Raw genomic sequence first — 144179 nt, forward strand, 5'->3', positions numbered from 1 at the left:
GTAATTTGTGCTTACAATTTTTTCATCGAAAATTAAAATTATGAAACTAATATAACATCAAAATATCACCACATCTTACAAGAAACAAATAAGTTAAGACGTAACTAAATTTACTCATGTTCAGTTCTTACTAAAGTGGACAGGTGAAGCAGATTCTTGCAATTCTATTATTTTATTTTCTGAATGCGTGTAGAAACAAAAGCACGCGTAAATTATCAAACATTTGGTATACAAGCATTTGGATACAAGCATAACATTTTCAAAAAATTATAGCATCCTTTTCAATTTAATTTCTAATTGATTCCAGTCCAAATTAATATTTTATCCCCATTAAAAAAACACGTTATTTAGTTTTGGGACTATTTGAAAACCGGAAACAGATCAATGGACATTACTGCACCAAATAAGTTCATACAAAATCCCTTTTTTTTTGCCCAAAAGATAACTAACCATTAATCAAAAGGCTTATGACAAAGGGAAAATATGCATTTTTCCGACGCACTCGGTATATTTTCGCTTTTTGCCCTTTGACCTTGAAGACGCTCTTCCATTGAAACGCAAGTCACCTGGACGCAAAAGAAAACAAAAACTACTGCGTCGGCTATCCTTTTTCAAGATAATACTTGTTTAACTGATATCCTGCAACCCGTCGGTTTGTAATGGATGAAGGGGGTTCATCCTGAAAATAGAAAACTTGTTTTCTTTTTACTAATGATATGATCAACATTTTGACATCTAAAGTATTATTTTCTTGCTAATTTTAGTTAATTTTTTTTGTATAATTCCTTACAAAGATATATACAATGCATTTATAGAAATATTGTTATCAACATGTTTAGTACTTTGTATTTTTTTTTTTTTTGACTGTGTAAGAGTAATCAAGTGAAATCAAAAAAATGTAATTCAAAGATAAAGACTAGACAGGGAAAACAGACATATACAACAAGGAACATGAAATAACCAAAATAACATACAAAGACATACAACTCGGACTCCACTAAGAACTGGGTATATGGACCGGCTGCACCGATAGGGTAAGCGTCGTCTGCTTTTCTAGAATTTTCCGCCGAGTTGCTCATTAAATATCGTCCGGGATAGATGATGGAGGAATAGAAAACTATGACACGGTAACTCATTCTAATCATTTTGCGGATATAATGTATGTGTTGTTTCTTTTTCTTCCTCTTCTTTTGTATGTAATTTTTGTTTTCAAAATTTGTACTCTCCACTTCGTAACAATTTTTGAACGAGTTTTACTTTAATAATTGTTTTGTCATTTTCATTCTTGGCTCTCTTTTTTTTTAAATTCTTTCCGATAGTCAGTAAAATTATCTGAAAATGGGTTCTTGACTAATTTCAAATTACGGTTAAAAAGGTGTACACAATGTCGACGCCGAAAAAATACTTATTATCATAAAAACAACCTTACTTTGCATATATTATTACCAAGATCGAGATCTTGCAAGGTCAAATTCTTTTACCACTATCAGATTTTTCGTATAAATAAATATAAAAAAAATCCATTTTAACGGATATTTAACAAGTGTTCAGGCGGTTTTGGACTTCATTCTTTGTGTTATTCTTAAAGTTCACCAGTCGCAGTTTGTATTTAATAGGAAGCTCTAAAACCCTTGGAGGAAGACACAAGATCATGATTCCCCTGCAGAAAGTATCATTCATAAAACCTCACGATCTTCCCAAAAGCAATGCAATATTCAGCATCACACTCAAAACTTATGAAATAAGACTGCATAGCACGCAAGAAAACAGAAGAACAAAGGAGAAAATGTTAAGACACAGTTGCATGAGAACACGCCATTTAGCTCTTATTTCATCACACCTACGTTTTTTAAATACAAAATTTGATGGTTTGTTTCTCCCAGACGTACCTGGGTCGATTCCTACCTTTCGAAGACAATGAATATCGTGAGTAGAAAAAAATATATTTACTATACAAAACATGCTTGAACAGGTTTTACACATAAAGTAGGCTAGAGCAAAAAAAAATGCGAGTACCTTTTACAATTGAAAGATCAAAATAAAGGGAAAAGCACGCACACAAATCGAACTCCAATAAAACTGTCTTAAGATATTAATGGTAGATAAGTTATGTGTTTTGGTGAAGTTCGTGTTGCTCATTTGTTCTTTAGTTATGTTTTGATATCGATGGTGTATTGTCTATGTCTTTGTTCCTGGAATACTAATCAAGGTATCTGGTTTTACTTTCAATAAAATATGTTTTTGTTTTGATGTACTATTTTGAAACACCTAGCTGTTATTGTGGGCAAGCCGAAGCCTGCCCAGTGGTGCGACCTTTAGCTGACATTTTTCATCCCGATGGGGTTGTTATGTGTTCTTCCCTGCGCTGTATATACCATATAGCAAGTTTCTAGAAGTTTGGGGGCTTCTGGTCCATTTTGTTGTGTGTGAATGTGTGTGGTTTTCCCCTATATTTCGGTCTTTTAATTGCAATCGGTTGTAGCATTTTCTTGCTACTGGATGATGTAAATTAAAAGCATAAAAACTTGTAAGTGCATATTTTGTATCACCCTCTTGTGCAAGTAAGCATGGTATTTTTCTACTCTCGATATTCCTTGTTTGCCAAAGATTGAAATTGATCCAGGTACGTCTGGAAGTAACAAACCATCAAATTTTGTATTTAAACAAGGCAAGTTTCTTGAAATTGATTTTGTCCTACTTTTCCTATCCACATATTATTTCATGGATAGTATTAATTAAATAACGTTGTTCGCCAAGTATCAAAACAATTTCAAACAACCAATAGTAAAAAATCAATACATATATGCTTTTGTTACGATCTTTTTTTGGTACCAAAAGAGCACAGCTGTAATATCATCGACACTGCTCACTTTGTTGCAACATAAAAACCAGATAAAAGAAGCAGACATGAGAATTTTTTCTGTCTAAGACTTGAAGATATATTAACAGAGTCTGTGATGTAATAAACAAAACGAATATAAGTGGATATTAGTAGAAATTATTCAAGTTAGATTGTATTATCGAGTTAATTTAGAATCTTGATAAAGAACAAGCAGGCTAACAATTTAATAATCGTGTAGAATGCCAGTCATATTTCATTCCCAACTGTCTTTATTGGCGAAGCTAACACAATTATTTCTTGGTTTATATTTTATATAAAGACTAATCGCCTCAGAGACTATAGAAAATCATATTTTAAAACAATAATTTGTGTGGTGTACACAATCCAGACCCTAGATCTGGTTTGATTGACGGGGAGTCGGTGTGGGTCAGCGAAATAATTGGTAAAAGACAAAAATTTCTACGGATACATTAAATAAAGGATTGTTAATAAGACGAAACGGAATGAGATTATTCTCTTATTAAATTTTATCTTCCTTCTGTTTTAGTTTGATTTAATGCTCTATAAATTAACATGATATAGAAACATTATTTTGCTTCACGTTAAAATTAATTATACAATGACTCGATGTACTGTTGTAAAAGATGAAAGGTCACTGGTTTATACCAGGATATTACCACTTGCAGAGAATAAGAATGACTTTAAAAAGTGCATTGAGCAATTATAATTACTTCTAACATTTCTCTGAATATCTTAACACGTATACAGCTACTCAGAACGGTATCGAACACGTGTTGTTTAGAAGTCACAATGAACTGTTTTTTTTGGGCTTTTTTTTTTTTTTTTTTTTTTTTGTAAGTAATTTTCGTTTAAGCTGTTTTTGTTTTCCAATTTAAAAAGTCCCGTTAGTTTTCTCCAAATAATTGTAGTTCTTATTCAAATTAAGGTATATAAGTTAGTGTGAATAATCTTATATGGACAATTTATAGTTGCATTTTTACTTTCGCCTATTGACCATCACACAAGCTCGGAAAAAAAAAACACATTCAAGAAGACACATCACAACTGCTAAACATAACTAAAGCTGAGTTAACGTCGCACAAAGTTGTCACTCATTCTTAGTTCCTGTGTTATAATATGGTTGCCGAAGTAAGGTATACTTTTGTTATCATTTTCTTGATTATATTTCTCTGTTCTTTGAGAATTGTAGAGAATAATTTCTAGGGGTCAGGGTGTGAACAGAGTATATAGAGGATAAATTCTAGATGATAGGGTATGAACTGAGTGTATAGAGAGTAAATTCTATGTGACAGGTTTCGAACCGTTTGATAATCGAATAACATGGAAATTTATCGTGATAGAGATCGAAAACGTGAACACAATTTCCATGAATTTGGTACTTGAAAGACAACACAAAGAAAACTAAATGACCAAAACATGAACCCAATCATCAAATGGAAAGGGGTTCACCATTTTTTCTAGAAACGACAAGACGAGCTGCTTGCTGATGTACTGAAAATGTGACATGGAAAATAAATCTATTCAATGGTAGAGATTGATAGACTAGTTTTTGTCATCACATTTTTCGGATAGTATGAGTTTTGTAATGATAAGATCTGCTTCAATTACTTAGCCGTCAGAAGTTTAACAGTGTACACAAATTCTGAGTGACTTTAAAAAGCTCCACTTGCAAGAGTGTGTGGAATGTCACAAGAAATAAATATAAAATTGAAAATATGGAATGAAACGTGCTAGTTGAGTTTTCCTCTTTCAGTTTCTTAAAAAGGTCAGTATGTGACAGACTTCAGTACCTATAGTGGCTTTTGTGCTATTTACCATAGTCCTGATAGTAATATATCATAGATATTGTCTACATAGCTGACTATAACAGCAAAGCAACTGATAAACGGAACCGTTTGATCATTTTGACCTTGCTATCAAGTATCAAAACTGAAACAAAATAACGCTCTCACCAATTTCCTTGCGAACACGGACTGACATGGATATCCTTTGTTCAAACAGTGACAGCAATATTTGGGTGGTGTCAACTTAATTAATTGTTTTTTTCCCTTATTTGATAGATACAATTATGGAAAGAGAAACTACATTGACCAATATAAAGATAGTTTTAATTCAAATTAAAAAAATAAACAATTATTTAAATTTAAATCACAAAACAGATTCTCATATGGGTAAACATTTCAGGTTTAGTTTTATCATATATCAATGTGTGTAATCAAAATTATAAATATTCTGTGTTAAATGTAGAGAAATAATCAAAAGAAATCAAATTTATCACACAATGACAAAATTAAAAACATTGAAATTTTATCTAATCACATTTTTTTGTTGATTAGGAAAAAAATAATTTCAATATTTTTCAAAACTGGGAATTTAATATGCTTAACATGTCTCTTTACATAAATGACAATTTAATACAATGGGGAGGGGCATGCATATTGCTTTTCAAAATAATCTGAACTAAAAGGATTTGAATACAAATGTAAAAAAAATTAAGTGAACTCTTAACATAAACAGATTAAAATTCTAAGAAACAAATTAGCTTTGACTGTTTTTAAGACTTTATTTTGTTTAAATGAAATAAAAAGGACAATAATAATCTGAATTTTAAACAGTATAAAGTTTACCTCACCCTTCAAATCACAGGGAAAAAAAAGGCATATAATAATTCAATCTAAATTCCAAATGCAATCTTATCACAGAAAGAAACAGCTGCAAAATTTTATGATAATTAAACAGCACTCTCATTAATGTTGTAGGTTAAAAAATGAAATGACTGACATTTTCAAAACCAAGTAAAAAAAAGTATATCAAAATATTTCAAACTTCAAATCTGACAAAACAGCACTAAGATAAATGGTCATAAAACAAATAAGACGTACTCTTTATATACACAACATAAACACTTCTTGCTTAATATTATACTATAAAGTAACATAATAACCTTGACTGATACTATAAAGTAACATAATAACATTGACTGAAGCAAGAACAAACTTAGTTCATTTAAATGTGTAATATTCAAACAAGAAAAAGTTACTAATTAAATTTCAATAAGTTGAAAAGTATGTATCAAAAATGAAAAACTATATTAAAAAAATAAAATAACTTTTAATTTACCATGATTAGGAACTGATAAGTTTTTTTGTTCATTGTTGAACAGTTACAGTAACTAAGAGGTATGTACATGTAAGTTTCATAATTTGTTCGATTAAACAATTAAACATATTTCTCACCTTACATATACATTTATTTTCTGTCCTTGTAACACTAGGATTTCATTAAAAATAAAAAAAGCATAATAACTTGATTCTAAGTATTCTCCATTGGAAACACACACCTTTCAGTTCATTCTCCATTGGAAACACACACCTATCAGCACACACCTATCAGTTCATTCTCCATTGGAAACACATACCTATCAGCACACACCTATCAACACACACCTATCAGCACACATCTATCAACACACACACCTATCAACACACACCTGTCAACACACACCTATCAGTTCATTCTCCATTGGAAACATACACCTATCAGTTCATTCTCCATTGGAAACACACACCTATCAGCACACACCTATCAGTTCATTCTCCATTGGAAACACACACCTATCAACACACACCTATCAGTTCATTCTCCATTGGAAACACACACCTATCAACACACACCTATCAGTTCATTCTCCATTGGAAACACACACCTATCAGCACACACCTATCAACACACACCTATCAGCACACATCTATCATCACACACCTATCAACACACACCTATCAGCACTTGCCAAATTAGTTCATTCTCACTAGTCATCATGTTCATTCTAATGAGCATTGAAAACATACATGTATATACAAGTATCCATTACTCAAAAATGCATGCCTCTTCTTAGCAATTTTGATATTTTTTACTTAAATATGGTTTTAATGTTTGTGATACTTTAAGTTAGGGGTAAAATTATGTACTAAAAAAAAGGCAAAAATGTCTAAACAATTTGGCAAATGCTACGAGATGCATTAAGCCAAGAGTTTATATTAAGCAGAATTTATTCTGTCATATTAAGACAGACTGATAAAACATGACAAAAATTCATTGGTGAATTACAAATTACATTTGTATCAAGGTGCTCATAGTTAACAATGAACTATGAATTCTTAGCACTGTGCTATCAGTAATAAATTTTAATTAGAATGCACTATGGGTACTGTCTAATAATTTTGGAGGAAGGTCATAAGAGCTGTGCTATGACAGTAAGCACTGTGCTATTGAAAAATTATGGGGAGAACACTGATGAATACTGGAACACAAGATCTAAGTTTAACTTCTCATATACAAGAAGCAGGATTCCTTCCTTCAAAGCACACTATGTCAGGATTCCTTCCTTCAAAGCACACTGTCAGGATTCCTTCCTTCAAAGCACACGATGTCAGGATTCCTTCCTTCAAAGCACACTATGTCATTCTTATATAAGTCAGCAATAAAACAATTAAAGTTTTATTACAAGCAGAGTAATTCTAACTCTTTGAAAATAAATCAATAAAATAGTTTATCTTTTAAACAAAAATGTCTTTAACAAGTCAAACAAAACAAAAAGCTATATAAACTAATCTTCTACAGATACAAAGTGAACTATCCATACAATATCCCTCCATTTATCATCAAGACTTTGTATTCAAAGACAGAGTATATGTATAACAAAAATAAGCTTGCAAAAAATATAAATATGCAATGTTATGTACTTTTAAAATACCTTTAGTATAAATCTTATTCCATAAAGATCATTTTCTAGGAATTTCATAGAAATATAGAAGTAACACCTAGGACATCCAATACCACGCAATGAAGTGAATTTCAAACTAAATGGGAACCTAACATAATATTAAAAAAAAATACTGCAGCAATGGTGACAATACAGGAGACAAATCATTAACAAGCAATTTTCCATGTTTGTTCAATTTTCTGGTTGAAGTCTGAAGTTCATGATTTGAGGTAGAATACTTATGAAACTACCAGTAATCAAATTATTGTCATGTAAATAAATATTGAAATAGATTTTACTATGAAATTCATGAGGCCAGTAATAAACTACTTTTGAAAAAATTTCTGGTTTCAATAAAAAATGATTTAGCATAGAATATGAAGTAAATGAGACTACTAGTTGGTTTTAAAGACAATTACAAAATATCAACCCTGAATATTGAATAGCAATATGAGACATTCAAATGATGATCACTCTTCCTACATGAGATATAAAAGGCAGCTGGTCATTACAATCAAAATCAGGCACAAATATAATTTACCACAAACAATCTAGTCCTTAAATTATTATCAATTATGTTTTTTCACTGCAAATTAAACAAAAGTCATCAAAATCAAATTAAAAAAAGTTACTTGAATGGTACAACCAGCTAAGTATATTGATTTCTTATCAGGGTTAGTAGTGCACCAAAGCTTACAACTTAGTAGTGCCCATTCATGGGTACTTACAGCTTCAGTAGTGCCCATTCATGGGTGCTTACAGCTTTAGTATTACCCATTCATCAGTGCTTACAGCTTTAGTAGTGCCTATTCACCAGTGCTTACAACTTAGTAGTGCCCATTCACCCGTGTTTACAGCTTTAGTAGTACCTTTCCACCAGTGCTTGCAGCTTATGATTATTGTTATCAATTTGTGCATTTTGACCAAATGACTAAACCCAATAGCAAACTTAACAGTTTTTGTTCAGCAATCAGTAGATCTATTACAAAATGTATTTGTTAGGACTAACAGTGTTTATTGTTAATCAGTATATTGCCATAATGATGACTAGGTTTAGTTTGATATGAATTCCTAGACGTGTATTTTTCTATTTATAGGCCACTATTATTTCTCTTTCTTGTTCTCGTTAATATCATCTTCAGTATGATTTTGATCATCACAAATTATTTCTACAGCACAACAACGAGGGAACCAACCTCTGTGCCTTTTTTTCTTTCCACCTGAAAAATAAAAGATTCATTTTTTTAATTTGTAAACAAACAGAAATTTGCTTTTATCAATTAGGACTTTTATAACAATCAACTATTGGAAAATAATAATTTCTGAGATTTTCAAAAAAACTCGCATAATCTTATGATTTACATATAATTAACGGGTATCAATTGCAAGGAATCCAACATGCACACGATTAATTTTTGTAAATCTTATGATTAACGTATGTAAATTAACCTGCAACTTTTGTGATTTACACTAAACATGATTCAAACAAAAATAATTATCATATGTAGCCTAAGCTGTAAGCACTGGTGAATGGCACTAAACCGAACTACTAATATGTCCATTTAAGCTGCATACCTTGTAACATTTTTGACAAACTCTTTAAGATAAAAAATATATAAGCACTTCAGACGAAAATCATATAAATAGGAGTTGGTAATTGCAATTTCTCCAAGTCGAAAGTAATCACAAAACAGGAGGCTCCCAGAAGCCTGAATCTCTCACCTGGTTAATTTTTTGTCTTTTTAAGGGCAATAACTCTAATAAGAAGCTTTCAGACAATTTTGACTCAATATACACTTTGGTAGGACTAATCATAAGGATCATTTCATCAAATGAAAGTTACAGTCTATCTATTATAGTTTTCAAGATATTAGCTGAAAACTGCTAAAAACATCATTTTTCACCTTTCAAGAGCAATAACTCTTACAAGAGTCATCTGACAACTTTGATCCCTGAGGACATTTGTAGGCCTAATTATTAGAATCACTTCAGAAATAAATAGAACTTGGCTTAACAGTTTTGGAGATATGTGCAAAAAACCTCTGTCTGACCCCTATATTCTATTTTCAGTAACGGTGACCATGTTTTCGACAGATCAAAAATCACCACACATCAGTTCTATGCAAGATACCCCAAGGAACATTCATACCAAGTTTGGTTCCAGTTGGTCAAGTAGTATCAGAGGAGAAGAGTATTGATAAATTGTTAATGAAGACAGAAGACGAGGAGGAGTCCATCTATGATAACGGACAATGGTGACTGACGCCAAGTGATGGCAATAGCTCACATGGCCTTCTAGCCAGGTGAGCTAAAAATAAAAATTGTTGAAAATAATGATTATGCAGTATTACGTACACTGATAGCAAATATTCAACATATTTTGTTTATGACCTGTTGAAGATATTGACTCTGTGAACCTGATTCTATTAAAAATAGTAAAAAGGGCAATAACTCCAACATGGCTAAACAGATTAACAATAAAATTTGACCACAGACAGATCTTGATTTTAACCTAAGACCTAAAAATCTATAGGAAACTAGACATTTGTAAGTACTGCAAAGATTGGTTAAAATGGCTTAAAGGATGTTAATGCTACTGTCCATCTGTAACATAATTGTGGAAAGGATGTTGTTTTTGTAGTTTTTAGAATAACATCCTTCAAAATGAACTTTTTTTGGCAATGGAATAAAGCTTTCCACCAGGATTTAACAAAATGATTAAGAAAAACTAACCATTTTGGTCTTCGTCTTGTCTCTTCAGTCTGGTACCATACAACCAGTGTCTGGAGTAAAAATATATGTGTAACTGATAACATCCATAATTACTTTATACACTTTCTGTTCAGCTACCACTCAAGATTGTTTATGGCAATTTTTATGAGAATAATTAAAATGAATTGACAAAAAGATTGATATATTTCATAAGCATCTGTCAACATTATTCTGTAGGGTAATCAACATCTTTTTTAGCCTATTAATTGTACATAGGTTGAACCAGTATGATTGTATATTTACCCCTTGATTTGCTCAAGACCTAAGTCAATCAAGTATCAGCTTTATATGTGCCATTACTTAATTCTGAATTTTACAAATGGGATTTACACCTCTAATATCCAAACACTAAAGATTCTGAAAAAAATCATTTGTGTTCTTCCAAAAAATGAAAGCAACATATATATGATATGTACACATAGCCTTTGCTATTCATTTATAGTCAGCATCTTTAAATATAATTGACATGTTTTAACATGGACAAATAGAAATCATTTTCAACAGCTCTAGTAAAGACTAATGACAGTATACTATCATACTTACTGTTTCCATCGTGTAACTAGCACCTTGTCCCCAGCTCTCAATGGAATTCTCGGTTCATCTGTCCATGGGAACTTTATACACACTTTACATCCTTTAGATATTGGGAACCAAGCCCCAGAATAATTTTCTACTATTGTATACTCAAATGTTCGTTCTCTCTTCTGCTGTTTCTGTTTTAACTGCTCTATCTAAAAATCATAAAGGCAGAGATGACTCAGTTCTATTGCAATATTATGCAGGTCACAGGTTACATATTTTTATCAATGTCATCACCAGATAGAAATGGAGGGGTTCTACTTCTTACCAACAATTACCTACACCCCTATGAGCATCCTTGCACCATTCATTACTTCGAAAAGCCCTGATGCAACTTTGATTAATACCCAATCCATCTATTTATGAAAGAATAATCATGGGAACCAAGATTCTAGCAGAAATCAAAAGAACACAATCCAGGAACACACACCAGAAGACAGACACCACAACAAAGAACATGAAATGCACAAAATAATATGTAAGAAGAAACAAAGTAAACATGGACTCCACTGAAAACTGGGAAAACACTATAAATAACTTCATTTTACTGATTAAAACAATCAGATAAATCTGAGGTTATATGATACATCTATTGTATTATATGCCCACTACTTTCAGATCCTAGATAGAACATATTTTCATCATTCTATTTAACAAAACATTCTGTATACAAGGTATAGCAATGTGTACACAGTTAGTCAGATCTTCAGATTATAATTGACTACTGAAAACACTACTCAAGTACTCAAATATTATTGAAGTAGAAAAATGGGTCTGTCACCTAAAAATGGTCATATTTAGCTGTTTTTGTGGAGCTCACCAGGCATGGTAAGACATGATTGAAATGTATTTATCCCACTCTTCGTATCCTGTGAAGGCCATTGAAGCAAACAAGATTCTAAAAGTCGTGAGTGGAAGGTCAAGGGTCTCTAGAAGGGTCATTCATGTTAAAAAATCTTCACTGGAGTTGAACCTAAAACTGGAAGTGGTTAAAACAAAGTGGGTGACATATATTGTAGTAAGAGTGGTGAGAGACATCATTCTCTTAATAGATTCCAGGTGAAATAACTGAAATAAAGCACTATGGAACAATTCTTCTACAGCAAGGGGCCAAGAAATTCTTCCAAAAACCACAACTGTTTGTGAGCAACATAAACTTGAGATTCTTTGTTAACCTCTCTGGTCAATATTTTTATCAAACTCTATATAATTTAGTCTATCATAAAACACATTTACTTCACGTGCAGATATAAAAATGTATGCTTTCCTAAACTAAAGATAACATTGCCAGAACCCAAAAATGGCAAAACAGCTCCATCCTGGATATATCAGGCCACAGCAGGATAAGGGTTAACAAAGGTAGGTACATCGCCATAAATGTAGAACAGGAGAATCTAATACTTTGAAAACACATGATTATCATATGTTTCCAGGCCAAAATTAACATATGAGAATCATTTGATAATTACATGACTATCATATGGTAGTAATTAGAATCAATCACTACCAAATGTGTCCATATGATAGGTGTACAGTGCTTGATTCATATGATTCAATGGTAGAACTAGATCTATTTTTGTTTTTATCTCATAAATATGTGATGTCAAAAAATGGCAGTCCGAAACAGAATTTATCTAATTAAGTCTCTCTATTAGAATTTAAATTAAACATTAATATAAAGAAAATAATTCACTTTGTTTACTTACAGTTAGAGTAAACTGATCACACTCCCTTCTAACATTCCATGTAACACCATCAGATTTAGGATAACCTGTCCATGTAAAAACCTCAGCCAAATTAGCCTTCCATCCTAGATTATAAGGGTATATAAATTCCTCCTCGTCATCCCTATCCCTATCTAAGGCCTGAAAATGAAGTCAAATAGCAAGGAGTAATTGAGGAAATCTATATAAAAAATAAATATGATGCACAGAACAAGTTCCACACACTCATTAAATCTATGCATTCTCCGGCACTCGTAATCATATTTTGGTTATTCACTCCTTCCAATTAATTATCCTATTATTATTACTTGTGTCCTATCCATGTGCTTAACTTTGTTCAAATCAAATTTAACTTTTGATTGAAAACTACACTCAGTAGTTTTATTGTTCAATACCAAAGAAGGATAAATAGGTAACATAATTCAAACATAAATTGAATCAAGAAAACTATGATACACAAGTTTGCAATTTCTGATTCATATCACTACCCTTTGCACTGTACATCTAAAGCTACCCTTGGATTAAAAAAATTGGAAAAAAAAATCAAATATATACGAATTCATTTTTTAATTTTTTTTTTTTTGGAGGGGGTTGAGGGGGGTTAAATCATGCATTTTTATATCAAATACAGTCAAACTTTGGTAGCTCGAACTCCAAGGGACCATTGAAATGTGTTTGAGTTATCGGGAGTTCGAGAAATTGAAGTTCAAATATTTCCAAATTTTTGTTTGTCGCTGGTCCGAGTTCCACTTTATCGTTAAAAGAATGCTTACTTCTTTCGAAATTGTGTTAGTTTGTGCATCTTTTTTATTTGCTTTCAGAAGATTATATTGACTGGTGGACATTAAAAATACTGGGTTTGCCTTTAAAATATGTTCAGAGTTCGAGATCCTTGGTCAATAATTTGTTTTCATCTGATTTTCTTCAATGCTTTCATCATGCCGACTTTGGAACATTTTCAAACTTCAATCAATACTATGTTAAGATCAAAACTGCCTAATTAATGATGACTTATATATTACCTGCAATTAACTAGAATGACACTGATCAATAATAGGGTTTCAGATTTTCACACCTTTAATTACCCAAGCTGACAAAATTGCTCAAGAAATCCAAGGTTATTTACATTGGTTACATAGGAGACTTGAGAAATCCCAGGTGTTTGAGCCATCCAAATTTGAGCGTGTGAAGTTCGCCTCTAATTGTCTTAAACAGTTATGTTCATCTTTGTTATTATTAGAGTAATGAGAACATGCTCTTCAGTGTAATTTTGCACTGTAATGGAACTAGATGGTTATCTCTAGTATTTATTTTCAGCTACACATATCATTGCTAGGTACATGTATATTGTTCTATTTGTATTTTTTAATATTTTTACTTTACAATACCAAAAAAACTAAAAACTGGTTTGCTTACCTTTTCTATAATCCATGACTCTATACCAGTTTCATTCTTCCATATATTTCTCATTTGAATAACAAACAGCATTCCTACTGCTAAAAATACACCAACAGCTAAACCAATGGCAAACATAGCACCAATAAATCCAAACAGGCCTAAATATACTACAGGATCCTTAGTATAATAATAATAATATTGCTGGAAAAAATACATATAAAAGTATGATAGTACATGAGTTTCTTTAAAATCATTATGCTTGCTGTAAAATATATTTGGAAGAAGAGTAAATTACATTGCAGGTTTATTCTTATTTATAGGACAAAAACATGAAATAAAAACACACAAACTTTGTAAATCTGATTTTTTCACACTGTTATAATTGTTCTAATGTCCACTGTGCATATACATTGTTTATCTGGGTATAAAACTGATTAGCGCCCTGTAAATAAACTTAATTTTCAAATGAATTAAATCAAGTAATCTGTCCCACTTATTATTTGCAAGAAATATATCTAAAAAGTAGATTTATAAGACTGTCAATACAAAAATACAATAAATGGAGATTTTTTCATAATACAACTTAAAACATGCAGGAAAATTACTCTTACCCAATTAATAGCTCTGTAAGTTGATGGTATTAAGATACATAAAGCATGAACACAACCCACAGGAGCAAAAAACAGGAACCAAACAAAATTGGCATGATTAAAATGTCCACAACATGTGTTGATCCATGGACAATGATGATCCATTTTAATCACACATCTATAAATACACAAAATACACATTTTAGGCACATCATTCTTTCATGTTTATGGTAACAGTCATAGCATACATAGTAAATACTAGTAGTACACACACCTGTATTTAAAATGTTCAATGACTTCTTAATACATTTTGTATGCTAGTTTGAATACTATAATTATTAAATCAAATACAACTGTACATGTACCAACAGCAGTTATCCTTTATCAGCATTTCTTTTTTTTGTGATATCAATCATTTTAGACTTTTATATGTGTACAATTTATGAGGGGATAATTTTTTTATAAGTTAAAAATTTATACATACATAAAAAAATATTTCAATATGTAAACATAATATTAGTATACAAAGACACAGTGTCCTTCTTCGTGTCAAGTAAAAAAAAGGAAATGAGGAGTAAAAGGGGATTGAAACACTGAATTTAACATGACAAGGATTAACCAAAAAAGGATAAACTCTTCAAAAAAGACTAAAAACTTAGTAACCATACATTATTTAATTATTATTACTAATCATTAAAGTATCCATTAAAAAAGTCAAACATGTATACAAAAACAAAGAACAATTATAAAATACCTGTCACATTTTCTGCAGTGATGGGACCTAGGAGATTTATAGCCTTCACACAAACTACAATATTGTAAGTACTGCTTATCTTCTTCAACCTTAAACAGTAAATTAAAATTACTATACATTTGTGTCTCATTGCATCGACTGAGGTAAGGGTAACCTTAACCAAAGCAAGAACTTATATTTTTTTTTAAATAATTTGTTTAATTTGTTTAATAATGATTAATTCTACTGCACAATTAATTAGACAATTACTGTCAATTCAACAGGTCGAAATTTGTTGATCAAATTGTTAATTACCTCACTTAAAATTTTATTTTTTCCTGTATTTTAACAGTAGAATATATTTGCCAAATGTTGAGTTAAATTGGTGATGATTTTGAAAATTTGGTAGCAGCAATCTCAATCATTTTTTACATTTCCTAAAACACTACATGTATATGTACATCTTTTGTACCTCATGGTATGCAGTAAATTTAATGAAACACAAGTCCAAGTTTCAGAAAAATAGTTTAGATTATTAAATAATATACAACTTCTCTTATTATGTAATGATCTTACATACATGTATTTACAAGAAGATAACAAAATGTGTACAAGATATTATGGTATAAACTCTCAAATACAAAATGTGGAGACTGAGACAAACAACAGGAAAAATTATAATGCAAAAAAGTATGGCAAGCCAAAGTTGAAAGTGGGCAAAAATGCCTATTTATTTATATCTATAAATCACATCATTTTTTATAAATATTTTTAAATGAATTATAAATATAAATAAATGATATTCCTAATTATTTATAAATATTTATAAATAGTCATTTTTGTCCACTTCGGCATACCATAAAAAAAACTGCCCTTTTCAATACCTAGCTGGAGCCCTGCATAATTGATATTGCCTCATGACAATATGAACAATCCAATGTATTTGAATTACTACTGCAATCTGGATGAATTTCATATTCTGGGAACAAAAACAAATAACAGGGACTGAGCGTCAGTGGCGTCTTACATGTACATACATAGTTCCTCTGTCAAAACATGGCTTAAATTCTTTGTTGGAAGTGCATATTCAATAAGGATGTGATCGTTTGAACTTTTAACACAGATGCACATCATATGTTATAGAAAATTCTTGCATATTCCCACTGGTCACAACATCAGCGATTTATGTACATGTATAACAACATAATGGTACATGTACATTACAAATCAAGTTAAGTGAAATTTGAGTTCAAATAGCTCTGTGCCTATATGCAAAGCCTAAGATCATACATGTGTATTAACAATTCGCATTTGAGGTTGGGGAGCCTCTACAGGCTAAACGTCCACACATCCAGTTTGAGTCAATAACACATGGAATCATGATGGAAATGCTTCAATTACGTTAGTAATGTGGAAGTTGTGAGAAATTTATTATACAAATACCGGTATGTACAAAATGATACTAAGATAATAAAAGTTACCAAATTGTATATCAATTAAAAATCATTCAGAATTAAGACAAAATACACATTTAACAAACTTGAAAGACTATTTGAAACAAATATAACAGGAATAGGTATGATGTATATGTCAAAGAGACAACCCCAAATTTTAATATCATCCCATGCGTTAGCACTGAAGTACTTTTTAACACATGGGATATCAACATTTTCGTCCAAGATTTTATTACAACTTTTGAAACATCTGGTATGCATCGACTTTGGCGCCAGTCAACATAACTTATGTGACTTGTTTTGTGTCTGACCAACATGAAGTCTGTCCACTTTCAAGCACTGGGTCCTGCTCCCACTATCAAATATGCAGCCAGACTATTATATAACACAAATAGAAAGCTGTCTAGTTTATTAAATGTGATCACAATTCATGAACCCATTATTGTCATGATTCCATATGTTATTGATACAAACCGCATGTGTGGACGATTATTCTTTGTTTTTTTATAGTTGAATCTAGGTTTCATAGCTGTCCGATTTTTGTACAATTTATTTCATGTTCATGCTCAGACAAAAATAATCTACTGTACCTGATCTTATTATTGAAAAAAAAACACAATACAATTTAGATTGTATTCTTGCTCATGAAAATGAGCGTTCTTCATAACAAAACTTACAGGTTCCCAACCATAGGGTACAAAGCCAGGTCCCTTGAATGCCGCTAACAAGTAATTGTACAATGTCAATACATTCCACAGCAAAAAAATTAGAAGATTAATTATCCCTCCTAATGTACTGACAGGCCACCACATTAAGTCATTTCTTATCGTCCCAGCTGAGATTAGAAAAATCACGGATATTGCAATGATAGGACCCCAGTGAATAAGTTGCATTAGACTGATTTCTACTCTTCGAACTGTCATGGTCATTTAATGATTTCTTAATTACATAAATATATGAATTTTCCCTAAATTCAACCCTTTTATAATGCTAATTAACGATTAGTCTGTCTTGACATGTTTTGTTTATAAACCGGAAGCAGTGTGCTCATTCGGAATTAAACTTCACCTAGAATGTCGCTAAAGGGGGGAAAGAAAATACAACAATGAAAATGGTGATCTCTCATATTTTTGAAATTGTGATCATTCATTTTTAAATTAGATTATAACTTTAAAAATTATTAAAAATGTTGGTAAAAACTTAGAAATTTCAATGTAATTTACGATTTTGAAATTTTAATCCAGGTAATAGGCATAATTTGAACATTTCGAAACTTCTCGAGATTTTCCCTCTTGCTCTATTGGAATCCAAATCGAGGCGTTGCGATCAACAACATGGCGAGCCTAGACCAGAATGCCAATGCTACTCTCCAAGGTTTAGCCCGACACGTCAATTGTTTGACTGAGGAAAATAGAAATACAAGAAAAAAAGCTTTAGAAGGTCTGAAGAAAGATACTATAGATCGGAAACCACCTCTTGAAGTTCCCGAACTAGCTCACATCTTTAGTGAAATTGTCAAACCATTGTTGAAAGTTTTTGCTGACCCAGTTGAAAAATGTCGAAATATATCCATTTGTACCGTGATGGATTTCTGCAAAGCCATCCAAAATCCGGTGAACAACTTACCTTACATCATGCCGGTTCTGGTTCAGAGACTGGGACAACAGGAAATTGTAGAACCCTCAGAAGAACTGAGGCTTTTGTTAGTGGAATTCTGTTCATCCATTGTAGAATTTTCTGGAAAGAACCTTAATGTGTACTTGGATGATTTCATTAAAATTCTGCAACGGACAATAATTGATCCATTTCCTGATGTAAAGAAGGAGAGCTGTAGGTGTGCTGCAGCATTAGCAAAATCAATTCCAGAATATTTTCACATGCAGTCTGAATCTCTGATAAAACCATTGCTGTTATCAATTACCCATCAACATTCTAAAGTTAGAACTATAGTGATACAAACAATAGGTAAATATATGAATTGATTAAATGTTAATGCAGTTAACATTCGGGTCAAACCTTTCAATCAATTTTTCTTGTTCCATTTAGTGTGTGAGTCAATTGTGATTACAATGTACATGTACTTGTAAAACTTGAACTGTTAAACTGTAATTTGATTCTACACTTTATTTTTTTTAATTATTGTGAATTTTGTAATTTCTCTTTCTTTTCAAATGTGTATTTTCAATGCATTTGCTGATTGCATGTATTTAGTTGTATTTAAGATTATCTGTTTCTAGTGATGTGTATACATGTAGTAATACTTTTTATGAAAAAACGCAATCATGTGGAGGAAAAAAAGAATAGTTATATATTATACAAAAATTCTTGAAAATATTATTATGTTTCACAAATTCTTTGTAAAGATAATGTATTGTATTGAATTTGTATTGATCTGCATTAAAACATTTTCTTTGATAGGGGATGTAATACAGTACGGGAATGGTAAATCAGTTGACACAATAGTATCTCACTTTGCCCAGCGTTTGTTTGATGACTCTCCAGCAGTCAGGAAAGCTGTTGTGATGGTGACAGGCCAGTGGCTGTTAGATTTACCTGATAGATACTCATTTCATCATAAACTGATGCCCTTATTAATGACTGGAATATCAGATGGTCAGCCAGAGATACAGGAGATAGCTGATTCTCTGTGGTATGATGTTGGTAAGTGTTAACATTTTTTTTCATGTTTGGGTGTGTTTTATTTCAATATATTTTTTGGCTAAATCAGTCATAAATATTTAAGTAATTTATATATCAAGCACTGAATTTAAGTTAAAATTTTGATACATTGTATAATGTGTTTGTGAAAAAAAGGCTTTGTGAACAAGTGAATCCCTTACAAAACATTTGTATTGATTGGACTCTCCGACAAATGTGATGACTTTTCATAATGAATTGTCCAATATCCTTCATCTGTGACAACATCCCATTCAAATCTTCTTATGGAGTTTTCATATCTCAACTCATATATTGTCTGAATATAGCTGAAATATTGCTGCTCGGACTTTAAACCCCATCAAACAAACAAACAATCAACTAATATGTTATGCCAGAGCTTGCCGTAACTATGCAGACTTTTCGTATCGCTCTAGACTACTTACAATTAGGCCTCTGAAACAGGGTTATGTTGCTACAAGATTAAAGTCATCACAACAGAAATTTTATGGTCATCATTATGAACTTGTGGATCATTACGTTGTATCCATCTGCACAATGAAAACTGATTTGTTCAGCATGTCATAGTTTTCCTTTCATCTTCCCAGACTCGACTTTCTTAGAATCTGTGAGCAACTCAGTGGGTGTTTCTAGAAAAGCAGAGGACGCTTATTCTACTGGTGCACCTGATCCATGCTCCCTGTTTTTTAGTGAAGTCTGAGTTGCTCATTGACTTTTGTTACTTTGTATGTATTATTTTAATACTACATGTACTTAGTTTACTTATTTTACTTACTTTATGTTCTTTGTTGTGTGTGTCTGTTTTCCTTGTCTGGTCTTTGTCCCTGGATTACATTCTTTTGACTTCTGCTAGAATCTTTGTTCCCTTGATTACTCTTGTACAATTCTAAAGTGTTTACCTATACATTTATGATTTTGTTTGAAATAATTGGTACAGTGTTAGTATAAGATAGAAATATGATTCAATTATAACACAATCATCTTTGTATTATGTGAATGGACTTTTTTCCTGAAATAGAATTCTAACAAATAGTGTTGTTCAATATTGTTACAAGTTAAACATATGGAACATATACATGTACATGTATAGTCAAATTGATTTCGTTTATATTATTGCAGGGCTGAAGTTTGAGAAAGAAAACGAAGAAGACCTAAAGGATAAACTTGATTTTGAAAAGCAAGCTCCAAAGCATTATCCTTCAAATGGTAGGAAACGAAATTGTCACTTCTTATCTTAGTCAAAATTATTTACCCAAATTTATAGAATAACATGTATAAGTCTGTTATTTGAAACCATACTATTATCTTTACCACACTTTTACAGTATGAAAAACTTTAAAGAGACATTGTAGAGCTACAAATTACTTTCAAATACTGGGTTGAAATGTTCATGGTTTGTGAAATTTTATTAGTTCATTAGGTAAAGGTTTCATTTTCAATTTAAAAACTACAAATTTCTTAGTTTGAAATGTTCTTTGAAGCCAAGAAAATTTTAACACAAAAATAAAATTTTCTTCTACAATACATGTATATTTTCACTTCTTTTTTTCCGTAGTTTAAGATCTGAGCTCTTTTTATATTTAAGTTGAAAGACCTAATTTAGGATGCAGAGTACTGGTAAATAGAAATCTTTCAAAAATTATTAATGGACTGATGAGAGATATTGTTGATTGGGTGGCATCTACCAGAATTAAATCAGCATCTTTACTGTATGTTCTATTACTGAATGCTGAAGATTACATCACACAACACATGACTTCATTAATATCAGGCTTGAATAAAGCATGTGCTGACCAAGAAGTACAGGTTGTCAAAGATGTAAGCTAATTTGTTTTTGGTTGTTAAAATCTGTTATTTACCCTTATAATGGTCTTTATATAATTTGATTACCGGTATGTATTTACAAACCTGCAACAATATTTTGAGAATTCTTACTTATCAATGAGTTTGTCTTTTTTAAACCCCAAGAATTATCTACTTCCGTTGTTTGTGAAGGAAGAGTTCATTCATGCTTTTTCCTCAGTGGTTGATGTATATTGTATCAGAACTATAAAAATCAATTACAATAACATACCATAATACATAATATGTGATAGTATAGATGATATTGTTTCTGTATCTTTATATGTTATCCAACTTATCTAATATTTGACATTTCACAGGTTCAAAAGAGTGCCGAATTAATAGGCTATTTTGTAGAGCCTGAAGTCTGGTGGAAATTGGTGCAATCAAACATAAAGTCTACACAGTCCTATACCTCTCTAATGGTCCTGGCAAATATAATGAAAGGCACAGAGCGATGCAAACTTAAACCCTATCTAGGAGATATTTGTTGTACCCTGGCAAACCCTGATATCTGTCTCACTATACAGGTAACCCATTTCTGTCTGTGTTATAAGAGGATGTTTCTTTAGGAAATGAAGATTGTATAAGAGTCTTCTATACATATACATATAAAGATAGATCCTAAAATATACTCTTAACAATTGAGCAACTTATACCCTTGAATATGTATCTATTTTAAATTACTTTGGCAGTCATTTTTATGTCGCTACATGCCATTAGTATCATGAAGTTACAATTTTATAATGTACATTTCATAATTGACAACATGTCTGATTTCTCATGTTTTGCGAGTGACTTAAAAAGTAGTACATTTTAAGCAATATAAGAATCAGAAAGATATATGTGCTTATCTCTTACTTCAATTTCTCAGTGTTTCAGGAATGGGGTTAGCAAGGGACCCAGTAGCCAATATAATGGACAATTTTGTTTTGTCTTCAAGTTTTAAAAAAACAGTAACATATGGTCTTATTAAAAACTCTCTATTTGCAAATATGGCTTCTAGACCAACAATTTATAAAGTTTTTCCCCCGTTATAAAACAACTAAGTAATTGACTGAAAGGGAGATAACTAATTATTATCTTTTTATTTACCAAGATACAAATGCACCAACAGTTACTTCTTTGTCTGAAAACAATGATGGAAGTTGGACAATCAGATATTATGGATGTCAGTCAAATCATATTTAATATCATCATTACTGTCATTGCACTGAAACAAACAGATTCTACAGCTGAAGAGGTAGGTTTTAGATTGTTAATAACAAAGATTCTTACCAGAGTATATTTTACACTCCCAGCAGCATTTTTTGAAAGCATTCAAGTTTGAAAAGGGCTGACAATAAACATATGATGCTCACTGTTTTATAGAAGTTAATTTCTACATTGATTTTGTTACGCTCACCCAAACAAACATTTTGATTGTGTTATCTAAAAATGAATTGATTCGTACAGGAAAGTTCAGCCTGAGTGACAGAATATTAGATCTTTGAGTAAGAGCAGTGCACATGCTGAACACTTCATTCTCTGTCAAGTGGGGTAATAATTTGCTGTTTTAAGTATATTCACATTCCCTTGTTTATCAGTGGTAAGTTATCTTCCTTGAGGTACTAGAAACAATTGGTTTTTTTTTTAGAAAGAAAAAAAAATTGTGCTTTACATGTGATTCTATTTTTCTAGGCACACATACTCTTGAACAAGCTAACAGAAGTTGAAGGATTTTCTTCAAAAGTAGATTTGTTTAGGAAACACTCAAAGCCATTAATTGGGTCTTTTGGAGAGAGTTATGTCATGTGGAACACACATACTCCAGAGAGACTTGTATTAGATACACTTCTAGTTGAATCAGGTGAATAATTGATAAAAAGTGACATTGTATTACTCCCTTTTATACTGACCTATAATTTTATGTGTGTATTATACACTGGAAAAAGTATGAAGACACATTAGAAATTCAATATAGCATTAATCACTGGAAAGCCATTTTAATGTGTTCGAATACTTTTGTTTTGTTAAGGCATATGTTCTTACATATATTTTTGAAATCAGGTACTTGTGCACAGGATAAATATTGATAGACATGCTATTATTTCAGGGCCTATAGTAGGAGAGCAACTAGATGAAGTAATGGGTATCCTGGTTCCTTGTTTAAATCCTAAAAAAGATGCAGAAATGAGATTCAAGTTCTTCAGTCTCCTCTCCCACTTATTAATGAATGCCAAAGAGACTGTTGACTCCCAGGGAAAATTTGGTGCTGTGTCTGTTGATGTTGTGAAGGACATAATCATACCCAACATGGTATGGCAGGCAGGAAGGACAGCATCAGCCATCAGAACTAGTGCTGTCTCTTGTTTGTGGGCATTGTTACAGAGTGGTGTCCTGGAAAAAGACAAGGTAAACTGGATTCAGTGTAGTGTTTGGTAATGGTTACTAATATGAAGGAAGATTGAAATATTAAACTTTACACTAAGTTACAAGGTTCTGAAATCATTTGGGCAGAAGAAAATTATCTTTTTTACATTGCACTGGACAAAGACACCTCAACAAAGTTTAGGACTTTTACATAAAGGTTTCAGTCTTCCATTTGGTATGAATGTTCCTTAAGGTGTTTTGCATTGAACTGATATCTGATATAGGGATTTTTTATCCATCGAAAAACATGGCACCATTACTAAAAATAAAACATAAGGGTCAGACAGAAGTTTTTCACAGGTATCTCCAATACTGTCAGGTTTAGCCAAATTCTGACATCAGGTAAAAGTGATAAGCATGATGAGATCTATCTGTGGTCAAATTTTCGTGTTAATCTATTAAGCCATGTTTGAGTTATTGCCATTCTTCAACATCTTTTTGCTACTTTTATTGTTATTACATTAAAAAAAATCTCTTCTGAAACTACTGGACAGAATTTATTGAATATTGATATGATTGTTCCTAAGGTATGAGCATTAGGAATTTTTTTCCAAGAAAAGCATGGCCTCTTTTACACAAATAGAATCTTGCTTATGAAGCCAGGGGAGCAATACAGACTCTTTAGAGCCTTTAGTTTGTCTGGTTGTCTAATATAACTTCATTCACAACTCTTCCTATATTACTCATTAGATTTTTATGGAACTGTATTGAATATTGCACCACTATATAGATATGTGCATATTGTAAGGAATGTTTTTTTTTAAAAAGAAATGGCTGTGGACAGCTATTTTCCAGCTTTAATGTTATGTGCAACAGCTCCTGTAAAACTTACTGGATTGGTCATTTAAAAATGCATAATAACAATTATTTGGACAGCTATATTTTCTTATTTTTCCCTGTAATGAAACCAAAGCATGTATTTTTATGCTAACAACACATAATACGGCAGATATACTTGTCACTTTAGGGAGAAATCCTAGTTATTCTTCTTTAGTTCAGAATTTTTTAATCATAACTCTTTGTTCAATCGTGCATTTAGATTTAGAATTTTCATGCTTTTTTTTTGGACAACATATACTGTTAGTAAGTCTAGTATATTTTGTAGATGTCAGCAGTTGTTGAAGATCTTATCACCCATCTCAAAACATCAATGGACAGTGACACCAAGAGCACACGTCTAATATCATGTCGTGTGATGACACGATTATTTGAGTTGATCGGTTGTTCACTTGATCAGGACAATCTGTATAACTTCTACCCTGAGTTACTGAAACGACTTGATGATAGCTGTGATGAGATCAGAATAGTTGTCACTAGAACATTCCTGGCTTATTTAGACTGTTTCGAGGGCAGCTACAAGGTTGATCAATACCGACTACATTTAGAAGCCATTTACAAAGGATTATTAGTTCATCTAGATGATCCTGAACCTAAGATACAAACTGCTGTCCTGGGTAAGTAAGAGTCTCTTTTTTGAGGGCTGTTATCTTTTGTGCTATACAAATTTGATGACTTCATCTATAACAATGAAAAAAAAAAGCCATCAACAGGAATTCAAATCAGTGTGAGTCTGATGTCTCAGACTCTCAATTTTTTTACCTAGGACCTTTGAAATTGTAGTTGTGGACTTTAAACCATTTAGATGGTTTGTTGTAAATGAACCTGCTTAATAATAGATCAAAAGAATTTACTACATCAAGGAAGGAAAGTGTATTTTCAAGCAAAAGGATTTACATCATGTAAAATTATAAATGTACAAACAGGAAATGAATGAAATTTTAATGTATTTGATCTGTAACTGTTAGCAATACATTGTTCTTTATTTTTTAACAGAGGTTCTAAAAGAGTCAGGAAAGTTATGTCCGAAGATGTTAGCCACAGAGGTTGAGGGTGTCAAACACAAACATAGAACTGCCAAGTACTGTGAAGAACTGTTGAAACTATTTGGTTCATAATGATATATACTGTAGCTATATAAATGTTGATTATGTGTTCAAAGCAGGTCATAATTTAATGTCATAAAATCATACCAAATTTAAACCTCTTGTTTTTCATTTTAATAGCCTCATACATAGCATCTAACCTCTAGGGTTACATCCTTTCCTTTCAACTTTTCAAAAGCTTTCAATGGTGAAACAGTTATTGAAAACTGATAACACTTCAACAACACTCAAGTCTGCACCTATCAACTCGTAGAAATATTGTGTAAATTGTACCAACAAATATTGTGTACATATTAAAGTGAAACACAAAAAAATTTCCCCCAAGAGCATTGAACAAGTATTGATAAAGAACCATCAGTGCTTTTCTAAATTCGTCCATCAAAATATGTCTGCTAGACCTAGTTATCTAGGCAAACAAAACAATGATTCTGGAATCTAGCCTTGATCCACATGTAAATCGGAGTGAATTTTTTTAGGTACAACAGTCAGTAAAATTGTAAGGAAGAGCACAATTTTTGGTGGAAAATGTGAAGAATGATCATGTGTTTGTTGTTGTTCTTTTTTTTTGTGCTGTAGAACTATTTACATCCAGGGCGTATGTTGTGTCCGATCCACATAAACGTGTATGTTTTTTTTTTTTTCAAATCAAATTGCTCTGTACATATTTGAAATGATTTACACAATAAATATTACAAGCCATTTGAGATGTTATCATTCAATGTTTACAGGTGACCCATGCAAGACCGCCATTTTGCCATGATTTGTTTATACAACTAATGACCAGATCAGAATAAGTAAAAGCTAAGAACTGTGAAAAATTTTTAATGGAAACTTGGACACTTATTAAGATCAAAGGATTTTAATAAATTAATTACCCATTAAGGTGATAAAAGGATCGATTGCTCATTAATGTTATAATACCTTTTTACCCAGTAATCATCTTTTATTGTTTTCTTTCCAATCAAGTCCATCAAGACGGTTCTCTTTGACATATACACCATGCCTATTATTGCTATATTGTTATGAAATTACCAATAATGATAATGTTAACGTCTTTTTATTACAATTTAAAGTTAAATTTTAATTATTTCTTAGCATTGCTAATATTTCTTGTAAACTACGGTACATCGCTTAGTCATGTTTCATGCTATTTTTAGGGTAAGGTCTAAAATGTGTAACCCGTACCCGTTCAAACTTTTTCCCGTACCCAAATATTGTTTTCCTAAAATATTCATTCTAAGAGACTAGGTAATATCTATCCTGAATAAAAAATCAAGGGTTGGTAAGTTTTTTCTTTTATTTTTTTTTTACATAAACTATAACATAAGATAGACTAGTTTAAAAGTGGACGGTAAACATTTATAAAAGGATATAAACATTAATTTAACATAAGTCAAAGCAGCATGAGAGATTCAATGACAAAATCCATTATGAATACAATACAATCAGAACTTCTTTCAATGCACACTTTTATTTCAAACAGGGCCTATTGTGTCTGCCCACGACCCCAAGAATTCATAAGATACGGTACAAATAAGGAATTACAGTAGAAGGATTTTCATATTGTTCATTTTTTTATAAAAAAAAAATGAGTAGACAATAAAAATACAGCCATAATTCCTTTCTACACAATACAAATTAGGAGAAAATAACAATATAGAATAGTCTTGATTCTGTTTTGTATGCCTCTATCCAGAAAAAGGACAAACTGGTTGCCATATATAAATACAGATAAGAGCATAAATTTAGAATGAGGGTTGAATATTCAACCTCTACATTTTACTAAATGTTGCATTTTGTACCAGAATTCTCATGTAGAATAAATTCATAAATTCACAGTTACAGAAAACTATATGAGGCACCAAGTTTCGATTTGAATGGAAATTAAATGTTTTGGAAAGCAATTTAAGACTATGTTCTAACTACACCCATATCTAAAAATGTCTCCTATAAAATACATTTTAACAAGAACATTGTAAAAATATGTATAAAATATTCATGAAAGAAACACAATGTATTATCACAGATATCACAATTAGACCTTTCTAAGTTCGAAATAAAAGATCATATAAAATGCACTATTGTAAATGGAATATGTTTCTTTGGATTTCATGCCATCACCGGGCTGCTGTCTTAGGCTTGCCAACTATAAATGGAGGAGCATTTCCTACAAGAGAAAAAAAGCATTAAAACATCTTGTGCGACCAAGATATTCAATTAAAAATATTATGTGCATTTAGTTTTTTACAAAATCAATACTTCAATGAGATTTTTGAGATACATGTATACAATAAATAGAATTTTTACCCCCTTAGTTGACCAACATTGTATGACTGATTTTAGCAAGTATTGTACTGATACACAGGCTATTTTATTTGTTTGCATGATTATCAAACAATACACAATAACAAGAATACAATGAATATATACTAGTGAGTTCTCATAAATATATAGAAGTAGGTATACCTTGGAAAGACTAAACTACAGAACCTTATGTCTGAGACAAACACCATAGACAAGATCGAATTCTTTATCTTACCTTTATTTGATGCTGGTTTCTCACTTGTTGATACTTTCGATTGATACAACGATCTAAAAATGAAACATTACAATGACAGCATACTAGAAAAAAATTATCACAAGTTTAAATATTTTTTTAATACTGGTATATCAGCATGTTTATTAACACTTGGGTAACCCTTGTGCTGTTGGTATGTTGTACCATACACTTTTTTTCAGTTTGTATGGAAAACCCTTACATGCCCTTGCATAGTTTTGACAAAAGTATTAATTTGAATTGGTTGCTAAAATTTATTCCAACAAGAACTTTCCATTTAGAAGGGTCACATGACTAAGACTAATACAATTATTAGATTTCCAACATTAAGTCATATCTAATTTTAACAAAAGTAAAGTTTAAATTTTACAATGTCAAAGTTCATAGGATCAATAAATGGACATATAAATTACACTTCAGTTTTCATAGATGCTTCCATATAAAATTTACCTGTATTGTTTTGCTTGAGCAAGGAACTTTCTGGCAAGTGCTATTTCACTACCAAGTCTGCGTAGATCATCACCTTCAAAGTCAGGTAAGTGAGGATACTGTAAATATTAAATAAATCAATAAGGTTGATTAAGAGCTGTGCTCTGTCTTAATTTAATTGAAAAAAATGAAGGCAAGCTCAAACAATAACATTTAATTAGGAGATGTGCTCAAAAACTGACAAAAATGTAAGTTTTCAGCAGATTTTTTTAAGATAAAGGTAATACTGGTAATGCCCATGCAACCTACCTAGATAAATAATTCTTTCTAAAGTAAAGATGTATCAAAATTTCAACAACAGCTACATACATGGTATAGGCATTAAATTCTGATAATGCAAATGAAACAATTTTTCACGAATTTTTTTTTTGTTTCCTTAAAAAAAAATTCAATGGTTTGTCAAATTTTCTAGACACATGATCAAAATCGATTACCAATTTGGAATGGCACAATTTTGCATCTTCAAATACAGAAAAAGAAATATTTGTTGAGTCTCTATATTTATATTTGCCTAATTTTATCATGCTAAATCAACAGAAAACATAGGTAGTTAATAGCATGAATTTGAATTTGAGATAAGATCATGACAAACATGCATAAAAGGAAATTTTTCCTTCTTTTAAATCTGACTTAATGTTGAAACATGTAAAAAGCACTGAAGCTCAGAGTGTTGATAAAAACACAAATTTATAAAATATACCTCTGTATCTCCAAATCCTTCTGTTAGTAGTTTATGTGCAAATAATTGAGCATCAAAGTCACTGTGACATTTATGAAACCTTCCTCCAGTTTGTGACGCCAGTAACTTAAGGAAGTTGTTGGCAGTGCTGTATAGAAAGAGAAAAAAACAAAACAAACATGTCATATTATTGTTTGATGTAATCTCATTTTGTATTCTGTAAGTTTTTGGTTCTTATTTATTTTCTTGCCAACATCAAAAGTGGTGATGTATCACCCCATCATGAATTAATCATCTTATATTTAAACATCATCAAGGATGTTAAGTCTCACATCACATTATCAGAATGATTCATATTAATTAAAAAGCAAATTACAGCCTATGAGTCCTGCTAAATTTCTTTTAATTTTCTCCCATGACTTAACATCCTAAGTTAGTTCCCTTTTACATGATTTTCTTCATATCTAGTTTCAAAGTCAAACATACTATTAAAAAAATACCTGTCTGAACAATTAAATGAGATGGTATTAATTTGTATGTTTCTGTCATTATTCCATTCTCCAACCTCCCTCAGTACCAGGGATGTACTGGTGTCTGGTTTACCATCAGTTAACATGTAAATAGCCTCTATTTCTGGGTCATCAAATGCCATCTGAAAATACAAAATGCATAATAACAGAAACAAACATTTTTAAGATAACTACATTATAGCCCAGAGAAACTCTACAAGAATATGAAACTTTTTTCTGTCTTAGATGTTATATAAGACTTGAATGGTGAAATCTGTCTTAATCAAATCACTTTTGAACTGAAGGTTTTCTTCCGTTTAGGCAGGTATTTGATTGACAGGGTTTAATCATCATATTTGATAGAAAGGATTTCAGAAGATGTCTGGTGAAGACTGGTGTTCAGTTAATTTGGGGTTCAGTTTAGACTTGTACTGAGAATAGGCCATCCAAAATTAATCATACTCCCAATTAATCATACTCCCAAGTAATTAGTTCTCCTTCAAATAATCAACATACATATAGTCCAAAGTCACCCTTTTAAAAAGAATGCACTATTCACATCAATACACATTGGTATGATCTTTTCTTGATGTTGTTCAAAATGAACTTTTTGATGACAATGGTTCAAGGAAATATTTTTAAAATTGGTGTTGCAAGAAAAGAAAATTATTGACTTTTACATGTGAAACAATAGATTCTATTGTTTACCCTGAGTGCTTCCAGAGTACATGTATTTCCAGAAGCTTTGAACTTTGAACTCCAGTTGACAGCATCATGACAGTTTTCCTGTGTAGCTGGCTGTATTCTATCGTTCCATTTCTCACAGTTGCCAGAAAATCTTACTACATTAAACCTGTAATTAATAGAAGGCAAGTTTTATACTATAAGTAATTTTAGAATAATGTATCTAAAATATTGTGACAAAAACATTTTTAAAGGTATAATAGGTAAAAAAAACCTCTCTGATTTTGTTTCGCCAAAAATTGTAATTGTACTAAATATATTTTATAATTATGAGAGGCTTGGTAAAAACATTCATGCTCATACTATAGTACAATGTTGCATTATAGTTGAATAAAAAAAGCTTGTTTATATACTTCATACAACCATTTTATAAAGAATTCCATTACTTCTTAAATACTTATTAAGTAATTAAAAAATAGAGAAGAGATGTTAACTAATTATTCTCTAACTCAGTATCTTTATACAAACTGAACATCTTTAAATTAATAAGATAAATAAGACACATAAATACTAACCTAGCCCCCAGTCTATACAGTTGGTCCCAGACCAATGAAGCTAGTTCCTGTTTTAGTTCTGGCATATAGGGGTCCATGGACCCTGAAGTATCTACTAGTATCATACACTTTGTATGGACTAATGTTCCAAAAACCCTTCTACTGCCTACAACATCAAAATATATGTAGGTAAGAGATTTTTAAATTTATGTTCTCTACATCCTCCAAAGTTAGGGTTTTTGAGTCCACCTTTGGTTCCTCAAACCCCTGACATCACTCATTCATATTTAGCGGATATCTTCCTGCCAATTCTGATTGGTTGCCTCTCCAAGTGTGAAGCACCAATGAAAATCCATTTCACATATAATGACAGTGGAAAGATAAAAAATAACACAAGGTAATGGATGATCCGATATGTAAGATGTCACAATTGATTCAATATGAGCAAAAATGATAACTGTCAATTATGTTTTAGAGTCTTCAATGGAAAAAAATAGACATTATGTGCAGCCATTTTGTAAGTTATATCAAAGAGTTTCTATTACAAGTGATTAGATTGGGTTTTGATTCCAGGTTGAAAATATTTTCTCATATATATCAAATCACATAAATATTTGCATTTTATAAGTATTCTTTAAGTATTATTATGTTATTTCTGAAGATAATAACTTAACTTTCTTTCCACACATAATGAAGAACCTTAAAGTTTCAGTTTCAATAAACAACTACAATAAAGTCACATAACCTTGGAACAAAACATATATTCTACTAAGCACTCTCAAAGACCCATGTGTAGCCTTGGACTGACGTTTTCATCCCAATGGGGTTGTTGTCTCTTTGACATATACACCATACCCATTCTCATGATATTGATATATCATGCAACTTGTGGATATGGATTAGCAGTATTATAAATTAATACAACTATCCACTGACTGGCATTTGTTAGTACTGTAATCCAAGAGTTTTAAAAATATTGTTTTTATTATTGTACTTACCACTTAGAAGCCACTGTAATCTCTTTAAGTATCTCTTTAAGACTCTCTCAACCTGTTTCTCATATTCCTTTAGTTCATGTGGTAACAACTGTAGATGTTTTATTGTACCCTTCACATTGATACTGGGGAATATGTCACAATATCTAAAAAAATTTAACATCCCCAGTTAACTGTGTGTTCAGTTTTAATATGATGTTGCATGTGTTGATGTGCTAGGTATTATCCCCACTCATTCAATATAGTGAAAATGGAAAACTCCCGTATAACAGGAAGTTTATACTAGGCACCAATCAAAATCACTTATGATGCCTCATCTACATAAAGCCAAATACCAACTTTCACATCAATTCATGAATTGGAATTTGAGATAATGGCAACAAAATTAATTTGGAGGGAATGAAAGACAAAGAGATTCCAATATACCACCCATTCCTTGGGTGGATGTAAAGTGTCTATGATATATTCTGACAATAAAGCAACCTTACCCTTAATAAATTAGTTTAGCAGTAATCAGTATTTAACAATGAAACCAATTAGAATACTAAACCATTTTTAGTACACATCCTGACTTTACCACCATGAAATTCTTGTTCCCCTAGACTTACTTTGCAGAGACTTGTTTATGGAGAGCTTTAACATTATCCTCTGTGTGTTTACAGTCAGGTCCTGATATTAACTTGTTCAGGTCTAACTTCAGTTTAGACAAACTATATAATCTCATCCACTACAAAATAAAGTTGTGTATAAAATTATTACAGTAAATGTTAATAATTTTCAGTTACTGTACACCATTAAATATTTGTGGTAGTTTTATTTTTCTACATCTGCAATAAGACCTCTAACATTAAAAGAACTGTCATGACAAATTTCTGTAAAAAAAAACAGGATTTGAGAAACAATCATAAATATAAAACCATATGAAAATATTTTCTGAAACTGCACACAAAAAATGCATTAAAATTGCCCAGTTTACATTATGAAAATCTTCAAAATAATGATCACCGGCATTTTCAAAGTTTGAGATAAATCTATGTGTATACTCTTTCAAGCCTTTTTTTAGACTAAATGATTACTAGTTTTACATCATTAAATGTAAAATACAGTTTGAAGAGAAGAAAAGGCTAAAACTTCTTTGTCTAATCAAGTTAAGGTTAAAGTTGTGAAAAACCTGATAAATTTACATTTACGAATGGTTAACTATTGTAATAATCAATATCGAACTTACTTCTTTGGTGGTAACAACATCTTCTAGATCAGGAATAGTAATATGATTTACTGTTTTCCTCACAGATTTGGTGGATGGATATTTCTTGTAGACTGTGCCTAAAATAATATAAAAAAAATATTCATTCAGGAAATGTCAAGTCTTTTTTTTTCTAACGACTCTTTGACATCAGATACATGTAATATTACTTTTATTATTTAGTTATAAAAGAAAGTAAAAACTCAGAGTATGAATATGGTAGTATATAGCTACAAACTAAACCTCTGTGATATAAAAGTGATATGTGCTCACTTTAAGTAAGGGAGATAATGGAAATGATCTAACCTTCTTCCCTGTCAAATGTAGGAGAAAGGAGGTGAAGAAAACACTAGTTGGAAATGATCTAACCTTTTCCCTGTCAAATGTAGGAGAAAGGAGATAAAGAGAACATTAGTTGTTTAAGAAATTATTCACATCATGAAAGGCATGGAATACATGAAATATTTGCTGATTGCCATCTTACTTCAATCAGTCATGAAAACATTTATAGTTATTCTATTTCTATAGAATAAATAATTTCATCCATTATTAGAATTTTCACCTGTTCCATCCCCACCAGGATGTTTGTTATCCAGGAAGAAACTACCAGTCATTATCTTCTTTGATTTAACATGCTTCATTGGATCTTTGGATGCTGATTTTGGTCTGTCTCTGGCTATTGCTGAAATATCAAATGACAGTGTACTTATGAAGAATGTGTTTCATACATGTAGTTTAAATTTACAATTTTAAATATAGGTTTATCTAATTATTAATGACCTCAATAACAAACAACATTTCCTTATCAACGTCTTTTTAAAATTAGATTTAATGAAATACTTGACTAACCTTCAGGATTAGTGGTGTCTCTAATTCTGATCCTAGGAGCACTCATTGGTCTTCTTAAATGTAAAGATTGCCTACTTTCTGTTTCCACAGTTTCCTGCACAAGCAGATATTTATAATATAATAGATGTTTATATTCATACACTCATGACAGTAATCCTCATAACTTTAAGAATTTTTTAAGTGGAATTCAAGTAGATTCAAATATAAACAATCATTCCGAGAAATAGGCTTCAGTTTTGATTTACAGTTTTTTCTCCCTTTTTCAAGAAAACAAGATTAACTTTAATTTGCAATTTTCAGCAATCAGAAATTCTACGGTATCTGATTCATACCTGTTTTTCAGTTCTTGCTGAATGAAAGGCAGGAGAAGAACCAGACGTGATAGCCTTCAGTTTAAATGACTCTGGTGCTGGCAATGCTTTAATCTCTTCCATGTAAGGGTGGTTCTAAAATAAATGATTAGGACAGTGAAAAAGTTGGTCAAAATGGTGCATAAAAGGTTATATACAAAGTTATCTAGAATTAGGTAAGTCATAAATTAAGACTTCTTTTAATAGTACTGCTAAGTGGTCTATTGCTATTGCATTGTGCTTTAGTCTGAACAGTTTTTATGCACAAACAACTTAGTATGGGCATATGTAGATATGCAGTCTATGTATATTTCTATTGGTTTATCTGTCACATGTCCAATTAAGTTTGAATGAACAAACTTTAGGATTTTCAAGTAAAAACATAGGTCACTAAACTTGATATAGAAATAATTGAGCCTTAAAAAAGGTAATTTTTACATGGATTCTGTGGGAAATTTCAATATTTCGTAAACTATTAAAGGAGTGGTAGATATAATTTCTTCTAAATTTACAAAAAGAACACTAAACTGACATTCTTTCATTTTCAAAAAGAAAATTTAGAGTTACTGAACTTTTTTTCTTGCAATATTAATAAAAAACTAAAATTCCCATAGCATTTCTATAAAACATTTTTCCCCTTAAAAAGTGGCCCTATATAATTAATTTTACCATAGAATTTTATAGGTCAAAATTTCTTTTGAAATAATTTAAACAAAGTGGATTAAAATATGCATGTATAATTTTGTATGACAGAAAAGAATGCTCAGTGTTACAGGTATGGTATATCTGAACTATTTAAAGAAAAATTCTAATACAGTAAATCCTTTCTAAACTGATTCTGACTGTTGACAGGTGGATTTGCTCAGTTTGGACAGATTCAAAATGTATTGACACTGATATGATGGGGTTTCAAGAATGTCTGATTTATTTTGGTTAGGTTCAGGAAGACATGTTTCACTGAATAAGGAATAAAACTCTTACATTTCAAATACATACAGTCTTTAAAACGTTCTGTCAAAAATCTGTGATTAAAAGTAACTTACAAATCTGTTTCTGTATTTCTTTTTCACATTATCAATCAAAATCTGTACTTTTCTTGAGAAATTCATGGCTTTGTCTATCTCTATAGTTATATACTGGATGTCATCACTTTCAATTATACCTGAAAGTATAAATTTTCATGCATCTTATAAGGTTAAGCTTTGTGTAATTAAAAACCATCAAATAGAAAATGGAATTTCCCTATTGGGCTTCATGCTAGTAATGTCTCTACTTTTGCTGTAGACAAAATTTATGTTTCAAATAAAATCATGTACATGTATCCTATCTACACATTTTCTAGACATCTTTAGCATATCAATGATGTCTATTACTCTTCTACCCAGTAATAACAATAATCACTGCAAACTTGTGTTGCACAAAATATTTCTTGTATTATTTCATGCCTTTAGCTAAAACATATTGTTATTTTGCTCACCTGTTTCTCTGAACCAATGAAATCTACCACCACTACAGTGAGCCATATTACGTAAACATTCCCCAGTCCTGGTGATGTTGGCATAGCGACCAGGTATAGCACCATGAGCATCATAATCATCAACATTGAATAATATACAATGAAGTTGGATTCCTCTTCCACTGGTTGACTGTTCAATATATGACATACACTGGTCCTGACTCTGGTCGGGTACCCCACTAGTGAACAGATAAATGCCTTCAGCAACTAGAAGAAGTGAAAAATCAATCTATGTAACTAGTGCATTTGAGATTAAAATCAATATCAATTTGAAATATGATTTTTCTTTCTATGTAAAACATTTAAAGTGAATGTCAAAAATAGCTTTGTTTTTTTTTATACAAGTACTACCAATTAAATGTTTTGCATATCTTTATCAAATGAAAGCATTGCATAAATTTAATTACAAGTGAGTATGTTTACTAACAAACTTAAGGTAAGTTAATTGGCTTAAATATTATGATTTGAAAAAACTACCGCCCACATCTACAGTTTACATAAAATACCTAAGATACACATCTGACCATTGACTTATGTGGCAAAACCCCCTTATCTATAGTTTTTTAGTCGATTTAAGTCAAAATTCGGTGATTCCACTTATACCCCATATCGACTTATAAGTAAAAAAATATGGTACTAGTATATTTTCGAAAAATGCAGAAATAAATAGTTTACCAATTTTGTGCTTTATTTCTTCTTCATTTTCAACAGCCAGTTTAAAAGCTGAAAGGAAATTTCTGCTGCCACCACATTGCAAATCTAACACCCATCTACAAAATATTATGAATATTATAAAAGCTTGGAAATTGGAAACTAGATCTAAAATTGCACAAAAATATTACTCTATGATTATCTGGCCTGGGTTTCATTAAACAAATCTCAAGTTGAGAATTTCATGAAATCCTGAATTTTTTCCTTGGTTTCAATTTAAAGTGATTTGATTGGTCAAGAAGTGTATGAAAAAAATCCAAATTTGAGATTTTTTTATGAAACCAGCAGCCAGGCACTGATCGTAAAGTTAATCAAATTCTGAAATACAATTGAGAACAATAAATGACAATACTAATCTATGTTTGAACACATTTGACAATACTGAATATATAAATGATGAATTTTACATGGAATCTAAAAGAATTAAAATGAATTAAAGTTTTTACCTCCAAGCTTCTTGCAAATTCCTTTCAGTCGGTTTCATCATTGTGGGCTTCCATGACACAGCTTTACTTCCAAATCTATAATCACATGATGAAAGCACGAATGAGATCAAGCTAATCCACAATATTTTGAATGGCAACTATCAACTAAGTTTTCATTACAAACTTTATGAGTTAGAACTCTTATTACATGTATGAAGTAATTAAATGTAGACATCACATTCATTACTGATTCTGGACATTTTAATAATGTAACTACTTTTAAAAATCAAATAGCAGCTAACTGCACAATTTCTAAAACATTAACACTTGACAATAAAATAGTTACTTTCGGCAATTTAAAAAAAAATTGGTTTTCATCTCTGTAGATATTATTGAATAATTTTTGGGGGGTTTTAAATTTATTACAGCAAAATTTTGTTGGTTTGTGATGAGCTGGTGATCTAATTTTGTGGATATGATGTCAAGTGACTGTTTATGTTTTCAATAACAAGAGGCTCCTAGGAGCCAGAATCGCTCACCTGGTTGAATTCTGTCTTTCAAGGGCAATAAATTTAACAAGAAGCTATCCAACAATTTTGACTCAAGAAGACTTTGGTAGGACTTATTGTAAGAGTCATTTCAGCAATTGAAAGTTTCTTTCTATCTATCATAGTTTTCAAGATATTGGCTGAAAACTGAAAAAAGGCCTTTTCCCCCTTTCAAGGGCAATTACTCTTATAAGGAGTCATCTGACAACTTTTATGTCTGAAGACTATTGTAGTCCTAAAAATAAGGATCATTTCAGCTATTGAAAGAATTTGCTAAACCAAACAGTTTTTGAGACATATGCGAAAAACTACTCTCTGACTTCTATGTTCTATTTTTAGTAACCGCAGCCATGTTTTTCGATGGATCAAAAATCCCCACACTAGTTCTATGAAAGATACCCCAAGGAACATTCATACTAAGTTTGGTTCCAATTGGTAGAGTAGCATCAGAGGAAAAGATTTTTGAAAGAAATAACATTAAAAATAGCAAAAACTGTTAAAAAGGGTAATAACTCCAACATGGCTTAATGGATTAAAATGAAAATTAAACCGCAGATAGATCTCATCATGCTAAACACTTTTAACCACGTCAGAATTTAGCTAAACCTAACGGTTTTTGTGATATATGCAAAAAAACTACTGTGTGACCCCTATGTTCTATTTTTAAAAACCATGGCCATGTTTTTCAATGGATCAAAAATCTCCACATCAGTTCTATGCAGGATACCCCAAGGAACATTCATACCATGTTTGGTTCCAATTGGTCAAGTAGTTTCAGAGGAGAAGAATTTTGAAAAAATATTAACAATGACGGACGACGACGGATGCCAAATGAAGGCAATAGGTCACATGGCCTTCGGCCAGGTGAGCTAAAAATGACTGTTTCAATGGAAACCTGAATTTCTGGTTTTACTAACCTATGAAACCATGAAAATCTGTGCAAGAAGAACAATTACAGTTTAATAAAATGCCTACTTACGCAATGATATTAAAGTATTTCTTGTTTGGTAGTTGTTGTTCCATCAAAAGTCTAAGTGAATGTTGTATATGTACTAAGTAATTTACATTAGACACTGACATGTCTATCAATATCACAACACTGTAAAAATATAGACATCAGATATGTATTATACACACAACAGAGTGAAAGAACTTAAGAACTGCAGGTAAATAAAAAAGAAACAATATATCATAAACTGTTTTCTGTTTTATTGTTGCAATATGTATTACTGTATTTTTCATACAATATAAATAATCAAAGTCAATCTTTACATATTTTAATCAAGTATTCCATATTCACAAAAGATACACTTCCTAAAAAAATGATGGTAAAAGTCAGTTCAAAACAATGTGTGTTATCTGAATTTAAAAATCTTCGTAATTTCATAGGCTTTAGCACAGTTTTTGGTATTTTTCTCCACCTATCATATACTACTGTGATTTATCAATTAAGAATGTCCCTATCTGATGATTGAGGGTATATTTACATTAACTATTTACTATGCCACAAATAAATTTTTTTCATTCAATGCAAATCTTTCTCTGTTTTGTAGACTGATAATGGACCTCTTCTTGTAATTTTTACCAGTAGATTCATTTTCACCAAATCTCTTATCAGTTCCGTTTACTGACTGCATTGTTTTGCTGTTAGAGTGAGTAAAACAGTTAATTTCAGGGTATAGAGTTGGTCTTCCCTTAATAGAATAAAATGACTATTACCAAATGAATCTGCCTTAAGCAGCTAACTGGAAATTAACAAGAATTAATCAAAATTTCTATCACACAAAGACTTAAATACATTTGAAGTAATAGAAAGTTTTACCTCATCCTTGATTGCCCAGTTAACTCCCTAAGACAATTAATCTGGTGACAATCATTTAACCAACTCTATCCCCGTTAGCTAGTATTTCACTAAGATAACTGTTAACTTACTTCTTCTCTACAACAGTACCAAATATTCTCCTACTGCCACTAGCTAACCAGTCTATTCTTTTCTCATACAACCCTACAGCAGCATTCAGCTGTTTCTGATACTCAAACAACTGTGTCATGTCTACATGAACATTCTTCACTGAACCATCATGCCATTGGAACTGTACCATAGCTTTCTGCAGATACAATATAAATCTATGAACTGTATGAATACTTTCACATATTTGAGCTCAGAAAAACAAGTTTAAAATTGCAGTATATAATAACAAAATTAAAGAGAAGAACTTCATCATTTATCAATTACTCATGAATGAATATGATTTTTGTTATACTTTTTTTTATACTATAATCATTCTTATTTTATCATTATTTCTTAAAATATTGACTAATGCATTTATTTCTATTTATAATTACCTCGTGAACCTGTGACTGAACAGCCTTTTTAATCACAGGAATAAACTCCTCTTTATATGAGTAAGCATTTGGTGCTAGGACCTGATACAAGTCTAGTTTTCTAGCTGTAATTTCAAACAAATTCAACAAAAAAATAAAACTGCATATCATAAAATAGCAATAGTAATTGCATAATAATTTCCATCTCACTAAATGTGAATATATCACAAAAATGACAACAACTATCAATTTATCTGATAAGAGATAGATTTAATCAGTCAACATGTTGAACACATAGACAGGTATCATTAGAACCAGATTCACTAAACATGGTAAGTGCAAAGTTCATTTTCAGTCAAGATGTCACGAAATTCAATGTATCAATATTATCATTTTTTAATATGATGACACATCTTTAGTACACATTTTAATAATAGAAGAACCACACAAAGATTTCTCAGATATTTCAAGACAAACATCATTTTATTGCTTGAAAATTTAAATACAATAAGGTTAGAAACTCATGAAAACATGAAGTTACACACATTGTCATGCTATGCATACCCCAACTCATACAGAAAGTTACACACATTGTCATGCTAGGCACACCCCACACTGATACAGGCTGTTACACACATTGTCATGCTAGGCACACCCCACACTGATACAGAAAGTTACACACATTGTCATGCTAGGCACACCCCACACTGATACAGGATGTTACACACATTGTCATGCTAGGCACACCCCACACTGATACAGAAAGTTACACACATTGTTATGCTAGGCAAACCCCACACTGATACAGGAAGTTACACACAGTCATGCTAGGCATACGTCAAGTCATACAGGAAGTTGATATTGGAGAGCCAAGAAAATCACTTACAACATATGCCCTATGTGAAGCCACACACAAAATTTGAAATAAATCTGTTCATTGGGAGGCAAGATAATTGTGACAAAATTCGTGTGGACAAGGTGATTCCAATATACCAACATATTGAGTGGGGTATAAAAGGAGGACACCAAAAAGCAAGAAAGATAAGGTTATAAACAAAAAGGAAAAATATCATCATAGACTTACTGACTTTAGAAACAGAAACAGAAACGTACCTTTTAAACCATGTTGTTTAATCCATTCTAGTGAACACCTAGCCTGGAACTTTGGCATATCTATCTTTAACTGTAGGTCATGGCCAGGTGGTCTTGGTAAAAATCTAGACTGTGGTAGTTTGGATACTTCTGTTGAGATCTGAAATGATTGTTTTAGTACAAATATTCAAATTAATCAAGCAAAGTTCTGAAGTTCATCAATAAAAAAATTCATCAATCTGACCATACTGTTGTTAACAATGTAGAAAATAGATATTTTTTATTAAGATGGAATGGTATGAAAATGTACTTCCTTACATTGTTAAATGCCCAATAAATGTTCAGTTATGATGAAAACGATTGAGAAAATAATTTGGTATAGAGGTAGTGACAGAGACAGCAAAACTTGTTAGAAATTTTGATGGTCTACATTTATGTAAATGTGAAATTATTCTGACAGCTTCATGGGTTGATATTTATAATATTTCATCCCTTGCCTAATGCTTTCATAGAATGATTGAAGCTATGATAGTAAGAATTTGAAGAGCTCTGTCTATAAGAATTGTTTATGAAAATGTTGTAACAAGGTAAATTTTGTGAGAAAAAAATAATTATAATATACAACTTTAAATTAGCTTTTTTGTAAATGGAGGAAAAAACTGAAAAAAACCTACTACCTATGAGTTTTTAATTCCAACATTACCATTTGGACACCCTTGTCTCATACCTCATTTATAATACTGATGAGAGCACTTCCCATCATACCCTGCCTCATCTCCTTTATCTTGTTAATAACATCCTGTGCTTTCTGTATTTCTTTAAGAATAATGCTTATTTCTGTTCCAGTATAAATTTGTTCCTGTAATGGTTGAAAAAAATGAGTTATCTCCCCTCTCTATGCAGCAGCAATAACACAAAAAATAAAAAATTAACTATATCATAAAGCAGCTACTGTTTGTTTCCTTTTTTCTCTTTTTGTTTTTTCACATTATACAATGCAGTACTATTTACGATATTCATTTAATTTATCTTAACTGAAGATATAATGTTATGTTTCTCAACAAAGATACAGACCTCACAGCTTGCAGTATAACAGTGGTATGATCCTCCTGATGCTTCAGCTAAGTTTCTTAGGGTTAACTATAGAATCAAAGAAAGCTTAATTAAGAAAACTAAATAAATAAAGAGAAACATTTGCACCATTTATTCCACCAGTTTTAATTTTAAAAATTTTTTATCAACAAGAAATTTATTAGTAATAAAAATATTTGAGATTCTAGAACTGATGGTATTCAATCTTTTAACCATGACAGTTTTATTTTTTAGACATGGAAATGTTAGTAGTAATCAAAATATTTGAGATTTTAGAACTTAAAACTTGCTTGCTATCTGAATTTTTTAAGCTTAAATCATGAAAGTGCATTTTATTTCAGTGATCAAATATTTCATGTTTTAAGAAACTCACATTAGTCAGATGATTGCTACAGTCATATGCAACACAGTTGACTTCTATGTGTCTGCCAACTCCCATCTGATGGATGTAATCACATAATACCTCTGTCGTTTGGTCTGGACTGGAAATTAAGTCAATGTTTTTGTATAAATAATAATATCTAAACTGATTCTCTCCTCTTTATTTATGTTAAACGATGTGTAAAATGAAGTCTTTTCAATCAAATCTTTTCTTTTTATCATTTACTTTAACAGTAACTAAAAGCATAGATAAAACTATGGAAAGTTGATCTTATGATCACAGACAAAAAACTTAATCTTGCATTTAAAACTTTTGAAGAGAAAAGGATCATTATATGAATTCAAAATCCTAAAATAACTGAAATGAGTTATCTCCCTTTCTGGCTGATGTTAGGAATTTAAAACACTTCAAGTTGGGATAGTTTGCAGTCAGACAATGGACTTTGGATTGAATAACTTCACAGACCTTTGAAGCAGATTGTTATGAAAAATGGGTAAATACTTACACACTTCCAAGGATGAGAAGTATGGAGTCAATATCTTTAACTGTCATGACATGTTTCATAGCCTTGAGCAGGTTACAACCTCCACTCTGTCTCAACCGTAAAACCCATTCTTTACCTTCCTCTATACTGTGAAAACAAACAAGTCTCTAGATATTAAAGACCTTAAAATGAAATCAAACTGTATGTACAGTAGAACTGTTTAGTGAAATCCAGCCCAAAGAATATAATTGCCAAGTTATGGCATTTTCTCAATAACTTTTAATCAGTCAAATATAACTTGTAGAGACACATCAGGACTCAGATTGAAGATTGGAATGGTTACATTGAATAACAAAATACATTACTCAATACTCCATCTCATTACAGTCAGCAATTAATATCAGTACAAGATTTTATCAAATATCAACAACTGAACCCCTGTTTTCAAACTTAAATCAGTAGTTAAATTTACGGCTAAGATATTGTTATACATTGAATGATATAACAGGCCAAACATTTAACTTACATCCTGATATTTACATCTCTTGAAACAGGCCATAGTGGATCAACATCTGTACCAAATGACATTACATATATAGAAACTGCTTTTGATAATTGCTCATCAAGTAAATGCTGAAAGATAGAAACAAATTGCATAATCAGGGATATTGCATATTTATGTCTGTAATCTGAAACTCATAAATTTCAAATTACAGAAGAACTGGAAAGTCATTAATCTTACTTAAGACTATCAGCTTTACATTTTAACTAATTCCAAATGCTAGATTATAGCTTTTGTGTATCAAGTTGCAAAGAATTTGATGTTCTACAGCAATAAACTTTGGTCAACTAGTGAGATTTTCAGTGGAAATCATCAATATTTTTATCAGGTTTGATTTTGACACTTGAATAAACATTCTTTTTAATTTTGAACCCAAATTCTAAACACAACTTCCTTTGGAAGAAAAACAGATAAACAATATTCCACAAATAGTTGATTATCAAAACAGACAAAATTAATTTCTCTGTATTTAACTGATTGTATACTGTTACAATAAAACAGTGATGAAGAGCAATGCATATGAACATGCACAACAAAGGCATTAAATGTCCATGAAAAAAGTAAAGCATGTCTTAGTTAAAGTAGGTATGGGGAATGAATGGTGTACATCTGTTAATAGTCAACTTACTACAAGGTTTTCCTGTAATGTCTGTAATCTACCAAATCCAGCATTGGCATCTGACATATCAACAACAACAGCAACCCTTTGGGCTCTAATATTTCCAAATATCTATAACATAATTATATACTATTTGATAATGGACTTTGCTTTAAAACATGTTTTAAATTTAATTTTTGCAAAAGAAGAGAAATGTAGCCAATAAAACTTTCATATGTAGATTAATGTAATATATATTCAGTATAGCGGAAAAGGAAGTCAAATAAGAATACTTTTGAATGGTATGAAAAATGTTGCTCGACCATAAACAAAAGTATGAAGTCATATGATGCCTTGACAGAGAACGAACAATTCAGCTTTAAGCATGTGTTTAACACTAAGCAAGAAAGCTTGTATGATACATTTCATCCTTCTTAGAGATGGATGAATACATCTGAATGATGAATACCTTTAAATTGATACCTCTGAATGATGAATATCTCTGAATGAGTACAATTAATCAAATACCTTTGATTGTATAAGAAAACATATAGCAAATATTTTCCAGACAGATGTACTCAAATGCCTGTAACAATTTGAATCTAAAGATCAATTATAAACAGCAGTGTGTTGAACAGGCTTACCCTTCTGCTTCCTTGTAGATTCCACTTAATTCTTTTTGTAAATTCTTCAATTGCACTGTAATGAAAGTTAAACAGACATCAAAATTAGTGATAAAGACCAATAGATAAATTGACTTAAAACAAGTATTTGTAATAAACAGTTGCCTTTATCATTCAACCTTCATAATTGCTTTAAGAAAAGACAATCTTTGATTGAAAAGATAAAGTACTTAAAGTTTTCAACAGAAAAAACAAAACAAAAAAGCCTTGAAAGATTCTGATGCAAAAATGTTACAATCTGTGTAGCATTAAATTATACAAATATTTTGCTGTCACAACTGAAAATTAATTTAAAATACGATAATGACATTGCTGAAAAAAACACGACCAATAGATGTCTAGACCTACATTATCATCATATATTTGTCAGCACATAAGAGTCATGAAAAAGTATATAAAATACTAATCAAATTAAAAACAAGAGGCTCCCAATACCCTGAATCCTTCACCTGGTTATTTTTTTCCTTTTAAGGGCATGAACTCTAACTGACAATTTTGACTCACTTGACTTTGGTAGATCTACTGATAAGGATCCTGACATCAATCAAAAGTTTCTCTCTATCTATTATAGTTTTAAAGATATTGGCTAAAACATAATTTTTGCCTTTCAAGGGTAATAAATCTAACAAGGAGTTGTCTGACAACTATGATCCCTGCAAACTTTTGTAGGCCTGATCATAAGGATCATTTCAGCAAATGAAAGTTTTTTTCTAACTAAAAAATTATACTGACTGACCCTATGTTCCATTTTTAGTAACGGCTGCCATGTTTTTCAACGAATCAAAAATCCCCACATCAGGCTATGCATGTTCCCAAAGGAACTTTCATACCAAATTTGGTTCCAATTGGTCTAGTAATATCAGAGGAGTAAATTTTTCAAAGGAATAGGGATAAAAGGTCAAAAAGGGCACTAACTCCAATGGCTAAACAAATTACAACAAAAATTTGACCAGAAATAGATTTTATCATGGTTAACACTTTTATCCAGTCAAAAATTGGTTTAACCTAACGATTTTGGAGATAAATGTAAAAAACTTCTGTCTGAACTCTATGTTCTATTTTTAGTAACAGTGTTAATGTTTTTCAATGGATCAAAAATCCCCACACCAATATTATGCAGAATACCCTAAGGAACATTCATACAAAGTTTGGTTCTGATTGGTCTTGTAGTTTCATAGGAGAAGATTTTTTAAAGAAATAACATTTAAAACAGAAAAAAAAATGTTGAAAAAGGGCAATAACTCCAACATAGTATTATAGATTAAAATAAAAATTTGATCAGAGATAGATCTCATCATGTTAAACACTTTTACCCTGTCAAAATTTAAATATGTTTAAATAATAATGCTTTTATACCTTCTGAGTAACAGATTACACAAAGTAGGCACAGTTCAGAACAGAGTCCAATGGCTACTTGACCTGCTTATACCATTGGTGACCCAAGTAAAATAATTATTTGTATTCTTAATTAAATACCTAGCTCAACTTGGTAAAAATATAATGTGTTTTTTTTTTCTATACTGATAATCTTCAAAACCAAAGATCAAAATATCACTAATTCTCTATGAGAGTCAGAAAGCTTTTATACCAGTTGTGAAAAAATATTTGAAAATACATACACTCACATTAAATACAAAAGTGGAAATACTGCCCAATTCATAGATAGTAAACATTGGTTATATGACAGAACAAATTCATTAGTGAGAATAACAAAAAAAACAGCATAAAATAAGTCAAACTTAGAGATTATGAGTCAAATTTATGATATACGGCATATTTACTCATAGAGATACATAAACATGTACATGTAGAATATCTGAGACCTACGTCATAGGACAAGAAAGTATGACCCAGACAAAAGTTTTAAGTAAAAGGACATACAGTTGGCCATTAGAACAAAGGTCAGAGTCACATGAAGATCATTATGATATGCTAATCATTGCCTCATTACAATGGATGTATAAACAATGATATGCTTTCTGTCTCTTGATTTCATTCGCTTCATTATATAAAATGAGGTGTTTCAAATGCATTAGTTAGGATATCAAATCACAATCACCTCCATACACTTATCAAAGTATGATATTTTAATTTAGTTAGGCATATCTACATTAACTTACACATTGAGTTTATATTCAAATTCATTAACATCATAAGCATCAAACTGTATGTGCTGTACCGCCTTTCCTGTTTTGTGGTCTGGCTTCATTCTGTAAAGTATTGAAAGATAAATTGTAAGAAAGTATAATAAAGCCAAGTATGTTATGATTGTTTGACAGGCAATTTAATCAGTCCACTGGTGTTACTTAAGATTTCAAAGTAATGTGTGAAGAAACTTTGTAATATCAATATTGATTTATTTAAATCTATGTTGCAGTGAAGAAATATATAAATTTACATAATTTCAAGGTTCCTTACATATCCAGCATTTATTACATTTAATTCATTTCATTTTCGACAGCATGGAATCAGAATATTAAATTAAAAACATTCATTTTGTTGTAAGAGGCAATAAATCTGGTACTAATTCAGGAATCAGGCAGAATCAAGTAGACATCAATTACACATTAGATTTTATCTACTTAACACAATTCTCATAAACAACATTAACAAAACTGAATTAAGATTTAAGATAATTAAATTTAAAGTGTACCCTGAAACTTTTCCTTTATCAACAAGGTCTTTCAGAGTTAACTTCATATGTTCGATAGAATGTGACTTCAACCACTCCTCTGATGTCTGTAAGTCTGCACGCATGGCAGCTTCTGCATCTTTAAGTCTCTATCAAATACCATCACAAAATATATAACAGGCTCGTTACAACATCAAGTGCCAACTTTATTATACCAGAATTTATCAAAGTATTTAATTTAAAATTTCAACCCCATGTATGGTATACCATCTACATATAATAAAATATGGAATTAAAATTGTTATTTTTTATAACTGAAAAAATAAACTTTTGACTGTTCAGTTTTATGAGATATATGTAATAGTGATAACAATGTGTATGATTTGATTTCCAAATGTGCCTGTAACATCAACTTAAGGAATGACTGATATTTTTCTGCCAATGAAGAATTTACTCCTATCAAGTGATGCAAACTAAATAACCAACAAAACAGGTTATTGCACGTATGCACTATGGTCACTGAGGATTTTTCAATGAATGCACTGGAATGATGCGATCTTGTTTACAAGGATGGAAGTTTACTTTCAAAATTGGTCCCATCCATTGTATCAAACTTACCATAAGATCTCTGGTATGGTTGACACTGGTCTGAGTTAATGGATGGGGAGGCTTTACATTCTTCATAACAGGATTAACCCATTTCACTTCTTTCTCACTAAAGAAAAAAACATTATTTGTAATCTGAAACTTTGAGTCTGCCATTGCTTAGAAAACAGAAAAAGTTAAATATAAAAGCAACCATTATATATACATGTGCAATACATATTCAAGCAAGCAACATCACAAGTGTACACAGAAATTTTGATAAAATCTTTTCATTTAATTGGTACAATCATTTTTAAAGAAGTCAAGCAAATTGAAAACAGAAAGTAAATTTATTGACATTCAATATTTATTTATTCAAATTACTGATGCATTTTACCTAGAAGTCTTAGCTGAACATATTTACATGCAGTTTATTTCACTTCAAGGATTTATGGTAACAGTTGTGCATAACCAAAATTTTGTACTCTTAATAATAAATATAGCAGTTCCTTTATTAATAAAGAGCTCTGCAGAGTGCAGCATGATAGGCCAATTTGATTAAAATCAGCTGTTATGATACACTACACTGCCTTACATTCCATACATAAGGCAGTGTAGCATATCATATCAGCTGATTTTAATCAGATTGCAGGATACGACAGCAGAAGAAAATTTTCAAAATCAGACAAAAAATAAAATGATTTTTTGGGGCATTGCCCATTATAACTAATAAACCATAAAGGACATCCTAAATTCTGATTAAAAAATGCAGGCAGGGATTTCATGGAGGAATAAAAAATAATTAAATCTGATAAAAAATAAACAAGAGGCTCCCAGGAGCCTGAATCGCTCACCTGGTTGAATTTTGTCTTTCAAGGGTAATAAATTTAACAAGAAGTTGTCCCACAATTTTGACTCAAGAAGACTTTGGTAGGACTTATCATAAGGATCATTTCAGCAATTGAAAGTTTCTTTCTATCTGTCATAGTTTTCAAGATATTGGCTGAAAACTGTTAAAAAAAACTGTCATTTTTCCCCTTTCAAGGGCAACAACTCTCACAAAGAGACAACTTTTATGTCTGAAGACTTTTGACTTTTGTAGTCCTAATAATAAGGAACATTTTAGCTATAGATAGAATTTGGCTGAACCTAATGGTTTTGGAGATATATGCAAAAACTACTGTCTGACTACTATGTTCTATTTTTAGAAACGGTAGTCATGTTTTTTGACGGATCAAAAATCCCCACATTAGTACTAAGCAGGATACCCCTAGGAACATTTGTATCAAGCTTGGTTTCAATTCGTAAAGTAGTGTCAGAGGAGAAGATTTTTGAAAGAAATAACATTAAAAATAGCAAAAAATGTTGAAAAAAGGACTATAACTCCAACATGGCTTAACAGATTAATACAAAAATTAGACCACTGATAGATCTCATCATTCTGAACACTTTTACCCCGTCAAAATTTAGCTAAATCTAATGGTTTAGGTGATATATGTGAAAACTACTGTTTAACCACTATTTATATTAACGGCTGCCATGTTTTTTGACGGATAAACAATTCCCACCCTGATTCTATGAAGGATACCACAAGGAACATTCGCACCAAGTTTGGTTCCAATTGGTAAAGTAGTGTCAAAGGAAAAGATTTTGAAAGAAATGCCATTAAAAATAACAAAAAACGTTGAAAAGGGGCAATAACTCCAACATGGCTTTACGAGTTTAAACGAAAGTTTGACCGCAGATAGATCTCATCATTCTGAACAATTTTACCCTGTCAAAATTAAGCAAATTCTAACGGTTTTGGAGATATATGTGAAAAACTATTGTCTGACCCCTATGTTCTATTTTTAGTAACAGCGGCCATGTTTTTCGACAGATCGAAAATGGTTCCAATTGGTCAAGTAGTATCAGAGGAGAAGTGTTTCGAAAAATTGTTAATGACGACAGACGACAATTACAATGGATGCCAAGTGATGGCAATAGCTCACATGGCCATTGGCTAGGTGAGCTGAAAAGTTGTTTTTTGGACAGGTGGTCCAATTTTCCCAGCCCTTTACCCCGAAAAAGTTAAAGATAAGTCTATCCTGTAAAAAAACTTTTTAAAAAAAATAAAAGGAACACATCCACATCTGAATCATCAAAACTGGATTAACAATAGACTTTTTTCCGTCAATTATAACGATTATACCTATTTCCTTTGAGCCCTTAATTTAAAAAGGGTGGGGCAAAAACCTCCAAAAATTATATGACCATCTGCCATGTCTCCAGGATAATGTATTAAAAAGATATAAGATAAGTTTAATTCATGTAATTGTTAATAAATGAAAGTTTATGGATGCTAACGTCACAGAGGACACCATGGTGATACCAATATACGTCCACCAAGTTATTTTGCAGTCATATAAAAATTATAAAAACATACTCAGGTATGTCTCTTAAAAGCTCATTGATTTCATCATCATCTTCTTCTTCTTCATCTTCATCTAACTCAGAAACTTCAAATTCTTCTTCTCCTGGAGGTTCTTCATCTGTCAATGTTTCTTTTTCTCCTCTTTCCTTTCTGTTTTCCTCTCTGAAATATGACCAATGTTCAAATAAGTGAAAAATGTAACAAAAATATGTGAAAAAATACTGCCTGACCCCTATGTTATATTTATAGTAATGACGGCCATGTTTTTCAATAGATCAAAAACCCCCACCAGATTTCTATGCAGAATAACCCCAGAAACATTCATACCAAATCTGGTTCCAATTGGTCAAGTAGTGTCAGAGGAGAAGAGTTTTGAAAAATTGTTAATGATGACAACGACGGGCACCAAGTGATGGTAATAGCTCACTTGGCCTTCGGACAGGTGAGCTAAAAAATGTATGTGATTAAGCATTTGTCAACTATTTCTTAGTATACTAAAACTTTTTAAAGCCGTATGCAATTCAGTATAGATATAAAATATCTAAAGCATTCCAGAAATAATAGCAATTATTCAAGTTTTTCTTGAGGGAAGAAATCCTCACAACTTTTTCCTATCATCAAAATTAACTTTAATCTAAGAACTTGTGTACTGAATTAATTTATATTGATCATTTGAATTGTTATACTTTGAATAATCATCAAGTTGCTAAAATAAGGAATAAAAGGACAATACAGTGATCAAGTTCAAACATATCTAAACACAAGTTTATTGTTGTAAATGGTTCAAATTGAACTCTTTGATTTATTTCTGAAATTCAACATTCTGATTTAAAAGGACATTTAATAAACACACAACAAAATTTGTGATGCATCGTAGCAATGTGCCAGTTTGCATAATATTTAAGTTTGATGTTGGTTTACATGGAAAACCATGAAAACAAAACTCTCCAGCATACTGCATAATTGGACTACAAACTACTAGTTTGCCTTTTCTAATTTCTAAACTTGCAAGTTGAAATTCAATTTAAAGATCTCTTGGTCAAAACTGTCTCTAAAATCATTCAAACTTGAGCAACAATCATTGAAATAAAGCATGTCCTTAGATACAACTCCCTCTCAAATAGCTACATTTCTCAGTTGATATGCTCAAGTCCTACAAGTTATTGTATAGACACCATATGTGTCATGTAAAAGCACTTAGTTACTGGGCACCTAGTTACAGAGACACATATATTAACATAAATGCCAGTCTTAGAATAAAAATTCAACAATTATGTCTGGTGCAGGAAATACTAGCCATGTTTTTTAAGGCCTGAAGCACCTTCAGCTCCATCATTATAACACATGACCGAATAGCTAAATAGAATGATTACTACAAAAAGCAATGTCATCAGACCATAGACTGACACCATTCCTGAGAAATGCATCATCGAAAGTCTTACCCATTGTCTATAAGCAAAGATTAATTTCTATATGTCATTTCTGGGCTTCCAATGTCAAATTGATCAGCATATTTAGTTTGCAGTTCAGAACATACACGATTCCAGGTTTGAACAGATATCCATTATTTAGCCTAAGGGGACACATGTTCACACAAAAACTTTTCATTGTTTGTGCTAACTTGTTTCACAGGAGAGGATGGAAAATCAGTTGGCAAAAATTACTCACTGGTGAGAGCAGCTCCTTCACCAGTAGATTCTGCGCTGGTAGAAGGATATGTTTTGATAGGTACAATGTATATGAATTACACAGATTCAGGATGCATAAAAACTGACATGACGGGAACCTCGGTAAGTCTTAAGTCAAATGTTTGCTTTAGACAGATTCTAAGTTTATTTTGGGTTGGGTAATGAGTTTTATTCACTGAAGTGTAGAAGTATTGATATGTAACTGCCTTAACATAATAAACTTATTAAAATTCATTTTAGTTGGATTTTTTTATTTAAAGGTGTATTTCTGACAGCTGACAGCAACATTGATTTCGTCATCTTAAAAGGATGCATCTGCTTTCATATTATATTTATTACCCTTAAATAAATCTAGCATGCCACGGCATGGGCATATATGGTAAAATCTACCTTTCTTTTGAGTTATGATTTGTAAAATTGCATAATAAAGCTTTTTTACCCAGAATCTTCCTCAAGTGGATACATTCTCCGTCCACCATATCCCCCACCACCAAAAATATCCATATCTACAGTACTTAAGGATAAGTTTCTAAATTCTCAGACGAAAATAATTAAGTCGAGTAACATATTTTGTCAGCCATATTGTTGTTATTGTTGCCAACAGGTCCGTCCTTCGAATAGCAAGCGTATTTCATTGGACAAAAATAAGGGCACCTGCTTCCGGACTGTTGAGTTTGTCGTTTTGAGTTAATTCCCTTTTCATTTCGGAACACCTCGGAAAATTTTCGTCTGAAAAAAAAATGTTTTGACTTGATCATCATAAATGAAGAATCATGGATATAAGGTACATAAAATAACCTAGACAACTATTAATAATCGTGGAATTGAAAAAAGGTTATATACATGAAAAAGGCTTGTAGAAACGAACTTGGATTCCCATAATCCTTAGTGGTAAAGTCTTAACAGACGTGAAAATTGTGTGCGTTACAACTTACAAGGTATTTTTAAAATGAAGGCAATGGCATTAAGTGCGAGCGAAGTCTGAACAATAAAGTACTAGGTCTATTTTTTGCAATGAAGTAGACTTCATACGATTTATAATTTTTCCTAGTTTGAACAGGATACTTTCATCAGTTGGAGCTTGAAAGGGATATTCAGACTATCTTGTGAATCGTTGCGGTTGGAGGTGGAATCCAGGGTTTTATCATAATCTCTTCAACTGGAAGTAGCTTTTTTGTAAATGTCAGTTTAGTTTTGAATAAATGACATAGACATCTTTTAAAGGTTTTGTCTATTAAGCGAAGCTTTGCTCACTTTTAACTTAATGAAGAAAATAATTTTAATAGGTGTCAGTGTAAGAGGTTGGAATCATGTCCCTTTATACCCAAGCCTCTTACTTCTGAATACCATAAATCAAACCACATGATCTAACTTTCTATGAAATAAACAGAACTATAATAAATGGCTTACCATTTAAAGCTTTTTATACAATTTCTTCACCCTCTCAGGGGATGGGTGTCCAAACTGTAGACAAAAATATGATCTACCTATGAGAAAGTCCAGCAATCCTGGAAATCCTTTGCAAATGCAGTTTAAATGAAGTTTACATTCAGTTTTGAGCGTTTTGAATCGATACTTCTGCATTTCTATTTCTATAAAGCTACAGTGCTCCAGAAGGGACTTTTTCAAGTTTGAGAAGGGCACTCTTTTGCAATGTATTTTCTCCTGTTTGTCTTTGTTTGCAGTGGAAATTAATCATATTTGAATAATGATTGGCTGTCCATAAAATTGTGGTAAGTCCAATCGAGATCCATTTTCTACTTTTCAGTTATTAACCGATAACCCTGATCAGCTGATTGCTTTTCAATGATTGTTTACTGGTCATAAAAGCTTTCCCTTACCAGATCAGACAGCAATTAACACATTTTTCCAGGTTTATGGCTCTTCAAGTTAATAAAATAATATGGAAACATGATAAGGCATAAGGACATTTTGGGTCAAGTTCAGTGATTAGTCAGGTATGTGGAATCGCGGAATTACCACATTTGTACTTCAAATGCTGCACTTTTAGTGTTGACATGCATTTCTCGGATGGTTCATTTTCTGAAATGCTTCATCAATCGCTTGTTACATACAACCATCTCAGTAAAATGTTTGTTAAGATTTGTTTTGATTCAGGTGCTTGCTTATTGAATCAATCTTTCAATGTTTAAGGTCTAAATTCATACTTCTTTGCCGGACTCTTTCAGATAATTCATGCCAAAATTTCATACTATTTTGTGTATAATTTCAAAAAAATCCAATCTTGTCTTGCACATTGCTTTGAATCAAATTCAAAATCAATTTATAACTAAGAGTAATGTTACTGCAAATAGCTTTTACCGTAGATTAAACAAGGATTAATGAAATCGTGTTTTTTCATGTCCTGAAAATCAAGCTTCCGTTAAAATTTATAAAAAAAAAAATACATGCCTATGAAAAAAAGGATTAGAGTAGAGGATTCAGAATCACAACAGAAAATAACTTTCTTTATTCCTAATCAAGATAATATACAATCAAATGTATACAAAAAAGGAAATACTGTTAAGAACGATGAACTCTTGAAAAGGAAGGGAGACAGAGGGTAACGATCATGATCCTGATCGTAGCGATACACAACTGAAAATGGTTTAAACCTACCCTTGGCTAGACTGTGACACAGAATCACATTACCCACATACGTCAGGAACAGGATATCAGAGGAAAATTGTGATATGTTGATTAAAATTCAAATTGAAGGAGAGAACATTGAAAAAATTTTACTTTAAAAAGGCATTAATGATATGGAAAATTAAAAAAAACAGAGAGTGATATTCAATCAGTCCTGTCACTCTTAAAAAATGAATTAATCATTTAAATGTGATCTAAAATAAAAGGAAGTTGAATTTGAAAGCTTTTATTTTTGCATTGTCATGTAAATACTTGACCAAGTCTAAATTTTCAAATGTTTTATATTTCTTAAAGTTGAGAGATTGAAATAAACAATTGGTCTGCCTCAGAAGATAGGAGCCAGGATAAAGGCTCCAAAGTCAAATGAATAATGTTGAAATCATTGTCGGCCAGGGGCTTTGCCCCTTGACCCCACTGGGGTCTTTGTGTCCCCAAGACACTGGCCTAAATTCAGGGCCCATAAGGATTCATGTTGATGGGCCTAAGGAAAAGCCCTGAAGTTAAAAGGACAGAAGGACATATCTAAGGGCAAGAAGGGTGCAGCCCTCGTAAAGAGACCACTGATTTAAGAAGCTTGTTTATTATATAGACATTGAAACAATTTATGAAAGAATTATATAAACGTTACACAGGTCAGCAGTTACTAACTACAATGATGTTGCACATTTGGCACACTTTGTTATAGCAGAGCTTCAGAGAGGTACATAATTGTCAGGGATGGGGTTATCGTAATCATTAATCATAATCTGTTGTAATTTATTACATTTTAAAAAGTAATCAGTTTTCATTGTAAATTATGATTACAAGTAATCAATTGATTACTGTGTTAAAGAGTTTTATGTCATCATGATTATTTTTTTTATTACAATGTACATTATCCCATTACCCCCTCACCCCCCTCCCCCCAAAAAAAAGTAAAATAATAGATTAGCCAAATTTGACAAGGGTTAAAGTGTTCAGCCATGTTGGACTTATTGCCCTTTTTCAACATTTTTTCGCTTTTTTCAGTGTTATTTCTTTTGAAAATCTTTTCCTCTGACACTACAAGACCAAGTAGAATTAAACTTGGTAAGAATGTTCCTTAGGGTATTCTGCATCAAACTGATGTGGGAATTTTTGATCTGTCGAATAAGATATGGCCACTTTTACTAAAAATAGAACAAAGGTATCAGACAAAAGTTGACATATACATTTACAAAACCTTCAGGTGTTTTTGACTGAGGTAAAATTGTTCAGCATGATGAGATCTGTGGTCAAATTTTCATGTAAATCAGTTCAGCCATGTTGGAGTTATTGCCTTTTTGCCAGGTTTTTTTTTTCGTTACTTTAATTGTTATTTCCTTTAAAAAAAATTTTTACTTTGGACACTGTTGGACATTGATATGATTGTTCCTTAGGTTTTCCATAGAAAAAAAATGTGGCTGCTTTAGAAAATTAGGAAGTTGCTTATTGAACCAGGTGAGTGATTCAGGCTCTTTAGAGCCTCTAGCTTCTATAGTGTAAGATTTGACATGGGTCATCTATACCCAGATTCTATTGAAAAAGTGTTACAATATGATAATTTCAGGTATTTACCCTCTTGGTGGCCCCTTAATCCCCCTTCCTTAATTACATGTTTATTTTGCCAGTAGACTTTAAGGAATAACCTCAATAAAGAGTACAACACAAATTTCTCTATGCTATTGTTTGTAACTAACTTTCCTTAGGGCTATACAGTTGTGTCAAATTTTGTCACATTACTTGAATAGGCGCTTAGTCTTCTAATTAGAGAGAAATACATTTGGTTTACTAATAAAAGTGAAATAAAAATTTTCAGTTTAACTGTCAATGTACAATTTTCATATGTCGCATTTATTTCTAGTTTTAACTTAAGTACATGTATTTAGTTAATATACAAATGATTTTTTCTGCTTTAAAATGTAACAGAGGTGACAGCCAGTTCAGGTGTGTAGCATACCATTTCTATACTTTAAGACTGTTAAAATCTGTACGTTCTTTGCTTCTAACCTATCAATGGTTTTGCCATTCTTTTCAAAGGAATGTAGAATTTCGGAGAATACTTGTGGAATTTTATGCTAACTGATGTAGAGAATGATTTTGGATATTTAGGCCTCTTTATACACTTTAATATTTACAGTTATTGGTTTTCTGTCGTTCCTGTAGTGTTGAATTGTAAATTAGTAGTTTTGGTCAGCAGGTCGCATTTTAAATCCCACGCTTTCCTGTGAACGGTGTTTAGGTACTAGTATTTAGATTAAAGCCAGTCACTTCCAGTTAACTAGCTAAACTGGTTAATTCACTCTTATGTGTTATGCATCATTGTTTTCCATGACTTTCTACTTGGTTAAATAAACTGTGTGTTTCCACATGTAGTTCTTATTTACAGTGTTTAATGACAGAGGCCAGTGCACAAACATTCCATGCAGGGTGTACTGTATGAGGTTTGGTCATGGGTAGTTGTTATTGACACTTAAAATCTAGAAAAGCAAACACATCAGCAAATATTCAAACATTTTCCATCATTAATTGAAAGAATATCACATACGTGTATGGTTAGGTTGGTATTGCTGTTTTCTTTGTCAGATTTCAAAGTGTTGACTGGCCATTTTCATTGATAAACTTGCAAGTACAGAAGACTCCTGTTACAAACATTACATAAATTATTTTGCTTAATATGTCATAACATTACCAATGCCAAGGAAGTAAATTTATTTTCTTTTATTCATGGGTGGAAATATCTGAAGTAATCATATGTAATTGATTATATTTGAAATTATTAGTAATCATGATGTAATCAATTACATTTTTATACCATTACAAAAAAAACCAAGTTGTGCAATAAAGTGTCCTAACCATTTTATGTGTCCATAATAAATTGTAAGCCCTTATGCATATGTGTGTCAAAAACTGTTCAAGTTTGACCACTGTGATCATTTCATGTTGTGCTCAGAAGAGCTCTTCATTTTGTGTCTGTAATAATTTCTCATTTTCAGAATTTTACTCAAACATGATTAAACCAAAATGCCATGACTTCACAAGTGAATTGTTTATTTCATTTAGATTTCAATATATCAAACCCTCTAGAAACAAAATTTTGGGATTTTTGTTTGTTTGTTGTTTTAATTACTTTACAAAAGGGGGGATGCCTTATAAAACTAGTAAAACCCCACCAGGATTTCATGCACCTGTTCATAGTCAGGAGATGTTAGTCAGTAATGCATTTTTGTGTTGTTAAGTTACTTTTTTAGTTTGAATATGAAGTTCATTCAGTTACTGTGAGTTTTAATACTTTGTTGTTGGGGCCTTCCTGAGCTTAGTTAGAAGTGTGTTAACACTTACTGAAAACCTTTTGGTTATCTCTGAAAGTATTTTAAAATACTTTTTATTTAGGTTATATGCTGTTGCATATGTTGTGTTTTACCATATCCATTCTTGTTCTATTGCAAATACTTTTATTTGACCACTTCCATTCAAAATGATTCTTATCAAAATCTTATCCTGTGTCAAACATTGAATTCACTAAAATATACAATTATGTTTATAGGCAATCCCAAAAAAGATCAAGAAGTCCAGATTCTTGTGAGGAGTGCTTACCAATATCAAAAAGAATCAACAGGCTTCAGATAGAGTAAGTTTATGCTTAGCAGGGTTATTTGGAAAATGTTAAATATTATTCTTACATGTTTTACTTTGTCAGTGTTTTATGTAAAAATGGAAAAAAAAATGATTGATTCTGAAGTTCTCTCTCAAAATCTTTAGATATTTAAACATTGCTAATGCCTCTTACTTTGTGCTGTAAATTTTCTATTAAGTTGAGATTAAACAAGTTAGTAGAAAAATGCCCAGAGTTTATTGTAAAATTATACAAACTAAAAAATAAAATTGTATAATGGTATCATGCTGTCAATGGCTTCATCATTGTCCAAAGACATTTAGTGTGTGAACCATAATTTTAAGTGTATAGATCTTAATATGAAATTTTACTTTAAGGTGCCATACCATAGAAAAATGGGTGGGATTGATTTTGAAAGTTCCAACTTGAAAGGTTTATGATTTAGTGCCAAAGCAAGCATTTAAATTATGCCCTGACAATAACTTTACTATCAGCCAATGGATCTCTCTGAAATTTTACTGCAAATGTACATGGTGTCACACCACAAAAGTAAGGCTTGGATTGATTTTTTTGGTTGTGATTTGAGATGTTTAGGAATTAGCTGCAAGAAACAAGCATTTTTATACCCAGCCACACAAAGTGGCGAGGTATTATATGTCACCCTTAGAAAAGTTGTGTGTCCTTCTGTTTGTAGTTCCTCGACAGTTTCCAGATAATAACTTTAGAAGACAACAAAGATTTAAAGATAGATTGTATTATTTATACAAAAGTTATGGCCATTTAAAGGTGTTCCCCCCACCCCCCTTCAGAAAAATTGATGTATGGGATTTTTTTTCGTTAAAGTTTGAACATTAAAGAATGGTGTTTTCAGTTCTTTTGCAGTATTTTGAATCTAGATAAAGTTTAAATTTCATTTTACAACGCATATAATTTCATGTCCCACAAGATGCCTTATTTTTAACTCACCTGGCCAAAGGTCATGTGAGCTGTTGCCATCACTTGGTGTCTGTCATCATGGTCAGTTGTCGTCGTTAACAAGTTTTCAAAACTCTTCTCCTCTGACACTACTTGACCAATTGTTTCTTGGGGTTTCAGACAGTACTGGTAGTATTTTGCATATATCTCCAAATCATTAGGTTAAGCCAAAATCTGATGGGGTAAAGGTATTAAGCATGATGAGATCTATCTGTGGTGAAATTTTTGTTTTAATCTGTTGAGCCATTATTGAGTTTATTGCCCTTTTTTCAATGATTTTTTTTTTTGCAATTTTTAATGTTATTTCTTTCAAAAATATTTTCTGACACTACTTGACCAATTGGAACCAAACTTGGTATGAATGTTCCTTGTGGTATCCTGCATGGAACTGATATGGTGATTTTTGATCTGTTGAAAAACATGGCTGCTATTACTTAAAATAGAACATAGGGGTCAGACAGTAGTTTTTCCAATATATCTCCAAAACCATTAGGTTTAGCCAAATTCTTTCAGTTGCTGCAATGATCCTTATTATAAGGCCTACACAAATCTTGAGGGATCAAAGTTGTCAGACGACTCCTTGTAAGAGTTGTTGCCCTTGAAAGGTGGAAAATAATGGGGTTTTTTTTGTCATTTTTTTTACAGTTTTCAGCCAATATCTTGAAAACTATGATAGATAGAAAGAAACTATCAAGTGCTGAAATGATCCTTATGATAAGTCCTACCATAGTCTTCTAGAGTCAAAATTGTTGGACAACTACTTGTTCAATTTATTGCCTTTGAAAGGCAAAATTTAAGCAGGTGAGTGATTCAGGCCTCTTGTTGATTATGTCCCGACAATAACTTGACTATGAGTAAAATTCTTTGAAATAGTATCACAAGGTGATGTAGCACAAAATAAGGCTAGGATTGCTTAGGGGGTTGTGGCTTGAACTGTTTTGTAATTAGAGGCTTGAATGTTGTGTCCAAATTTTCCCAACTGTTGAGGGCTTGATCTCTGAGGTCATATCAAACATTTTATTGAAGTTGCTACTCCATTGTTTTTGCTCACCTAGACCTAAATTTAAGCTTATTTTTTCTTGGATTGTGGTAATACTTGGTAACAGTTATACTGTAAAATACTTATGTCTTTGCAGGGGAGATAGAAGACAAAGTGAGGAATCACAAGCAACTGGACTTCAGGTAAACATGGCCAGGATAAAGAAAAAAATGTTGTGTTTCCAATCACCCCTCTTAAAGTTTGTAGGGTTGGTAGGTAGGGATTTTTTTTTAAATTTTGAAGTGAAATAGTGTGACACCAAACAAACTCAGAATACAAAAAAAAAAAAACAAATTTGCAAAGATTAAACATGCAATAGACTAAGTCAATGGCCAAGAGCACACTCACATGTGTGTTTACAATCAATTCTAAATATAAACAATCAGTATATCTAACGTTTTGTTTTTCCACCTAGGATTGGAAAAAATATGGCTTTATTTTCTTCGTTTTTTTTTCTGTAATACGAATGGCAGGATTTCATTACTTTCCCTTCTTTTTTAAATCACAAATAAAAACTTTTGGGTAGGGGATCTGAGGGAGGGTCGGTAGGATGACCGCAAACGTAACATTTTTTTAATAACTTATGTAAAGATGATAACATGTCCCTTTGCTTACAAATGAATATATGCATACACTCAATGGTAAGCTAAATGTTCACAATGTAACAACATAGATACTTGTGTAGAAGAGTTGTCCATTTACAAATTTCTTTAAAAACTGACAAAATTTGTCTAAATCCTTAACAGCATTACATTCTCTCCACAAAGTTATCTGGTATCTGAATATTTACCAAGATGCTTGTTTTCTATTTATCTTGTGTGTATCTTGTGGCATTTACACATTCTTAATTAACACAATCATTAAGTTTATACTTAGTACGTCTGTACTTGCATTGCAGGGCTCTAGACTGATATGCAAGATAATTGTTTAAATAATGTTATTTACTTATAAATGTTGATGTTAAAGCAATGGACTTCATTAAAGGTGTTACTGTTCAAAATGAAATACATATAAAATGTTATCTTTATTTTTTACCTTTTGTATGAAGTATGATTTAATTAACAGTATCAGTATATGTTGTGAATTGCTTTAGTTCTACAAGCATCAAGCCTCATAACACATGGCAGAATTATCTAATGCAGCTGTTTATTTTTGCATGCTTTTATGCATTTTCATACAATTTATTTTGAAAAAAGATACATTAATTAACACTATGTATTTATGCTCTTAGGATACAGGAAGGATTGCCTTTATTTTATGACATATAAATGTCACAATTAAGTGCAGGTGCTATTAATGTGAACATAAAATGAGGTATGCACTTGCTGTGGAATATTTTGCTGCCTTTTATGTGGTTTGAAAGACAATTTTATGTAGTCCATTTAATTTTTCCCAAAAATACTGATCAGAAGTGGCGCTTCACATGTATTACTATTGTATGTGTGAACTGATTACTTTGCAAATTAGCAGTTGTTTAAATTTAACTATTTCTTAATATCATAATATTTAAGTACAAAAGTATTCAAGTTAGATAGGCCAAATGTTCCTTTTCAATTCAGTTGTCTCTTCAATCTTGTGTACCGTAACTTATCATTTACAAATCTGTGTCTTCTTTTTCAAATACATGTTTTTCTTGGTAGTTTGACATTAATGTAATTAGATTTAAATATTATTTAAAAATTATTTGAGATTTTAGAAAAAGAAAAATAATTTTTATTAAGCTGATAAGTTGGATACAAAAGGCAAGAAAAACTGATAGAGGTTAGTTTCATTAATCAGTTTTTACTGATCTTCTTAAATAAACAAAAATTTCCAAATTTAAATAACACCTAATGATATTTTAGATTTATACTGTGATAGGTTTATTGGGCTGATCCTACTATACAGCTTATAATTTTCTTTTATATTTCAAAAATTGCCTTTTCTGTTTTTTTTTCTTTTCTTTTTTTTCTTTTTTTTTCGGTGGTAAATTTTCATTTTGTGTGGGTTTTTTTGTAGGAGAACCAAGAAGGTCATTTACATGTACATAGTCAGCATTCATCATTCCCACAACAGAACATTGTGATGAATCCATGTCAGAACTGTGCAGGGAACAATAACTTACCATATGACATTGCACAGGGTTACCACCCTGAGTTGACTGATGCACAAAACCCACAATACTACAACATTAACAATACACTGTTTAAAGCACACTATGAAAGAGCATTACGGCAAAGAGAAACAATGCAGTATCCAAATACTTAGCCTTCTTGTTCATCTTTTAAGTGTTTAAACTATGTTTCCACTTATACAAGCACTTTCACTAATATATGTAGTGGAAAGAATGTGTTCATCTATTCAAAAGACTGGTATTATTTATTTCAGAACATTAATGTGAAAAAAGCATTCATAAATCATTTTGTTTGTGTCCTTCAGACATTATTTTACCATTATGAGGGTGCTCATTTCAGTTATTATATTAAGTTATTATGTTATGCTTGAAATGAATAAACATGCTTCAGACTGACCTTTGACCTTTGATGATATAACGAAATCACTAACGACAGTCATCCGATAGTACAAAGCAATGCTTCTTACCAGTGGTAATATGACAGCTATCATTAGTTACTTACAGTAACACAGTCATGTTTTACCCAAACAATGTCTTATAAAATCTGGTAATTTCACTTCATTCATTGGTTCCTATCATGTATGTGAGTTGTGCAATTCTTGCATGATGGTTAAAGCCTTATAAAACTGGTTTAACTCCACCATAGAATTCATGTGCCTGTCCAGTCTTTTTGTCATTATATTTGAAGAATTGGCATCATGGATTTTATAACTTTATCATCAGCCTTCCAGAGCTTACTTAAAGGTGTGTTTACATTTAAGGAAAACCTTTTGGTGATCTCTGAAAGTATTCACTATTTAAATTTTGTTAATACCCTGATGCATTAGTTATACTCCACCTTATCTCTTCTTTTTCAATGATACCATCTGTAAACCTGTGCCATTTAGTACTACGATGCTTCAAACCATTTTTTTTTTTCATTTGAATATAAATATGTATATTCAAAGTTTTATTTTTGCCTTTATGTGCTACCAAGTTAGATGATAATCATAAAGTTTTAATAGAAGTGTTCCTTATTAATGTAAGATCATTGCCTTATGAATATGCTTTGTAGGAAAACTTATTAACAGTTATAATTTTCTGAGCTTTAACAGATGTTTTCACCTGTTTTCTATCATGCCATCTAAGTTACAGTAGCATTATGGTACCATGATACAAACAAATGGGTTGTAGGAAACTCTTACATTGTAACTACCCAAGATAACATTTACTTGATATATTTTAGAATCCCATCATCTGTATCATCTTTGCATGGTAAAAGAGAGGTATTTATAAGTCTACTGATTGGTTGTTTGTATTGTAGTATGTTGGTGGCATATTAGCTGACTTTACATTATAGCTCACTTTGTGAGCTATTGTCATCACTTGGTGTCTGTTGACATCGTTGTCTGTATACTTATCTTCAAACATCTCTGAAACTACTTAACAGATTTAAATGAAAGTTGGAAAGTTGGCATGAATGTTCCTCAGAGTATCCTGCACAAAATAATGTTTGGATTTATGATGTTAAAAAAACATGGCCTCCATGTTTATTAAAGAACAGGAGTAAAGCCACTTAATTCAATATATATCATAAAAACTATGAGGGATACAGAAAAATAAAGGTGACCCTCCTTGGACTTGAAGAACTCTAAGAAAATCTTTTGGTTCAAATAGCTTACCCTACCGGTGCACTTGGTCCATGCTCCCAGTTTTTGGTGGAGTCAGAGTTGCTCATTTACTGTTGTTACTTTGTATGTTTGATTTTAGTTACTTTGTGTTCTTTGTTGTATATGTCTGTTTTCCATGTCTGGTCTTTGTCCCTGGATTACATTCTTTTGATTACCGCTATAACCTTGGTTCCCTTGATTACTCTTTGACAGCTTCTTGATAGGGTTATTGTCCCTAAAATTGAAAGGAGAAAAATTATATATTTTTTTCAGTTTTTACCAAATATTTTGAAAACCCTAGTGAATAGGAAGAAACTTTAATTGATGAAATGATTTTTATACGACCGTGAAAAAAATGAGTTTGTATAATGTTATGGCACAGTTGTCTTCGTCTGGGGACTATCATTTCTGTTTGATAACTTTAGTCCAACAAACGAATACCATCATTGAAAATGTCAATTACTACCCAGAATTTGTTGTTAATCACTTTACAAGTCGGGGAGCATTGGAAGTCATTCTTAAATTTGTTTTCTATTTCAACTCACCTGGATCAAATATGTAAGATTATACCATAATTTTTGTCCATTGTCTGTCGTCTTTTAACTGAACAAGAATGATGTATAGAAAAGCCTCTACAAGTGATCTGCTTTAATTCTGCTTAATCAAACTACGTGGAACTGGAGACTTTCTAAGCTTTTGATCGGCCTATGTTTAAGGTTGACCCCTCTAAAACCATGGATGCAAATAATTTTAAACTTTCTAAGGTTGTTCGACTTTTTAGATGGCTCAGCCAGTGGCAATGGGTGCACAAATATGCCAATGAAACACACTGGAGAAACAAATTTTTGCATACACATGTACATGTATTTATGCTAATACAAAAATGAATTCAATCAACAATTTAATTTACTTATTTTTTCCAAATGGGGGTTTCAGACTCTTTTTACTTAAGGGAAAAACCGGACCATCGGGATATCCGCTTCATTATTGTGTTCGGGGAAGATTTTTTTATTAAGTCTTTTATTATGTAGCTTGAACAATCAACTTTAAGAAAGTTTGTTTTATTGTACTTTTAGGATTTTTCCCTTCATAAGACAATGTTGCCAAATGACATTTTAATCTACAAAAAAAAACATGTATTATGTAATACTAGTATTCACATCTGTAAAGCTTTATGAAGATTAAGAGGTTACACAGTGTAGTTTATTTTTATATCCTTGAATCAGAGTTAATTAATAAGAACTTCTTAATCTTCGCTGTGAATATTTTACGCTGATGCTAAACAAATATAGCTTATTAATTGTATTACAACATGTACGGATAGAGCAAAAAATACCACAAATGATATAGAAAATTACGCATTAATTAATTACTCATCGGAAAGTTTTGTTTGAATATCCTATAACATGTCATTGAGCAGCAAACAGAATGTAGTATTTGTGTTAAATTGAGCCAAAAGCAATATGTTTCAATAGAACGTCAGTGACATAATGAATATGATACTTCCGTTATAGATTAGTCATCTTCTTTTTTCATTAGACTACTCGACTGTCCGGTGATATCAACGAATTTAAATTCCGGATTACAAATTACATACATGATTCATTAAGCAGACATTTCTAATCAAATGCTACGTATAATTATTATCCCGTGCCACCTTACTAAACCTTATTTTCTCCCATCAAGTTCCTATGTGAACACAACCAACTGGTGATATTGGTAATAGACTGAAAAATATTGATTATAACGTATTGCTAATAATTAAAAATCTCTCAGTAATAACAATAGGTCGACCAAATAAAAAAATCAAATACGAAAATGCTTTATGTGTGTGTGGGCTTCGGTGTGATCATTGCCCAGAAAAAGAAATTCCACTTCAACTCCCGTTATTCATCTTAATTTCACTGGTGAATTTATACATTTCCGCTTGTAAAGTTTTCTTTAACATTAGAGGTGCAAATCTACGTAAAGAATTTGCACAGAGACCGACAAACAAAAGCAGATAGCTTTCATCTGTTTGTACTTGGTAACATACCATTTCTGACATAGAGTGATTCGTTTCGTTACTGTCTTATTCAATTAGTACCAGGTTAAAACGCTTCAATATTTCACCCAAACCACAGAGAAGTTGTACCTGTAGCATTTCTTTTCATTATCCAATCAAACTATATAGACTGAACACCTTTGTTAATTGAAAAAGAACCAGAATCAGCTCTGCAAGTGATTTCTCTTTAGAAGGAACTTGAATTATGCTGAACCAACATTTTTGCGTTTCTAGATCTGACACAGTTTTTATCTAGCTTCAATGCCATTCCTGTTATGTTCAATATTATACTATCTATGTTTTACGCAATCAATTGGCTAGCAGATGTTTCTGTCAGAACGCTTTACACGATTTGCCTCTTGATTCGTCTAGTATTTTCTTGACATTTTCTTTCTGTCCACCCTCTCTAGACTCAAGTTCCACGGGTAGTGACATTTTCTTCTTTTTCTTGATCGTCGTTCCATTCTTATCCCTCCAATACTGTGTCATTATTGTTGAATTCGATATCATAGAGTCGGACCTTCCCAAAGGAAAACGCAGTAAGACCTTCAAATCGCTCTGGAATATACAATTATACATGATCATTTACCTGTGATGTTGGAACCTAGTCTAAAAGACGGGCTTGGCACGGGTGATCGTAATTTCAGGTTTTGATTCTGGTGTATATCTTCAAAGTCTGTAACCAGTTACAGTCTTTTGTGCTTTAAAGATGATAAAAACTTTTTTTTTAATTTAACTTGAAATATAAGTCAGACAAGTTCATCTTGGAAGATTTCAGGTTTAAACAAAGTAACATTCTGGAAAATTAACATCGTTGGCTTTCACGGTACTTTGTTAATCTTTAAGTGAGTCCAGCATATATAACACGAACATTTTCGTTAATATTATTGAGGTCGGCCACAGTTTTACATTGTTGCCTTAAGGCAGTGGCGGGCCCATGGTAAGAGTATCCGGATTGGTGTGTGAACATTTTGCGCAAAATCTGGGCACAGTTAAGCAATTGATAACTTGTACCCTTCACCTTTTCCCTAAATTTCTGGTTCGGAACCTTTTTAAAAAAATCCCGATCCGTCCCTGCCGTAAAGGTTTTTTTTTTAAGATTAATCACGCAGATTGAGAATATCACTTTAGTATACGAACTGATGGACATTTAGTTATTAAAGAAAGTAGGCATTTCATTATGTTTCATTACACTCCAGCCCCCCCTAAAAAAACCAAGGGGTACATGGGAATTACTCTCTGTTCGTCCGTCTGTTCTTCTGTCCACATTTCTTATAAGCGCAACTCCTCCTTTATCGCTGAAGGGATTTTGATGAAATTTTATTGGAAGGTTGTGCATCATATGTATACATGTGCACGAAATTATATAATAACTGTTCGAAGACCCTAATGGGAGGTATTCTAGCTAAAGGGTTTTACATGTTAATACCTTTTAAGCACAACTTTAATTCCTAAACTGCTTAAGGATTTTTGATAAATTCATGGGAAGGTTGGGCATCATTTGTAGATATGCATTCATGAAGGAATTCCATTACTGTCAGAGGACGGTAAAGGGAGATAATTCAAGAGACTTACATTTACTTATTTGTTTCGCGAGTTTGCTAACGTTTTTCTTGTTAGACTTTTTTATAATTAGCTACCTAAAATTCTATTGAATTTCATTTGATACTTACACGGAAGTTTGCGTTCATAGTGGCATAGATGATTGGATTCACAAAGCTGTTTGACATGGCTATCCAATGGACAGAGAAAAATGTCTTCTGTAATACCGACAAGTCCCCAAATTTAAATACATCAGGATTGAAATCTATGATGAGAGTGAAGACATGAAGAGGTACCCAGCACAATCCAAATAGTGTTACTATGGTAACAAGCATCTTCACAATCTGTAAACAAAAATCAATCCCGATCAGTACTTATAGGTTTCAGTAAACTACTTAAAACACACGTGTACATACTAGTACTAATATTTCAGAAAAACGAACTAATTGACTTTCCGCCAGTTTAAAAGCCATGTGTCACAAACACTCACTCCCCGTTTGTAAAAAAGGAGTACTTCATTTTGTCTTCTTTACCTTTGAGGTGATTAAAACGACGACTGCAGATAATAAAAATCCAGACAGCACTGATGATTAACATAACGATATTAACAAATATAGGACCAATAAGTACCTCGTTTCAAGCTGACCTTTTATAGATAAGAGAATTATTTTTTATATTAAGATTTCTATTTTATAACAACTTTTAACTAGATATCATTAAGATGGAACACCGCTGTGGTAAAAATCCTGTACAACATCAATGCATATTCATTCAATTTATTCTCCCCGCCGCTATGCGGAAGGGGACATAGACGTGCCGTTGTCCGTCAGCCCGGACACAACAGTTAATCGAAAATCCTTGATTTGACTTTGCTGTGAAAGTTCAAGGTCAGATGTCATCAATCATGATACGAAACTGATCTACCTTCATGTAATATATCTAAAGACAATAACATTACAGCCAAGAGACGAATTTGCTTGCAGAACTCATTCATTTGATATTAAGGTCAAAGTTCAAATTCAAAAGTCACCAAACACGGTACATGACACGTAATAAAATGTGCTGAATAGTAAAAGCCTACACCAAAAGACAACAAAGTTACAGCACGGACACGAATTGTTACAGACGGGCGTGCAGAGTGGTTGCTATGGTGCGTTCGCAACCGATAGTGGCGGGGCCTTAATAATCGTTCTTATGGTTAAATACTGAAAGAAAGTATTTATAAAACGTCAAAATGGCACATTTTTTAATTGCATCTGTAAAGTGTTATTATTATTATTTTTTTAATATTGTTGCCACAAACACTCGTTTCTTTACTGTTTGGATTACTCTGTGACTCTCCGATAATTAAGCTCCACGAGCAAACAATATTGAAAGAATATACGCGATATTTTAGTTTGATTTCTTAAAGCAAAGGCGGATCCAGCCTGCGGCACCGGGTAGGCGCCCTCTCGTTTTTCGAGAAAAAAATAGTTTAAATGTACTCCCAAATAATTAGAGTGGAAACGCTCCCGGGCCTACGTGGGTTCTGGGAGCAGGCCAGAGCGTCAACACAGCAGGACATACTCGGAGTTTTTTCGGTCCGCTATCTCGAAGGCTGGGCCCCGCAACCTCCAACTACTAACATATCTACTAACAGAATCGCCGTAAGGGGCGGTCGTGCGAGATCCGAAGGAAGAGCCAAGACCGCAAAAAAACCCTAGTCATGATGTAACACCAAGGACAAGTAATGGACTAATCGGTGAGCAATAAGACAAAATGTAACACCGATACATAACCCTAAGAATAAAAGAATAATTATTTCAGACACAAGACAAAAATAAGAGCAAAATTACAAATAAAATTCGCTTAAAATAAAGATAGTCGGTTAAAAATAGGACAATGAACAAAAAAAATTAAGTCCATTGCGTTACTGTTCTTAGAACAATAATTGACATGAAATTTTTATTCCCCGAAGGCTTCGGCGGGATCACCTAGGTGTACATGTGGCCAATAAGTTATTTTATGAGTTGAGGTGAAAGTGTCAGAATTCGTGGTAACGATATAAGAAACGATATGAGGTGTATGTATACATAGAAAGCCATAACTGTCTTATTTCCACACGTCTGTATATGCACATACTTTTTTCTGCATATACACATAGATATTCATTTATGTGCATATATATAAAAAAAAGTGCATATAAGGCAGGTTCAACCTTCCATATGTTTGTATGTTTCAGGACTGTGATTGCCTTTTGTCGTAAGGAAGTTAAGGTTGATTAATTAATGGTACAAATTTTACTAATATATTGATGCGGGAGATATCGTAATTCGGTATACACATTATTTTTCCCTCATTTGACTGAAAGTTCCCTAATACTTTTAATTGTCGAACTGGCTAAAATTTGACGCTCCTACAGATAAGAATCCGCGGGATGTCTGGTGGCGCAAGCAAGCTCCATCCTTATGATTGAAAAATTTACTATTGTAGAAAAACAAATAACTGGAAATCTCTGGAACCACCTCCGGAATTTCTTTTCCCGCATACTTCCGATATTCAAACGAGTTTTTGTCGTCATGTAATACATGTATTACCTGTTTTGCCGTTTTGTTGTGATGTTGGTCTCTTGTGACATCTGCTTGGCCTGGAAGTTTTCTTGTCCACAACAAAACCCCTACTATACTGTAAGTTATACTAAGAGTAGCAAGGGGTATTATATATGTTATAAATAATAAAAACAGTGTATAAGCTTTTCTTGTAACCATGGTATCATCACCCCAGTCCTCTACACATGTCATTTTCTTTGTTTCATTGTTGATATTTGCAGACACGACTTTAAATTGTACAACATTTATAGCAATTGAGATAATCCAAATTGGCGCTATCATTATTGCGTGTCTTTTTGATATTGATCTTAATTTCAGTGGAAAAACGACAGCAAAGAATCGGTCAATTCCGATGGCAGTGTTCGTATATACGCTGGCAGTGACTGCTGTCAATTGCAAAAACACAACAAGGGGGCACGTTGGTCCGGGAAATATCCATCGCATCAAAAGTTGATTGGTGAATGTGAAAGGTATACAAAAAATAGCCATGATCAAATCTGCAAACGCCAGGTTTAACAAAAATGGTCGTAAATCGGTCCGACATTTTCTTCCTTTTGCAAACACAAAGATAGTCAATATATTCCCAACAATGGCAAGTAAAGTCGTTATGGAGTATAGCACTATAAATATACCTGCTGTCTCAGGGGAAAGGGCCATCCCTGCCGATCCTGTGAAATTAGAATAATTTCCTGCCATATATCTACTTTTCAGCTTTCAATCGTACAAACATTGTACTCACTTTTCTCGTATCCAACTTAGTTTACAGACTGTTGTAAGATCCGTGCTATAGCATTTTAATCCATTTTAGTTTACCTAAAAATCACCTCGAAAAATCGTAATATTCATACCGAGAGTGAAATAGACAAAAGAATTAAGATTCACATTCGTAATATTTTTTTTAAGATCAGGCTAACCAGAGTTTTTTTGACTACATTCCAGAAAGCGTTGTCAGAATAAACAAGAATGCAGTGTTGGTATAGCGTGAAATATGATTGTAGTATATGTTTAGGACACAAAATACCGTGTCGAAGGTATATAACCGTCAGTTACCGAGTTGTCATCGTCCTCAGTATCAAAATGTACACAACATTAATAATCATAATTATAAATCATAAACATAATATACAAATTTGAGTGAATACTACATTTTGTACTTAAATATATCACATTTGACGCTCATTTTTAGTCGACATTAATCACCACGAACAATTATATATGTCGTAAAATGTCACAAATGTTGATAGTTGTAATCTACTCGGGTGTTTTCGTCATATTATCGCTTCATAGAAATCCTCCAGAATAAACCACTAATCCTAAAGCTAGCAGCATCTGTACAATGGTTTAGTTTTAATAAGCTTGATACCATAAATTAAACTAGCGCTCTTACCGCAGTCAGTCTTGCTGGGTTTTTTTTTTTTCTTCATTAGTATAAAATTGTCACAGTTGATATTGCACTGCCTCGGTACTGACCTAAAAATTTGACAACTTCAGAATGCATTAAACTACTTAAATAATCAACTCCACAGTTCAATGAAGAAATTCATTGAAATGTTTTCAGTTATGATCGAAGTCTGTTATGTTACATCAGATGTTTCTGGATATGAATCCTCCACTACCTTGCACCGTATGATATGACTGTAATATCATGTATAAATATCGGTCTTTTATTTTTTAAATTACAACACAAAAACATTTATATTCATGGAAAGATTATTCTGTTCAATATGAAGAGAATCTCAGAACATCAGTTATGTCAAAGAATAAAAGCACCGTTATAATTCTGTAATCAGTATTGAATTGCTTTCAATATATTTACAACATTGTCATGATCAAATGCTAAAACTGATCTTTTTTCTAATCAAGCATTAATGGTTTAAACTCAATTCTGTTTGAAGATTATTAGCGATATGCACATTTCAGTGTTTAAAATATGCAGACGGTATTGTACCTTTGCGTCTCTCGGATTACATGAAAGCAAAGGCAAATTTATTAAGATCAATATACTATATTCCGCGGTGAACTGTTTGATACAACTGCAAACGAACTGATTTGGCAATCCAGGCTTGATACACGACCTTCAAAAATCCATTTAATCCTTCTTATTAAAGTTTAAGGAACTTAACAGGTCAACTAAAAAAAAACAATGAAGTTAACAGAGAGAAGGGAGAGTAATCAACGGATCGAATCAAGATTCGAGCGGAAATCAAAAGAATATAATCCAAAGATAAAGCATACACAAGGAAAACAGACAGACACAACAACCAAGAACATGAATGTACAAAAAAAAAAACAAAAAACTAAAAAAAAAAACATACCGAAAGTTATTAAATGAGAAACTCGGACTCCCCTGGGAGCATGGATCAGGTATAACAGTGTAGTAAGCGTCCTCTTTTTTTCTAGAAACACACGCCGAATTGCACATAAAATGTCGAAAGAGGAAATGAAAACGATGATACGGTGAACAAATCAGTTCTCACGGTGCATATGGGCACGCCGTTACGATCCAGGAGTTCATAGCTTCTGTAACGATGACTTCAGTCTTGTAGCTAAATGTCAAAATGTCCGCGTAGTTGTGGCAAGCTCTGATATAACGTATGAGTTGAGATATGAATACTCCATACGCAAGTAATGAAGGGATCCGAATGAGAAGTCATCGATGTTTGTCGTATAGTTGTATCAATAGTTTTCCTTTACTGTCGATCTCTAATTATTGGTCATGATTTGAGGCTGCCTTCACATTGTCTGTAGTATCCATAATCTCAAGTTCTTGGGGGTAGATGCAATGCTCCGAAACTAGGACTGTTTAAAAATACGTCATCTATATTGCGGATATCTGACCAAACGCAGTTCCTTCTTTTGGATGAGATCAACTATAAAGCCAGGCTAATAAAAGTGAAGGAATATGTCAGCGATTATCGTGGCACAATTTGTCCCCATTGGAATGCCGATGACGAAAAACGTTTCCACCGCACTGGATAAATCTGTTGTCAATCAAAAATTCTAGCATTTGATAACATCTGCTTTGGTATATTTGGATGATAATTTGGAATCGTGTTTTTTTTTTGTTACAAAGTATGAGGAGTTTCTACGTATTTGTATCTAGGTACTCCGAGATTTTAACTGAGTATGGGAATAGTAATATGAAGGGTTGAAAAATCATAGGTCTTTATCCTATTGTGTTCTGATGATAATCATGCATTGAGGATTTCCATAAGATCTTCCGAATTTTTCGAACGAGACGAATTGTCCGCACGATGTCATATGATCCCAAAATTTGCCGTCGAATGAAGAAGTGGTGATGGTGTCATCCCAGTTGTCCCACATTTTATAATTACAGGTAAAAATGTGTGGGACAAGTGGGAATTGTGTACATGTTAATTAGTTGTTTTCACACCCTTATTACAATAGGTAATTATGTATAGTCTTTTTCTGAATATTATCTAATTGTATTATGTAGTATCTATAGATAAATTGTTCCTGAAGTATATTTATTGCTATAAAATATGTAACTTATTATAAAATAAAATAGATCTTTTCCAATCCTTTGTACTGATGCCTGGCAACAGAGGGAGATATTCCATGTGGATAGTTTGAATGCATTTTGAACTGTGCTTTTTGATGATGCTTTTTCCATATTAATATTTTTCTCCTTGGGTGATAATTGAAACAACAATAATTTTTTCGAATATTTATTAATTTCTTTATGATATATTTCAATATTTATGAAAATAACAAGATTCACAAAAATTAACAGAGAATGATAATAATGCACTATTACAGTATAAAACAAACAGTAAAATGTTCATACACTTCTACCCAAGGTGAATAAGCTGAGATGCTGCATCAGCATAATTGATAACTGTGATTTTCCCGTTGCGTAGTCTTTGTTTGAGTAGTTGCAGTCTGTTGTCAATATTTCTGTATTTGCGGCGCTTTCTTGTTGGTAGTCCCCTGCTCTAATTTGGATGATATTTACTTCATTGGCTGACTGGATCATAGAGTTTTGGTACAGCTGTTGCTTCTTCTCTACATCTTTTTTTGATTGTGTTTAACACCTTTGCTGCCTCTAACTTATATGGGTCTGCTCTGTGGTTGTGTTGAATGTTGTAACCTACTGGTATGTTGTTTAAGGTTCTTATAGTAGCTGGGCATGTTCTGACAGCACACCGCCAGTAAACCCTTTCTTCACGACGATTCTTTACCTGGAAACGGTAATTGTTGTGAACAAGACTTTGTCCACCTCTACTGTTCTCTATGAATTCTATGTTTAGCTGTGCATTAGCCATTTTGACTTTGATTCAAGTTGACATTTTTACTTTCTATATATACCTCTTTTGAGATGTGTTCTCATTGATTTCAACAAGCTGAAGTGGCATGTTGCTCATAAGCAAGCCCACTTAGAAAGAAATTGATTAGCCAATTAATGTGGTCAGTTATTAAAAGCTATTATATGACTGCTGGTTTAATTAGTTAAAATAATTAACTTCACTTATTATTTTTATTATTATTTTTTTTTTAATTCCAATCAAAAATATGTATCTACATGTATATGACTAGATGGTGATAGTGGAGTACTAGAAAAAGACTATAACTTTGTCAAAACACTAATTAATTATTTGTTGTTATAAGAATGTTGGACAACTGGGAATATAGTTTTTTTCAAATGTGGGACAAATGGGAATAAACCGTGGTGATTGTCCAAATTTTATCTGTGTATTCTGTAAATTTCGAAATTTTACATTACTTTTTACCACTTGAATTCAATTAATATTCTGAATATGTTTTTCTTTAGCCTCAGATACCTTTTAATTGAAGAAAGGCTTCACAAAAAACAAAGTTATCAAACTCATTATTATACACCAGGATGGGGGATAAATATAAATACCACTTGAACTGGCAAAGTGAAAGTTAGCCAAACCATGCTATATATGAGTTTCGGTTTTAGTTTGTGTTATACATACACTTATGCCAAGCCAAAGTGGACAAAATTGAGTATTTTCTAATATCAAAAAATATTTTTTTAATATTACAAATTAGATTTCTGATATCACAAAACATTTTTTTAATATTGAAAAATCATTTTTTAATATTAAAAATTCAATTGAATTTCTTATATTAAAAAAAGATTTTTTGATATTAGAAATTGATTTTCTAATATTAGAAAATGGATTTGTTGTATTCAATTACGATTTTTTAATACTGGAAAATCATTTTGCAATATTAAAAAATGTGACTGATTTTGCAAGATTGCAAAGTGATTTTCTAATATTACAAAATGTACGATGTTTTATAATATTACTAAATGAGGAATTTGTAATATTAGACAATGAATTTCTAATATCAAAAAATATTTTCTGACATTAAAAAATGATTTTGTAGTATTAAAAAGTATGTTTTCTAATATTACAAAATAAGTGTTTTCCAATATTAAAAAATGATTTTTAATATTACAAAATAAGTGTTTTCTAATATTAAAAAATGATTTTTAATATTACAAATTAGATTTTTAATATCAAAATACATTTTTTTAATATTAAAAATTCGACTGAATTTCTAATTAAAAAAAAAACACTTTTTAATATTAAAAATTGATTTTCTAATATTAGAAAATAGATTTTTTAATATAGAAAATCATTTTGTAATATTAAAAATGTGACTGATTTCGCAATATTGCAAAGTGATTTTCTAATACTACAAATTCATTTTCTAATATTACAAATTCAATTTATAATAATTAATATTACAAAATGTGTGATGCCTCATAATATTACTAAATCAGGAATATGTAATATTAGAAAATGAATTTTTAATATTACAAAATGAATTACTAATATTAAAAAACATTTTCTAATATTAAAAAAAATGATTTTGTAATATTAAAAACTCATTTTCTAATATTACCATCCTCCCAAGTCAGGGTTTTGAGTCCACCCTCGCTCGCTCAAAGCGAGCGTGGACTCAAAACCCTGACTTGGGAGGATGTAATATTACAAAATATTGATTTTTGTCTACTTTGGCTTGCCATATACACTAGTCGAAGTGGGAAAACAACTAGTAGTCACTGCAGTGTTAGAAGTGTAATTTACGAAAAGTATTTATAAAATCTTGATTTCGTTAGAACTTTTCCCGACGCAATCGGTATAGTTTCGCTTTTTACCCTTTGACTTTAAAGACGCCTTTCTGTGGAAACGCAAGTCACCTGATCGGAATTCTGTTCCCGATTGGCCAAATACTGATGAAAAAAAAACTGTACCGAAAATTGAAATTGCGTCCTATGTGTTATTTCCTGAATGAAATGTAGACAATTGTAAGTAAAAAGAATAAAATTTACTGCGTCGGCTATCTTTTTTTTTAAAGATTTTTAAAAAAAGATTTAAAAATTTTATTTTTTTTATTTGAATTCCCGCTTAAAGCAAAATCGACGATACCTGGAGAAGAATTATGGTATCAATATTTTTAATGTTATATTACAAAATTAATCCAATATGGTTTGTGAAAGTGTTTTGTTCGGATGAAAATAAAAAAGGTTTTTCAATGAGAGAACAAATCCCATTGATTCACCGAGTAACAATATGAAAAAAGTAACTATACCAACCCAAAATATCTGAAAATTTTCAAGGTCGTCGACCGAATTAAGTGACTATATAAATGTCGAGGTGCTTGGCGCTTGATTGCGATATAAAATCTCGGGCAATATACATAAGGCCATAGGATAAACAAATCGCAGTTGAACCGACGTGTAACATTATTTGTTTATTGACACGTAGTGGAGCTACATTATTGCATTATTGTTGCTAGTTTATTACCGGATTGTACTCGCTTGCAATATAGCAGGTTCCACTGACGGAGCAGAAAATGTTTACCTATTCCTTCACTCTTATGAGGCTGACTTCATAGATGATCTGAACCAAAAGAAAGAACATCATTTAACTAGATCATTTAATCTCAGTTTCCGCTATATAGATGACTTATTATCGTTAAACAATCCTAGTTTCGGGGATTTGATAGATCGCATCTACCCCAAATATCTTGAGATAAAGGATACTACAAAAACTGTGAAGTCAGACTAAAATCTTGACCCACACATAAAGATGGGTGGTAAAGGAAAACTATTGACCAAACTATACGAAAAACTTGATGACTTTTCATTTCGTACTGTCAACTTTTGTTTCATCTGTGGCAACATTCCTTCAGCACTTGCGTATGGAGTTTTCATACCACAACTCATACGTTATACCAGAGCTTGACGTAAATACGCAGACTTTTTGTATCGCGCTAAACATCTTGAACAGTTAGGTTCTGGGTTATGTTGGTTATGAACTTGCTACAATATTGAAGTCATCACTACAGAAGATTCATGGTCGTCATCACGAACTCGTGGATCGTATTCGAGTTGCTCTTTTACGTTTGTTACTTTGGATGTTTTATTTTAGTTATTTTATGTTCCTTGTTGTGTTAGTCTGTTTTCCCTGTCTGGTCTTTGTCCCCGGATTACATTCTTTTGATTCCCGCTAGAATCTAGGTTCCCTTGATTACTCTCTCACTTTTAGGCCATGTTTTTGGATTTTGACGTACTTGAATCGTCCCACTACTGACGCTTCGGTATTTTTGTTTTCGTTTGTTTTTTTTTTTTTTAATTTTTTGCCGATATTTGTTTTATTGACATGCACTTGTTGAAAAATTTACAGTCGTCTTGATAATTCATATAGAACCCGCATTTCAATGATCAAATAATGTTTCATTTCATGTATAAACTTTATCATTCAGTTATTTTAAAAGAATTTAGAACTATATAATATATACATGTACATGAGTATTGTACCGCACGGAGCACGGAGGCACTAGATGGTTTTAATTTTATACAACTACGACTGGTACCCTAATAGATTTTTCTAAAGCGAGACCGTTGCAGAATTTTATTCAACCAGTTACAATCTCGTGATTTATTTCTTTCCTATTACAACTACAATGCTGTATTGTAAGGCTACTTTGTTGCTCCTTTTGCTTAATTTATTTCAGTTTTGTCATGGAGAGGCTAACTATGTCATTGGAACTGGCATAGCTGATATTACAGGCCCAGCTGCTGAGGTTGACATGGTAAGAAAAAGAAGTCTGCACCAAAAAATACAGCTAGTTGAAAAAGACCAGTTTCAATTTCAATACACATCTAGCTAGGCTGGTCACTTGTAGAGAGTAATTTGAATAGCTCTTTAGGTAGAAATCTGCTCTAATTATAGTAGAGTTCTTCATGAGGTCATCATTTATCTGTGATTTGGTTTTGGTTGACAAAATATCCATTGAGTGGCATGGTGCATCAATTTTAAATTATCATATATTTTTTTGTTTTTTAAGATAATTGAAAAAATCTTTTGGTTCCCTACACTGCCAATAAAACTCTTTTTATCCATGGAATTTGTAAATAAATATTTAGTAATTAGACTGTGTGAGCATAGAATTTTAAAGATAATTTTATATGAAAATAGATGTTTACATAATATGGAGTAGGCATTGCCTAAATCAGCAAGCACCATGAGCTTACCATACGTGGACCGTTTGTGCGGGACTCATAAAAATAATAAAGAACATTACAAAAAGGGGGGGGGTCGGATGAATATTTTTGTTTCGCAGGTGCAATATTTTTAATTTATATTTCAGCAGTAAGCGAAATCAGTATTTTTATTTGAAAATCTGCCTTGTTAAATAATGGGGGAATTTTTTTTTCAATGAATGAGTAACTTGAAAAAAAAAGTTTTTTTTCTAAAATCCCATTCCCCTTTTCCAATCGCTTTCAAAGTGGTAGACAACTTTAAAGCACTTCACCATACTTCACAATTTTTGACACTTTAAAGGGGATCGCTAGCAATATCCAATTTGCACAGATACCAGAAATATTACATTTCTCCATGGATAGTGGGAATATTTTACACATATTATGTGACGTAAACAAAATTCAGACGTAACACTAACAGCTGCAAAGTTCAAACAGAAAAAAAAAGATTGCCTTTCCTATCTTAGAAAAGCTATGCTTCGATTTGGGTAACAATTGGAGTTATATTTTTTCCAAGGCGGTTAGGTTCTCTTGCCAACAGCAACAGTGGAACAGCAGAGATACATGTACGTACATCCACGTTTTTCCCCAACTTTTTAAAAACATCATAGTAAGTTCTTTTAATGAATAAAAAAATGGAAAAAGACTCGAAAACTGTCAGAAAAGATGAATTTATTTTTACTGAAACGTAATCTAAACCTATATATTTTTATTTAATTTAAAGAAGCGACAAATTTTTTCCTTAAGGACAGTTTCTTTTTGTTACTTCTTGGACAAGACTTTTTCTTTAATATATTGGGGAATCTTATGGGAAATTAAGATAGCTCATGTAATAACCGTAGAGCTCACACTGCTTTGCAGTGCTTGCTATAAATATTTCAAATTTATTTTTCAAGTAAAAGAGTTATAAATTCACATATAGAAAATGAATTCTGTTATCTAAATGAAACATTTTTACAGAACCAAAATTGGATATAAAATAACAAAGCTATAAAGTTTAAAAAATTGGGATTCTAATTAAGAAATTATTAATTGTTTATTTAGTTGTTTATTTGCCAACCAATTTGACACTTAATGATATGTAAATTAGTGAATATGACATCACTAATGAGATTGGCGAACCCTCTTATACCAATGTGTCCTACTTAACTACCACAGAACACCTGGATGATATTTCGGACACTGTCTTTAAATTTGAATAGCTGTCAGTTATGATGACCTTAACCTTTAAATTTTCCATCATTGTTCATGACTTGGAAAGAATTCAAACAGACATTTGCATTCAAGTACAATGTATATCATGCTTTTATGCAGAACTTGATATAATTTATTGTTTTAATTTGGTCAAAACAACCCAGTGTGAATCAATCCAGTGCAAACAGATAATCTGAGGGAAAGAAATCATTTTTTGAAGGAACTTGGAATGGAATTTACCTTACATTTACATGTTCATTATATATTTTTTTTTGTACAGCCACAATTTTTATGCAGTCATATGTTATGGTGCTGTCATTCATGTAGACACTTGTTTGATTTCAGTGGAAAATCACAATTATTTAGTCAACTGGTATTTTTGGCATAAAATGCAAAAATGAAGCACCTTATGTGAACGGAATCATCAAAATGCATTATTGAATTGAGTTTCTTACCACAAAAGCAATGTCTAAAAGTTGGACAGGATAAGATAGGAAGGCTTGATTTATCTTCTTAAAAATCTGTATTTCTGCACAGAGAAAAAATGAATTTTTCATGTTAACAGTTCAGTCCATCAGATCTAAATTTGTGTTTACACATTAAATGTATTTCCAGTGACTTGTAATAAGTAATAATGACATGTCACATATCTAAGGGGTCAATTTTATGGTTTTTTTAGGATAAATTCATCTGGACCATCCATATCGACTAAGAAGCCTTTAAAAAAAAGACCTGACTGTTGTAAACATTCAAGTTTTCTAGGTCTAAGGTCATGGTTGGGACTTAAAACTGTTAAACTACACTAGGAGATTTTTTATAGAAAATTTCATCTCATTGTTATCTACAGATGAAACACTTAAGTTTACTATCTTAGCTCTTAGAAATTAATACATATATTATTAATTTAATGCTTTATGAAATTTTGTAAGAGTGTTTTATATTTTGCATTACAGCACCTGTACACTGGTTATATTATATCCTGATTCATTCTTTTTATTCTAGCTAAAATATTCTGGAGTCATGTGTAAGTAAGTCAAAAATCCAAGTCTTTCCTGAACCCTACATTTCACTGATCACTGTCCCTATTTTGGGATTGAGCTTATCATGTTAGCTAGATTACTTTGATTTTATTTGTTCTTGTAACTTTTGGACCCTGCTACAACAAGTGGGGGACACCCTACAGTAATCAGTCTGTCAGTCTGTTCATCTGTGAATCTGTTGGTGTGATCATCTGTAACAAATTTTATACAGGCTTTACATTTTGGGGTTTCTGATCCTTCAGGATCAAATACCTGAATGTCACCAGTTCAACAGGGAAACTTCCCTAATATTTTTGAACACTTCACAACAAAATAGTCCATATGTAATTCCTTTTATATTATATGACAAGCCATATCTTGTGTTAATTTCTTTCCATTGACATTTTTTATACATGTGCTCTACCACAGTAAAATGATTTTATGGACAAAATACCTATTATCTTTTGTTACACTTCTTAAGATACTTTTACTCTTTTAATTCATATATAGGGCTTGCTTCAATTTAATAACAACTACACAGGTGGTTGCCATGGTTACTGCCATGATATCATAAATCTAAATGCTGAAATCCAAAGACAGTTAAATTAAGATCTTGTCTTCAAATCAGTTGAAGATTTGACGGACTTTTTTGGCATTGATTGATGTTAAGAAAAACTTTGCATTTAAGAAATTTTGCTTTTACAGAATGTGTCAAGGATCATTGAATGTGTTAAGCATGTTCCATTTAAGTAGGTTATTATTTAAATTCTTCATTTCATTGATACTTTATGATTGACCAACAGGAAGTAATGATCAGTAATTTTTACCAATTGAAATTGGTGGCAAAATTCAAATTGAATTTTCCAAAAAAGATGGTAAACCTAGATACAAGTATATAGTTCTTGGTAGAGATTCCTCATACTTTGTCAGAAATAATTCCAAATCATCTTCCAAATATACAGAGGAAGATGTTTACAAAACGCTGGAATTTTTAATTGGCAACATATTTGTCCAGTGTGGTGGACGTGTTTTTCAACAAACGGTTGGCATTCCAATGGGAACAAATTGTGCTCCTTTACTTGCTGACGTATTCCTTCACTCTTATCAGGCTGACTTTATAGCTGATCTGATCGGAAAGAAAGAATATCGTTTGGCTAGATCCTTCAATCTCAGTTTCTGCTATATAGATGACGTATTATCTTTAAACAATCCTAATTTCGGGGACTTGATACATCGCATCTACCCCAAAGAACTTGAGATAAAGGATACTACAGACACTGTGAAGTCAGCCTCATATTTTGACCTACACTTAGAAATCGATGGTAAAGGAAAACTATTGACCAAACTTTACGACAAACGTGATGACTTTTCATTCAGAATTGTCAACTTTCCTTTCATCTGTGGCAACATCCCTTCGGCACCTTCATATGGAGTGTTCATATCACAACTCATACATTATGCCAGAGCTTGCTGAAACTACGCAGACTTTTTGTATCGCGCTAGAACTCTAACAAATGGGCTTCTGGAACTGGGTTATGTTGCTACAAGATTGAAGTCATCACTACAGAAGTTTTATGGTCGTCATCATGAACTCGTGGATCGTTACAGTGTATCCATCTGCACCATGAAAACTGATTTATTCAACGGGTCATAGTTTTCCTTTCCTTGTTTGTCTACCCCAGACTTGACATTTTATGAGCAACTCGGCGGGTGTTTCTAGAAAAGCAGAGGATGCTTACCCTACCGGTTCACCTGGTCCATGCTCCCAGTTTCTAGTGGAGTCCAAGTTGCTCATTTGCTTTTGTTACTTTGTATGTATGATTTTAGTTACTTTATGTTCTTTGTTGTGTATGTCTGTTTTCCATGTCTGGTCTTTGTCCCTGGATTACATTCTTTTGATTACCGTTATAACCTTGGTTTCCTTGATTACGCTTGCTCAAGTCTTAAGTCTTTGAGGAATTAAGATACCTATGTTATCAGTTGGTATTTGGACACGTTTCTTTAAATCAAACAATACTGCAACACTTTTCCCTCTTGAACCCACAGAAAATTTTTATTTCCCCATAGCCATTCTTAACACAAAATGAATGTTTGAAAAAAAAAATGTGTACATTTGGCTCATCAGCGCTACATGTCAAGTTGCAAGTCATGTTTATTAAACTCACGATTGTTTTCATGCATTGTATTGTCTGTGGTAATTAATTTAACTAATTTGTAAAATGTACCAAAACTTATTTGTAAAATTTACAGGTACCATGTAACATTACTTCCAAAATTTTTTTTGTTCAATCAGCTTTGCTACTTAAAATTGTACTTAAATGTTGCTTGATGTATAAATTCTATTAAAGGAGCAGGAAAAAAATAACAAGATAAGACAAGTATAAAATGTGATGCAAGTCTTATTTTTATTCGTTCTGTTTTAGATGGGATATGCTAATCCTGCTCAAACAACACATGGAATTCATTTACGGCAGTACAGCAGGGCCTTTATAATATCTGATATCAAGAACTCCAGACGCATTGTATTTGTTAGTACAGATTCTTGTATGCAGTCTCAGGGACTTAAACTTGAGGTATGCCAGAACACTACTTTGGTCATGGTCTTCTGGATATAATATTTATAACTATGCTTTTAATTACCATACTTCTATATCATTAAAATGTTACATTTACATGTACATGTTTTATCAGTGTAGATGTATAAAGGTGTATCTGTAAATGTTCCTTTTCTTTTTGTGTCTAGGGTTTGGACAGTTTAAATGTACATTTCAATTACAGATATAATCTGATACCCTCCTTGACTAGAAAGTTAATTTACCCCCTAGAACCTCTGCTTGGGCTGTAATTGACTAAATCATACTGTCATGTATTTATTCTTTGCTTGAACGTGCAGAAAATAATTTGAAGTACACATGATTAGCATTTGAAGCAAGTTCAATTATTTAGTAATAGCAGATACATTTTTAAATATGCAGTGTATACCTATTTACAGATAATTTTGTTTCATCTTCTTGTGATTGCAGTTATATGCTGTCATTGCCACTATTTTTCTTGTTTTACAGGAGTTATTCTAAAGTAAAGTATTCTAAGTATAGAATTAATACTGCTGTTTCTAGTATGGTATTTATTGTCTTTTTGTCAGATTATAAAAAGACTGAAAGCAAAGTATGGTAGCCTATACAATGAGAGGAATGTCTGTCTCAGTGGTACACACACTCATTCTGGTCCAGGAGGATTTCATCAGTATTTATTGTATGACATTACATCACTTGGCTTTGTAAAAGAAGCTTTTGATGCCTTGGTGAACGGTGTTGTCATGGTATGTTGATACATTGCATATTCACATACTTATTTTTAAGGTTTTTTATGCATGAACTTGATGGATATTTTCTTGTTGATGTTATTTTGAAATCATTATTTAGAAGGCTTGAGGATTTGCTAGTGCAACATATGTAGAAGCAGTAGTCAGTTTTGTAGTACACTGCCCTGATTTTTTATTCTGTTGATAAATATATTAATACTTTTTCATTTACAGAGCAGGTATGGGTAGAAAAGACTAATCCGCATGTACATCTGTGACTATTGAAAATTTCTTTTCTGTTGTTCTGAAGCCTTGTTTTTTCCAGTTTGTTAAAGTGATATTCATGTTTGATGATGTCTTGTATGCATCATTTTACAATTAAATTAAAAGCATCCCACACATGTTGAATTGTTCTTGTCTTGTTACAGAGTATAGAACGTGCCCATAACAACCAGAAAAGAGGGAATATCTATGTGAACACTGGTGAATTGCTAGATAGCAACATAAATAGAAGTCCTACTTCTTACCTTTACAATCCTGCTGAAGAAAGGGCTAGGTGTGTACTTAAAGTACTTCATTTTAACCCATCATGTAAGAGATTTACAAAATTAAAGTCCATAAAATAATTTTACAGTAAAACTTGTCAAAATAACTTTCAGAGGAAGAGCAGAATCAAGTTACATAAACCGGTGGTCTTTATATACAGTTTAATTTTACATAGAATTCACCACGTAAGGATATTTTAATCATAGTCTTTTAACAGACAGGTTATTTCTGAATACAGGTGGCCACTAATACAGGTTATTGCTGAATACAGGTGGTCACTAAGACAGGTTATTGGGGAATGCTAAGACAGGTTATTTCTGAATACAAGTATTCCCTAAGACAGGTTATTGTGGAATACAGTTGGTCACTTAGATAGGTTATTGCTGAATTCAGGTGGCCACTAAGACAGATTATTGCTGAATACAGGTGGTCACTAAGACAGGTTATTGCTGAATACAAGTATTCACTAAGACAGGTTATTGTGGAATACAGTTGGTCACTTAGATAGGTTATTGTGGTATACTAGGTGGTCACTAATACAGGTTATTGCTGAATACAGGTACTCACTAAGACAGGTTATTGCTGAATACAGGTGTTCACTAAGACAGGTTTTGCTGAATACAGATGGCCACTAAGACAGGTTATTGCTGAATACAGGTATTCACTAAGACAGGTTATTACTGAATACAGGTGGCCAATAAGGCAGGTTTTTGAGGAATACAGGTGGTCACTAAGACAGGTTATTGTGGAATACAGGTGTTCACTAATACAGGTTATTGCTGAATACAGGTATTCACTAAGACAGGTTATTGCTGAATACAGGTTTCCACTGAGAAAGGTTATTGCTGAATACAGGTATTCACTTAGACAGATTATTACTGAATACAGGTGGTCAATAAGACAGGTTATTGTGGAATACAGGTGTTCACTAATACAGGCTATTGCTGAATACAGGTATTCACTAAGACAGGTTATTGCTGAATACAGGTGTTCACTAAGACAGGTTATTGCTGAATACAGGTGGCCACTAAGACAGGTTATTTTTGAATACAGGTATTCACTAAGACAGGTTATTACAGAATACAGGTGGTCAGTCAGACAGATTATTGTGGAATACAGGCTGTCACTAAGACAGGTTATTGTGGAATACAGGTGGTCACTTAGATAGGTTATTGTGGAATACAGGTGGTCACTAAGACAGGTTTGACTGTAGTTACAAAACAGACAGGAAAAAGAAAAAGAAACAGCCTCTCTTTACTCACTATTTGAGCTGAAGAAGTCTGCACCACTTTTAGTTAATCAGCATTGATATTGTACATGTATGTGGTAGTATCTTTTTAGATATTGAATCAAGCTGATACACTAGTTCCCCCTTAACTATTTCTGGTACCAATTTTACCAGTTTTTGATTTGACTAAGTGGCAATTTGACTCACACCAATCCTGCACTATGGCTGATGAAGCATGGTATTTACCCTTAAAAGCATGCCACTACTTCATGTGTGTAAATATTTGCCTGAACATAATTTTCTTTTCAGATACAAGTATGATGTAGATAAAAATATGACTGTCCTAAAAATAGTAGATGAACAGGAGAGGGATTTAGGAATGATAAGGTATAGAACTATTTAATACCTCAGAAGGATATAAGAATGATCAGGTGTAGAAGTATATTATACTTCAGAAGGAATGTAGGAATGATCAGGTGTAGAAGTATATCATACTTCAAAAGGATGTAGGAATGATCAGGTGTAGAAGTATATCATACTTCAGAAGGATGTAGGAATGATCAGGTATAGAAGTGTATCATACTTCAGAAAGATGTAGGAATGATCAGGTATAGAAATATACCATACTTCAGAAAGATGTAGGAATGATCAGGTGTAGAAGTATATTATACTTCAAAAGGATGTAGGAATGATCAGGTATAGAAGTGTATCATACTTCAGAAAGATGTAGGAATGATCAGGTATAGAAGTGTATCATACTTCAGAAAGATGTAGGAATGATCAGGTATAGAAGTGTATCATACTTCAGAAGGAATGTAGGAATGATCAGGTGTAGAAGTATATCATACGTCAGAAGGATGTAGGAATGATCAGGTATAGAAGTGTATCATACTTCAGAAAGATGTAGGAATGATCAGGTGTAGAAGTATATTATACTTCAGAAGGATGTAGGAATGATCAGGTATAGAAGTGTATCATACTTCAGAAAGATGTAGGAATGATCAGGTATAGAAGTATATTATACTTCAGAAGGACGTAGGAATGATCAGGTGTAGAACTTTGTCAAACTTCAGAAAGGACACAAAAACTAATGAAGAACTGTGCAAAAATCAGTAGAATGCTGAGTCTATGAAGAAAAATGACAGTATTTGTAGTTTTGTAGAATTTGTATTGCTAATCATTTCAATTACTTTGAGTTATTTGTTTTTACGTTTTTTCTATAGGTTAGGTTAACATTCATCTATTTTGAACAGTTACACTTCATTTATTTTTTGGTCTTTTACAATTTAATTAATGGTATGGTTTTTGCCTATCAATGAAGACCCTGTGGTGACCTGTAGAAGTTTAATTGTTTGTTACTCGACTTTTGGTGGATGACTGTCTCATTGGCCATCATACTACATCTCCTATTTTAATTTAAGTTAAATTTTGACGCATTCTGATTTATTTTCCTTATAGCTGGTTTGCTGTTCACTGTACCAGTATGAACAATACTAATCACCTGATCAGCAGTGATAATAAGGGGTATGCCTCCATGTTGTTTGAAATGAATAAAAATGGTGGAAAGTTTCCTGCACTGGTTAGTTACTATTTGATACTAATTACTTCTATAAACCAACAATGGACATGATTATATGAATATTTTAATAGAAAAACGTAAGGTATTATGGAATTTTATGATAGTTAAATAAATACTTGTATATTGCCCCTTGATTTATTATTATATTTAATAACAAACATGTTCAATTTTACCCCTGGCTTAATATTTGGGTGTACATTGAAATCACCTTGTCCATCTGCCCATCATTCTGTCTATTTGTCACAATCATCTTGACTTCAACAGATGGATGCATTTAAATTTGGTACGTGACGTTAAATAGATGGGGCATACATTGTTAGCAATATTGGTTGGCATCAGTTATCATTATTTAGGGACTCTCCGATTTCACTATATAAAATGATAGAGCCAATTTTTGTCACAAAAAATTCTTGGCTCCCACTGGACAGGTTGCTTTCAAATGTAATATTTGGCTTACAATTTATTGAGATTAGGCATAAATTGAAAGTAATTTTGGTTGCTCTCTGATATCAACTTCCTGTACAAGTGGATGCATACACGGCAATGCATGTTACTTCATTTTATTACTTGCAGGAAAAAGGGCAATTTGTAGCTGCTTTTGCCCAAGCTAATGAAGGAGACGTTTCACCAAATACTGCTGGACCAAGATGTTTGGATACAGGCAAACCATGTGATAAACCACACAGCACATGTAATGGCAGGGTAAAGTTAATTTGTAGGTTTTTTAGTCATTCTGTGTTTATTTCAGAGTTTTGTTAAGGATATGATCATTTTAGGTGAGCCTTTTTTTTACTGTAAGCTTTTTTAAAAATTCTAAGTCTGATCCAAATGTTAGTACAGTATTTGTTGTAGAGGAATGGGTAGTAAAAGTTGTTTCTTCAATATAGCTAGGTAACTGTTATATATTAAAACTAGGACTGAAATAAAGAGTTTAGTAGAAGTGGTATTAAGTGGTGTTGTGCTCAAAATACAATAAATTCAGTTTGCTTTGTTGTAAATTTAATGTCGGTATCCATATCTATTTTTCAGAATGAACTTTGTGTGGCATTTGGCCCAGGGAAGGATATGTTTGAGAGCACAAAAATAATTGGTGAAAATCAGTATAAGAAAGCAATGGTACAGTATACTTGTATATATATTTTTTTATTACCATGAATATATTAAGAGGCTGTCCATGTAAAAATCTGCCAAAGATACAGGTAGCACAGGGTAAATATTATCCAACTGAATTTTTTATTCTGAAGTAATGTATATATCATTTGTGTGTCAAATAGTATAAAGTTTGTCTTATATGGATTGCTCAGAAAATTAGTTTAAAATTCCTTAACAATGCAACCAAATTTTGCTCAAATTAAAGAGTTATTAACCTTTCTTCAATGAATTTGAGTGCTTTCTTTGTAATTTATTTCTCTTTACTCCTTGAAGATAATAAAAAAATAAGTCTCAAAAAGGGTGCACCTGTGATGTGGAATGGGTGAAAATTTTTGAAAACAAAATTTGTCATGTGCCACCCACTGCCTGGTTTTTGCATGGACTTCTTCTTAATTTTCACAGTTGCCAATTTTTGGTGAATTCTGTTAAATTGACATATAGGCAGTTATCAGTTTTTATGGTTTCAAAATCAATTATGTGTGTACTAGTTTGGACAGTTTACTGTCCACCACAAAAATAGCGAAAATTACTACACAGTGAGGATTAATACATTTACAGTAATTGTAAAACCAGTTACCAGTTAACCATTATAAAGTTTACATGTCTAAATTCTCCCTTAAATTACACGTATGAAATAAAACTCAAATTTCACAAATTTTTGTATCATCCTATATTTCAAATTAACTAAAGCTGTATGTCTAGCAATTCCTCTGTCTCCTCTGGTATAGTTATAATGTATTTAATATACCGTGTGAAAGTTTTCTCCTCATCATTATTTTTTTTTAAAAGGAGTTGTACCATACTGCCAACATCAAGCTCTCAGGACCTGTAGATTTCCGTCATACTTATGTAGATATGACCAAAGTTGAGGTTCAGCTGAATGCAACAACTAAGGTAAGTTTTGCTATTGAATCATAATACAGTCGACTCCACTTAATCGCATATCGCTTTATTGCATATTTCGGTTATTAGCATAATTTTCTCCTGCACAAAACCATTTCCTATTATTCTATTAGGGAAAAAATCGCTTATTTGCATAGGCCTTGCAGGTGCATTTCGGTTTATTGCATAGAGAATTTTGCCTCATCCAGGTAAAGACAGGTTTTCCCAAATTCTATTTTAAGCCTTCGGGTCATAAATATGTCAATCATATTTATTGTTGTAAAAACTAGGTTATCATCAATCAGGAGGTGTTAATAATGGATTAAAAACATAATGGACATAAAAGACAATTTAAATGATTTCTAATTACATTAAAATAAACAAGCACCTAGGCCAACAATGAATTCTGATGACATGCCAAACATCACCTTATGATGCGGCTTAGGGTTCGGCTTGGGGTATTTTTTTGTCCCTATTTAAATTCTTCCGACTACAAATGATTATCAATGTAAATTTAATTTTCTTTAATGAGCTGAACAGTTTTTAGTGAGCTTGGGTTACTAGGCATAAATATCAACCGAAAATTAAAAGTCATCATTCATTCAGTACAATGTCTAATGAAATTCATCTACCCTAAGGTGCCCCATACTATCCACACTTCATAGGAATATATTGAGGTCAATGACACGTATAATACACAACTGTCAGTGTACATGGTGATTGAACAGAGGAATAAAAACGCACAGACCATTTCAAAAGCCCAGAAACTGCAAACATTGATGAATATTACACTGAATCCTGGCTGAAATATGAAATATGGGATTTTCTTTCATAGGAAGGTCAGGAAATTACTTGACTATTTATAGATGAGAAACACATGGTTTTACTTATAAATACACACGATGTAAAGAAGGTCAATAAACAAGATAAACACAATATATATTATTATTTATTGATAAAAGAACAATACAATGTGAAGGTCTATAACAATTAAATACTAGATCAGAAATGTTGAACAGTGATATCCCTGGTTGATCCACAGTATCGTCGTCTTACCTGAACTCACACTTCCGGTAAAATCGTAATTTTGGTTATAAGAATAGCCCGGTTATTTGCATAATTTTTACTGGCAAATAGGCTATGCAATTAAGCGGAATCTATTGTATTACTTTGTCATATTTGGTGTTATGTACTTTCAATTAATTGGCTATTTAGCACCTCTTAATTAATACAACTTGTGATTATATTCTTTTAATATTTGCTAGAAAGTTTTAAGAATTTTTTAGGTATCATGGAAAAAATGTTTTGCAAAATTATAAGTAAATTCTTGGTTTGAAAACTAGTTAAGAATTGTGAAAAAAAACAGATTATTTGAATGGTAAAAAAAATCATTCAAATTTTCTTCAAGTTGTGTAATTTTAAGATGTCATCAGTATTTCATCTGCATGATTAATTATTCCATCTTGGACTTATCTTCAACATTTAACTTTTTGAAACATTTTGCATTTCTTTGTTTTTGTATGATATTTGTTTTCTATTTGATATTCCCTATTTTTGTTAAAACAGTCTGCATCTCTCATAATTTTTTAATGATAAGGTAGAGTTTTTATATTTATCTTAGGTAAAGACATGTAAACCAGCCATGGGCTATAGTTTTGCTGCTGGAACTACAGATGGACCAGGAGCTTTTAATTTTGAACAAGGTATTAATTGGCTGATTGCTAGAACTTGTATGTGTACTTGTACTTTTTACGCTGTGAATTTCAGAATTTTTATTTTTACATGATTTTTTTTTGTTTTGTCAGTATCTTTTAGTCTTTTCAGGTGATAGACTTTAAATAAAACTGTATAATAAGACCAGTCAGTAATTTCTACTATTTGACAGACAATGTCACATTTTCCAAAACTTAAATGCAGAGTAGATCAATTCACTGTAAACATCATTTTTTAATCAAGAGGTTAATTACATTGTTTTTACATTGTAGTGATTGGTTTATTTTCCCCTGCATAACTTTTAAATGATAGTTATCATTCTTTGATATTTTGTTAGTAATTGGTGTAAATAGTATGTTTCTTATTTCATAGGTAGTAACTCTACTAATCCATTTTGGAACTTGATTAGCAGTTTTCTGAAGTCTCCTACAGCTGAACAGTTGGCCTGCCAAAAACCTAAACCAATTTTATTGGACACTGGCGAGGTAACATATCATTCTCCTCCACAGAACAATCTCATGAGTGCTATATTTTTCTTCTACAACTCTTCTTCTCAATTACTGTGAAGGTGCTTTTATTCGTGGTTACCAATTTTCGTGGTTTAGTCAATTAATATCAGTTTGTGAATTTTTGAATTCATGGATGTGAAACTCTATCACATAAACCAAAGGGATATTTCCTCTTCGTTGGGAACCAAGTTCTGTGGTTTACCAGACCCACGAAAACCGTGAAAATTGGTACCCCACGAACAATAATACTTTAACAGTAATTGAATTAAAAGCTGCAAGAAAAAAAGAGTAATATTATTAGGTTGGTGCTGTAGTTAAAGTATGACAGATTTTGCATTGAAAGCTTTGACGGATACTGTGTAATCTTTATAGATGAGATTAGTAGCTGATGTATTACTAAATCTTTTGTATGTTTTATAAAGCTGAAAAAAAGATCATATCTGATTTTCTTCTACCTGTACTTTGAAATAGGATTCAGCTTTTTTTAGTCCAGATTATACAGTTACCATTCTCTGTAAATATATTTTAAAAGATTTTGCAAATTTTCATTTGTAAAATCAGGTCTTGGTTGAAATATTTATCATTATACTCCCACGAACGGCCATACAAAAAAATGTGTAGGTTCTCAGGCCTTTTTTTTAACTTGAACAATTCTATAAACGTACAGGATATTGAGAAGTTCAATAAAATACTCCATGGCATTGAAACTTTACTGGAATATGAGATGTGGCAAGAAATAAAAGCCATCTCTCTGCCACGAGACAAACTTTCATTTTTAATGATCAATGTTGAATAACAGCCTCATTCTGATTGTACTTTTTACATTTCTGTCAAGCGGGCAAATGATTATGTAACTAACTAGTCGATTCCGGACTGGATATGAAAATTTCTGGAACGGATATAAAATTTCCAGATTTTGCCGTAGTAAAAATCGCAGATGTGGGAGGGTTTTTAGGGATGCAACGGGCCTGATAACCTAGCGTATTTTTTTTTTAGCCATAGGAATCATCCCATCTCTTTGTCTGTCTGTCTGTTTATGTGTCCACATTACTTGTAAGCACAACTCCTCATAAGCAGCTCAATGGATTTTTATAAAGTTTTATAGGAAGGGTGAGTATCGTATGTAGATGTGCATGAAGGAATACAGGACTTCAAAGGGAGATAATCCAAATTAAAGTTTTTACGTGTTAAAACCTTGTAACTGCAACTCCTATTAAAACTTGAAGGGCTTTTGATGAAAATTTATGGGAAGGTTGGGTTTCATATGTAGATGTGCCTGAAGGAATATGATTACTATTTGATGACTCGTAAGGGAGATAATCCAAATAAAGCGTTTTTACATGTTAAAACCTTATATGTGCAACTGCTCCTTCACTACTCAAGGTATTTTATGTAATTTTTGTAGGATGGTTTGGTATCATATGTAGATGTGTATGAATGAATATAATTGTTGGATGACTCCAAAGGGAAATAAATCCAAATTAAAGGTATTTGAAGTAGGGTTTTCTCTTTGTGAGCTTGCTCACAGTATTTATAGTTTTGACTGCCATGTCATTGAAAAACATCATATCAGCAGTACAAATCAATGTTTTTTTAGATAACATCACCGTACATGTGGGAACCAGAAATAGTAGACGTACAGTTAATGAGAGTTGGACAGCTAGCCATCATTGCTGTACCTGCTGAGTTTACGTAAGTACATACATGTATTTTGTTATATTGAGGAATTAGTTGGTTGTATTTAACACACTTACATAAAAAATTGAGTGATTTTTAAATAAGTTGATAAATTATTGATGAAAGCATTAAAAGGAAAGGAAAAATTACTTATTGTTTTATGTAATTAGTATACAATTTACATATTAGGGCCAACTTTACTAAGGAAAGTATGTTTAGTCGTTACTGCATATCATTCTATATGAGTTTGGACCCAACTTAGGAAAACATGTGACTTATTTACTTTTTGTACATGACAGAAAGAATAAATGTAATCTAGAATGTATATTGTGAGCTTAATGGTAATTCTCATTAAATTTCATAGTTTCTGACCAAAGTACTTGGATGTACTACAATGTTATAAATTTCAGTTACAGAGAAAAGATGAAATGTTTATATTTGAGGAAGGATTTTTTGAGTTGAATGAATTTATTCTTTACAGCACAATGTCTGGAAGAAGAACAAGAGATGCTGTCAAGAAGGTAATGATTTATTATTCATATAATTGCATTTTATTTGATTTAAAGATATATATGTTACAGTTTTAACACAGAACAAGCAGTATTGAAATATAAATCAAAGTTGTCAACTATTTTTTTGTTGATTTTGGTACTAGAATCAGTATTGAAATATCTAATCAAAATTGTCATCTAATTTTCTTCCAGACACTGGTAACTAATGGTTTCCCCATAGATACAGTGCCAGTTATAGCTGGTCTCTCCAATGACTATGCTGACTATGTTGCTACTTTTGAAGAATATCAGGTATAAAATACTGTAGTAATACTAGTTCTAAATGTCATTTAAGGTCCAAAAATGTTCAGTGAAACCTCGTAAAGTCGTAGTCAAAGGCACCAGGCAAAAATGTGAGAGCTATTCGAGGTTTGAGTCATTGGAGGTCAAGTATTATCCGGAAAGGAATTAGTCAGTGATTGTTTCTACTTTTTTAATGACTTACACGTTGTATTGCTTGTTAGCTCACTTGGCCAAAGGCCAAGTGAGCTTATGCCATCACTTGGCATCCGTGGTCGTGGTTGTGGTCGTCGTCGTCGTGGACAAATATTAAAAAATTTTCTCCACTGAAACTACTGGACTGACAGGTTTTGAACTTGGTATGATTGTTCCTTAGGGTGTTCTGCATAAAATGACCATTGGGATTTTTGATCCATGAAAAAACATGGCCGCTGTTACTGAAAATAGAACATAGGGGTCAGATTGCAGTTTTTTGCAAAGAACTCAAATGGACCTATGCCAAAATTTTCAAAACGATTGGTCATTTGATGTAGAAGTTATGGCCCCTGAAACAGTTTTTTATGCATTTTTGACATTTGCAACTTTGAAAATCTTCTTCTCAAAATCCATTGCACAGAATTCAATGAAAGTTAGCATTTATGTTCCTTAAGGTATCCCACACAAAATGACGTTTGGGATTGTTGATTCATGAAAAAAAAAATGGCAGCTGTTACTGAAAATAAACATAGGGGTCAGATGGCAGTTTTTTGCAAATAACTCAAAAACTGTGCAACTTTGAAAATCGTCTTCTCAAAATCATTGCACAGAATTCAATGAAAGTTAGCATTTATGTTCCTTAAGGTATCCCACACAAAATGACGTTTGGGATTGTTGATTCATGAAAAAAAATGGCAGCTGTTACTAAAAATAGAACATAGGGGTCAGATGGCAGTTTTTTTGCAAATAACTCAAAAACTGTTGCCTTTACCAAATTTCTGGCATCGGTAAAATTGTTAAGCATCATGAGAAGGACCTATGCCAAAATTTTCAAAACCATTCATTGACTAATGTAGGAGTTACGAACCCTGAAACAGTTTTTTTGTTGTTTGTTTTTTCACATGTACAACTTTGAAAATCTTCTCTTAAACCATTTAAGATCATTCAATGAAAATAAGCATAATAGTTCTTTAGTGTATTGTGCTCAAAATGACTGTTGTGATTTTTGATCCGTGAATAGATATGGCTGCCTATACTAAAAATGGAACTTAGGGGTCATAAGACAGGTTTTTGAAAAAAAAAATAAAAAATTGTTGCCTTTAGCAAAATTCTGGTTCAGGTCATGAAAATGCTATGAAAAGCATTTCTTGCATTTGACAATTTAGTTGATTTTAACTTAGCCTGTCTCATTCCTCAAGTTTTTAAAATAAGCAAATGGTTAACCAGGTGAGCGATTCAGGCTCTCTTCAGCCTCTAGTATATATACATTTAGTTCATTTTATTGGGGTACTTTGTAATGTCTTACTTATCGTTTTGGAAGCTAATTTTTATGTGTTGTATATCAAATATGTTTTAAATTCTTAGCATTGAAAGTTTTAGGTGAAATTTATATTTATTTTTTCTACATTAAAAATGTCATTACTACATAATGTGATGCTTTGAGTAAATCAAAATCGGGAGTATCGTTAAATCGTGTGCACTACATTACAACAATAAAATATCAGATTAACTAACGAAATGAACTTAGTCGTAAAAATACATTCAGTTATTATCATCTATTTCGCATGTAATTAAATGAGCAGATATCATTCCAACAAATAAAATTTACCACTATATTTATTTTTTATCATCAAAATATCTGATAACATTGTTGATTTGAATTCTGAAGTGTGATAACTCAAATTTGTTTCTTTTCACTACACAAGGCTTTTTTGTATTAATCAAATACACAAATCAAGCCATTAAGGTGTCAACAAGTATTTACATAGGCCACGCTAAATGTTTTTAAAAAAAAACTTTTATCGTGGTTTTGTAATAAAGCAAAAAGATTTCTACTAATTAGTTCACTTTGAGACATCAGAGTTAAATAACCTCGAAGACCCATCAAAGGGACTGATTGAAAACCTCGAGGTATCTGAGATTTTGATTTATCAGGTTTGAGTCCCCAGAGGGAAAATTGTATTGCAGTAAGGAGATTTTTGTTGGTAATGTCAAATTAATTTGAGTTTTTTTTAGATTTCAACTAATCTTGAGTTTGACACATCAAGGTTTGACTGTAATTTGTTAGAGAAAGTCGTTTAATTGTATAGGAAAGTTAGACAATTATGCATCATATTCCAGATACATACCACAACATATTTTAAGTGAGAAATTTTTTTAGCAAAGTTTTAATGGCATCATTATATTTGAGGTTTTGCTGAAAAAAAATATGACATCTTTGTCATGAATGGTGAATTCAATTTTTAAACCAATTATAACTTTTTCATAGATAAAATGTTTACAATAATCAGAAGGCTTCTAAAAATACATATTTTTATCAGTCAACAAAATTGTCCAAATCATCAAAGTTAATACCAAATCATGTGCATTACATGTCTTTACTTAGTATAGTGTGATGATGGTAATTTTTACTGTTTAGTACCTTTTAACAATTTGTATTTTACTGAATGCATGTACTGGTAGTTGATTTATTACTAGAATTAACTTGGACTTTATCTTTTCCGTATAGGCCCAGAGATATGAAGCAGGGTCTACCATCTATGGACCACATACTTTAGAAGCTTATATACAAGAGTTTGTTGGATTAGCTGAATCTATGGCCAAAGTATGTCATATAAGAAAGAGTATTTATTGTGTAACATAACTTGGTTAGTTCTCAGATCATTTAGTTCATATAGAAAATGATATTTTTTGTAGTCTATGTCTATGATCAGTGTGAATTTAAAGGTTATTGCTGGCTAGGTGCAAAATTTTTGTCATAATTCATTTGTGATTTCATTTTAAATCCCTGTTTTCAACTGTGACAAAATATGACATCAATGTGACCTAGATACTTTTTTTCAAATTAAAGGATCTTCTACTTTGTTTATACAGAACTGTTTTTCTGCAGAAGTTTTGATAAAAACATTCACAGGTGCCACATGTATTGATTTTCGTTGTTTTTGAAATCATTAGATGTGTAACTTACTAGAAATGTTTTCTATATGTGCTTTCCTGCCTTTTTGTCTACTTTGAAATGAAAAATTAAGTACATGTGAAAATATTGCATTCATAGTACACTTATCATACTATCACTTAGATAAAATACTAATATTTCACTTAATTTATTCTGATTTTGCCACTATAGACCTGTATATATGTTCACTGCATATTCTTTCAGGGTACTCCTGTTGCCCCAGGACCAACACCTCCTAATCTGTTGGACAAACAGTTATCATTTGTTCTTCCTGTTGTATTTGACCATGCACCATTTGGAAGCAATTTTGGTGATGTTTCACTCGCTCCTACATCTTCTTATAGACAGGTACTAAAGTTAGTTAATAAAAAGATTAGGCTATGAATGAACAATTATTATTATGTTACTTTAGTGCATAAAATCTGTGTGAAAAAAAAATAAGGATTATTTTGCAATTTTAACTACCACTTCAATTCAGTAGCACTAAGAATGACTTTTTTGTATAGTAAGGTTTGATGCTTTTGTCCATGTTTTTCTTAAAAGGAACAAATGTATTTAAGATTCGTCATTCGAAAATACTAAAGGTATTTTTACAAATCCCAATGGTGAACATGGGCAATAATCAAGGAGGTAATGTTTGCTTAAGTCTATCAAGGAAAGAATAGAAAAAAAATACAAATGCCTGTCTATTTGTGCAATAGTAAGTTTATCAACTCTTTTTTTTGTATTAATTTGTGAAGGAAAAGTTGGACTTGATAAATGTGTCAATGATAGTTCTATCAATATACATGCGTACCTGTTTTATAGTATGGATGTTTTTTAAATGACTTTAAACAAACTAGAACCATGATAAAAAATTTCTTTTTATTGTTGTTGATTTTTTTTTCATTATGCATGCAAGTTATTTCTTGTTGTACACTTTATTAAAATCAAACTTAGTGATCACTTGATTATGTTGACATATGTATTATAGGGTGATTCAGTTGTGGTCAAATTTATTGGAGCCAATCCCCGGAACGACCGAAAGGTAAGATCTGTTTATTTTAATTAAAACATGTGGAAAATACTTTAAATGTATTAGTTGATTTTACAGTAAAAAGAATTAGCTTTCTACCAGTGTTTAATATTAGATAGAAGTTAAGAGGAATCGTTTTTGTGATTTTGTCTTGAAAAGGGCTTACACCTGAAATACATCATGGTAGAAGGGCTTACATCTGAAATACATCATGGACATCTGAAGTACATCATGGTAGAAGGCCTTACACCTGAAATACATCATGGTAGAAATCAGATTTACACAAACAAAAGGCTTTGATAAATGTCTCTTAATTTTTCCATCGTTTGTATTGATTTTATATACCATTAACATTGATGTTTTATGATGTTTTAATATGAATCTGATGTCTGTATCTGCTGTACATGTCAAAAACCCTGAATAAACTGAAGACATGTATGAATCTGATGTCTGTATCAGCTGTACATGTCAAAAACCCTGAATACACTGAAGACATGTATGAATCTGATGTCTGTATCAGCTGTGCATATCAAAACCCCTGAATAAACTGAAGACATATATGAATCTGATGTCTGTATCAGCTGTACATGTCAAAAATCCTGAATAAACTGTCAGACATGTATGAATCTGATGTCTGTATCAGCTGTACATGTCAAAACCCCTGAATAAACTGAAGACATGTATAAATCTGATGTCTGTATCAGCTGTGCATATCAAAACCCCTGAATAAACTGAAGACATATATGAATCTGATGTCTGTATCAGCTGTACATGTCAAAAATCCTGAATAAACTGTAAGACATGTATGAATCTGATGTCTGTATCAGCTGTACATGTCAAAACCCCTGAATAAACTGAAGACATGTGTGAATCTGATGTCTGTATCAGCTGTACATGTCAAAAATCCTGAATAAACTGAAGACATATATGAATCTGATGTCCATCAGCTGTACATGTCAAAAACCCTGAATAAACTGTAAGACATGTATGAATCTGATGTATGAATCTGATGTCTGTATCAGCTGTACATGTCAAGAACCCTGAATAAACTGTAAGACATGTATGAATCTGATGCCTGTATTAGCTGTACATGTCAAAAATCCTGAATAAACTGAAGACATATATGAATCTGATGTCTATCAGCTGTACATGTCAAAAATCCTGAATAAACTGTAAGACATGTATGAATCTGATGTCTGTATCAGCTGTACATGTCAAAAACCCTGAATAAACTGAAGACATGTATGAATCTGATGTCTGTATCAGCTGTACATGTCAAAAATCCTGAATAAACTGAAGACTTATATGAATCTGATGTCTGTATCAGCTGTACATGTCAAAAATCCTGAATAAACTGTAAGACATATATGAATCTGATGTCTGTATCAGCTGTACATGTCAAAAACCCTGAATAAACTGAAGACATGTATGAATCTGATGTCTGTATCAGCTGTACATGTCAAAACCCCTGAATAAACTGAAGACATATATGAATCTGATGTCTGTATCAGCTGTACATGTCAAAAATCCTGAATAAACTGAAGACATATATGAATCTGATGTCTATCAGCTGTACATGTCAAGAACCCTGAATAAACTGTAAGACATGTATGAATCATATGTCTGTATCAGCTGTGCATGTCAAAAACCCTGAATAAACTAAAGACATGTATGAATCTGATGTCTGTATCAGCTGTGCATATCAAAACCCCTGAATAAACTGAAGACATATATGAATCTGATGTCTGTATCAGCTGTACATGTCAAAAATCCTGAATAAACTGGAAGACATGTATGAATCTGATGTCTGTATCAGCTGTACATGTCAAAAATCCTGAATAAACTGAAGACATATATGAATCTGATGTCTGTATCAGCTGTACATGTCAAAAACCCTGAATAAACTGAAGACATGTATGAATCATATGTCTGTATCAGCTGTGCATGTCAAAAACCCTGAATAAACTGAAAGACATGTATGAATCTGATGTCTGTATCAGCTGTACATGTCAAAAATCCTGAATAAACTGAAGACATATATGAATCATATGTCTGTATCAGCTGTACATGTCAAAAACCCTGAATAAACTGAAGACATTTATGAATCATATGTCTGTATCAGCTGTATGTGTCAAAAGCACCGATTAAGACTGAAGACATGTATGAATATGACATCTATGTCAACTGTCCTATGTAAACCAAATATCTGCCTCTACCTGAAATCCTATAACTTGAAGGTGCTTAGTTTATGGTTCCAGTATCAGTTTCCTGATTGTAACTGAAAAGATTGTGATGAAGGGGCTGTTCTCCCTTGTTGTACATTATATTATTTTGTATCATGTTTAAAATGCAGTGTTGTGTGAAACTGTAGAAATGTATAAGTGATGTATTTGTGCTCTTTATTTTCAGTGGGAGAGCACATTTCTTTCTGTAGATCAGCAAGGTCCTGATGGTGTCTGGAGAAGGAACTATACTGATGCACATTGGGAAACAAAGTAAATTATACTCACTCTTACTTCAAGGGAGGGGGGATACTGCAATCTCATGATCTGTCTGTTTATCCACCAACAATTCATGTAAAACTTTTACTCAGGTTCAACAGGATTTAATGATTTTAGTTCACAGCTTTGATTAGTTGTTGGTGTTTTCATATTTTTAATTCTGTTAGAGTTTAACTTCCTGTTTGAGAAGATTTAGAAATATTGAGTATCATTTACATGATATTGTGTGTAACATATTGTTATATTATTAAAATGAAGCAAAGACATCTAATCTACAATTAAGTTTTGCATTTAGTCATATATAATGAATATTTGAATGAAAAGAAGCTGGTTAATTATGTGGATGCAGTGATTTATCAAACGTTTCCTGCATAAAAAAATTGGATAATTCACACAGAGAAATAAATTCTGTAATTTCACTCCCAGACTTTCTCCTGCTTAAATGTCACAACATGAATATCAATCCACCAACCACAAAATATTAAACTTACATTTAAAATAGCAATGAATTATGGGGAGAATTTTGTGACAAGAATGCTGGAAAATTTAAATTGTGCACTTGTTAAATCTAGGCATTCTTTGGCAAGCTTGAGAAAATTTTGTTTATTCACTTTTTCCAATTAGGTATTCTATTATTATTCTTTCATGAAATTCTCAGAAGCCACTTATCAAGCTGCTAGATAATTGGAGAAAAGCTTTCTATTTTTGAAGTATGCCATATTGAGGAATTTATTACCAAAACTTTCAGTAATCAGATACAATGGACAGTATATTTTGTTTAAAATGACTAGTTACACACATTGCACTTATTTTAACAGGTTTGAATGGCACACAACAAGCATGCTTTTAGGAGAAAGTGAAGTTACAATCACATGGGACATTCCAACCAATCAGGAAATAGGAACATACCGTATTAGTTACTATGGTAACTGGAAAGCGATAGGTGGTTCCATTACCAGTTTCCAAGGAAAAACATCACCATTTAAAGTAAGGTCACTGAAGAACTATTATAAGAAGAAATTTAACAAGATGTCTTTACAGGAAAAGTTACAACAGTCCCTAAAGCTGAACAATGATATTATGTCCAAATATCAGATACCACAACAATTTGGGTAACTTGGTACATGATGATCATTTATGTATCTGGGTAATGCAGTGCTAGTCTGTTTTTGTATATCAAGCTTTCTTTTTTGAATGATTTATTTGTTGATTTTTGTTGATTTACAGTTTATATAAATACTTTATAATTTTCTACAATTTTCTAATAAATTTTCAAAAGCATTTTGTTCATTATCTCTTCTGATAAGAGGTTGTTTTATTATACAACTAAAAAATATTTGCTGCCATATAATGGTATCATGTTGTTGTTGACATCAATTTAACTTTCATTATTGACCTGAACAGTAATCAATCCTTCATACTTCACAAATTTTGTTTTGTGAAAAGGCAGTCCATGTTAAAATCATGCAGATCCTATAAGATGGGTGGCCCAGGGGAAATTTTATCCCACTGTATTTGTTGTTGCAATGTAATATATATATATCACATGTATGTCAAATAGAACAAAGTTTGCTAACAATAGATGGCTCTGAAAATGCATTGAAAGTTCCCTAACAAAGCAACCAAATTTTTCTCAAATGAAAGAGTTAACTCCCTTCCTTGAATTAATTTTCAATGCTTTTTGTGTAATTTATTTGTCTTTAATCATTGAAGTTAATAAAAAACCAACATTCAACTTTGAGAAAGGATACATTTGTGATATGTAATGGGTGAACATTTTTGAAAACAAAATTAATAGTCATGTGCCATCCACTGCTTGGTTTTTGCATGGACTTCCTTTTAAATAATTTCATTTCTTTGGATTTCTTATTTTTGTTGAAGTCTAATTTCTTTCTTTACACATTTTGTTTTTTGTTTCATTTCATTGCAATTTGCAATGAACCAGTATTCCATTTTAACCACTTTTAGGTAACATGACAACACTAGTTGCTTTTTTAGGTATAATTGTGGCTTTAAGCAATAGATAGGAATCTGTGTAATGTTCCTAGGTTCGTGTATACCTTTAGTCCTAATACTTTTCAGTGAGCTTCTCACTTTATTCATTATTTGTTGAAAGTCATGGTTAAGTGTCATAAAGTATTTCCATATGAATAATGAATGGCCTGATACAGTCAATCAACAGTATGGGCACTCAGCTAAGCCCTTAGCTAATAAGACTAATTCATTCCTCTAGCTTTGTTTTACCCCCACTCAACACATTTTTATTGGTAACAATTTCTTAGTTTCTATTTGAGAGAATGCATAGATATTGGATATATTGCTTTTGCATGATGACTTGTATTGTCTTCCCTTTTAAATTCCATGCTCATCTACTTCCTGTTTACTTCATTATTTTTTTAATGTTGTGCATAATGCAAATCTTGTAACTGATTTCTTAGCTTCTACTTGAGGGAATGCTTAGATATTTGGTGCATTGCTTTTGCATCATGCCTTGTACAGGGTCTCCCTTTTTTTAGGTTCCTTACTCATTTACTACCTGTTAACCAATTCAATTCCATTTTTCAGCTTCTGTAAATCACAGGCTGTTGATATTTTATATGAAGTTTCATACAGGTATACATTTTGTACTGAATTATGAAATGTATTTTCGTACTTGTATGACATCTACTTTCTGTTGGCCAAAAAGCAGTGAGTATCACAGATTTCTCGTTAGTCTTGTGAGTTTTTTTACCCTAATTTTGGGAATTTTTGTTTTTTAAATCTTTAGAAAATAGTGTGATGCCTTTATTGCTGAGCTGGTAGATTTGTCATTTCAGGGGGGTAAGTCCAAAAGTGGACTCAAGGTGTGGCTGTGTTTTTTCACAATTTGGTAGGGTTGTTGTCTTTTGTACACAATCCACACTTCCTGACACAGACACGGGAGATTGGAAAGTCAATCCGAATGGGTCTATGGATTTAAAAAAAATTCCTGATTATTTCATTTTTTTTTTGGTCAGTCAACCATCTTAGATTTTTCAGCGTTGTACTTGGTATGTACGAGCTTTGTTACTGATACATAGCTATGGGATAACAGCATCAAAGTTGATGCTGAAATCATACCTTGTTATCCTGGAGAAGATTAATGTATATTTTAATAAACAGCTGCGCGAAGAGCGCAAAATACACCCGTCCGTAAGAATAGCTGATGGTATAAATTTTAGAAAACAATAACCTGATTTCTGATTACCAAAAAATTAAGTCTGTATGTATAGTGAGCAAAGTTTTTTCTTCAGTTATTCAAAAAGTATAAATGATCTTACAACTGTTTGACATGATGAAAGTATACAATAGCATTTAAAAGGGATTCTTTGTTTTTGAACTAGATAAAACTATAATAAACTACAGAATTGAAAACTGAACAAATAATTCATTACGTAATAATATTATTATGAGGTAAGACCTACAGTTAATAGTACAATTCCTTCTACTTCTACTGTAAGGAAGTCCATATTGCCTTGTGGTCAGAATAATAATTTTCTATGGTACCACTCTGATAATTGTCAGTATTCATAAAAATCAAATCTATTGTAGAATTGAAGTTGTTTGTTGGTCCAAATATAATACAGCTTTTCAAAACTGCAAGTAAGCAGCAGTCTTATGTCGTGGTAATTACATCAGATTTGACAACAATATAGATTTTTAAGTAAATAAAGTTCCGTAACTCTAGAACGACAAATAAATAATTCTTCAAAATCGAAAGGGAGCGTTCTTCTGTGAATATTAATATTGTGCTAAAATTTCATTTGAATCCGTAAAAGCGAATTTGAGTGATGGACGGAAGGACCAATGGACGGACGGACAATGGTATACCATTATACAACCATAATCTAGCATGTCTATAAAACTGTATGCAAAATTTCAAGAATAGTATCAGTACAGCTGAGTTATTACATCAGATTTGACAATAATATAAATTTTTAAGTGAATAAAGTTCTGTAACTCTGGAACGACAAATAACATTAATATTGTGCTAAAATTTCATTTGAATCTGTACAAGCGAATTTGAGTTGTCGCGCGAAGTGTGGACGGACGGACTGACAATGGTATACCATATACGTCCCATCTATATATACGGGCGTATAAAAACTAAAACATTTTTTTTTCAAGAAACAACTCTGACATCATGTGTAAATTTACTCAGATACATAACAAGGTTTATATACAACAGAGCAGCACATACATAACAAAAAAATTATCACAATTGTCAGTCTGATTGTACAACAGACATTTAATAGCCTCTATGTAGCTTGGTGAAACATGAAAAATTAATTAGTAAGAAGCTAGTGCTGTGATATAGAAATGGGAGTTGAATTGTTGAAAATACACTCACACAAAGGTTACTTTACTGAAAATTAAGAACATAGATGATTAAATAATTCAGTAATACACTTTTAGTTCAATTGTTTTATCATATTTTCACATCGAGTGATGATAACATAAAAATGTTCCTAAAACATGTTGGCAAAGATCCTCTACAAAGCCTATGCATGATCCAATCTGATCATAAATATCCACCTGAAAGTCCGAAATTCATTCTTTAGATCCTACCATTTTTCCTAAGCAGAAATTAACTTCACAAATAAAAAAACAATGTAGTTTAATTATGCTAAGGAGCACAGACATTTCTCACAAATTTATGAGCATCACTAGACCCTATTGAAATATAAACATGAAAACAGTTGAACTGGCTTACTATGGAGAAAAAAAAATAACACTAATGCAAATACGAAGTATTTATAATAAGCTGGCAGGCAATGTTCAATTTGACTGGACTCTGATATACTCAGTGTTGGATTTGACAGCTCAGACAATAGCATTAGAAAAAGACCTGCAGTGGTACTAAAAATACATTACAAATGCTTTTATATGACTTTTGTCAGAGCTTATGTACCAGGGACAAAAATACTTAAAGTATCAAAAGTCACAGCTAAAAATGTCACATGCATTTGTTCTGAATGAAAGGGAATAATCCTAAATCATAAGGAGTGAAATGCAGAGCTTAGGTATGATAAAACAAATTTAAAAAAGCTCTTTAGCAGTTATGATATATTAACCCTCCCACCCCCCCCAAAAAAAAAAAAATCAATGGCAGAGTAAAGAAATTTTAGATAGCCTTTTTGGTCACTTTTTTTTTAGGAAAATTTCAAACAGATAACTGAATAAAAAGAAATATTAAGCAATTAAACATGCAAAAGAACTGGAAGATAAGAAAATAAAAACATCAAACAATCTGTTCTGATCTGTTCTGATAAATCTAAAAGCAACTTTGAAATAGCCTCTTTAATATACTGAACCTTAGTTCCAAAATACAATATACTGTAGTATAGAGGAAGAGCTAGTTGGCCTATCTGTGTACATATATAGTGTCCAGACTTAAATCACAATCATCCACTTAAAATACTGCACTTAATCAATTAACAATCAAATTGTAAGGATTCATATAAAAGTAGCAAACACAATGAATAACATTAATACATGAAGTATCCGGCTTTGGTTTAAATACAACAAATAATAATATCTTCATTTCAAACAACCCATTTACAAGTGGATTCAAGACTGGGGTGAGAAATAGTTTAATCAAGGAAAAAAAGCAAGATATTTTGTACCAAATGATAAATTTACCACAACTCAACCATCTATAAATGTTATCAAGGAGACTGTTAATCTACATGAAATAAGTGCCAAAATTTTAGAAATTGCTGGGTGCATTTAGTAATGAGATTTTGTCATTTTGTGTAAAAATGTAAATTTATTTTGCCAAATTTACCAATTGCATTTCTGTGAATTTACAAGACAGTTCATTATATAGGTAAAAATGTATATGCTTTAGAGAAAAATAGAGCACATTTATCAAACTCCCTTTTTAAGGTTAAGAACATTTTCAGTCTTGATACGCTATAAATTAATAATACCAGACAGTCAGAATATCCACTAGACATATGTTTTCAAGCCATGCATAATTCAATAAAAGCAAGATCGTGGCCTTTGATAATGAATCATTAAAAAAATGCTTACTGTTAACAAATGTGAACCACAAAATAACAATGCTGAAAAGTTGATGTGGTAGTTCTTTTCCACTTAAGCACTGTAGTAGTAAAAACCTATCCTTTGTCAAACCTGTTTCAAACATGTACTTGTAACAGACCTACATAGCAGCATATGGAATATACTTATATCCTTTTCTTTATTACTAAAACTGTTTTGTTACTATTTCTTTATTTATATTTCCATGCAAATTGATGAAATTACTAATTACAAATTTACTATCAGTAGTTCTCAAAAATGGTGTTCTGTACAAGTTTCAAGAAAGGTGTACATCAAAAAAAGATTCAAGTCAGCTTTAAACACCAGTAAATAATATGTTTCCATAAAGATATACAATGCACAACAACAAAAGCCAAATAACTACTATAGCTGCCAACATTGTAAAGAAATAGAATATAAACAATATAGAAAAATGACAAAATCTAAACAGAAAACTTTAACTGAGCCAGATGGCGCAAGATGGGATGTGATATTTGAGATGTTTAGACCTAACTTTTTTGTCACATTCATTTTAACTTTTACCTTGTCATTCCAACTTACCAATTTTTAGGATCACAACATTAGCGACAGAATATATCAGGCAGTAAGAACAACCCAAAAACATATAAATCACCAACAAATTTAGATAAGAATCCGAGTGAAAGAATAAAAAGCCCTAAAAGGTAAACAATATTGGTGTCAACAAATATCAGTTATTTTACCGATTGAAGATAAAGGAATATGGTATTTTTTTCATGTCCACTAAATGCTGAATGAAAAAAAAACAGCAGTAGAAACCTATGCAAGAATTGCTAAACAAAGAAAGTCAAGCAGATTTAGTTCTACTGGAAGCAATGGAATCCTTTAACAAAAAACCAAAAAATATGGTTGGCATTAAGTTTTCAAGTGATTCAGGTGCTGCCATTTAACAGAAAAATTGAAATAAAATGCATCTCTGATTTTTATTGTAGAGATATCCTTTTTTAATAGACTGATAGCTGCTGATATTGGAATTTGTCTTGATTGTGGCAAACAGCAAAAATAAATGAAATTAATGTCTACAACATTGAACTGAAAAACAGGCATATTAATTGTAAAATGCCAATGTAAAAATATAGCTTGTCTTCAGAGGGGCTTTGTTTCTCCATTTATCATTTCAAATGGCAAATAAAATGTTTACCGAAACACTGATTATTATCAATCATTTACTAGTACCTTCGCTATTTTCTTTCTAATCATAAACACCAACTTAATGTAAAAAAAAAGGAATCACATGCCATCGACTTCTTCAAGATATAAATAAAAATACAGAACACTAACACTGATCTACCATCATCTAGTCTAAAGCATCAGTTTTTTTCTAAAACTAGTCGTACTAAGGGACTTCATAGAAATCTTGGATACTTATCACATAATATCACATTCTAAAGCATTAAGACACTATAATGAAACATTTTAACAGCAAATGCAATACTTTTTGAAGGAATGTCATCATAGATTTTTATTTATTGAATTAAATAATAAGGAGAAATATAACACGCAGCTGACTATTGAAATATAAGGACAAATTGCATCCTTTATCAAGGTACCATTAGTTTTAAAAATTGTGAGAATTATGTGACAAAAAAACTATTACCAAAATATTTGTGATAAATCGAACAAATGAAGTTAGACCAGACAGCACTCTGATTAAATACTACCAAAATATCACCAGTTAACAAAGAAATGTAGCACTTATAGATAAATTATTGTCATACCACTGAGTACACCATAACAACTATTTACCTGTATATTTTACAGACTACATATGAGTGGGTCAAAATATTAAAAAAAAGGTTTAAAATAAATGCAAGCAAAAACTGTCTCACAAGACACTAAAACGAACTGATGGAATCATAATGGCTTATCTAGCAGTAACTGACTGCAAATGACAATGCAAGCACAATCCAAGTCAAAGTCCTTCTTTCCATAGGACTTGAGCCGATCTTGGCGGTGTAAGCATGAAACAAAATCACTGTTAGCACCAAACATGTTGTAGAGTAAGTCCTTCATGTTTTCTCATTTCTTTCTGGGAAACTACTGGGTCTGGCAAATTTATCTGTGTTCTGTTGTCTTGGTTTCTAAAATAAAACACAAAAGATAAGTAACATGTACGACATAAAACATGTAATATGCTTAACATTTAAAGCAAATATGGACAAAACATCCAACTTGATACAGCTCTGAATTTTGACTGCTATAAAGTATTGGACACATAGGATAAGACCAGAATCAACAGGGCCCCCTTTTTTCACTTATATATTAATGGTTTCAGACACCCACCCCAAAATCAATTCTAGTCTTTTAGGGGTTGTATGTCACCTCATGAAACATTTCAAAGACACCCATTCACTTATAAACTTATAAGTTATTGTCTGGACATAATGAAAAGGGTCCCTTATTCCTAAACGGTTCAAATCACAACCCCAAGAACTCTTCCAAACCATCCTTTAGAAATATGTCATTTTGTGATACAATACCAAAGAAATCAATTCACTAACAGTTATAGTACCAACAAATGCTGATTTCTAACAAAGGCTTCCAGGAGCCTGAATTGCTCACCTGGTTGAATTCTGTCTTTCAAGGGCAATAAATTTAACAAGAAATTGTCCAACAATTTTGATTAAAGAAGACTTTGGTAGGACTTATCATAAGGATCATTTCAGCAAATGAAAGAATTTAGCTAAACCTAATGGTTTTGGAGATATATGCGAAAAACTACTATCTGACCCCAATGTTCTATTTTTAGTAACGGCGGCCATTTTTTTGACGGATCAAAAATCCGTCAAAAAATTAGTTCTATGCAGGATACCCAAAGGAACATTCATACCAAGTTTTGTTTCAATTGTAAAATAGTGTCAGAGGATAAGATTTTTGAAAGAAATAACATTAAAAATAGCAAAAAAAAAAAATTGAAAAAGGGCAATAACTCCAATATGGCTTAATGGATTAAAATGAAAATTCGACCACTAATAGATCTCATCATGCTGAACACTTTTATGCAGTCAAAATTTAGCTAAATCTAACAGTTTTGGAGATATATGCAAAAAACTACTGCCAGACCCCTATGTTCTATTTTTAGAAATACCAGCCATGTTTTTCAACAGATAAAAAATCCCCACATTACTTCTATGCAGGATACCCCAAGGAATATTCATACCAAGTTTGGTTCCAATTGGTCAAGTGGTTTCAGAGGAGAAGAGTTTTGAAAAAATGTTAATGACGACGACGGCAACAATGGGTGCCAAGTGATGGCAATAGCTCACATGGCCTTCGGCCAGGTGAGCTAAAAAGTTCAATTCTCACACCCCTTCCCACAAAAAACAATCAATCTCAGCTTTCATATAAAGTTGATTGTTAAGCAGGAAGTAGATGAGCAAGGAACATGAAAAGTCATTATGCAAAAGCAATATACCAAATATCTAAGAATTCCCACCCATAGAAGCTGAGATTTCCATTATATACTAAGTTAAGAGATAACTAAGTTAATACAAAAAAGGAAGTAGATGAGCGAACAACCTGAAAAGGGGAGACACGGTACAAGTCATTCATCATGCAACAGCAATATACTAAATATCTTAGCAGTCCCTCCTATAGAGGCTAAGAAATCTGTTATGAAAAGTGTAACAGATAGACGGACAGCCAGATAGACAAGGTGATGAATGGGAGTATAATAGATCTGTTATACTTGGTTATGAAGTATTAAAGTTTCATAATGATGTGACACAGTCTTGACAGGACATTTAAAGCCTTTATCTGAAACATAATAGCTATACATAGACAGACACTTCTGAGGGTAAAAAAAAGAGTAAAAAGAAATGAGAAAATTTACATTCATACTGGAATGTACAGGTGATGTTAATAATGAGAACATATATTAGTCTTTATGTTGGTGTATTTAGAAATACTAACAAAGTTAATTCAGGGTTTCAATTTTTAGGTGTTTTGGGGAAATTTTGTTGGTTTGTAGTTGTTCAAATTCATGAATAGTATTTGACTGGGTGATCTTTTTTCACAAATATTTACACTTATATGTAGAAAGGAATTTGATTTATTAACAAATCCACAAAAGCACAAACATTGCTACCAAACAAACAGTGATTATTTAAATGTGAACATGAAAAAGATGATGGCAACATTCTTGTTAATCATACTGACCATTTAATAATCATCTGAGTGTTAAAATGAATAAGTGTTTTATAATGATTTGTTTTACCTGCATGTGAGAATGTACAGGTGGTGAAGTGCCAGGTAAGTGGTGAGGAGGGTGAAATGTCCCACTACTTGTACTACTGGTACTGCCCGTGCTCCTTCTCATAGGACTTGGTGGACTAAATGCAGGATAATTCATTCCTGTAATGTTATAATATACCATGTACCAACCAATACCCTTCTACTTATTGTCACAATGATGTCCAACAAAAAACAAAATATGTAATTCTCTGGCTAGAATGGACTTTATTCATGAGGAGTATCAAACTTGAAAACTAATAATAAAGTAAGGAGTCTATGTGAAGACTTATGATACATTTATCTTCACTGAAGTTATTTCTCAGGCAGAAAAGGCAACAACTAACATTAATATACTTAATGAATGATTTCTAAATAATGAGAATTCAACACTTAAGTAATGTAGTCAAACCTGTCTTACAGCCAATAAAAAAAGACCAGTTCCAATTTCAATACAAATTTATGTAGGCTAGTGAGTAATTCAAATAACTCTCTAGGTAGAAATCTGCCCTACATTATACCAATGTGTCCTAAATACATGTACTTCAGAACACCAGTATAATCTTTTGGACACTGCCTTTCATTTTAGAATAGCAGTCAACTATGATGACCTTAACTTCTACATTTGCCATCCATCAGTATATAAGATGCCCCGAATTATAAACTTGAAAATGTACCGTAGAGAAAATTTAACAATGATATAAATGGTCTCAGCGAGTTGTATTTAATTGACCTTTAGAGGTTAAAGTCATCATAATTGACAGCTATTCAAACTTAAAAGATGTGTCCACAGGTGTAATGTGGTAGTTAAATAGGACACATTGGTATAATGTAGGGCAGATTTCTACCTAGTGTGCTATTTAAATTACTCAGTAGCCTACCTAAATTTGAATTGAAATTGGAACTTGTCTATTTCAACTAGCTGTAAGTGATCTTCCTGCCCTGGAGAACAATATCATGGTCACATAAGACAGTTGGTCTTAATATACAGATTAACTATACATAGAATGCATAACATAGGGATATTTTAATATATCTTATAGTCTTTTAAGACAGGTTGTTAATACAGCTTTGACTGTACATGAATTAAGAAAGTTAGTAAAACAAAAACACATGCTATTCATTTCATTATTAACATAGAAGTCCAGTATTTCAAGATCAAGATTATATGTAATTTGTACAAGAACTGAACTAAATATATTACCTGGTGATATTGGCCTAGAAGTATTTGGAGACCCATAAGGGATAGGACTTGATACAGTTCTGGGTCTCACACCATGGCTTAAATCTTGTTGTTTAGTCATCTCATTAAAATGCCTGTAAGGATTATCAACATTAATTTATGATTTGTGACTGGGGAAAATAAAATAAAATTGAATTTAACAGAAAAAAACAAAAAAAAAACACACATTTTTTTGTATCTGCTCAATACCTTATTTTATTATTATAATTATTTAAACATTGATTTCAAATATTACATATTATAGAGAGGAGTTCATTATCCTCTCCTAGACCTATAAAGAACAGTGCTATGTATGCAATAAATTGACATGTAAGTTAAAAATGCATTTAAGCATTGTGTACACACTGAGAACTGCTAAAAGAATTTAATGTCAACTGATCTTTCAATATTTGATTAATAAATCTGCATTAGTACTTTACCTCTCATCATCCATTTCAAGACTAGATTCACTTTCAGACAGATGTCGACATAGATTCTCTCTTCTCTCCATCTCTAGCTGTAATTTTCTCTGTAAACGTAGGTTTTCTTGTCGAATATTTTTCTCTTCTTGAGCATACTGAGCCATTTTTTGCTCATCTGTGAAGAAAGGTTATGAGGAGAAAGTAAGGCATCAAGTTTAAGAAGCTTATGGCAAGTAATTCTAAGACTATATATAAGTTCACCAAAGAAATACAAAAAGAATGATAAAATAATAACCCTCATTTGCTCCTAACTTATTGATATGACACTGATTGGAATATATAAAATATAAACAAATATCAAGCAAGCAAGAGAATGTAATTAAAATGACAAAAAGTGCAACATACCTATTATGTCTATACTGTGTTACACATACATATAAATATAAATTAACTAATGTAGAGGGTACTTCTATTGAAAGTTATACATGTTACAATTTAATTGACTGATACTTAAACTCAATATACATTTAAATACCACTAATTTAGAGCAAAATAAATTTGTGTAATGTTCTGATTCTCAAATGAACAATGAAAAGGACCTCTCTAAAAGAAAATCAATTCCGTAAAAAAAATCTTACGTTCAACTTGAGCTCTGCGTAACATTTCTTTCAAATTACTGACTTCTCCTCTTAGGTTTTCTATATGTTGAGTAAGGTTCTGAGCTGTATCCCCATTGTTAATATCTCTTGGAGATGGAGGTCCAGTAACGGGCTGGTCTAACTTCTCTTGGAGCAGTCTAAGAAAATACAACAGATTGTATATAAATGATACTCAACCATGTCAGGGTCATAAAAATAATTTTGAACCAATATTATTGAAATAAATTATTTCAATCAATAGTAAATCACAATATGTTGTACTGTGAAAGTACTTTAATTCGTGGATACCGATTATTGTGGATTTGGGACGAAACACAAATTGGTGGATTGTTGAATTCATGGTTTTGAGATTTTCTGTATAAACATCAATGTAAATTTCCTTTCCGTTGAGAACCATTTTTCATGGTTTAGCCTATCCATAAAATTGGTACCCCACAAAACAATAGCACTTTCATAGTATGTCATTCCATTATAAATATTTGAACATGAAATATAAGACTTATCTTACTCCTTTGAACTATAACTGGTTACAGGATAATTAAGCATACTTGTTTATAAAACATTTCTTTCAAGTAGAGAAGAAAGTGGAAACAAGAAATGTGTCAGAGTGACAATAACCCTACCCCTCTAAGAGATGGATGGACACAAACTTGCCAATGAAAATGGAGGACATCACATATTTTGGCACTAAAAGTTTCTGGGTATTAATATGTTACCCAATCACCATGTACTATTTAAGGTTGCCTAAGTCAAATATGTCACTTCAGATGTTGAAAGATCTAAATCTCATGTCTTTGAAAGGTTTCAGTTCATTTAGAACTGTATAAATTATCTATATTGATACACACCTTTTCTCAGCTTCTAGTTTATCCATTCTTTTCCACAACCTATTGACTAGAGATTCTTGTTCTTGTTCTAAAGCATTTTCTAGCTCAACTTTCTCTCTCCTCAGCTTGAAAAAATAGCATGTAATTTCAAAAATACAAAAATACTTATCATAACCATGTCACTTGAACTTAAGATACTTTAACACGGAATTGTCATAACAGAAACACGTCAGAAACCTTGACAATGCAAAGAAAACAGTTTTTCTTCAAAGTTTTTTTTCAAATTCAATTTGTTGTACAGAAGTTTTTAAGTTGTAAAAACTGCAACTTAATTGATTTAATGATGAGGCCGGTCCATGCTTACTGATACAGTGAAACTTCTCCAAACCGGCCACCACTGGGACTAGAAAAAATGGCCGGTTTATAGGGGTGGTCGGTTTTGTGAAAAATAGCAATGCATTTTAAGAGCTGTTTCCATTAATGTGTTCTATATCCCTACACCTTGTCAGTTTGTTGGTCGAGACATGTTTAATGCCAATTCAAAATTCAAAACTTTTGGCCTTTTATTACATTTTAAAGCTTGCATCATTCGTAAATGAATTGATTTTACAAACGGTATTGTCGACAAAATAATCATCACAGTTTTGAAAGAATGTGTATTAAAGATCACAGGGCTATTGATGGTAATTGATTATTTGTATTGTTTTCATAAATTACCTATCAACGAAGTCTAATAATTTCGCCACTATGTTGTTTTGGCTTGGTTACAGGTCACATTAATTGACGGTTAAAAGATTATAAAGATCGTACTATTTAATGACCCCGGTTGCCTGTCGTGTGTACACACTAATTAACAGCCAACCAGTGACAAAATGTAATGTCTGGATTAAATTTGCTGTTAAAACTATTGTCCCCTTCAATTATCATCTGTCCACTGATGAAATACAAACCGGTCAGTGAATGAATTATTAATTACGTAATATAATGTAATCATTTAGTTTTGTTGACACATTTATCACAGGTGAACAAATAACTGGGCGGCCGGAATTGAGAGGTTGTTTTTATATGAAATATGTAACTAAAACTGTAAAAAACCGGTGGATGTACGATTTTAGGGGGTGACCAGTCTATTGAAGACAAAACACACAGGTTTTAATGTATATCGGCCGGGACTTTTGTGTTTGAGTTTTGAGTTTTGTTGACACATTTATCACAGGTGAACAAATAACTGGGTGGCCGGAATTGAGAGGTTGTTTTTATATGAAATATGTAACTAAAACTGTAAAAAACCGGTGGATGTACGATTTTAGGGGGTGGCCGGTCTATTGAAGACAAAACACAAAGGTTTTAATGTATATCGGCCGGGACTTTTGAAAACGGCCAGTTTGCAGGGAAGACCAGTTTTCTGAGGGTCCGGTTTGGAGAAGTTTCACTGTATTAATTGTATATAATGTATAATAGAGGTACATCATATTAATTATGTAAAACTAAAACATGTCTTGTTAATTTTTTTAATAAAATGGAGCTTCTTTGATTTTATAAAATTTATTGAAAGCAACATTGGAATATATTGGATATCATTACCTGTTCTAACGTAACTTGTTTTGACAGAGTTTCTCTTTCTAATTTTTCTATTTTCCTCATGAGTTTATTAACTTGGTATTCTTGTTCCTTTTCTAAAGTCTCCTCTAATTCAACCTTCTCCTGTCGAAGCTGTAAAACAAATACATTTTATTAGCTTTAAATATGATCTGAAACACCACTTGTACCCATATTGGGCACACTAAATGGATTACAGGTGTTTGTTGCATCAAGATTTTGTTACCAACTTGTACTTTAACTGAATCTTTTAATTTTATAGACAAAACAACATACATGAGAGTTACTGAGTCAAAAGGATTTTATTCCTTAAAACATGTACTTTGTCAGCAATACATATCCTAAATAAAAACAAGGGAAAACTTCAGTAGCTTTTATTATAATTCAATATCATCATTTAGGTATAGCTATAACCCTAATTATAATCAATAAAATGCAAATGAACCTGTCACTAAGTGATAGCTGTTTTGACTAGTTAAATGAACATATTTCTGAATTAAAATTAATTAATACAACCACAAGTATGTTATACCACTCATTTTAATACAATTTGTACTGCTTAAGTACATCAAGATAATTAAATGATGGTCTAAATCATGCTGTTTAGTATTAATTAATACTTTGTTCTATCCTTCAACTCTTTAATTCAGAACTAAATAAAATGTCATTTTTATTATCAATTATATAATGAAAATAATTATTTTTTCATGAAAAATATCATGTTATAGTCATTTTACTCTGTAGGAGGCCAGAAAGTTTATACATTTTTTTTATTATTCTCTAGCCAAACATTAATATGTTACATGTTCTCCTATTCAAAGTTCATAATATAAGCATGTAAAGGAATTAAACATTGAATCATTTTATGCTGTATTGAGTTTTAGGTTCATGTAGGTACATGTAGTACTACACAGTCAGGTCAATTCTGAAAATTTAATCTCATTTGTTGAAAAAAAACCTGTATTAAGACAGGCAAAACAAAAATTTCAAGTGTTTTTTTTTTTTTTTAAAGTACAAATTTTTCTAATACGGGTTGTTTGGAAATTTAAGTGCATTAATAAATCAGTAGCCATAACAACATACCGAAAAAAAATATTACTAAGTTTTAGTACAAATCAGGGGTGCCTTTCAAAAAATAACAACAAAATACTATATATAATGTTTTATAAAATATCAGGCAATTAGAAACTACCACAGGAGGAGAGCATGCATGGTGGAGGTGGGAGTTCTGTAAAAATAATAATACCTTTTTTAATTTATTTTCCCACAATTTTAGTTCCTAAATTTCCTGATAAATTAAATTACGTATTTCTGATGCTGAGGAGAGAACATAATAAGGCAGGAGGCTGAAACATTCTGAATGTCTTTCTTTATTTAAATTACACTTGTATAGGTCAGAATAAAAAAAATCCTAGATTCTCAACCTTACCTCCAATTTCTTCTATTTTCAAAATGCATTTTAAAAAATAATACCCTACTCTGAGTTTCAGAAATATTCCACCCTTGATTTATAATAATCATCATATATTAATTTCCAGTTTGAAAATCACCCTCCCAACACCTCAACCCCAACCTATGATCACCTACATTTAACTTATATATAACTATCAGCATCAGCACCATGATGCAACTAATTTGCAACTTATTTGCAAAATATTGAAATCAAAACATTTTTACCACATGCTAGCCACTTATGTCACATTCTTTTCCATTTTATCAATGGTTTTCTACAGACTGGCCATCTATGCTGCACTATTTCACCTTAAGCAGTATCTTTGTAAAATGATGTGACATAAATGGGCGAGCTCACAGTAAAACATTGATAAAATGGAGCTTCTTTGATTCATTTAAATTATAAAACAATAGGACTATTTTTTTCATATTTTTTTTTCAAATGCAGCCTATGTGTTGCACTAAATGCTGATCATTATGGAGTAAAATTCTGTTGGTACAATTGGGTAAAACTATGACATCAGAAATAATGCTGTCATACGTCTATGATGAGGGTGGGTGGGCATGAGCAGGAAAATTAGTCTGTTGACTGAAAATGGTCATTTTCTGCAATTATTTGTCATTTTTTGCCAGACGTTGGGCTCACCAGGGGTAAGACAGAGTCCAAAGTGCAGTTTTTCCAAAGCTTGTTCCCAATAATGGTAATTTAAGCAAAATATGGTTCATTATAGTTGAAAGTGGAAGGTCAGAGGTCTACAGAAGGGTCACTCATGAGAACTAATAATAATCTTTAGCAATTTTTTGCTTCATATTAGACTAAAACGGTAGTGGTTAGTATAAGGGGTTGATATTATGGGAAGTGGTGAGAGACATCATTATTCCATAAAAACCAGGCAAAATGAAGCACTAGGGGTCAATTCTACTGCTGTTAAAAGCAAAGAAATGAACCCTACCCCTAAAAAAATGACAACTTCTTGTGGCCATCCTAAGTCATGATCTCTTTTTCAGCTATGAAGTCCCTATTTTTGATAAAACTCAAAAGATAGTCTCAGTTTGAAGCACATTTACTCTGCTTGCAGATGAAATCAAATTGTGGTTTCCTCAGCTAAAAATAACATTGCCAGATCCCAAAAATCGGATATAGACCTAGACCGTATGAATAGTTTCTGCATGGTAAGGGTTAATAATTTGTTAAATACTGTTGTATTGATTTTTGTCTAATTAAATGTAGACAATTACAGGTTTATGCATGTATATTTTTTATTTCAGCCTTTTACTGTATTTTCTGAACTTTTATTCAAGTTCATCATTTTTGGAAAAGATTTATCGTAGAAATATCCTATAAAAAATTATGCTGTCTTTAAATGCAATATTTATTATACAGATTAAACAGGCAAACTGTAAGCAATGCTCACTAACTTGATATCCAAAATCCCCCATTTGATAACATGCACCTTTTAACCTCCATACTGATTCAGAACTAAATCTAAAATAAGAGGTGCATAATGGGAACATGTAACAAGATGTTGCACATTATGTTGTGCTAAGAAAAGTCCTACTCAACCACTGCAGTCTTCATGAGAAATCAATATACCAAATATCTAAGCATACCCTTCAGTACAAGCTGAGAAATGTGTTGCAAAAATTTCCATTAAGCAGCATCCTACAAAACTACGAAGTCAATCAGTAATCAGGAAGTGCATGAAGATGAGTGAAAAATCTGAAAAGGGGAGACACAGTGCAAGTCATCATAAGAAAGCAAAATACCACATATCTTAGCATTCCCTCCAGCAGAAGCTTAGAAATCATTTATGAAAATTTCATATATGCAGCACCTAAATAACTACTGAGTCGATTGGTAAACAGTAAGTAGATGACAACGAACCTGAAAGTGGAGACATGGTACAAGTGGTTATAAAGCAATATAAAACATAAATAACAATGTCCTTCCCGTAGAAGCTGAGAAAAAAGTGTGATGAATGGACAGGTTGATTGGTATATAACCCTCACCTGAAAGTTCCATTCAATTCCATTCAGTGGTATAGGAAGAGTAACAGATATGAGATGGGTCCTCCCCATGTCCCCATATTCACAAATGAGAAAGTCCATGTTCTGCTATATGAACACCTCAAATTGATTTCAATCAAAATTTCAAATAGGAGGTGCACAACAATTTCCCAACAGAGAAGAAACTTTTGTCAAGTTTTTAACACTGTTGGCTAAAAAAAATCACAGGTCATCCAATCGAGTAGATTATTTGAAAATGTAATACTTTTAATTTTTTAATCGTCATGATCAGTGGTCTGTTAGTGTTTGGGTTGGTCTGTGGTATCCATTTCCAGTTTCTAAACACATTTGTTGGTTTACAACAGTACCTGAGTTAGCTTCCTAGACAAATCATTGGTTAAAAACTCCTCTTCTTGTTCATAGTTCATGGCCAATGCTTCTTTCTCTTTCTTCAGAGCCTGTATCTTCTTAAGAAGTGTGTTGCTAATGAACTCTTCTTCTTGTTCAGCTCTGGCTTGCTGAAAACATGCAGTAAGTATAAAAGTTCAAGTACATTATTAGACTGTAAGAAAATGTAGATCATTGAGAATGTTTTTATTTTTTAACCTCAAATATAGTCTGTGCATTCAACTTTATTCTTGATTGACTCTGGTTATGCTATATGTATGGTCTTAGCTTTGGTGAATAAAAGTACCAATACCAGCACTGATCAATATTCAGTGATTTTCAATAAAAACAAGTGAGAAAATTTTATTACAGAACAGTGTTTCAGAACAGGATTTTTGAAAGATTAACTTTCCCACATATAAAGTCTGCTTTACGAGCTTAACAAATCTTTTTTTAAAAAAATCAAGTTTTCTACTTGCCACAGGGAAAGGAAATATAATATACAACTTTTCAACACAAAAATTGCACTTGGCCCAGGTGTCAGGAAAGTGGAATCCTAGTACACTGGTCAGTAAAATATTTTTTTTTAAATAAATGTTTACAGTTTAACTACCTAGACTTTCAGTGGAAATTTGTACAAAAAAAAAAGATAATTATTTTAAGCCATTTTCTATTTTTGAGAACAGTTTTATGTGAAATAAAGTTCAACTGCTATTTAATAGTTGTTTTATTCATCAATGCTGTTTTCTAGCATTTCATAGTATGTACGAAAAACCACAACTAGCTTCTTATTTTTCTCTCAAAACACACAGTCCTAATTATAACTTCTTCACCCGTGTGCTGTGCAGGTGGAGAGTGAAATACACGATAACAGGAGTGCCAACCTGTCCTCTGACCCATTGTCATTTAATTATCAAATAACAAAAGATCAATTTCAAAGGTGAAAACAATTGTCACAAATCTTTAATCCGCTATATGAACTGTTTCCAGATGTCAAATATCAATACACATGCTTGGCAAATTAAAACATCTTTTTTATGAATGCTCAGACTTGATGCCATGGTTTTACTGAAATACCTGATTTGCATACTAGCAGGAAATATTTTAGCTGACTCATTGAATGGATCCAATACATCTCTGTATATTAATCAATGCAAATGCAGGGAAACATAAAAAATTACTTTTCTTTAAAAGATTAATGCTGAAAGGATACATATTTCAGGGAATTTACCAGAATCCTTTCATCTTGATGTGGTCTGCTGGTGATTTTTCCTCATGTTTTACACAGAAACTAACTCTTCTATTTCCCTTGCCAACAAGGGGGTGCACGAAATACACAAATGCACATATACATGGAAGGATTAGGTACCTACATGTATATGTGGAATACTTCGGGTAGTTGTGTACTTAGAACTTATTTAAGTTGCAAAGGTCAATATGCTACTAATAGATAACACTACAGCCAAGTACACTAAAATTTTAAAGAGTAAATTTTTTTCACACAACAGTCATTACAAGGAGCACGCCATAATGTCAAACTAACAATATCAACATTAATTAAAATCCACCAATTTAATTTTTTTCACTCGTTCGACCTTGGATTTCAATTCAAAGTACCAAACTTTTCTCCTATACAATTAACATAAATAACCTTGGGTTTCTGGAACTACGATTTCTTGAACAGTGCTCTTGAACTGACTAGTCAGTCCTTTCGATATTAAATCATAGAGAATAACCCTAACTTACATGAACTCGTCAACCATTTTGTCAGCTTGAGTAATAAAAGGTGTGAAAAACTGAAACCCTATCATTAATCAAAGTATCATTTTAGTTAATTTCTGGTAATATATGTCATCACAAATTAGGTAGATTTAATCTAACATATAGTACTAATGTTCTAAAGTTGGCATGATGAAAGTGTCAAAGAAAATCTAATGAAAACAAATTATTGACCATGGAACTCGAAATCTGAAAGTTTTTCAAAATCAAACACAGCATTTTTAATGTCCACATATCAACATAACCTTCCGAAAGTCAATTAAAAATCAGTGTTAGAAACTTAATTTTTGGTCAACACAGACCCATCATAATTTTATGTAGACCGCACAGTACATTTCAAAGCAACTAGAGCAAATTTCATCATAGACCTGCTTGATTTGACATAGACTCGGTCCGTAGGTCTGCTGCTAATTTCTTTCACTGAATAACATTTAAGAATCTGACAAATCTTTGTACGAAGTAAGCAATTTCTAATGATAAAGTCAAAAGAAAAACATCTGGAAATCTATGAACTTCAATTTCTCGAACTCTCAACAACTCTAACACAATCCAACGGTCCCTTGGAGTTTGAGCTACTGAGTTTTGACAACTTAACTAGTTATGTAATGTTACATATCACGAGAAGCATTTAGCCACATGACATACCTTTATCTGATGGCTTATGAGTGTTGCATTTCTTATTGACAGATATAAATAAATGTCTGAAGACCCTTTCATGTTAACTGTTGAATACTCAATGAGTTAAAGTGGAGAATGCTATATATTCAAATGTTCATTTCTGCAAGGAAACTCATTTTTTTCTACCCAAACCTTACATTCCAGATGTATGGATCATGCATGCTCATCAACTCAACACGAAAAGATCTACTGACATTATGTTTATGACATTTGTATCTGCCAATAAGAAATGTAATAATCTAAAGGCATTGTTTTCTGTCAACCAGTAATAACTTTCATGTGCATTATGATAATCAGCATTGTGTTCTGCATTTGTCCATACAATTATACTGACTCGTAATATATATTTTTTTTCAATATGCTCATTTTCCCTGCATTGCTATGAATCATTTTGATAAAAATAGAATTGACACATGTTTGTAATGTCTAAATAATTTGTAGACAGATGACAGGCACTACCTTAGCAATAGTTCATCAAAATCTGTTAAGAACGATTAATGGATAACCTAAAAATACAATTAAAATGCTTCAATAATCAAATTAATGCTAACAATGTTAACACTGGCTTTCTGGAGTTCTTTCTTCTCCTCTTGCAAGGTTCTACATCTCAATTTGTAGGTTTCTAATTCAATTTTCAGCACTCTGTTTTCCTGTTGTAGAGACTCAATTCTTTTCTGAAGTTGTTCGAGAGTCGCTGGTGATGGTGGTTTCATGGTAGGTCCACCATCGATGGAACTAGTGTCGCTTTCCAACTCGCTCGCACTATCCGCCATTTTTGTTGTTATTTTGGAAAACGTGATTATTAATGTTTTCGTATCGCTGTTGTAATACAGACTATAAACTTCAATTTTATTTTCAAAATGTACAAATTCGACATTATCTTTTCTAGATATCACATTAAACCGGCATCTTTTTAAGTTCGAAACAGTTGAACGTGCTAATTTGTGAACTTTGTGCTATCGGCCGGGCTCAGCTCCTGCTCTTGTGAAGATGGCAAAATACATCAATGTATCCGAATTAAAGGTTCGCAGCTTCTTTGATTTATTATTTATTACCGCAATTAATCAGTTAGATACATGTCAATTTTATTTCGAATAGATTTAAGGCTCACTGATTTATAAAAATGTCGAAATGAAGTAGTAATATACTGCTATTGCTAATATCCGATGGTCCAAAATAATATGGTATGGGCATATACATTGCCTACAGAAGCGAGAACTAAGAGATTCAACATTTTTGAACCATCACTTTTAATTTTACGAGCAATGGCAGCTCCGGGTATATAATTTTAAAATTAAGCAGGGCCAATTCAGGACATGTAAAAGAATGATAACAGTTCTCCATGGATGGTGGGAATATTTTACACATAACCTGTAACATAAATGCAACTGACAGCTTTACAAAAATTTCAAATATAATGGCCTTCTCTCACTTAGAATAGCCATGCTTCAGTTTGAACAATACAGTAGAGACTATATTTTTTCCAAGGTGTGTTTTTTGTCCTTTGACAGCAAGTGGAACAGCAAAGAGAAACGCATAAGTACACTTGTCTGTGCATGCAACCTTTCCTGAGCCATTCCATGAATATTTCATGAAGCAGGAAAAAATCAAAGGAATGCATTGTAAACTACTATATTACCAACAAGAAAAATTGATTCTTATTGATCCAGATGAGTGTAAATTCCTGATTTTCTTGCTGCATAACTTCTATTTTATAGTTGTTTTTCTGCTGACTGCCGATTGTATTCCAGTTAGTCTGATAGCTTTCCAAAGAGTCTTTGAAATGGGTATAAGACCAGCTGATGTAGACAAATTATCTTGTTTATCTGATAGATCTAATCTGTGCAAACTTAGAATTAGTGCACATCATTTAATGATTGAAAAAGGAAGACATTTGAACATTCCTAGAAATAATAAATTATGTCCAGTTTGTAATAGTGAAGATATTGATGATGAAATACACTTTTTATTTAGTTGTAGTGGATATAATACACAAAGAAATATATTTCAAAATAAAATTTGCAACTACTATAAAAAATTTAATAATAGAGATGTAACCATAAAAGTAAACCTAATTTTAAATAGCAACTCTCTTCCTGTTCTTAAAATGTCTTCCTCCTTCATATCTAAATGCCTTGATCTAAGGAAAACTTTATTATAATTATTTCATATTTCAGTGTAATTGCCAAATTATTGTTATAGTCTTAACATTATATATTTATATTGATAATGTCATATATATATCTTTGCATATAATGGGCCTTAACCATTTTTTATATCTGAGTTTGAGCCAATAAAATATTTGTATATTTGTATTTGTATTGCTATCAGGGGGTACCATCTCATGAATGCTATTTTCACTTACACACATGTTACTGTTGAGCTCACTTTGTGCTCGCTGTTAGACCACTGATAAAAATCCAAAACAATTGATGGACTGCCAGACATGATTAGTTTCTATACATGTGGCCTGGATATAAGTGGTGGTTCATGTCAGAATGTCAAACAAGCATCACAATGGAAGTCGAAAGCATCGTGATGAAGTTAAAAGTTTAAAGCAACACAATGGAAGTTAAAAGCATCAGAGGACCTGACCACCATGACATATGATGCACATGTGCAGGCCCCAGTTCTTTTTTACCAAAAAAATCAAATTTGTGATAGCGTTGAAAGCAAGAGTAATCAAGGGAACCAAGGTTATAACGGTAATCTAAAGAATGTAATACAGGGACAAAGACCAGACATGGAAAACAGACAACCACAACAAAGAACATAAAGTAACTAAAATCATACATACAAAGTAACAAAAGTAAATGAGCAACTCGGACTCTACTAAAAACTGGGAGCATGGACCAGGTGCACCAGTAGGGTCAGCGTCCTCTGCTTTTCTAGAAACACCCACAGAGTTGCTCATAAAAAGTTAAGTCCGGAGTAGACAAACGAGGAAAGGAAAACTATGACCTGTTGAATAAATCAGTTTTCATGGTGCTGATGGATACACCATAACGATCCACAAGTTCATGATGACGACCATAAAACTTTTGTAGTGATGACTTCAATCTTGTAGCAACATAACCCTGTTCCAGAAGCCTATTTGTTAGAGTTCTAGTGCGATACAAAAAGTCTGTGTAGTTTCGGCAAGCTCTGGCATAACATATGAGTTGTGATATGAACACTCCATACGCAGGAGCCGAAGGGATGTTGCCACAGATGAAAGGAAAGTTGACAATTCTGAATGAAAAGTCATCACATTTGTCATAAAGTTTGGTCAATAGTTTTCCTTTACCATTGATTTCTAAGTGTAGGTCAAGATATAAGGCTGACTTCACAGTGTCTGTAGTATCCTTAGTTCTTTTGGGTAGATGCAATGTATCAAATCCCCGAAATTGTTTAAAGATAATACGTCATCTATATAGCAGAAATTGAGATTGAAGGAGGTTACTCCAAAAACAGCTTAAACCACTATAGTTGGTAGTAGGGTAGGATAATCATTTTATAAACTGCCTTGTTTGTCTTGGGGATGTCGAGCTCACCTCAAGTCGGTTAGGTTAGAGTTGGACACCAAGGTGAGCACACCAGTTAACTTTCGAATCAATTCATGTGCCATGTTGTGGGAGAATCTCCCCACCGACACCATCTCATGTGTAAGATTTTTATGTAGAAGCAAATTTTGATATAGAAATTCATTGATTTAGTATTTTCTCAGGAAATATTAAATTTTTTCCAAAAACCTCTCACAAATCTTATATTTGTATGTAGAAGATTCTGAATTTTTCATTGATTTTGTGGATTCATGTGAGCAATTCAGGCTCTTTAGAGCCTCTAGTTATTGAGTTAGGTTACTAATTCTGTTTGGAAACTTGTTTATTGAAGTTCATTGGGTAACATTAAGTCTTTTTTACTTAAAAACCTGTGTTAAAGGTCATTTGCATTAAATCTTCTTCTGAAATTAAGTATATATTTGTGTAATGAGATTGTAGAATTTCTGCTTGATTCGTTTTCAGGGCTTTGATTGGTGGGTGCAGTTTAGAGATCCAAGGGAAACATTTGAAACACATGCTTCTTTCCTTGGTGTAGAAATAGTAGGTTTTACTGGAACTTTACTCACTCTTATCCATGGTTAGTATATTCTAAAAGTATGGTAAGATTGCAAGGAAGGGCTATATACTAAACAGAAATTAGTCTTCATAATTACTATTAAACAATTTATGGATTATTTAATCACAAGTTCCAGATACTTAAAATTGCTGAAATAAAAATGTATTAATTTGTTTGCAATATAAGTAGAATTAGTTGATAATATGTTTTTTATTTCAATTTGCATTTGATTGTGGCTGACGTTACAGGCACTACCACAGTGTTACACAACTGTGGCTGACGTTACAGGCACTACCACAGTGTTACACAACTGTGGCTGATGTTACAGGCACTGCCACAGTGTTACACAACTGTGGCTGACATTACAGGCACTGCCACAGTGTTACACAACTGTGGCTGAAGTTACAGGCACTACCACAGTGTTACACAACTGAATGTTGTATTTTAATTATAGCCTTGAGAAATGGAGGAAGATTCCGTTGGTTATGGCTAGCTACAATACTCCATGGTCTGACTGTTGAATGTGTTTCATATTTTGTACCAGATATTGACAATTTTTGGCATGCGCAGGGAGTTATTACATTTCTTGGACTAAGGTTGCCTCTCTACATTGCCTTGCTATGTAAGTTAATAGTACTTGTATATTTATAGGTAGTCTACTGAAGAAATGTCCTTAACTTTGAAAGTAATGTTTTGTGAGGGAAAGATGTTTAAAATCACTACCAGTATTAAATTAAATTCAGATACAGTATTTCCTTATTGCAGTTTTAATCTATGGAAGAAAAAAATCATTATTGAACAGTCAAAATCAAGTCTCGACAGCAGGGTGTTTTCTTTCTTTGTGACTTTTAAAGGTTGGGTACCTATAATGAAGTATCTATTTCCTATTTTCAGATCCATACTTTATTTATACAGCATCTGTAGCAGTATCACATATGAGACTCCCATGGTGGGCTGAACCATTTGCTGGTTGGTTTGAAGAATTATGTTTAGGATTTTGGATCAGTGTAGATGTTTAGGAGCTGCATGATTAATTATTTTCATTAAATGTATTGAAAGTACATTAGTTTTGAAGACATTTTGCATTTAGAATGCAGATTAATTGTCTTTGTTCTCACTTAAGCTATCAAAGAACCGCTATAATTTTAGTATTTATCACAAGTAGAAAATGATATAGACCCATTAAACTATTACTATATGTTGTAAAGGGTTACTTATTTTATCTCCATTTGTCTAAGCATTTTTCTAATGCTAACTCATCTTTATTTTAGTTGGAGTATCTGTGGTATTGATAGATTTGCCTTATGACATTATGGGTATAAAGTCACTATGGTGGACCTGGCATGACACAGACCCAAATATTTACGATCGTCATTACTGGGTACCATGGACAAGCTACTATTTCCATGCTACATTTGCCTGTGGTTTTACATTTGTTTTCCATGGAATCAGGAGGATGTTGGACTCACAGACAGATAAATGGGTGTCATCAGGGTAAACATTTGTTCACTTTATATCCAATTTATAATGTTCTTATTTTTCTGAGCATTTTTTTACATTTTAAAATTTGGTTTGTGTACGATTCCTTCTTTTTATTGACTGTTTAGATTGAATTTTTCCAATGACTATAGGGTCATCCTTACACTTGGCACAGTAAATTAAGTGTTAAAATCTTCACTGGTCAAGGATTTATGAAATTTTACAGGAAGGTTTGACTTAGATGTGTATGACAGAATACAATAATTATCAGAAATTTCAAAAAGGTGTATAATCAGATCTAAGGGGTTTGTATTTAATATTTAACTCTATTTGAAGTGGTGTATTTTCTTTATGAGCTTGCTAACAGTATTTTTGGTCTTTATGTGTAACAAGTTCATCCTTTAATTTTCAGGTTTGTCAAGGAGTTATTAACATGTGTCTTGACTGGACTACTAGGAATGCCACTTGGGGTGCTACAGTTCTTGCCCATCTACCATCCTCTCCATGATACCAACAAATTACACTCAGAGGTCTGCGTAGCTCTCCTGTTTGCTGTGTATGTGATGATAATTTGGTCAGCTGATCGATCTAATTCCAACAATAAACCTTCTCCTGTGGAAAGGAAAAGTAAGCTAACAGTACTGTACACACATATCTCTGAAATATGCTCTTGTTGGTAGGTAGAAGACACCTGTATCCCATATTTCTTTCTCTTTTGCAAGCACAAAATCTTTTATTGAAATCTATCCCATCTTTAGTACGGTATACCGGTATTACATGAGAGTGTGTTTGTGGCATGCACAAGAAATTAATAGTACAGTTATTTATGCTAACATTATTTTAACTTTTGTGATATTTCATGAACAGTGTTAAGCATATTTTTTATAAAATTTAATTAGATTGTTTATTTATTAATTGGGCAAGGTAGATAATTTTCCTTAAAGTAACTTAGAAATGTGATGTCATTAATATAGATGGGTCTGCAGTCCACAATTCAAATTTACCTTGAGTTTTTTTTTTCCTTTTTTTTTTCTTTTTTTAAGTGTCAGAGGCCTTTTGGAAATCTAAATACATAGTCAACTGAGTTATGGTCATCAAGTTCTTTCAACTATTTTTCCATAACCTCTATTAGTTGTGTCGCACATGATCATTCTTTTCTGGGCCCATGTTGATGCTTGCTGAATAATTCATTTGCTTCCATGTGATCCATGATTTTATCTCAGATAATTTTTTTCCATAACTTTACAAATGATTGATGTGAAGCTGATTGATGTGAAGCTGATTGGTGTGAAGCTGATTGATGTGAAGATGATTGGTTGATAGTATGAAGCCTCTTGTTCTGGCCCTTTTTTATGGACAGAGGTGAAAGAATTCCAAACTAAATTAGGCCTCGAAAGGACAAGTCTTAATTTTCACTTTAATTGATCAGAAATTTAATTATAAGAATTGTTAAAAATTTTTGATCATGTTACGCTCACATAACCAACTTCGGGACAGTTTACGCTTGTTCATAATCCACTTCATGGTTCATGAAGCATAAACTGTCCCGAAGTTGGAAATTCACATAACCAGGTCAAAATTTAAAAACAATCCTTAATCATCAAACATTTCAAGGTAAGACATTTGATATCAATTTTCAAAATGATTCATTTTATTGTTTACATTTGAAGATAAGTATAGAAGTGAGATCCTGCTCCATCTGATTATCCATTATGGTTGGTATGTTCTCCTGGTACTGTTTTCTAAGCCTGAAACTAATGTAGTAACAGGATTACATGAACCAGTCGGTCCCTGTCAGGAAACTGTTCCTGTGTACACAGCTTTTGGGCATGTAAGTAGATGTAGATTAGAGTGAAACCATATCACAGGAAAACCTAAATACTGTAAACCAACTTGTAACTGTCGTTCAGGATGTCATTTCAAATGCTGCTACGTATATTTATTTTCGCAACTTACAATCTGTCTAACATCTATCTGTAATGAAGGAACTTATTCGCAATATACAAGGCAGCTCCAAATATTTGTAAAGAAAAATCCTTTCGAATTAATTTTTTTTTTCACAAAGAAATATGTTACTGTACAATGTATTAACATACAAATGATATGCAAATGAGGCTTAGACTGATGGGAAAGAACGGTGTGCTTTTTACCCGTTTTGAAATGTCATTTTTTTACTTAACACCTTTTATATAACAATTCTATTGCAGTACAAAATGTCAGTGTTAATATGATAATGTATACTGTTTTTAGTCAACCTAACCATGAATTTAAATACTAAATGAAGTTTTTGTTTTGTAGTAGCAAATAATATGGTTAATTTAGTCCAGAATTTTGAATTCCAACAAAACAATGAAATACAACCTAACTATGGAAATTGACACCTTCTAATAAAAGCACTTTAAGAGTTAGCAGTTACAACATAACCACACAGTATATACTCTCTAGTATAGTTGTATAATCATGATACCAGTTCATGTATTTCAATTTGTACTGTTCTTTCAATTTTTAGGTTTTAGCCAAGAACAAGTATCTTTGTTTAGACCACTATGACGAGGCCATCTTTGATTTTCATTGTGTGAAAAAGCTACCGAAACCAGGAACAGACTTTTATACCATTTGTGGTACTCCATTCCCAAATCATGCAGAATATATTGCTGTTGTTTGGGGAGTTTGTTTATTTGGATTTTATTGGTTCTTTCAACTTCTTACTAGATCATATAGTCTGCCAAAGACATCACAGAAAAAGGCCAAGCAGAATTGAGTTTAAAATAGCCTCTTCTTACTTACTCCACTTAATGCTTATTTTTTTACTTGTGTTAATGAAACTAGTCTTGTGAAAAGGTATCATTTTGTGTATTCAATATAACAAGCCATTATTTAATTATGAGATTTGTAATGATAGTTCAGTAGATTATCTCCTCAGCTCAATGTTGTTTGTTGTCTATTTATAGCTTTCAGATTGTGGTACATTGTAATAAATGTACGATGTGGGATAAATCATTTCTGTCTTAGTTACTTCATGGCTTATGTACTTAAATTCATTTACAGGTACTTGTTCAGTTCTATAAATATACAACATTTACTCACAGGTTTGAAGTAACACATTTTGTTTAATGAATCTTGAGCATGGTTAAAGTTTTACATGTTTTAAAGTTTGATTATACTTCTTGTGTTATTGTATATGATGAGAAAGATGAACCAGTGCTTATTTCTTTCACTTGATCAATATTATAGAAATATAAACATTATTTGCTTTATTTCATTCATGATGCCACCCACTACATTAAAAAAAAACATGCCCTTTTCTCTATGTCTTTCTAATCATAGAGGCGTTAAATTTTAAATGCTGACAGTGGTTCTGTTTTTTTACACTGAAATAAACTAAATTGGATTGATTTTATAAATTAACAACCCAGTTTTCTATCTATTTATGGCCACCATTATGTATTAGAATCATTAAGAACTCACAATTAAGTGAATGCCCTACTTAACACTAGACAGATACCCTGTTGCTGCGAAACGTAGCTCTAACTATTTTTTTTAAATTTTTTTAACGTTAGTCTGGATCGCAAAATCAAAAAAAAAAAAAAGATCAAGAGCTACGATTTCGCAGCTAGATACCCTGTACATTGATATTTTTTCATTCCCTACTATTCTAATTTCCATATCAATACACATTTTTCTTTTGTCAAGGAACCAGTATATATATATTGGATTTTTATTTATGTTTTGAGCAGGATTTAATTTAGGTCTGCCTTTCTGTTTGCTTATATAAATTTTTAAATAACCGTAATCGGTATTACCAGTACATGTAATAATTATCGGTTGGGAATAAAACCCCCAATTTTCCACATTGAAGCTTGAAACTGATGTGCCGCCAAATGATACAGATCTGTTGTTTTTTCTGATGCACTTGATTATACATATATAGTAATGAGAACAAACAATTGTTTTATCAAATATTTAATCACATCGCAAAAATAAGGAAAATCTTTAAAGCCTGATAAAAAGATGCTGTCCACACTTAATTATTGAAATAAATTGTAACCTTAATAAATGGTCATAAAATGTGCCTTAATATGGAATTGCACAAAATACAGGGAATGAGAGGTACTAGACTATAATATACTTCATTTCTATAAACCTATTATTCATATTCATTAGATGCAAAAGTAATGCTTTGTAATACAAGACTATAAAATGCACTTGTGGTTATAGGACTTGTGCCCTGTTATAATATGACTGATAAAAAAAAGGATCGGATTAGTGCATGATATAAGTACCAGTAACAATATCAGACATATGAGAAACTTTAATGCTGAATAATTTAAATAATAAAGACGGCTTTAGCACATTCCAAAGGAATATTTTAATACCTCCAAATAAAACAGTATTTTCTTGGAATTGTAATTACATTTAGAGTGAGGTTACAGAGTAATATCCCCAAATGGCAACATAAAATACCCTTAAGTTGGATTATTACCAATTGCAAGCATCTAGCAACAATCATTATATTGATTCAGGTATTTTCTATATAAAGCTTCATCAAATTTTGATCTAAATTTGTACGAGATTTTCCTTATGTATAAAAATTAAAAAGCCTTCTGAGGTATAACAATAAACAATGCACTGTCACTTACTGCACCAAAAATTAATAAACAAGACGGGCAAGATTAAAATCTAATTAATTCAGATTAGTACATTATAGTCTAAATTTATAACCTTCTACATATAAAATATCATATAATTGTGTTGCATAAATCAAAGGAATGTACCCTTTAAATTAAACATAAATAAAATGTTCTGTAGGTGCATCTTGATACAACCACAAATGTTAAATCTTGAACAGTTTGGGCAAGTATTGCCACTATGTCTAAGCTTTACATTCATTTTGTATTGCCATCAAGTATTTCATTCAGTATAGTTTTTGACAGGGGGAATTTGATTATAAATTATAATTTAAACTGGTCAAGAAATAAACAATTTCTACTTAGTATAAATTCTTTCTACCATTAGATCTTTGACAGTTCAAGAAAAATACCATGGAATCAGTTCTAATGTTCCTTTACTGGTTCTGAACCTCGAGTTAAATTTAAACTTCATATATTAGTGCTATTTTATATCATACAAAAATATATACATCAGAACAATTAACAAGAAACTCCCTGGAGCGTGAATCGCTCACCTAGTTAAAGTTTGCCTTTCTAGGGCCATTAATATAACAAAATGTCCAACAATTTCCACCCAAGGTAACTTTGGTAGGACTTGTCATAAGGATTATTTCAGCAATTGAAAACTTCTTTTTATCTATCACAGTTTACATGATACAGACTGAAAACTGTAAAAAAAAATCATTTTTCACATTTCTAGGGCAATAACTCTTACAAAGAGTCATCTCAACATTTATTCCCAGGGATTTTTGTAAGCCTTAAAATAAGAATCATTTTAGCAATTGAAAGAATTTGGCTAAACCTAAAGGTTTAGAATATATAATATGCGAAAAACTACTGTCTGACCCCTATGCTGTATTGTAGTAATGGCAGCCATGTTTTTCCACAGATCAAAAATCCCCACATCAGTTCTATGCAGGATACCCTAAGGAACATTCATACCCAGGTTGGTTCCAATTGGTCATGAAGTGTCAGGGAAGAGTTTTGAAAAATTGTTAACGACGACAGATGCCAAGTGATGGCAATAGCTTACATGGCCTTTGGTCATGTGAGCTAAAAATGTCCGGATTAGACAGTGTTATGTATTTTCAGGATTCAGTTTAGACAGATTTCACTCTGTCATTAATGAAAACATAAACAAAACACATACTTAATCAGTTTCCATCTTATTTTTGGCCTTTTTATTGTAAAATCAAGACAATTTACAGTAATCTGATTACATTAATTAATAAACAAGATCTGTACTACAGGTTTTCAAACAAATTCATAAAAAATGTAAAAAAAAACAGGTGATTTTATATTTAATTTGATATAAATATTTCACATCTGTGGTTCGTTAATCATGACGTTTAGGGCTACAAACTTTAGGTTGACATATCATAAAGACCAATGGACCAATACTTAAGTTATCCCATAAAAAAGACAATTGTGCCATACTATCATACCATCATAAAAATGAACAGAAACCATCAACAACATTAGCAGTAATCATCATGAGTTTTCCTCAATCATCTCTCTGCAGGGTAATTCATTTACAACTATCAATCATTTCATAAGAGATTCAAAACATAAAAACAAATAATCTATGATAAAAAGATATGTGCTTACATAAAATTTAAAGCATAATCTTAGTAAGTTATATAGTATATTTGATCTCAACTCAAGATCACAAGTAACCAAATTCTATCACAGATATATTAGAACAGGCACAAAGCAGTAACCACAGCACTAAGGTCACATACATTCATAAATTTAAAAAATACATGAAACTCTCCAAATATTTCTTTCAGGAACAGTTGGCCTTGCATTATTGATGTTATTTAAAATGCAGAGGCAATGTAAAATGAAAGGTTGGAAGATGAAGCATTTAAAGTTAATCATATATAACAAAATAGCAATGTGTTTCTCCGACAAAATAAAGCTCTGTAATGATACTAAGTGTGTACAAAATTAGGGAGAAAAAAATAATAAAAATCTCATTTAAGACCCATAATTCCTTTACATGCTTTTGTACAAATTACAACATGTTTTTGTTTTTACATAAATGGTTGAAAGCATGTACAGTTAAAAATAGTAACATCAATTTATGAGGTATGATCATCATAAAACAAAATCAAGGTCAATATGGCATTGTTTTTCAACCTCTATCATTATTGTATAAGTTAAAAACAATGATACAAGTGGTTTTTTTTTGTTTAAAATTCCTTTATAATTATAGATTATAAAAAAAATGATATAATAACATTACTTTGAATAACAAAAATTATTTTAACATACAAACATGCAAACAATACTGAAAATGTAAAGCACCCAAGGGAGATAATTAATTTTCTTCTCTAAATATCAACAGTCTTCAGATTTTCATGCTGCATGTTGAACTAGAAAGTTCAAATGCTACTATTATGTCACTTTTTTCACTTAAAAAAAATCTCAAGATATTTAAAAAGACTAGTTTATCTCCCTTCTCTATACAAAGTCAACAAAAAATAATTCTTATTGTGCAACAAACGATTGAAATTTTACAAGTTTTCAAATATGTTATGGCATTAAAAATAGTGAAACGGTCATTATATCACTTGTGACGCTAATTATTTTTGTTTTCAACTACAGTGCCAACACAAGCATTGATAATTTCATTCAAGGATGAAAACATTGATGTAATGTAATTTTAACTGTCCCTATTTTCCTATCAACCTTGTCTTCAAGTGTACCTTCCTAACACCATGTTCTGCATAAATTCTGGTACCTGTAAAAAACATTTTTCTGGTTGAAGGCAAACAATTAACATGGAAGTATAACTAAAAAATTTCCATGCTGTAATCATTCTATATCAGCAATCAAAATATATTGACAGTATATTTACTGCAGATATACTGTCACTGACAGTATACAACACTTTGGCTCCACCTACTTTCAAACCCTGGCATGAACTATATGTGTATTGTAGTGTCACTATCAGGGGCCACTAGTACGGAAAATTTGTAAAAAACATGTCGTATAAAAAATTAAACTTGATTAAAAAATGATTAAGATTGTAGTATAATGACAATAAAAGTATACCAACTAGAAATAAAAACAATAAATGAATTGGAAAAAAATGCTTGGCACAGCCTTGTGTTTTATCCTGATTCTTTAATAACCTCATCCATATATTGTTTTTATTTCAAGTCAATATATCGTTATTGTCCTTATATTCATATAACAAAATCAGGAATTGTCTACCGGTATATCATCAAAGGGGCTGTATGTCCACAGTAAGAATTGGAAATCAAATAAAAAATCATTTCATGAAAAAATCTACTTCAATGTTCATGATATTTAAACAAAGTAGAAATAATGAAAATGAAAATAACAAATACAAGCAGTAGCTACCTCTTCGGGATTATTTAAAGCTTGCGAAATCATCTTTTCTATGTTCCTCATCATTGCTACTTTCTGCATTGGAGTCAATGGATATGTAACCTTCTCAGGTGTTGGTTTACCCTACAATTAGACAAAAAAAAAGATGTCCACACAAGTCATATCACATTACCTTAACTTTATCAGTTAGATTTATACTTGGACGTGTACTTAAACTTATTGTTTATCGTGTATTACTACCATGAATTTTCATTTTGGAATGTTTTATGCTATACATGTAGTTGTTTCAAGGTGTCCTTATCATGCTATAATATCGCCACTGAAGACCTTCCACCATCAATTATTCAATCTTAAAACCTTTGATGACAATCATTCAGCTAAGGGATTTGGCTAAAGAATTGATCCTTTAGCCAAGCTGATTCACTTGCTATTCAAATCTACTATCAACTGCATATGCAATGCTGATTTAACTGTTCTGTCACAATATCAGTGAAATATTTTTCTTTATCATGTAACTTTTGGGCTTTTTTTATTGTTGATCTTCATATTAGATATTACTGCTAAGGTGTTTTTCACCTAAGTGAATCTCTAATTTATTTTCTAGATTTATTCAAAACTTGAGAATAGTATTGCTTCCTAACATACACTTTTTAGTTGACATTCTGTCAGAACTTGTTTTCAGTCAAAAGAACTTCTCACCTTGTACCAAAAAGTAACTGATATAGTATGACCTTCATTTGGAATTGATTCAACTTGGTGCCACCTACCAATGAGAAAAAGAATTTAATTTATTGCAGTTTTAACCAAAGAATGCCAACAATATATATTTAAAAAGTTATTTTAAGTTATTTTCATTTTCTTGCGAAATGACATAATGCAATGCCATATCTGGAAAATCTGATCTTTCTCTGATCTTTCATCTTTTGAAAGCATTATTAAAATGAGATTTTTTACTACAGATGTAAGAAACATACACACCTATAACATTAATTAATTTAAGTAGTCACTATGGATACCATGATGTTGAAATGTGACCAAGACAAAAATGCACACATGGTACAAACCTATCATCATGAAGATATTACAATAACAAACTTCACACTACACATTACCCCTAACAGGATTAATACCCATGATTTTTTCGCAGAGAACACATTGACCAAATTTACCAGCAAATTCACTTCAAACATATATTCCTGACAATATGCACATAGCAATACGGTAATTTAACACCCTATTAAGTTTCATAACTATCCTGCAAGTTGTTGAGTAGCAGACAACACATGAGACCAAGTTATGCTGAAAAAAACCTTCATTTCTACTACATTTGCCCAAACATAAATTCCTGAAAATATGCACATACTAATATGGTAATCTAACATCCCCTTAAGTTTCATAAAAATCCTTCAAGTCATTAAGAGGAATTGAAGACAACACATGAGACCAAGTTTTGCTGAAAAATGCCTACCAGTAAGTCCAACAACTGTCATTTCTACAATTTTTGTCCAAACATAAATTCCTTATGGTATGCACATCTCCATGTGGTTATATTACATCCCATAAAGTTTCATAACAATGCTGAAAGCTGTTTAGAAAATACTAGGGACAGGAAGACAGACAGGGTGAAACCTATATACCCCCCTCCAAACTTCATTTGCAGTGGGTAAGTGGGTATAATAACAAATTTCATAATATTCCTACGAAAGTTTGTACCCCACATGACCAACATAAATTTACTTTGAATGGGGCATCAAAAACATGCAAGAAGGTTCTACTAGAATTGTAACTAACTTCACTCAAAATCAGTGATATTTTCAAACTGGCATTACTGCTTAGATTTAGACCAAAAAAGCCCATGCAAATCCATTTATCATACGTACAACATAAACACTGTAGGACATCTACATTGTACAGGGTTTGACACGAACTTTTCTCGCTAGGTAGTCCACAGGACTATCTGATAGAAACCGTAATTTAGGTAGTGCCCAAAATTATTTTGCAGTTCTTTCCTTAGGACTAATAAAATTTTATGTATTAATGTGATAGCCCAAGGGACTACCAATTAAAATTTCATGGCAGTCCTCTCTCAAATTAAGGTAGGCACAGGACTACTGGACTACTGTTAGTGTCAAACCCTGTACATTATAAGTTAGTCCTTATTAACAGAATTAATCATACCAATATATAGGAAGATACAAAACATCCCCAGGGCCAACAACTGTCTCAAAACCACAGGCTTTCTTAAAGTTAGGAAATTTTTCTAAATCTGGTTCTTCAAAGTCTACCTATTGGAAGATGAAAAAACATGACTTACTTTATATGGCAAGATTTATAGTCATTTTTGGTTTAGAATACTATGGCATTAGCAGCATATTTTAGGTATAGATATAATATATCAGTACAGGAAGTAAAGCCCTAGTTTTCTGTGAAGGAGAATAAATATAGTATTGGCTTAAACAGCGAACTATTTTTCTTTTATTTTAACCATTGATAGTTCCTTGATTTGTTTTGCCTCTCAACAGGTCACTATTTGTTTGTCTGTTTAGGAACAGCACAATACAGTTTGAAGACCTACCTGACTCTGCCTATCACAAGGGTGATATGTAGGGTGAGCATACAGATTGGGAAACTCATCTGGTGGAAACAGGATAAATCTCTTATATCCATAAACTTGTGCAAAAAAGTTTTCCTGCTCATCATAATGGGCTGGAGTGATATTTCCTAAAGCAGAATATCAAAAATATGTATTTTTTTATAGAAATTGATAGTAAAATATTGTACATTGGTATTGTCATTCATTTGAAAAAAAATAAGCATATTAAAAAAACTTACCAGAAGCTTGTAGAATGTAGAATATGTGTTAATCAAAATGCTATTAGCACTGGATGTTTGTTCATGATTGTGAAAATTGTAGCAAGAATAGAATTTAAAAAAATAACATGATGCAAAAAAAAAACTGTAATCATATGTTAAGAAAATATCAAAATCAGCCCCAAAAACTAAAGTGTTTCAAATAAACTTGAAAACTGCATAATTCACAAGTTGAATATGTGACTTTGTTAAAAAAAAACAGTTTCACTGCTGTTAATGCATGTATTCACTAAAATTGTAGAAAAAATAAAGCAAAATTAGAAAATTTAGGTGACTTGTTTTTAAAACCTTATTTCAGAAATATAAATTATTAATCAATACTTTTGAAAAACAATACCCAACTTCACACACATTTATAAATTTTGTTCCATTTCACATTTTAAACAAATTACATGTATATAAAAATATCCATTAATTTGCAATAACATTCAAAATCTATTTGAACAGAGTACCAGTATTTATGGCTACACAGTAACACTGTAATTATACTTAAAACCAATTACAGCCTAAGAAAATATTTTTGTAGATGTACATTAAGACATATTTTATCAATTTGAAATTTCCTCAGAATTTTGGTTGGTTTAAATTACTGCTCTTGACTTCATGTTTATTAATCACAATATATTGAGGAAATAATGAAAATTATAACTGAAAAAAGTTTTATTTGAACATGCTAAAACATGTTTAATGTTTCTTTACACATTCTGCAAGACCTAAATTTCTTAAACGCAAATTGGTTATTAAACATCTTTCAAGGCCTAAAAGGAGTCAGAAAATTGAAAGACTATATCCTGAATTTATTTTCAGTAACGATAAAATATTGTTAAGCGAATTAATTGTCTGAAATATATTAAATGATTTTAAAAGAGGAATTGAATGACACTGGCTATATTTTGTGTAGTGTTCAGAAATAGTAGGACAGAACCCGATGAACTGGTGAAATAGGGTAATATTGATTTTGAAGGATGAAAAAAAAGTACATCTTTATCTTTAACGCCAGCAATTATCATCCATATTCTTATAACTATGTAAAACAGTAGCATGAAAACATCCCCTTGTTTGTTTACCTTCCTGTCCAATCAGAAGCATATTATTAGTCAGTGGACCAAACTTATTTTTCTTCTGTTGAGCAGTCACCCAGTTCCAATTAAACCCCATGAAGTCTGTTACAATATTTTTTCCAACTGTTTCATTCAATGTTTGCTGCAGATATAATCTTAAAGTACAAAGAAAATGTAAATATACTAATAATAACTAGAGGCATGTGATATGATGATTATGCACTCAAGGGTTTTCAGGTAGACATGGGTCATAAACACTGACCAGGAAATGCAAAATAAACATTAATTGGACTTGACCCGTTTTTTTATGGTTCAAAGCATAGTGTTTAAATTTGAAAAGATTTGATTAAATGGATCTTCAAATAACTCAATGGCTCCTCTAAGATTCCAGTCAACCCCTTTCATCAATCAAAACATTTTTTTTGGTGGTATGCAGGGTTCTCAATAAGTGCTGGCATCTGGCGATTTCGCCATCTGCTTTGACATTGGAGCCGGCTATTTTGTTGTTAAAAAAAAATTACATATCTTTTGGTAAATGAGGGCCCTACATGGTGCCACCCACTTTTAATTTTTTTCCACCTACTTTAAAACTTATTGAGAACCCTGGGTATGGATTCAAGTAGTATAACTGCACAGAGATCTAAACATTTTCACTCAAGTTATTGCCTAAAAAAAAAACAGAAAAGTGGTCATAACCAAACAAATCATTCAAACCTTCCTTTTTGAACCTTATGGATCCATATACTTCCTCATTCAATAGTCTGAATAAATGCAAAATTTACTATATTTAAACTCATACCAAATTTGGCCCTTTCTTTAAATTGTGTAGGTCATAATCTCAAAATCAATTGCAGTGAGGCCCTTGTGGTACATAAAATTATGTTACCATATCTTATGCTTCTACCTGAGTTACAGATAAGTTATATGAAATTTCCCCCCTTTTTCACCCCTACTTCCAAAACAGTTAGGGCCAGGACCATAATCTAAAAACTGTAAAATTTTATCAAGATCCATCAACTAATAATCAAGTTTTTGCTAGGACACAAAGTGTCTGTACAGAGGGTGACATGGTCAACTACAACACCTAATAAATTCTGAACTTATAGTTTATATGTGTTTCATGGAATTTACCTTTGTCCCTTTGATTTTGATTTGTTCAATTTCCTTACAAACTCATCAAAGGTGAGTTCTGCTTGATCCATGGGTTTCTTAAAATCTTTAATATTGGTACACTTCTTATCATCAAAGTACTTGAATCTTTTATTGTTGGAAAAATATGTCATGAATTTTCCATTGCCAATATTTTCTTGAAGGTAATCTATATTCCAGTGGCTTGCTGATGATACTAAATTTGTGTCAGGAATAACTACTGGCAACTTAAAATAAACAGAAAAGGATCTCAAATACAATAATCAAACAAACAATTTCAGCCTTTAACTGTCAGAATAAAAAGAAATGTTCTCAGTTCAATTCATCAAATAATTTCATTAATCTTGTTACCATATTTTAACACTTAAAAATATGACAAAATTACTATGTACTTTCAATATAAAGGCAAGAATTCTTATAGGATTTTTATGAGATAGGTCCAGATAGCATGCGGATGCATTATTGAGCATAGCAGCATTTGTAACCTCAGTAATACATGTAGGTAAGGTACATCAGGTTACATGCTTACAAAGAAATAAGGCAGTAATTTGTAATGGTTACTATTTAGTACAAATACAGATAATGAATGGTTCATTCAGTAACAAATTTCATTGCAATCATTTTCATGTATAACCAAGCTTACAATAGTTACATTGGTTACATCTAATCATTTAATGTCTTCCTTGTATATTTTCCCAGTACACAGTTTATTTTTATTCGGGTTAAAAGGCTTCATGTACTGAGTACTTTAACTATTTAAAAGATTAAAGTAAATTGGGAATTCTTTCCAAACTCAGGTTACACTGGTTACAATGATTACTGTAAATGTATTATTTTCACGGTTGGTAATTTTTGCATATTCTGTTAAGTGCAATATTTGCGGGTATAAATTTTTCCTTATTTCAAAAAAATGATAATTGTTATATAGTGTTAAAAATCAATTTCAGGGGGACTGTTTTTCATGCTTTTCTGCCTACCATAAAAATAGCAAAAATTAGTACACTGCAAAAATTTAATCTTTTACAGTACATGGTTACATCTGATCATTTAATGTTTACTTTGTATTGTTTCCCAAAACTTGGGGCATTTTCATTACGGTCACATGGGTAAACTGTAGAAGTATACAAGAAAAAAAAATCAATAGTAGCTCATATAACCAATATATCCAGTGTACCCTTCATAAATACATGTATTAAGAAAATGTCCAAGAAAGCAGGTGGAAAGTTTTTTAATAGACCACAATTCACTTTTAATTACTGTTTATGTACAGAGAAAACAGTATAACATTACCTGTTATATAACCATTTAACTGGGTGTAGCCACATCTAGTATAGGGGTTACAAATGTTGATATAGTGGATTTTGCACACAATTTTCGTCAAATGAGATTTATATAGTTGTCTACTATAAAAATCCTTGAATGTGCCTACTTCTTAAATAAAATAAATTAGGTTTCAGATAATGTAGACCACAATAAACATTTACCATATAAGTTGAGCATGGAAAATGACGAGAAAACAGTTGTTAAACAAAATATCTACCCTGGATATTTGGAAAAGTGAAAGTAGACATGACATTCCGCATTTAAAATAGGCTATAAATATGTACCCCATTTTCAATCCGCTCCTCACATTCTGGGTCATGACAGCTTAATCTCGGAATAGATTCGGTAGAAAATATGTACTTTTTTACTTCAAAAGTCTTTCTACCATCAGTAAGTTTTTTTGTCTGAGACATTTTGTAGACGACTATAGAGTTGTCTCCTTTTATAACAAAACTATATTTCTTTGCAAAATTAATTTATGGTGTAAAGGTTCGGAAACAAAATTTGCAAATATAACCAATTGCAATTGTCTATCCTCAATTTGTCTTGAGACAGAGAGAGAGAGAAAAAAAAACAACAACAAAAGCTTAGAATTTTTTTTTATTAATATAAGAACTATTTTGCCACAATGTAAATATCGGCCAAAACGCGGAGGTTTATCATTGTGATTAGTCAATTCGCAATCTATACAGTATAAAGGTACTAAAATATACACCGGTGGCAGCACACTCTTCACGTTGACGTACTCCCAAACAGTTAGTGTGGGGAAATGCTCTCGGACATACGTGGAGTCTTAGAGTAGGCCAGAGCGTCATCAGAGCAGCCCAGCTATAGGACATACTCCGAGTTCGAAGGCTGGGCTCTGCTACCTCCAACTACTAACAGACATCCGCAAGAAAGTCAAGACCGTTAAAACCACCAACCTGACCAGTAGCAGTCCGTCCGTGTGAGATCCGACAGAATAGCCTGTGACCCTCATACTCACTTTGGTAGTGGAGGCCAATACTGCCAGTCTTAGTAAAGTGTTAGTGTTCGGTACAATTTTCTTGTTGCCCTTATAAGCCCGGTTATTCTATATGGCTGTGAAATTTGGGGAACCAATTGTAATTTCAAAAATTGTCAACCATTTGAACATCTCCACTTAAAATTTATAAAAGAAATCCTTGGTGTTCACAGTAAGGAAACAAATTCTGCATGCTTAGCAGAACTAAAAAGACAACCTCTCAAAGTCAAAATTATGGTTCAAGTTATTAAATTCTGGAACACATTATTAACTCCAAAACACCCTTATAAATGAAATATATAAAAAAAATAAATATTCCACAAAATAATACATGGTTAACAACAGTTCACAATTGGATAAAAGAACTTGGTTTTAATTACATTTTAA

At 31.9% G+C, this 144179-nt stretch overlaps 9 protein-coding genes across 45 annotated transcripts; 4 read left to right on the forward strand and 5 right to left on the reverse strand.

Annotated features, from left to right (window-relative positions):
• Positions 1-4949: 4949 nt before the first annotated feature.
• On the reverse strand, positions 4950-17943 carry LOC148618834 (palmitoyltransferase ZDHHC6-like). Of its 33 annotated transcripts, none has more exons than XR_015921482.1 (10): positions 17553-17932; positions 15443-15531; positions 14710-14866; positions 14117-14299; positions 12683-12841; positions 10941-11128; positions 10359-10408; positions 6538-8845; positions 6400-6431; positions 4950-6203 (listed from the first exon to the last, which is right to left on the reverse strand). XR_015921482.1 is itself a non-coding variant. In XM_088578095.1 (8 exons), exons 1-8 carry the CDS (start codon positions 17802-17804, stop codon positions 8730-8732), a joined length of 1194 nt encoding a protein of 397 aa, XP_088434221.1. In that variant the 5' UTR covers positions 17805-17943; the 3' UTR covers positions 4950-8729. The 33 variants fall into 33 exon arrangements, 1 of the variants encoding a protein (XP_088434221.1); XR_015921481.1 differs by having other exon boundaries at positions 4950-6235; XR_015921474.1 differs by having other exon boundaries at positions 4950-6309.
• Positions 17944-18169: 226 nt separating this feature from the next.
• On the forward strand, positions 18170-26447 carry LOC148618835 (dynein axonemal assembly factor 5-like). The gene is made up of 10 exons (XM_088578098.1): positions 18170-18840; positions 19294-19536; positions 20671-20757; positions 21137-21369; positions 21714-21923; positions 22493-22636; positions 23074-23242; positions 23489-23787; positions 24911-25259; positions 25639-26447. Exons 1-10 carry the CDS (start codon positions 18210-18212, stop codon positions 25758-25760), a joined length of 2487 nt encoding a protein of 828 aa, XP_088434224.1. The 5' UTR covers positions 18170-18209; the 3' UTR covers positions 25761-26447.
• Positions 26448-27027: 580 nt separating this feature from the next.
• On the reverse strand, positions 27028-53025 carry LOC148618836 (von Willebrand factor A domain-containing protein 3A-like). The gene is made up of 33 exons (XM_088578096.1): positions 52836-53025; positions 50721-50870; positions 48329-48425; positions 47732-47859; positions 47199-47288; positions 45040-45094; positions 44426-44527; positions 43762-43868; positions 43257-43382; positions 42743-42851; positions 42352-42417; positions 42005-42136; positions 41299-41437; positions 40207-40310; positions 39793-39968; positions 38840-38959; positions 37334-37408; positions 36852-36946; positions 36138-36383; positions 35704-35822; positions 34643-34756; positions 34311-34404; positions 34024-34143; positions 33444-33541; positions 32824-32942; positions 32219-32361; positions 31242-31386; positions 30691-30835; positions 29974-30125; positions 29495-29621; positions 28756-28853; positions 28288-28340; positions 27028-27915 (listed from the first exon to the last, which is right to left on the reverse strand). The coding sequence occupies exons 1-33, from the start codon at positions 52898-52900 to the stop codon at positions 27866-27868; spliced, it is 3759 nt and encodes a 1252-aa protein (XP_088434222.1). The 5' UTR covers positions 52901-53025; the 3' UTR covers positions 27028-27865.
• Positions 53026-53065: 40 nt separating this feature from the next.
• On the forward strand, positions 53066-63181 carry LOC148618837 (uncharacterized). Its single transcript, XM_088578099.1, has 4 exons — positions 53066-53180; positions 58590-58673; positions 60770-60815; positions 62671-63181. Exons 1-4 carry the CDS (start codon positions 53170-53172, stop codon positions 62917-62919), a joined length of 390 nt encoding a protein of 129 aa, XP_088434225.1. The 5' UTR covers positions 53066-53169; the 3' UTR covers positions 62920-63181.
• Positions 63182-65534: 2353 nt separating this feature from the next.
• Positions 65535-72210, reverse strand: LOC148618838 (RYamide receptor-like). Its single transcript, XM_088578100.1, has 3 exons — positions 70597-72210; positions 68152-68364; positions 65535-67036 (listed from the first exon to the last, which is right to left on the reverse strand). The coding sequence occupies exons 1-3, from the start codon at positions 71302-71304 to the stop codon at positions 66812-66814; spliced, it is 1146 nt and encodes a 381-aa protein (XP_088434226.1). The 5' UTR covers positions 71305-72210; the 3' UTR covers positions 65535-66811.
• A 6311-nt stretch (positions 72211-78521) lies between these two features.
• Positions 78522-102695, forward strand: LOC148618839 (neutral ceramidase B-like). Of its 2 annotated transcripts, XM_088578102.1 has the most exons (20): positions 78567-78705; positions 81353-81374; positions 83793-83942; positions 84512-84688; positions 85099-85226; positions 86754-86831; positions 87903-88023; positions 88597-88725; positions 89053-89139; positions 89965-90069; positions 91679-91760; positions 92143-92255; positions 93877-93971; positions 94438-94477; positions 94661-94759; positions 97452-97547; positions 98103-98246; positions 98872-98925; positions 101323-101408; positions 102233-102695. In XM_088578102.1, the coding sequence occupies exons 3-20, from the start codon at positions 83793-83795 to the stop codon at positions 102528-102530; spliced, it is 2082 nt and encodes a 693-aa protein (XP_088434228.1). In that variant the 5' UTR covers positions 78567-78705; positions 81353-81374; the 3' UTR covers positions 102531-102695. The 2 variants fall into 2 exon arrangements, with proteins under 2 accessions (XP_088434227.1, XP_088434228.1); XM_088578101.1 differs by lacking the exon at positions 81353-81374 and having other exon boundaries at positions 78522-78705.
• A 2879-nt stretch (positions 102696-105574) lies between these two features.
• Positions 105575-123579, reverse strand: LOC148618840 (coiled-coil domain-containing protein 6-like). The gene is made up of 9 exons (XM_088578103.1): positions 123330-123579; positions 120303-120452; positions 116461-116589; positions 114898-115001; positions 114029-114186; positions 113409-113565; positions 112951-113063; positions 111733-111869; positions 105575-109597 (listed from the first exon to the last, which is right to left on the reverse strand). Exons 1-9 carry the CDS (start codon positions 123549-123551, stop codon positions 109526-109528), a joined length of 1242 nt encoding a protein of 413 aa, XP_088434229.1. The 5' UTR covers positions 123552-123579; the 3' UTR covers positions 105575-109525.
• An 85-nt stretch (positions 123580-123664) lies between these two features.
• Positions 123665-131603, forward strand: LOC148618841 (uncharacterized). Its single transcript, XM_088578104.1, has 8 exons — positions 123665-123801; positions 126783-126897; positions 127331-127498; positions 127771-127845; positions 128148-128370; positions 128768-128982; positions 130026-130186; positions 130865-131603. The coding sequence occupies exons 1-8, from the start codon at positions 123769-123771 to the stop codon at positions 131114-131116; spliced, it is 1242 nt and encodes a 413-aa protein (XP_088434230.1). The 5' UTR covers positions 123665-123768; the 3' UTR covers positions 131117-131603.
• Positions 131604-134175: 2572 nt separating this feature from the next.
• LOC148618842 (hypoxia-inducible factor 1-alpha inhibitor-like) lies at positions 134176-143269 on the reverse strand. Of its 4 annotated transcripts, none has more exons than XM_088578107.1 (8): positions 143074-143269; positions 141449-141693; positions 140324-140472; positions 138961-139106; positions 138564-138670; positions 137085-137148; positions 136398-136508; positions 134176-135771 (listed from the first exon to the last, which is right to left on the reverse strand). In XM_088578107.1, exons 1-8 carry the CDS (start codon positions 143200-143202, stop codon positions 135727-135729), a joined length of 996 nt encoding a protein of 331 aa, XP_088434233.1. In that variant the 5' UTR covers positions 143203-143269; the 3' UTR covers positions 134176-135726. The 4 variants fall into 4 exon arrangements, with proteins under 4 accessions (XP_088434233.1, XP_088434232.1, XP_088434235.1 ...); XM_088578106.1 differs by having other exon boundaries at positions 138564-138666; positions 138957-139106; positions 143074-143256; XM_088578109.1 differs by having other exon boundaries at positions 142951-143090.
• Between the last annotated feature and the right edge of the window lie 910 nt (positions 143270-144179).

This window comes from Perna viridis, chromosome 4 (genome assembly GCF_037379345.1).
Source record: "Perna viridis isolate PV_CMFRI_1.1 ecotype Kerala chromosome 4, ASM3737934v1, whole genome shotgun sequence".
Lineage (NCBI taxonomy): Eukaryota > Metazoa > Mollusca > Bivalvia > Mytilida > Mytilidae > Perna > Perna viridis.

Coding starts and splice junctions, on each gene's coding strand:
- LOC148618834 (XM_088578095.1), bottom strand. CDS start 17,804: ATGACCATGACAGTTCGAAGAGTAGAAATCAGTCTAATGCAACTTATT. Junction 15,532..17,552: donor TACCCTATGGTTGGGAACCT/GTAAGTTTTGTT, acceptor TTACTGTTTAAG/GTTGAAGAAGATAAGCAGTA. Junction 14,300..14,709: donor CTTACAGAGCTATTAATTGG/GTAAGAGTAATT, acceptor TATTTTTTCCAG/CAATATTATTATTATTATAC.
- LOC148618841 (XM_088578104.1), top strand. CDS start 123,769: ATGGCAAAATACATCAATGTATCCGAATTAAAG. Junction 123,802..126,782: donor TCAATGTATCCGAATTAAAG/GTTCGCAGCTTC, acceptor ATTCGTTTTCAG/GGCTTTGATTGGTGGGTGCA. Junction 130,187..130,864: donor TGTACACAGCTTTTGGGCAT/GTAAGTAGATGT, acceptor TTCAATTTTTAG/GTTTTAGCCAAGAACAAGTA.
- LOC148618840 (XM_088578103.1), bottom strand. CDS start 123,551: ATGGCGGATAGTGCGAGCGAGTTGGAAAGCGACACTAGTTCCATCGAT. Junction 116,590..120,302: donor TGTCTAGGAAGCTAACTCAG/GTACTGTTGTAA, acceptor TTTGTTTTACAG/CTTCGACAGGAGAAGGTTGA. Junction 111,870..112,950: donor TTCTAGGCCAATATCACCAG/GTAATATATTTA, acceptor ATAACATTACAG/GAATGAATTATCCTGCATTT.
- LOC148618839 (XM_088578101.1), top strand. CDS start 78,577: ATGCTGTATTGTAAGGCTACTTTGTTGCTCCTTTTGCTTAATTTATTT. Junction 89,140..89,964: donor ATCAGTATAAGAAAGCAATG/GTACAGTATACT, acceptor TTTTTTTAAAAG/GAGTTGTACCATACTGCCAA. Junction 98,926..101,322: donor ATCCCCGGAACGACCGAAAG/GTAAGATCTGTT, acceptor CTTTATTTTCAG/TGGGAGAGCACATTTCTTTC.
- LOC148618842 (XM_088578107.1), bottom strand. CDS start 143,202: ATGTCTCAGACAAAAAAACTTACTGATGGTAGAAAGACTTTTGAAGTA. Junction 141,694..143,073: donor AGGAGCGGATTGAAAATGGG/GTACATATTTAT, acceptor GTTTATTTTAAG/TTGCCAGTAGTTATTCCTGA. Junction 140,473..141,448: donor TCAAAATCAAAGGGACAAAG/GTAAATTCCATG, acceptor TTGTACTTTAAG/ATTATATCTGCAGCAAACAT.
- LOC148618835 (XM_088578098.1), top strand. CDS start 18,210: ATGGCGAGCCTAGACCAGAATGCCAATGCTACTCTCCAAGGTTTAGCC. Junction 19,537..20,670: donor TTCTCTGTGGTATGATGTTG/GTAAGTGTTAAC, acceptor ATATTATTGCAG/GGCTGAAGTTTGAGAAAGAA. Junction 21,924..22,492: donor ATATCTGTCTCACTATACAG/GTAACCCATTTC, acceptor TTATTTACCAAG/ATACAAATGCACCAACAGTT.
- LOC148618836 (XM_088578096.1), bottom strand. CDS start 52,900: ATGGATATTTTTGGTGGTGGGGGATATGGTGGACGGAGAATGTATCCA. Junction 42,852..43,256: donor CTTCTCATCCTTGGAAGTGT/GTAAGTATTTAC, acceptor CTTAATTTCCAG/TCCAGACCAAACGACAGAGG. Junction 28,854..29,494: donor AAGGATTTGGAGATACAGAG/GTATATTTTATA, acceptor TAATATTTACAG/TATCCTCACTTACCTGACTT.
- LOC148618837 (XM_088578099.1), top strand. Junction 58,674..60,769: donor ATCAACAGGCTTCAGATAGA/GTAAGTTTATGC, acceptor ATGTCTTTGCAG/GGGAGATAGAAGACAAAGTG. Junction 60,816..62,670: donor CACAAGCAACTGGACTTCAG/GTAAACATGGCC, acceptor GTTTTTTTGTAG/GAGAACCAAGAAGGTCATTT.
- LOC148618838 (XM_088578100.1), bottom strand. CDS start 71,304: ATGGCAGGAAATTATTCTAATTTCACAGGATCGGCAGGGATGGCCCTT. Junction 68,365..70,596: donor ACAACAAAACGGCAAAACAG/GTAATACATGTA, acceptor TTTTGTTTACAG/ATTGTGAAGATGCTTGTTAC. Junction 67,037..68,151: donor CTATGAACGCAAACTTCCGT/GTAAGTATCAAA, acceptor TGTATATTCCAG/AGCGATTTGAAGGTCTTACT.